We start from the raw sequence: 121,025 nt of genomic DNA on the forward strand, positions 1-121,025 counted from the left end.
TTTGCCATTTATTCATTTCATATTTACTAATTTTATTCATATTTATATTTGCTGACAAAATAGTATTTCCAGCAGCTCATTTTAAATACAGACAAGCAAGCAAGCAAACCCCACACAAATCCAGTGTAATAGCACTGCCTGGAGAAGCCACTGTTAATATATTGGTGTATATACTTCAAGGCTTTATCTATTCATATGCACATATCCATCAATGTATCTATCTATCTAGCTACATTTAAAACAAAATGGTATCATATTTATTAGTCATAATTTGATATTTTAACTTAACCACAATATTAAATATTGTACTGCCAGCCTGTACATTTTTTGCCTGCCCAGCCTCCCACTGAAGGAAATAATGCCCAGCTCATAGTTCTCTATGCTTAATTATCTGTATCTCCTGATCATAGTTGATTGAAGTAAAGGATCAGCATCTAATCTAAGGGCAGCCTGCCTGTGGGTGGTCAGAGATTTACCCACAGGGTGGAAAGCTGAGCTGGGTCAATCATATGCCACTCTATGGGTTATGGAGTTAGGCAATTGAGATGATCCTCAATGGAGCTGATGATGTAAGGATACCATGACCTTCAGTCAAAGCCATGACAAGGCAAGCAGAAACAAGAGTTGTGAGGGAACAGAAAAAATTAAATGGAGGAAGCTGGTTAGCAAAGAGTGGAGAGTAGAGCCATCCTGTGGAAAAGCAGAGATGCCCAGAGGAATGAAACCATGCCTTCAAGCTTTCATTAGTCCTGTTTTTTTTGTTTAGTGTAGTTTTGTTTTTGGTGCAGTTCCAGTCCATATAGGTCTTTATAAGAAAGGCCTCCCTTCCAGCCTTTTTTCCTCTAGAAGTAAAACTGTGCATGTCTGTTTCCTGTAGCCAGTCAAGCCTGACCAGACCACAGATCATCACTGTACGTGGCTATATGGCATTCTATTGTGTATAGCTGCCATCACTGATTTAAACACCTACTGATGGACATTTGAGTAATTTCCAAGGAGCATCTTCGTGGATAATTTTTGCACATTTAATAAAAGCACGATATCCTTATGATACATTCCAAGAAGTGAAGTTTTTTGGTTGAAGAATAGATGCATAATGATAAACTGGTCTTTAGAAAGACTATATTAATTTATTGCCTACTAGCATTGCATAAGAGTGGTTGCTTTTTCACCCCCTTGCCAATAATATCAATTAAAAAGACAAACCAAAATGTTGCTACATATGATAGGCAAGAAGTGATATGTGGCATGTTATCTTTTCTTTTTTTCTTTTTTTTTTTTTTTTGGTGATGGGGTCTCACTCTGTCTACCTGGGCTGGAGCACAGTGGCAGGAGCACAGTGGCGGGATCACAGCTCACTGCAGCCTCAACTCCCAGGCTCAAGCGATCCTCCCACCTCAGCCTTTTGGGTAGCATGCCACCACGCCGGGCTAATTTTTTCTATTTTCTGTAGAGACGGGATTTTTCATGTTGCCCAGGCTGGTCTTGAACTCCTGGCCTCAAGCAATCCTCTCACCTCTACTTCCCAAAGTGCTGGGGGGTATAGGTGTGAGCCGTTGTGTCTGGCCAGCATGTTATTATCTTAATGTCTATTTCTCTGAATCTTGAGTTTATTGACTAGGAATTGGGCTTTGTCATTAGACAGGCCTGGGTTTGAGTTCCAGCTCTGCCTCTTGCTGTGTGGCTTCAGGTAAGTAACCCAGTTCTCCATTTTCCCAAGTGTAAAATGGACATAATGGGATTATTACAAGGATCAGCTGAGAAAATAAATATGCAACACTTAGTATAGTAAGGTATCAGTGCAGTTGGTAACTGTCTTAACATCTCTGTGGCTTTCACCTCAGACAAACTTTGTAATTAAGTAAAGGAAGCCTTTATAGAATAAACAATTGGATTAATATGTTGGAGTTAAGAAGAAATATTTCGGCTGGGCATGGTGGCTCACGCCTATAACCCCAGCACATTGGGAGGCCAAGGTGGGCAGATCACTTGAGGTCAAGAGTTCGAGACCAGCCTGGCCAACATGGCAAAACCTCACCTCCAGTAAAAATACAAAAATCAGCCGGGTGTGGTCGTGTGTGTCTGTAAGCCCAACTACTCAGGAGGCTGAGGCAGGATAATCACTTGAACTTGGGAGGCTGAGGTTGCAGTGAGCCGAAATCACGCCACTGCACTCCAGCCTGGGTGACAGAGTGAAACTCTGTCTCAAAAAAATAAAAAAGAAGAAGAAGAAGAAATATTTCACATTTTATGTATTCGCAATATTTAAGAAAATTTGGCCGACTTGAATGATAGCTTTTTTGTAAATCATTTTAAATGTGTAATTGAGTTAGTTTTAGACTTAGGTTTTTGAGTTGAAAGCTTACTAAGTTTACACATGGAATCAGGCCATCTAAGAGAATGTTAGCTTTGTTATGCTTGTATGTTTATTTATAGGAATTACTAAGTTTTGAAAAAGTTTTAAACAATTGAATGAATTAAAAAGAAAATCTAGGCCGGGCACAGTGGTTCACGCCTGTAATCCAAGCACTTTGGGAGGTAGAGGTGGGTGGATCACCTGAGGTCAGGAGTTCAAGACCAGCCTGGGCAACATGGTGAAATCCCGTCTCTACTAAAAATACAAAAATTAGCTGGGCGCAGTGGTGCGTGCCTGTAATCCCAGCTACTCAGGAGGCTGAGGCAGGAGAATCGCTTGAGCCCATGAGGCAGAGGTTGCAATGAGCCAAGATTGTGCCATTACGCTCCAGCCTGTGCGACAGAGTGAGACTCCGTCTCAAAAAAAAAAAAAAAAAAAGTTTTGAAAAAGTTTTATACGATTGAATGAACTAAAAAGAAAATCTAGGCCGGGTGCGGTGGCTCATGCCTGTAATCTTAGCACTTTGGGAAGCTGAGGCCAGTGGATCACAAGGTCAGGAGTTTGAGACCAGCCTGGCCAACATAATGAAACCCCATCTCTAATAAAAAAAATATATATATATATATAAATTAGCCAGGTGTGGTGGCGGGTGCCTGTAATTCCAGCCACTTGGGAGGCTGAGGCAGAAGAATCCCTTGAACCCGGGAGGCGGAGGTTGCAGTGAGCCGAGATTGCACCATTGCACTCCAGCCTGGGTGACAAGAGTGAAACTCCACCTCAAAAGAAAAAAAAAAAGAAAATGTAATAGAAAATCTAATATAGACAATATAATAGGCACAATTTATTCTTTATTATTCTTTTTTATTTTTATTTATTTATTTTTTTGAGATGGAGTCTCGCTCTATTGCCTAGGCTGGAGTGCAGCGGCGTGATCTTGGCTCACTGCAAGCTCCGCCTCCAGGGTTCAGGCCGTTCTCCTGCCTCAGCCTCCCGAGTAGCTGGACTACAGGTGCCCGCCACCATGCCCGGCTAATTTTTTTTTTTGTATTTTTAATAGAGATGGGGTTTCACCGTGTTAGCCTGGATGGTTTCAATATCCTGACCTCGTGATTCGCCCACCTCGGCCTCCGAAAGTGCTAGGATTACAGGCGTGAGCCACCGTGCCCGGCAATTATTATTATTATTATTTTTTAAAAGACAGTCTCGCTCCATCAACCAGGCTGGATTGCAGGAGCACAATCTCGGCTCACTGCAACCTCTGCCTCCTGGATTCAAGTGATTCTCCTGCCTTAGCCTCCCGAGTAGCTGGGACTACAGGCGTGTGTCACCATACTAAGCTAATTTTTTTGTATTTTAGTAGAGACGGGGGTTTCACCATGTTGGCCAGGCTGCTCTCGAACTCCTGACCTAAGGTGATCCACCCGCCTTGACCTCCCAAAGTGCTCGGATTACAGGTGTGAGCCACTGTGCCTGCCCTAGTAGGCATAATTTTAAATATTTGAAGATGTTGAATTAACCGAGTGAGACTTAAAAAAAAAATTTCAGGAAATTTCAGAATGCTCTATGTCCTCGTTGCCATTGCGGCTGCCTTTCTCAAGAATGCCTGGCCTAAGGAGCGGGTGCTGGTCCTGTTCCTCACCATCGGGGGCCTAGCTATAAATCTGACCCCAGTGTGCCCCTATACCATGTACTCCACCAGGATCAACCAGGCCACGCCCCACAACAACCCAGTGACCCTCCGAGATGATGGGAACATGCTGGACATGCCCAGCCACCCCCAAGGCCCAAGCATGGAGTGGCTGAAGAAACTGCAAGCACTTCCATTGACATGGAGAAGACCATGTCCCCTGTGGCCCCCAATAAAAATGTGACCCCCCGCCTCCCAAATAAATAAAACATTCGGTTTCTGAAAGGTGTTTGGTAAAATGTGCTAGACTTATAAATAGAATAATACAATTTGTAAAGTGAACTTAAAAGCTTAAGAATGAAATAACTTTTTACTTTGTAGGCTTAATAAATGAAACCCTTGCCCATTTTCCTACAGGGGTGTTTTGTTCTTACAGGTTTTCAAGTATCTTTAATAGTTTGAAGGAAGAGTGAATACATTGAAAATAGCTGGAGCAAAACATCTGGAGTCAGGCTATGATTTGGCATGCTAAATCATGCTGAACTTGGCCCATTATCTTGAAGGGAGTAATAGAAAAAAAAATTTAAAAAGAGAAACACAATTGCATTTGCACTTTAGAGAGAACACCCTGATAACTGTGAGGATCTAGTTGGCAGAAGGGAGACTACAGCGTAATCACAACAGGGATGGAGACAAAAGTAGACATCTCAGAAATAAACACAGATTGGATGTAGGGCGTGAGGCAAGGAGCCTGGGGTATTCCCACTGGGAATTGAGTACTTCTGTGAATAGAGAATATAGCAGGAGCAGGGTCAGTATTTGACACGTGGGATTTGAAGTGTCTGCCCTATACACAGGTGAAAGTGTTCATTAGCTGAAAATACTGAGGGACTTCCAGACTATCTGGTCTGGTGATACATATCGAGGGGTCCTCAGCAGTTACAGGCGAGTGTAGAAAAGATTACTGAGTAGGCAAAGAATAAACGGAAGAGGGCCGGGCGCGGTGGCTCACACCTGTAATCTCAGCACTTTGGGAGGCAGAAGCGGGTGGATTACCTGAGGTCAGGAGTTCGAGACCAGCCTGATCAACATGGTGAAACCCTGTCTCTACTAAAAATACAAAAAAAGTAGTTGGGCGTGGTGGCGGGCACCTGTAATCCCAGCTACTTGGGAGGCTGAGGCGGGAGAGTCGCTTGAACCCGGGAGGAGGAGGTTGCAGTGAGCCGAGATCGCGCCACTGCACTCCAGCCTGAACGACTGAGCAAAACTCCGTCTCAAAAAAAAAAAAAAAAAAGGCCGGGCGCGGTGGCTCACGCCTGTAATCCCAGCACTTTGGGAGGCCGAGGCGGGCGGATCACGAGGTCAGGAGATCGAGACCATCCTGGCTAACACGGTGAAACCCCGTCTCTACTAAAAATACAAAAACTTAGCCGGGCGCGGTGGCGGGTGCCTGTAGACCCAGCTACTCGGGAGGCTGAGGCAGGAGAATGGCGCGAACCCGGGAGGCGGAGCTTGCAGTGAGCCGGGATCGCGCCACTGCTCTCCAGCCTGGGCGACAGAGCGAGACTCCATCTCAAAAAAAAAAGAAAATAAAAAAAAAGAAAGAAAAGAAAAAAAAGAAAGAAAGAAAATAAAAAAAAGAAAGAAAGAAAAGAAAAAAGAATAAACAGAAGAGGGCTGCGGACAGAATACCGTTGAATACCAATATCTGAAGGGCAAGCCACAAGGTGCAGGGGGCAGAGGCATCCCTGATACGGGAAAAGAGTTATTTTAAAAAGAACTTGCAAAGAACAATGTCAAGGGATCTAAAGGTAGGGAGTTTGGACAGAGGTCGGCTTTAGCATCCGTATCTCAAATACCTGGGTACCTGGGTAATCTGGTGACTGCTGCCGAATCTAAGAGGACTGAGGCCAGGTTGCCAAACTGCGGAGAGTGGAGTTGGAGGGCTTTCATGGCAGTTTGGGGCCTGCTTGTGTCCAACAAGACACCCTGGGTCACCTCAAAGGGTGCCTTCTCCAAATATTGGTGCAGAGGTTAGCTGGGCCTGCAAGAGAAGGGAGATGACCCACTATTTTGATTTCAGGCAGCAGACACCGGCAGCCTTTCGGTTAGAGTTGCGGATAGGGCAGTGGCCCTGGGGGCGGGGCTATAAACCTGGGCGGGCATTCCCGGCAGGGCAAGCTCAGCGTGAGCCCGATTGGAGGATGGGCCCTACCTTCTTCCTTCCGCCTACGGAGACCATAGCGGGATGCAGGGCGGGGCCGGGCTGAGGGGGCGGAGTTAGAGGCGGGGCATGGTGACTCTGGCCCCGCCTCTTTCCGGCCGCTCAGGGCGGTGTCGCTGGGGCGGTGCCGCTGGGGCGGGGCCTGCGGGGTGGGGCTGACGGCATGGGCGGGGCCTCGGGGACCCCGGCAAGCCCGCGCACTTGGCAGGAGCTGTAGCTACCGCAGTCCGCGCCTCCGAGGTTTCACGGCTTCCTCAGCAGAGACTCGGGCTCGGCCGCCATGTCCGCCGCAGACGAGGTTGACGGGCTGGGCGTGGCCCGGCCGCACTATGGCTGTGAGTGCGGGGCTCCGCGGCGCGGGGGCTTCGGGCTGGGCTAATTGCAGACGAGGCGCGATTTTCCTGGGGGCTCGGCCGGGCGGGTGGGGCAGGCCGGCTGCCGGCAGCTCGGACCCGGAAGAGCCGTCCCGGTGGGGCAGCGGGCAGCGGGCGGGGAGGCCCCTGGTTCGCGCCCCCTCGGGGTCCGAGGCGGCGGAGAGGACCCCCGAGGCCTCCCGCCTTAGCTGGGGCCGCGGTAGGGGGAGCCCCACCCAGCGCCTCTCGCCGCCCAGGCTCGGCCGAGATTGGGGAAGACGGCCTAGAGTGAGGTGGCAGGATGACCGCGCAGGGCGTGTCCCGGGGACTGGGGTCTGGGTACGCGGGCTCTGCCCGTTTCGTGGAAAGGCGCTGCCCTAGTGTTGCCTGCGGGGTAGACCCCAAGGGATAGACCAGGGTCCAGACCTGTCCGGTCCCAGGCTAGCTAAGAGGTGCCGTCCTGGGCAAGTCACTTCAGTTTTCTCGGGCTTAGTTCCCTCCTCAAGATTTCAAAAGTAAAATAGTAAAAAAAAAAAAAAAAAAAAAGAAGCAGAAAATCCTCTGACTTCCTCATTTTCTGTTGTCGGCCCTGGACGTCATTGAACTGCAGGCAGGATTGGCTAAAGGAGGACCCTTTGGGATTTTGAGGTTTTCGGTTTTATTTTATATTCTGGGAATAATGTTCTTTTTTAAAGGATCAACATTTCACGCATCAACAGTTATACGTGAGGTATTGTGCCACGTTTGTGAAATTAAAGATGAGTAAGATCAGGCCCTGCCTCCAAAGAGCGTTTTAATCAGAGAGTCAGACAGGTGTGCAAGCTAATGATTATAAGGTGCAATAATGATAAAAGATGCTGAACTTACTAGCCATACAGAGTAATGTAGGTAAGGAGAAGGGGCCTGGGGAAGACAGTATGAGCACGGGAGGTGACTTTTTTTTTTTTTTTTTTTTTTTTTTGGAGACAGGGTCTTGCGCTGGTCGCCCAGCCTGGAGTTCAGTGGTGCAATCTCAGCTCACTGCAAACTCCACCTCCCAGGTTCAAGCGATTCTCCTGCAGTCTCCCGAGTACAGGCGTCGGCCACCACACTGACTAATTTTTGTATTTTTAGTAGAGACAGGGTTTCACTGTGTTGGTCAGGCTGGTCTCAAACTCCTGATCTCAAATGATCCCCACGCCTCGACCTCCCAAAGTGTGAGCCACTGCACCTGGCCTGAAGGTGACATTTTGAACAGAGCCTTGAAGAATGCTGTGTAGAAAGTTTGACAGGTGGCCAGGCATAGTGGCTCCTGCGTGTAATCCCAGCACTCTGGGAGTCCGAGGTGAGAGGATCGTTTGAGGCCTTGAGTTTGAGACCAGCCTGGGCAGCACAGTGAGACTCCATCTCTTAAAAAAAAAAAAAAAATTAGCCAGGCGTGGTGGCCCATGCCTGTGGTCCCAGCTGCTCGGGGCTGAGGTAGGAGGATCATTTGAGCCCAGAAAGTCGAGGTTGCAATAAGCCATGATTGTGCCACTGCACTCCAGCCGGAGTGACAGAACAAGACCCTGTCTCAAAAAAAAAAAAAAAAAAGTTTGATAGGGCATGTGGAACAAGAGACAGGACCTGAGGGAAGAGCATAAACAAAGGTATTGAAAGTAGAGGGATACTGTGTTGGAAACTGAGTGATGTGGACTGCACAGTGGTGGGAGGAAGGGAAGAGGAGAGTTTCCAAAAATAGTTGGGACCAGACTGGGAAAGGCCTTGAATGCCTTCCCAAGGAGTTAGGAATTTATTCCATACCTGGTGCCCATGAAGGAAGCAGATTGCTTCAAAGTTAAGCTCAGGCTTTGGAGACAGATTCTCCAGGTTTGGATTCAGGCCCTGTCACTTATTTGCCATGGGGCTGAGTTCACCCAGCCTCAATTTCTTCATCTGTAAAATAGGAGTGATAATCACAGGATTGTTGTGGGGTTTCAATGAGAGAATGCGTGTAAAATGCTTCGTACAATTACTGCCACTTATTTCTCAATAACTGCTGGCTTTGGTCATTAATAAAAGAGGGAAACAACATTATCAGATCTGTATTTAGAAGGAGTTCTGGCAGATAGGGACAGATTTGGGCCAAAATCTCAAGACAGTATTTTTCAAGATTACACTGAAACTTAGTACATATTTATATTATCATACATTTTTAAAAAGGTCAAGATGATTATAGTTGAAACCACATAGTTCTTTTTTTAAGAAAGTCATTGTAGTACACCTGGCTGGCTACACACTCATTAGTTACCCTGACTTTCTAGGTGAGTGGCAGGAAATTGATTCTGTGGCAATCTTTTATCACTCAGGAAAGCTACAGATCCTGGTGTTTACATTCTTTCTTTTATGTTTTAGCTGTCCTGGATAATGAAAGACTTACAGCAGAGGAGATGGATGAAAGGAGACGTCAGAACGTGGCTTATGAGTACCTTTGTCATTTGGAAGAAGCGAAGAGGTAAAGATTGGCTAGCTGGAGAGAAGATTAAGAGAAGGGAACTGATAATAGTGTGAATACAAATAAAGATTTCTTTGAGGCTGAGCACAGCGGTCCATGCCTGTAATCCCAACACGTTGGGAGGCCGAGGTAGGGGGGAATCACTTGAACCCAGCTGTTTGAGACCAGATTGGGCAACATAGTGACACCCCATCTCTACAAAAAACTTTTAAAAATTAGCCAGGTGTGGTGGTGCATGCCAGTAGTCCTAGCTACTCGGGAGCCTGAGGAGGGAGGATCACTTGAGTCTGGGAGGTCGAGGCAGCAGCGAGCCGTGTTCTCACCACTGTGCTCTAGCCTGGGTGACAAAACTCCTGTTTTTGGTGGGGGGGAAAAAAAAGAAAAGGTTTATTTGAGTATGTTATAGATGTAACTGGGAAGCTGGTGGTTGAGGGAATAAGTATAGGTAGGGTATTTATTTATGGCAATAAGTAGCCTTGATGAGAGTTTATCATGAATCACTGTGATGGGCATTTAAGTGTACTGAACGGTTTTCCAGGTTTCTGTTGTTCAGTTTTATGCTTATTGTGCATGTTTTGGGCGTTACCAACTATGGGGTGGAAATAGCATTTTTTAGGGTTTGAAGTTATTGGCTTTAATGTTTCACTTATTCTTCATGAATTTTGATTTATATATAAATTGAGTCTCCTCCTCCTCTGACCTGCGGAGTGGCTGCTTGGTTTGGGAGGCTTAGAAGCATGGTGCTGTTGGTGTAGGTCCATCTGTTTGGCAATATTCAGAGTCAGCATCCTCTGCATTCTTTGTGAAGTGGATGTAAAGCTGCTCTTTTCCTTTTTCAGATGCCCCACAACCTTGTGGTCTTAATTTTAGAGTGTCATTTTGTTATCAGCGATTCATTTCTTTTGTTCCGGTGCTTGTGTTCTTTTGCAGAGTCCCAGGGTAGATGTAATTATAGATCATGTATTCTATAAGTGCGCTTTGGTGGAAAAGTCAAGTGAGGGATAATGAAATATTTGTAATTAACATTTAATAAAAAGGGTGTTTGAAGTGGTGCTAATAAACAAGTGTGTGTGTATGTGTGTATTTTAATTCTGAAAATCTTAAAATGCTACAAGAAAGTCCAGAGAACAGTACAACAAACATCATTGTATTCCAGAACTAACAAATGTTAACATTTGAGATATTTCCCTTTCCTCTAAAAACAAAACAAAACAAAACCAACATCGCTACATTAAAAGTCTTTTTTGTGCCCCTCTGGTCCCATTCTTCCTTCTCCTGGGGCAAACACTAACCTGTATTTTGCATGCCCTCTTGTGTCTAGGCTTCTTTTCTGAGCTTAAAACTTCCAGGAAACTGGAGCTTGGGTTTCAGTGATGACTTAAGTGAGGAGGATAACACTTGTCTTTCTAAATAATAGAAGATGACATAGCAAGGCATGCTATATCACTAGAAAAGGGGGCATTTTCTCATATGAAGTTTATAAGAAAACAAAAACTGTAAGATCTCTGCCATTTAAATTGTGGATTTCAAGGTTTGGAAGGTCAAAGAATTTGGAAGCTGCAGCTGTTCTGAGAGACCATCTTGTGCTCTGTGGAGCTTTGGTGATTCCACTGAGGTGACCTGGGGGTGAGAGGGAAGAGCCTCAACACACCTTCCTTCCCCCATCCAAAGTAGCTCTGCTTTTGTTTTACTGTTGAATTTCTTGAATAAAATTCACTTTTTACAGAGGGTGTTTTGGCTAACACCTCCCCTCCCCCAAACACTACCACTAACTAGTTCAACTGCTAATCTAGTTCAACCATCTCATTTAATGAAGAAACTGAAGCCTGAGTTTTTTGGTCTACTTGTAGTTTTCTTGATTGAAGAATAGTTTCTATCTTTTTTTTTTTTTGTACAGTCTCGCTCTGTTGCCCAGGCTGGAGGGCAGTGGCACAATCTTGGCTCATTGCAACCTCCACCTCCCGGGTTCAAGCGATTCTCCTGCCTCAGCCTCCTGAGTAGCTGGAATTACAGGCATCCGCCACTACGCCTGGCTAATTTTTGTATCTTTAGTAGAGACTGGGTTTCACCATAATGGCCAGGCTGGTCTCAAACTCCTGACCTCAGTTGATCCGCCCGCCTCAGCCTCCCAAAGTGCTGGAATTACAAACGTGAGCCGCTGCGCCTGGCCTCATCATTTTTTTAACTATGGTTGTTAACCAGGTGTGTGCATTAGAATCACCTGGGGAACTTAAAAAAAAAAAAAATACAGCTATCTGGGCCCTACCATAGAGATTGTGGTTCAGTAGGTCTGGGTGGGAGATCCAGACACATATAGTAGTCCCTTGGTATCTGTGGGGGTTTGGTTCCAGGACACCTGCAGATATCAGAATCCACAGTTGCTCAACTTCCTTATATAGAATGGCATAGTATTTGCATATAACCTTAGCACATTGCATAATATATACTTGAAAACATCTCTAGATTACTTATCATACCTCTAGATTACTTATCATTACCTGATCCAATGTAAATGCTACATAAATAGTTGTTACACTGTATTGTTTTATTTATATCTTTCTTTATTTTTTTTCTGACTATTTTTGATCCATAGTTTGTTGAATCCATGGATGCAGAACCCATGGATAAGGAGGGCCGACTGTATTTTAAATGTCTCTAGTGATTCCAATGGTCCTTCCTTGCCCCCCACTCCTCCTCCTGTTGAGAAACAAGATTTAAAACTCTGCCTTATGCTGGGATATCATGACCTCAGTAAAATGTTACACTTCATCCTATTTCTTCATCAGGTTCTGCATTAGCAAGGCATTTTATTTTCAGCTACTCTAGAGCGTCTTGTTTTCTGTCAGATGTTTTTTTCCAGTATAGGAAAGTAGCCCATTTCCTTTAAAGACCACCCAGCGGGCATGATCCCCTGAGGTGTTTTTCAGTTGAGTGCTTTTGCATACTTAAGGAGTAACTGACCTGGCCCGGTGGCTCACGCCTGTAATCCCGGCACTTTGGAAAGCTGAGGCGGGCGGATCACCTGGAGGTCGGGAGTTCGAGACCAGCCTGACCAACATGGAGAAACCCCCGTCTCTACTAAAAATACAAAATTAGTCAGGCGTGGTGGCGGGTGCCTGTAATCCCAGCTACTCGGGAGGCTGAGGCAGGAGAATTGCTTGAACCCGGGAGGCAGAGGTTGCGGTAAGCTGAGACAGTGCCATTGCACTCCAGCCTGGGCATCAAGAGTGAAACTCTGTCTCAAAAAAAAAAAAAAAAAAAAAAGGCAGTGGAGACATTTGTGATGATCTTCAGGTTTTTTTTTTTTTAAGGGAGGGCATAATAGTGGCATATTACCCTAGCACACCCTGCCCATTGGCCTGGCATCATGGAAAGGTGCCTGGTCTATTTTATGGAGGCAATCATAAAACTGGGTGTGGTGATTTTTGTTGTTGTTTAAGGCTTTGATTTTAAAAAATCAAGGTTGGAAGCACCTATTAGATTGTAAACTAGAGAGGACAAAGGAAAGAAGCCTGGGAATGTTATGGTGAGAAAAGAGGACTAGAATCCCTGTCAGCCACCTATGTGGCTGCTGCCACCCCTAAAAAGTGTTGTGAGTGCACCAAGGACAAATGGCATGCTCTTCATTATTAGTGAGCTATTAACCTCTTCCAGTTCTTTCTCCTACCTTGGTGAACCGGGCTGTATCTTGTGTGTTCCTAGGGCCCCTCTTTCCCCTCTAGCGCTAGGCCCAGTTTGCCTTTTTGGTTTGGTTCCATCCTGTTTCCTCCATAACCTCCACCCCTCCCAAGTTGGAGGACCCTCAATATCTGGGATTTACAGTAACTCTAAGGCCAGGAATAAAGATCATAGAGATTGGAGGGAGAAAAGGTTCCCCTCTTCAGCTCTATTTATAATACCTCTACTCCTCCTACTAAAAGCTCCACCTTTTAGTACAGTGGCCCCATTGTGTATCCTAGGGCACTCCATTTTGTCCTCTGCCTGTAACAGAGCTCTTTCTTGGGAAAAGAGAGGCGTGTGTAGAGAGTGAATATGACTGTGTAGAGGCAGTGAGTATAAGTAAGAGAGTATAAGTGTAGAGAGACGAGAGTTTTCTGTGGCTGTGGGTTTGTGTTTCCCTGAAAGGTTAAGTGGGAAAATTTAGGGGTGATTCCTATAAATGAGCACTGGGAGTGGTTGAGAAATAGAAAATGTAGAGATTTCTGCTTTTATTAATTGTTTGGAGAGCAGCTTCAATATTGAAATTAAGCCGCTGTTCTAATGAGATATCACCTAACGATTCAAGGCTTTTTGCTAAGGGCTGCACAATAGATCAAGGATACATCTTAAATTATTATTTATGCTTAAATTGAAGCTTATTTTTATCCTTTTGCCTGTTCTTATTGAGTTTTACATTTGTTTAGGCTAAGGAGCAGTTTTTTTTTTTTTGTTTTTGAAACGGAGTCTCGCTCTGTCGCCCGGGCCAGAGTGCAATGGCACTCTCTCGGCTCACTGCAAGCTCCGCCTCCCAGGTTAACCCCATTCTCCTGGCTCAGCCTCCCGAGTAGCTGGGACTACAGGCGCTCACCACCACGCCTGGCTAATTTTTTGTATTTTTAGTAGAGACGGGGTTTCACCGTGTTAGCCAGGATAGTCTCGATCTCCTGACCTCGTCGTGATCCGCCCGCCTTGGCGTCCCAAAGTGCTGGGATTACAGGCGTGAGCCACCGCGCCCGGCCGGCTAAAGAGCAGTATAGGAGCAGTGAATACCATTTCACTCAGTTGAAGGAGGTAACATTTAAATATGTGAGGTATGTTCAGTGCTTAGGTCTTGGACAGGAGGAAGTAACAGATCAGAATAAGGTTCAGGTGAAAAGAATCAAGAAGAGAACGTGTCAGGCAGGACAGAACAGGGAATTCTGCAAGTGAGAAGAAAGTACGATTAGTACTGGAAATGGAAGAAAATTCAGCTAGGTTAAAGGTCACAGGAAGAAAGTTAATTCCAGCGTTCTCTGAGTTTCAGACAATTCCTGGTGTGCGCTTTCAAGTCTGTCATGGGCCACCTTTCTGCTGCTGAGTGCCCGTACCCTAGCTCAAGGAATAGGGCATACCCCTCTTGTAGAAGGGAAAGTAGGAACGCTGGCTGATTGGAGACTGTCAGCAACTCCACGGTGATAAGTCGAGCTTAGCACTAAGTAGAAGTATGTCACTTTCTGTAATTTAGAGGAATTGAAAAGGTATCTTGGAAAGAAATTAGTTCTTGGGAACAAAGTCTTTTTTGTGCATATGTCTTTACTGTTGGCACAGAGCATTTTCTGGGATGAGCTCTTCAGATCTCCTCTCCCTGTAAGTGATATCAGAATTCCATGAACGTTGGGATATGTCCAGGCTGGCACCCTGTGATCATGAAAATAGAAGTTAAGACATTTAAGAAGCAAGAAAACAAAATGGGTAGGTGAGGTGACTAGGAAGACTATCATGCCCAGCACTTCTAGAATTCTCAAAATGAGGAGCATCACTTAAATGTTGAGGGGGATCATTTTTAGGACGGTGACCCAAGCTCTCTTTGTACAGATGAGAAGTCTAGTTATCTCATGAGACCCAGTGTGACTAAGGGACCATAGCATGTAGCTGCATAATGGCACGGTGGCACTAGGAGCTGATCCATTCATTTATTTATAATTACCAAGGGGAAGTATGGGGTGAGATTTATTCTTAACTCTTAAAATGGTGACATAGACTATTTTAAGAATAAACCTCCATTCTTTTTTCGGATATTAATTTAGTGCAACGGCCTTGGACAGGCTCCACCGTAAGAAGTGGGTTGCATTTAAAAGTGTATTTATTAAAAGTGGTTGAAGCTGAGTGCTTTTCTGTATTGTAACACTGTTGCAAATGGGGAGTATTCATTCCTAATGTGGCTGCCGAAAGCTTTTTACCCTACCATGTAGCTGAAAATTTAGCAAAAAAAAAAAATTTTTTTTTTTTGGAGACGGAGTCTCGCTCTGTTGCCCAGGCTGGAGTGCAGTGGTGCGATCTGGGCTCACCGCAACCTCTGCCTCCCGGGTTCAAGCGATTCTCCTTCCTCAACCTCCCGAGTAGCTGGATTACAGGTGCCCACTGCCATGCCTGGCTAATTTTTGTGTTTTTAGTAGAGATGGGGTTTGACCATGTTGGCCAGGCTGGTCTCCAGCTCCTGACCTCAAGTGATCCACCCGCCTTGGCCCCCCCAAAGTGCTGGGATTATAGGCGTGAGCCACTGCACCCAGCCTTGCAAAATTTAAAATTAAGAAATGTAAAGAGTTGAACTAGTTAGTACCCATTATTATTACTAAGAAAAGTCATGTGGCTCTATATTCTCATAGTACGAATAATTAAGTAAAATAGAAATTCAAAAGTATGAATAAAATTTCTTTGAAAATCTTGAATGTTGAGATATCTTGCCGCAGTGAAAAGAATCAGACTTTCTGTTTTGGCAGGTGTGAGTTCTGATTCTGGTTTTGCAAGTTGCTTAACGTCAGGGAGTGAGCCCAAATTTGTCCTTTGCAGAATGGGAACGCTATGCATCTTACAGAGCTGCTGTGATGGTTAATTGCTTGGCACAGTGAAATACAGTAGGCACTCAACAAACTTTTTTTTTTTTTTTGAGACGGAGTCTTGCTCTGTCGCCCAGGCTGGAGTGCAGTGGTACAATCTCAGCTCACTGCAACCTCTGCCTCCCAGGTTCTCACCATTCTCCTGCCTCAGCCTCCCTTGTAGCTGGGACTACAGGCGCCTGCCACCACAACTGGCTAATTTTTTACATTTTTGGTAGAGACGGAGTTTCACTGTGTTAGCCAGGATGGTCTCGATCTCCTGACCTCGTGATCCACCTGCCTCGGCCTCCCAAAGTGCTGGGATTACAGGCGTGAGCCACCACGCCCGGCCTGAACTCAATAAACTTTTATCCAAGCACCTGGATAAAGGATATCCTGAATTTTTTCTTTTCTTTTCTTTTCTTTTTTTTTTTTTTTGAGATGGAGTCTCACTCTTGTTGCCCAGGCTGGAGTGCAATGGCACTATCTTGGCTCACTGTAACCTCCGCCTTCTGGGTTCAAGCGATTCTCCTGCCTCAGCCTCCCAAGTAGCTGGGATTATAGGTGCCTACCACCATACCCAGCTAATTTTTGTATTTTTTAGTGGAGACAGGGGTTTCACCATGTTGGCCAGGCTGGTCTCGAACTCCTGACCTCAGGTGATCCACCCGCCTTGGCCTCCTAAAGTGCTGGGATTACAGACATGAGCCACTGTGCCCGGCCTCCTGAATTTTCACATTAAATGTGCAAAAGGAAAAGCAGATTTAATGTGAAGATGACAGGAATTTTCTGGGCACTTTCAAGGTCCTAAGGTTGGTAGCCCTAGTTTTTTCACTTCAGACCTTAGCTTTTGTCTGAAAGAAAACACCAGAAACAGAAGATACTTCTAGGGAGTGGAATGGGGGTAGAGGGTGTGAGATTTCCTTTTTACTTAATACTGTACTATATATTTAAAATGCTTTTTACAGTGATAATTTTATAATAAAGGAAAAGAAGGGATTAAGTAAAAGGAAAAACTGTGTATATAATTTTTAGATATAATCACAAATTCAGATTTTTAAGTTACTACACAGATGTTCCTCGATTTAGGAGGGGGTTATATCCCAATATTGTAAGTCAAAATGCATTTAATACACCTAACCTACTGAATATCATAGCCCAGTCCACCTTAATTGTGCTGAGAATACTGATGTTAGCTTACAGTTGGACAAAATTATCTAGCACAAAGCCTATATTACAATAAAGTATTAAGTATCTTGGCTGGGCGCAGTGGCTCACACCTGTAATCTCAGCACTTTGGGAGGCCAAGGCAGGTGGATCACTTGATGCCAGGAGTTCGAGACTAGCCTGGCCAACATGGTGAAACCTCATCTGTACTAAAAATACAAAAAACATTAGTTGGGTATGGTGGCATGTGCTTGTAATCCCAGCTACTCTGGAAGCTGAGGCAGAAGAATCACTGGAACTGGGAGGTGGAGGTTGCAGTGAGCCGAGATCACGCCACTGTACTGCAGCCTGGGTGATAGAACCAGACATTGTCTCAAAAAAAAAAAGGTGAATATAGGAAATTTTCCTTGAAAAAACAAAGATACTCCTACCTCAGCTTCTCAAGTACCTGGGACTATAGGCCCACTTCACCTCACCTAACTAATTAAAAAAATTTTTTTTTTTTTGTAGAGATGGGGTTTCTCTATGTTGCCAGGCTGGTCTTCATCTCCTGGGGCTCAGGCTATCCTTCGCTAAAGTGCTGGGATACAGGCGTGAGCAGCCACACCTGGCCTGTATTGTCTTAATTTACTGTTTTCAGTGGCCATCTAATGTTCATAATTTATTTAGGTTTATTCCTGTTTAAAGTTCTATTGCTTTGATTGCTGGAGAGTTTAAACATTTTCTTACATATTTGTTTGTCAGTATTATTTTCTTATGCAAATTTTCTGTTTTCGTTATGTGCCTGGCTTCTAGGGTCATGATGTTAACTTTTGTGAGCTCTTTTATAACATGGACTTGACTTTCTCTCGTATTTGCTACAAACATTTTCCCTTGATGTTTCATTGTATTTGTTTTCTTCATTGTAGTTTTAAATTTTATTGAGTTTAAATGTCAGTCTTTCGATTTGTAATTTCTTCTATCAACTCGAAGTCTAGATAGTTTAATTTCTCTAAAACCTTGCCAAAATTTTCAGTTTAATAATCGGTTGGCTTACTTTTTATATATTTGTAGAGATGGGGTCTTGTAATGTTGATTGTAAGGGGAACTTATCCCGAACTTCTGGCCTTAGGTGATCCTCCTGCCTCAGCCTCCCAAAGTGATGGAATTACAGGCCTCTAATATCCTTTAAAAACCAGCTGTTTATTACCTATTAGCAATTCATGTCTGTTTTGTCAAATATTATGTATATATATATTTCTAGTTCTGGACTTTTAAATTATGGTGAACCATATTTCATTTTTTTGAGAAAAATATATATGACTTTGTTATACTTCTTATCATTGAGAAACATCTGAAGCTAGCTTAATTTTAACTCTATGACAAGTAACTTGATTTTTTTTTCCTTTTTTCGTGACTTGAAATTTGTAGAATTGTTGTTCCTTGAGGTATAAACATTTCCCCAGTTAACATGTTAGGGTTGCTATTGGCTTAGCAATTTTGCCTGCAATGTGGAGACTCTTCTTGGTTTATAATGTCTCTTGTTTGTTTATTTTAGCTTTAGGAAATTGTCCATTATGCCTGTAGTGATTAGTTAGATCTGTGTAGTCTATTTTATGACTCTTCTTCATTTTGTTTACGTTAAATAAGCGTTCTAGGTATGTGTCTCACATACATCTTTTGTTGCACTGACTTGATTTTCTACAGTCTTGATATTTTTTCCTTGGTTCTGTTAATGGTAGTTGCTTTGTCCTATTGTAGTTTATATTTTTAATTAATTCCTTTTCCGTCTCCATTCTTGTTAATAGCTTAAATGATCTCTTTTTAGTTCATGAAGAAGAGTGTGGCACAAAAAGATCCTTTCAAGGTGAAAAAAAGGAGCAGGTGGCCAAGAGAGTTGGGTTACATAGTTTACCACTTCCCCTTATAATCCGTAGGTGTTGAAATAGATGTGGCCATGAAAAACCAGTGTTAATCGGGCAGCTGAGTGTATGGATTGTCCACCAGTCAAGGTTGGGGAAAAAATCTGGCTGGGCTAAGTGTGGCCCGTTAGTTTGACCTCATTTGGCATGTATTTCTTCTGGTCTTACAGGTCAGAGCAACTGTTTTTATATATTTTAATGTCCCTAATGACAAAATAGTAAAAATACATTTGAGGACCCAAGTTGGCGTGTTCTAGGAATTTCATTTTCCGGCTTAGTGTGGTGACCTGCCTCTGATTGCTGTACAATTCCTTCTGCTTCACAGTGTCACATCTGGGGATACCAGTTGGTAGTGGAACCTGTTTTGGACATTTTTAAGCCTTGTGGTATCTGATGGACTCTTGGTTGTTTCTAGCTGGTGCTAAATAAACCCCTTGACAAGAAGTATTTGTGTAAGAAAGCGCTGGTAGGCAAAGTGAGAACATCCGGAAGTGATTCATATTACTGTGGTTGTTTGCTTAATTCAGGACTTGGTTGCCTAGAGACCATATCTTTGAGCTAGCCGAGTGAAGTGCCAGTGGAACCTGGAGGGCCTGTGGCCTACCGGATCAAATCAGGGCTCTGCTCCTTCGTTTTTCTCCTGAAGTCTCCTAGCAATCTGATTGATCTCTGTGGTTTGACAGTGCGTGAATTAAAAAAATCTTAAACATATTAATGTTTAAGAAAGATCTGGTTAATGGTTTATTTTGAAGAGTAAGAGTTTACTTGCTTAAGTTTGAATGTTGGGTTAAAATTTTTTAAAAAAATAGTTGTATGTTGGGAAGAATTAGTTATTTCAATAAGGCATTTTATTCTAGAAACCTCAGTACTTTAAGGCAGCTAAAGGAAAGCCAAAATAATCCCCCAAAACAAAAAACCAAAAACCTGCAATTTGCAAGGCAGTCATAATCTAAAATATTTTCTGTCTGTCCCAAAGTCAGTGTATTCCCCTTGCCTCTCCCCCTCTTCCTCATTGTCGTGATTAGTACCGTTTATTGCATACTTTCTACATGCAAGGCACTGTGCTAAGCACTTTATATGCTTTATCTAATTAGCTATTCTTGAAGCCCTGTGAGGTGCTTATTATCTACATTTAACAGATAAGAAAGCAAAGCTCAGAGAGGTTAACTCATTCATCTAATAAGTGGTTGATCCAGATTTCAGGTTTGGCAAGAACTCTGAAGTCCTTTCTCTTAACTGCCATGTTAGCCTGCTGCTGCTATACTTCTGGTTCTAAAAATAATGACAACAGTAGTAACTACTGTTAATTAAGCAGAATGATGATGAAATTTACATATTACATTATTGTGAGATAGGCATTATTTTTCTTTTAAAGAGGGAAAAAAATAGAGTTGATAACACTTCTCCCAAGGTCATATATTGGAATTCAAGCCCAGGTTTGTGACACCAAAGCTGGTGCTCTTAACTTCTGCAGACGCTGAAGTGGCAACATTTAAGTCTAACCTCTTTAACTGGTGCCCAGAGACATTAAGTAACTTGTGTAGTTTTCAAGTCAGTGAGGGAACTCCATCAATTTCCTGCCACTTATTTTGGAATCTCTTCCACCTGCCACCTGAGGGAAAGTCTCCAGTTGTCTTATGTATTTTTGTGTCTAACTAGCTTGTTGGACCCTTCCTAATTGCTTCCCTTCTTCATAACCTGGTATCTGCTTTGAATTCAGCTTAGAAAGATGTTCCTTCCTACCACTTTCTTGTTTGTTAAAGAGTTACCTCATACAGACAGGAGTGGCAAATTGGATTGGAAATTGCCTTGGATCATTTGGCAAGAACTGTATTTTTGGGGTTGTGGGAGGAGGAGAGGCCTGTCTAAAAGCTCTATTTCTTCTTTACTCAGAATACCTTCCTGTTGACTCATTGGAAATCATAACAAAAAGCAGAAGGAACATTGGAGAGGCAGCTGCCAGCCCAGGGCTTGGCTTCTGTTGGGGCAGCTGTTTGGGGATTTAGACACACTGGGCTCTAAGAACTGTGAGGTTTCTGCAGCAGAAGGAAATAGTATTACTCTGATAGGTATTTATTCATAAGGTTAAAAAGTGTCAGACTATTGCTTGGGATTATTGATGAGCAACATAAGAAACTAAAAATATGTTCTCGAATACAATTAACTGGTGATCCTAAAAACAGAATGAATTGAGGAATACAAGAGGGAATGGGGCAAAATTAGAAAAGGAAAAGTTGAAAAGAAGAGAAAAAAAAACTTACAATCATTAAAAATAGGAAAAAGATAACATTTAAATAGAAAAAGTCTCACAGATATGCATGCAGTAGGCATTAATCAGCAGGTCATTTTACTGTAAGTAACATACATCTCAGATGACCTTTAAAACAGCTAAAAGTAAACAAAATTTGTCTTTTATTTAAATGACTATTATAACAAAATGTTTTTTGGGGCTGGGCCCTGTGATTCACACCAGTAATCCCAACACTTACGGAGGCTGAGGAGGGAGGATAGCATCAGGCCAGGAGTTCATGACCAGCCTGGGCAACATATTAAGACCCTGTCTCTACAAAATGTAAGGAATAAAAAAAAGCCAAACGTGGTGGCACACACCTGTAGTTCCAGCTACTCGGGAGGCTGAGGTGGGAGGATCACTTGAGTCCAAGAGTTCGAGGCTGCAGTGAGCTACGATCACACTGCTGCACAAAAATGTGTTTCTTCCCTGAAGACATGCTATGTCATTAGTTTGGGCAATACCTTTTCATAATTGATAGTTTAAAAAGGTAGTGTTTGACAATGGCTTGACTTTTGGGGTTTTCCTTAAAAATTTGAGAATCCCCATAGAAATGTTTTTTAGATAGATTTGGTCTTAATTTAAAATTTTTAAATTTAAAACATTTTTTTCTTAGAAATAGGTAATATACAGACATGATACATAATTCAGAGACTATGCAAGTATATAACACTGAAAAAAAGTCTATATCCTTAGTCTTCTTTCTCTAGCTATTCAGTTGTTTTCCCCATATGGAACTGCTATCATGATTGTGTCTCTTTCCAGAGATATTCTGTGCATGTAAATACAAATCACTTTGATTTGTTTAGAAGTGGTAGCACACTATACATTTTGCTTTGCATCTTTTTGTTGTTGTTTTTTGAGATGGAGTCTTGCTCTGTTGCCCAGGCTGGAGTGCAGTGGTGTGATCTCGGCTCATTACAACCTCCACCTCCAGGGTTTAAGCGATTGTCCCGCCTCAGCCTCCCAAGTAGATGGGACTAGAGGCATCCGCCATCAGGCCTGGCTAATTTTTGTATTTTTAGTAGAGACAGGGTTTCACCATGTTGGCCAGGCTGGTCTTGAGCTCCTGACCTCAGGTTATCTGCCCGCCTTGGCCTCCCTAAGTGTTGGGCTTACAGGCATGAGCCACCGTTTTGCTTTGCATCTTAAAATTCATTCCATATGAGTGAATGTGGAATGAAGTGCCTCTTTCTTTCCTTCACAGTTTTAGTTTTCGGTTTTGGAGTTAACCTGTCAACGGACATTTTCTCCTCAGCTTTTGCTGTTATAAAAAGTGTTGTGGTTAGTCACTTTGTAGGTATGCCATTGTGCATGTATGAGTATTCTTGCACGATAAATTTCTAAAAGTGTAATTTCTGGGTCAAAGGGAATATGGATATTTAGTTCTCAAAAATATTGCCAATTTGCTCTCCTAAGAGGTTGTACCAGTTTGCACATCTGCCTGTCAATAATGTACATATAAGAAGGCTGTTTCCGCTTTAATTTTACCAACCCAGAGTATTACAGATTTTTTACATTTGCCAGTTTCATAGGTGAAAATGGTATTTCATTGTAGCTATTTTGGATTATCTAATTATGAGTGAAGATGAGCATCTTTACATGTGTTTAAAAGCCATTTGTATGTTCTTTTCTGTGAACTGTTTCGATAGAATCCTTTGCTCATTTTTCTATTGGATTATTCATCTTTTTCTTATTCATTGGTAAGAGCTCTTTATATGTTAGTAAGAGCTCTTTATATATTGAGGAAATTGGCTCGTTGTACACCGTGGGTGTTACAAATATTCATTCCACTTTGTCCTTTAATTTTTTTTTTTTGAGAAAGTCTCATTCTGTTGCCCAGCCTGGCGTGCAGTGGCCCGATCTCGGCCAGGTTCAAGCGATTCTTGTGCCTCATCCTCCCGAGGAACTGGGATTACAGGCGTGTATCACCACACTCGGCTAATTTTTGTATTTTTTAGTAGAGACAGGGTTTTGCCATGTTGGCCAGGCTGGTCTTGAACTCCTGATCTCGGGTGATCCACCTGCCTCGACCTCCCAAAGTGCTGGGATTACAGGCAAGAGCCACCTCACCTGGCCATTGTCCTTTAAATTTTGACTTTGTATTTCAAATAAAGTTTTAAAACATATTTGAACTTACTAATATTTTACTTTTAGCTTTTGAATTTTTTGCATGATTTTTAAAGAGTCTTATCTATACTGAGATTATATAAAAACGTTCTCCCATGTTTTCCTCTAGTATGTTTAGGATGTAAAGTGTTTTAATATTTAACTCTTTGATCCATTTGGAATTTATTTTGGTGTGAGGAGTAAGATAGAGATCCTGCTTTTTTGACTTTTGAATCGTATTTTACATTTCGAATCTTAGCAGTGTCTTAGGAAATGTGCTCTGGAGGGTGTCTTGTGCTCTAGTTTATGAACTGATATCTTAATTTTTTTCAGAACAAGGTAGCTTCAACTGTTGAGCTTTTTGAAACATATGGCTTAACTATCCTTTTAGGGAATTTGGTTAGGATTTTCCAGAGTGCTTTCAAGCAAGTTATATTGTAATGCTAAACAGATTAATAGCATGTAGTAAAGTTGGCATTGAGAAAACAGGTTTTGGATTAACAGCTTTGACATAAAGACTGTGAAGAGATGACTAGACTTGCCAAACTAACATAATTTATTCTTTGTGTAAAGGAGAGTGCAAATTTGGAGTTTGAAAAACTGTGTGGCTGACTTTCTAGATCAGTATTTTTTGAGGTATATTGTGCTGTGACATTAAATAAAGGGTTTAGTGGTGAAATAAGTTTCAGAAATACAGAGTTAAACCAAGCCAAATATTATTCAAGTGGCAAATTATTTGGAATCTTTATCATAGACTTGTAAATTCTGAGTCTCCAAGGCAAAGGATAGTGTATGCAATATTCCTCAAACCTACTTTATCAATAGTGTTCCAGGTTTTTTTTTTTTTTTTTTTTTTTTTGGTTTGCGAGCACTTTTTTTTCTATCAGAATTACGGATTTGAGGGACTATTTTTTCTTTCTTTTACTTTATTTTTTATTTTTGGACTCTAAGACTTTCTTCAGAGACTATTTCAAATAAGAATTTGGGAGATGTTCATGGTCACTTCTCAGCTATTTTGTGTTTTATGATAGTTAGTTTACATTCTCCGTTGAGTTATCCTGTTCTTGGCTTATAGAGCTTAAATTAAAGCCATAATTGTACTAATTGGTAGGTATAATTGCTCAGTGATCTTTAAGGCATTGCGAAGGACGGGAGTGTGGTTTTTAAAAATGAGGGGTGCAAATGTACTAATTATTAAAAAGGAAAAGATAAATATGACAAATTCTGGTCTAGTAAACTAGTTTCTGGCAAAACATTGGACCAGAAAAATTCCAGAGCACATTGTCAGACGGATAACTTATGAACACTTAGCGAGAAAAGTGATGCTTGGGAGCCAACATGGGCTCCCTAAAAAAAGCCCTGTCACATTAACATCATTTCCTTTTGGACAGGGTCACCAGATTGGTGAATCAGAGAAAAACACACGCCTGGCAATTTTTTGTATTTTTAGTAGAGACGGGGTTTCACCGTGTTAGCCAGGATAGTCTTGATCTCCTGACCTGGTGATCCACCCGCCTCGGCCTCCCAAAGTGCTGGGATTACAGGCGTGAGCCACCGTGCCCGGCCGGGGTTTGTTTTTGGTTGGTGAAAGTGTTCTGGAATTAGATAGTGATGACGGTTGTACAACATTGTGAATGTTCTAAAAGCAACTGAATTGTATATTTTAAATGAGTTTACGTTACGAATCATATCTCAGCAAAAAGAGCTGCAGATTTTTAGTTCAGAGAAGAGAAAGCACTTTTAGGGCATGTTATTTGTAAACATTTTTATTGGGACTTACTAGGGCGTCAGTGATGTGTCAGTGAAGTTAGGATTTTACTTGTTTCTGGAGAGATAGTTAATATATTGTAAGACACATTTTGCTTTCAATATACTGTGAATCTAATAATGAAATTCAATAGTAATAAGTGTGATGTCCTACATTGGAGTTCAAAAAGTGTATAGGTTAAGGGAGAGAAGTAGCGTTAGTGGGAATAACGTTAGTGGGAAATGAAAACAAAATGAAAGAAACCTGAGAAGTTCATTAACTCATTAGTAGATATATGGTATATGCAGCCAAGGAAAAGATGGTTCCACTGTCCTCTGGACTAATCAGAGGCTTCCTGAAATTGGTGTTTAGTTCTGGAGGCCATACTTTAAGATGGATCTCGTAGTCTAGAGCAAGGATGTTAGATTTGTGGTAGGTTATTTTACACCCACAGCAAGCACTGCTGATAGATCAGAATCCTTTTCAACATAGAAGCTGAGGAACCACTCCCAATCAGTGGGTGTTGGTCATCCATTAGTTGAGACTTAGTTGTTGCTCCGGGATGAGAGCGTGTTCGATGAGCATGACCAGGATGATAAAGGGTCTACCAATTATGATCTATGAAGAATAATTGAGAATACTGAGGCTATATAAAATGGAAACAAGATTTAGAAGAAATATAAAATCAGAATCTCAGAAGCTCAACCTTTCATCTAGTTTAGGAATTCAGTCAACTGTTATATTAACATTTTACCTACTTTACTAAAAAATTCCTGAGAGATGAGAGGGGAGTTCATTTTGTCAGATGTGGTGCCAGGGGAACAGAACTAGACAATGGAAATCTGCTTAATAGGAGGATAGTTTCTTATATAACAATAAGAAATTTCCAAACGGTGTCTGAGCTGCTTTGGGAAAACCCATGTTGCAGATTTTCAGGTTTAAACTGTGTAACAGTTTAATGGAAGATTGTTATGTTTTAACCTAAGTATTTTCTCGTTATTTAAAAACAATTTTTATTTTATTTCCTGTGTTATTAAAAACTATTTTTATTTTGAATGACTTGATACTATTCCATTGCTCATTTTTTCTAACATGGCTAAGAAGTCGGGAAAATTCCTCCAATAAAATAATTACTTTAAAGCAAGTAAAACACGTTTTTAGCTCCTCCATTGTTCTGGACACTCTGGGAGAACTGAAGAAGATGCGAAAGTATAAAACAGTCCTGCCCTTAGGAGGTTACGGATTAATTGAAGACAGGGCATAAACATTTGAAAAGTTACCCAACATCAGAGAATGAGAGGTCTCAGTGTCACAAGGCAATATGTAATTGCTGAGGAAATGATGCAAATAGTTAATGTGTGAGAGTTTAGACAGGGAAAGATAATTTTATGGCTGGGTTTTGCAGGATAAGCTGACATTGTATGGTCAGGCGTTTCCCTTTCAAGGGAAAGCATAACACTATGTATACTTGTCTTGTTCTCTGTGCTCCTTAAGAGTTGAAGCTCTTTCCACTTCCTGGTACCCAATGGCACCTCTCACCACAGTGCTTTTTGCAAAGTAGGTGCTTGGGGATATTGTTAAGTTGAATGAGTACAGAGTTGTGTGGGATGTGGGGGTTGTGGTAGGAAAAAGAATTTCAGTGTTATGGTGATAAGAGCTTGGGGTAATTTTCTGTTTTGGTTTTTGTTTTTCTTTTATTATTTGGTTATAATTGAGACCAGGAGTAATACGGTCCCTAAGCAAGAGAGAAAGAGCAGTGTGTGTCTTTCAGTAGAGTCTTTCTAATTTATTCAAAGATAAACTAGAAAAGGATTCTACCCTTATGTACATAAATAACTATTAGGCGATAAAGAGATATAAAGTGCCATAAGAAAGTTTAGAGGAAGTTTGGAACGAGAAGAGATTATTTCTGATGGTAGGTCATGAAAAGGTTCGTGGAGAAGAGGTGACTTTTGAAGGTAACATTTGAATTGGCAGGGATGGGTGGGGCTGATCACCTAAAAGTTATACTAAACCTTTTATTCTTTGTGGGCATCCCTGTCTCTACCTTCCTGCATCATGGCTTGATGACATCTATTTTCTCTCAAAACTTCTTCACATTTTGGCCCTAACAAATTTACCCCATCTCATTTAACATGCTGTCTCTTAAAAAATTAATTAATTAATTTTTAGAGAAAGGGTCTTGCTCTCTTGCCTAGGTTGGAGTGCAGGGGTGCAATCATAGCTCATGGCAGCCGGGAACTCTTGGGCTCCAGCCATCCCCAGACCTCAGCCTTGTGAGTAGCTGGGACTGCAGATGCATGCCACCATGCTGGCTTAACATGCCATCTTGACCTCTTTCCCTGTAGCAGTGGGAAAAACGTATTTTTCTCCTAACACTTAACCTTCTATCTGTGATCTAGATCCTATCCCTTCTTGTCTTCTAGGGTTTTTATTCCAATATTATTTTCCCAACTATAACTTGCACTTTTTTTCCTGCTGCTTCTTTCTCTTTAGCACATGAACATCCTCACCCATTCAAGATACACTTCCTTACTCCTAGATACCCTGATTGTTGTCCCCTCTTTGTTCTTTCAAGGAAAATTTCCTATATTCACTTTTTTTTTTTTTTTTAGGTAAGGTCTGGCTGTATCACTCAGGCTGGAGTGCAGTGGCACGATCTTGGTTCATTGCAACCTCCACCTCCCGGGTTCAAGCGATTCTCCTGCCTCAGCCTCCTGAGTAGCTGAGATTATGGGTGCCCGCCACAACAGCCAGCTAATTTTTGTATTTTTAGTAGAGATGGGGTCTTACCATGTTGGCCAGGCTGGTCTCGAACTCCTGACCTCAAATGATCCACCCGCCTTGGCCTCCCAAAGTGCTGGGATTACAGACGTGAGCCACTGCGCCAGGCCTTAATTTTTACATTTTTTTTGTAGAAACTGGTTTCACTGGGTTGCCCAGCCTGGCCTCGAACTCACGAACTCAAGTGTTCTACTCACCTTGGCTTCCCAAAATGCTGGGATTGCAAGTGTGAGCCACTGTGCCCTGCCCCTATATTCACTTCCTTATCTTAACTCATTTGGATGTAATTCCTGTGCCTTCCTTTTCCCCATTGAAATTTCTCTTGCTCAGTCCCACCAACAGTGTAAAAGTGTTCCTATTTCTCCACATCCTCTCCAGCACCTGTTGTTTCCTGACTTTTTAATCATCGACATTCTAACTGGTGTGAGATGGCATCTCATTGTGGTTTTGATTTGCATTTCTCTGAGGACCAGTGATGATGAGCATTTTTTCATGTGTCTGTTGGCTGCATAAATGTCTTCTTTTGAGAAGTGTCTGTTCATATCCTTCGCCCACTTTTTGATAGGGTTGTTTGTTTTTTTCTTGTAAATTTGTTTGAGTTCTTTGTAGGTTCTGGGTATTAGCCCTTTGTCAGATGAGCAGATTGCAAAAATTTTCTCCCATTCTGTAGGTTGCCTGTTCACTGTGATGGTAGTTTCTTTTGCTGTGCAGAAGCTCTAGTTTAATTAGATCCCATTTCTCAATGTTGGCATTTGTTGCCATTGCTTTTGGTGTTTTAGACATGAAGTCCTTGCCCATGCCTATGTCCTGAATGGTATTTCCTAGTTCAACCATTGTGGAAGACAGTGTGGCAATTCCTCAAGGATCTAGAACTAGAAATACCATTTGACCCAGCCATCCCATTACTGGGTATGTACCCAAAGGATTATAAATCATGCTGCTATAAAGAACACATGCGCACGTATGTTTACTGCGGCACTATTCATGATAGCAAACACTTGGAACCAACCCAAATGTCCATCAATGATAGACTGGATTAAGAAAATGTGGCACATATACACCATGGAATACTATGAAGCCATAAAAAAGGATGAGTTCATGTCCTTTGTAGGGACATGGATGAAGCTGGAAACTATCATTCTCAGCAAACTATCACAAGGACAGAAAACCAAACACCACATGTTCTCACTCATAGGTGGGAATTGAACAATGAAAACACATGGACACAGGGTGGGGAACATCACACACCGGGGCCTGTTGTGGGGTAGGGGGAAGGGGGGGGACAGCATTAGGAGATATACCTAATGCTAAATGATGAGTTAATGGGTGCAGCACACCAACATGGCACGTGTATACATATGTAACAAACCTGCATGTTGTGCACATGTACCCTAGAACTTAAAGTATAATAAAAAAAAAAAAAAGAAAAACATTCCCAAGATCCCCTCAAAAAAAAAAAAAAAAGAAAAAGAAAAAGAAATTTCTCTTGCTCATATCACCAATGGCCTAATTGCTATGTCCCATGGAAATTTTTCTAGTACTTAATCTCTGCAGCATATGTCACTCTTTCCTGTTCACTTCATGGAGTTTTCTTCCTTTTAATTGGGTATCTTTTTTATGCTTTTTGAATTTCGAACTGTGTATTGAAGTATTGACCTGTGTAAAAAATATATTGCCTATCTAAGAAAATCAGTTAGCATTCCTCTGGGAAACTCACTTGGCCATCCATCCTTACCCCAGGTCTAAGTTAGATGTTCCTCTCTCATGTACCTTTATTATAACTTTTCTCTTTCCTAATGCACTGTTAGCCTTAGAAGGCAAGTACTACATTCTTTCTTTCTTTCTTTTCTTTTCTTTTCTTTTTTTTTGGATACAGGGTCTCACTCTGTTACCCAGGCTGGAATGCAGTGGTGTGATCTGGGCTCACTGCAGCCATAACACCCCCAGGCTCAGATGATCCTCCTTGTCTCAGCCTCCCAAAGTGCTGGGATTATAGGCGTGAGCCACCTCACCTGGCAGTACTGTGTTCTTAATGTATATCATAGTTAACCCCCACTCCCTTATTTTCTTACTAAATAATAGGTGTGAAAATTAAATTTTTGACACATATGGCTCTAGCAGAGGATTGCTTTTACAGAGAAATAGGTACCTGTCTTCTACTTTGTAGAGGACTCTTACCTGTTTTTTTCTTCTCAAGAGCTGCTCACAGGTTAGTAATGATAAGGCTGTAGCTTCTGAGACTTAGCTATCATCTAGATTTAACTCAGCTTTGGAATTTTATTTCATTTCATTTAAGATTAAAAGGTCTTTCATGCTCCGTGATAAGTGGTAAACTAGGGATGGATGGATAGATAGACAGCTGACCATGGTAATGTTTCACCAGACTCTGGATCTGAAGACTTGATCAAGGAGTAAGTAATCTATTAGCCGAGACTTAAACAAACAAAAAACTTTATTGGAGTTTAATACACATCCCACAAAATCCACCTGTTTTTTTAATGTACAATTCAATAATATTTAGTAAATTTGCTGAGTTGTGCAACCCATCGCTATGATCTAGTTTCTGTTTCTCCAATAAGACCAGGGACTCTATTGAAATAAAACAATTAGACATGTAATTTTGACAAGTAGACTTGACCTATTCTATCTGATTATGCTAAGAATGAAGTGATTTGCTCAGGGGTCTGTATTAGATATAAATACACACAGAAGTTAAATATATAACTTGAAGCAAAAACATTTCCATGTTTTTCACTTATTCCTGTAGCTTTTCAGATTGGCCTAATTTATACTCAAGTTTCCTTTAAAACAGATACTATCAAGATTTCTCATTTTGCTTGTATGGTTTGAAAAACAAGCCTTTTTTGTTCCTTGGCTGGATTACTGCAATACTTTCTTTAGTGTCTCCTCACTTCTCTCTAGCCCTTTCTCCTACAACTGCTCAGAATGGTCTTTTGAATTAAATCTTATTCTTTAATTCCTGTGTAAATCCTTCCAAGGGTCTGCACATTCTCTGCCCTTGGCCTGACGTATTCTCCCTTATCAACACATACCACAAGTCTTTCAAGACCTATAAAATCAGTACCATTTTCTCTGGGAAGTCATCCTGATTCCCCTCTTTCTGCGTATGGTGAAGAATGCTTTATGAAATACTCTGCATTCCTTTCTCTCAAGACTTAGATTTACCATTACCACATGGAAATTTCTAGGCTGTTTCCAATGCCTAGGTGGTGCTCAGAAGTGTTAGTGGTTTAGTATAATCCTAATTGTGGAGAAAGACAGCCAAATTTGGGAGGTTTTTAGCATAGAGTAACCCTGGCATTTGGGGATGTTTGCTGTGCAAGATGGGTGTGGTACCAGAGGAGCTGTTCCTGGAGGAACTGAATCTCAATGGCTTGAAGTGGTCAGTTCCGGCATTGGTATGTTCCCCTTCTGTATTGCACAGAGCTGGGAAACCACTGAAGTCATGTGCTCTGCAGAACTTGTTCAACTGGTTTCCTCTCCACAGACCCCTAATTCAGATTTCCACCCTTATTCTTTTCTGCATATGCTGTTAGTCTGGGCTTGTTTTAAGGTTTACCACAGTAGAGTTCTCAGTATAGTTATTTATTTGTCTTGCTGAGTGTAGAGTGGGTAGGGCCAAGTATTTACTCCCTTTGAAAAGTGTTATCAGTAAGACAAGATAGACAGGTATTATGTAAATCATGGAGTGTCAGACTCCATTAGAGGTTTATTTCTGTGGATCTAACCATTTCACCCCCACACTCATGTGTACATACACATATACATAGCTATCATTATTTAGAGCCTACTACTAGTTGCTGGGTGAGGTGTCAGAGCCCCGGCATTGGAAAGTAGTCAACTCACAGGTTGGTAGGAAGAATTTACTGACAGCAGTATAGGTTTGAAAAAGGAAAGTTTTATTAGAAAGAAGGAACTCTGCAGAAGAATGCCTCAGCAAGAGAGAACTGAGCTCGTGGTGGATTTTTCCTTAGGGTATTTATGGAACTTAAAGCAGGAGCTTAAGGGTAGTTTGGACCATATTAGCCAATAGGTCATGATAAATGATTACATTTTTAGACGTAATGTCAGCAAGGGTTGCACAGTGAGTTTTGGCATGGCATTCCAGAGATGTATAGAAAGTCTAGTTGCTTACAAATTTTAGGTTGAAAAGAGAGCTGGAACCAGGTGCCGATTTTAGATAATAGGGAAGTTAATTACTTCTAAATTCCTCAGATAAGAAGTTTTGCCTCTGAATGGTCTCCTTAGTGGACTCCAGGTGATCACTAGTATTTGGTATATATCATCTCATTTAATCCTTACAACAACCTTATGAAGTTTGGTGTGTTGCTAATCCTGCTTTATATATGGGAAATGGAAGCTCAGAGAAGTTAGCGGGATAACATGTCATTCTTGGTTTTTCTTATGTCCTTCCCTCTTACCTCAGGGAAGAAGTGGGGTATATTCCTTTCTGTAGCTGGCTGCCGCCTCTGCTCTTCAGAACCTTGCTTTCTTTTGTTCTTATTCCTGTATCTTTAGCCCCTCCTTCACGTGTTCTTTTCTTGCAGACTATAAAAATATGCTTTTTCCACAATCATTTAAAAAAAATAAAAAGACACTTTCCCAGGACATGTCACCATCTCAGACTAACTCCTTCTCCATTCCCCCTAGTTTTTCCTCTTCCTTTCTTATACTTCTAGAAAAAGAAGTTGGCTGGGTGCAGTGACTCATGCCTGTAATCCCAGTACTTTGGGAGGTGGAGAAGGGGGCGGGGAGGGAGTTGGGGGTTGGAAGTCAAGAATCTCTTGAGTTCAGGAGTTCCATACCAGCCTGGACAACATAGTGAAACCTTGTCTCCGTTATAAAAAAAGTAATAATAATAATAAAATAAAAATTAGAAAAAGAAGCCTACATTTGCTACCTCTCCTTCCTACTTTTAGTTACTTTTCTAGTTATTTTAAATGGACTCCTGTGTCACCACTCCACTGAGACTCCCCTTACAGGAGCCAAAGATGACCTTCTTGCTTGTGTGCCACATCCTTTTCTCTTCACCACCCGCCTCTCTGCAGCATTGAAAGCTGGTGACCTCTACCAGTTTGCTGATTTTTTCCTTCCTTGATTGCCGTTGTGTGATTCTCTCCTGGTTCTTAACTTGATCACAGACGCTATCTTTGTCTCTTTCACCTCTTAAGTGTTGGTGTTCTCTGAGGCACAGTGCTTCAGCTTTTACATTTTTCTCCACAGCCTCTTTCTCTGTGGGCTTATCTACTCTTGTGGTGTCATTTTCCAGATTTAGGTCTTCAGCAACAGGTCTCCCTCCTGAGACCTGTGTTTCCAACTGCCTACAAGATGCCACTGTCTGGATGTCCCGTTGACATTTCAAGCTGAACATGTTTCAACCATGAATTGCTCATCCTCTCCGGCTTTTGTGGGTGTCCCCAGTCTTGTTTAATGGCATCATCTTTTATGTAGTCATCCATGCCGCAAGTCACCAAATCATCTTTTAAAAAATAAGAAAAAAACCTCTTTTTTCCTTTTATAGAAGTGTTTGTAAGTTTGCTGTAGATGGTGTGTGGTGCCAGATTTTCTCCTAGAATTGTGTGTCAGAATGTGGGGCTTCCCGACACACTGGACAACAATGTTATTTTTAAAAATCTTTGCTAGTCTGATAGCTGAAGATGGTGATATTGTTACTTTACTTTGCATTTCTTTGGTTAGTAGTAAGATTGGGAAATTTTCTTATAAATTACTGGCTATATGTATATTTTATGAATTTTTAAATTTGTGTTTCTAGCATATTTTTCTAGGGAAATGTTTGCCATTTTATTTCAAGTGTTTAAAATGTATATACATATAAAGATTATGGAATATTGTTAGCTCTTTGTTATATGTTGTGATTTTTTTCCTCCAGTAGCCTTTCCTGTTAAAGTTTTATTTAGTTTTTAAAAAATGGCCTTACAGAAGTTTAAATACTAGCCAATTTATCTTTTCCTTTCTGATTTCTGCTTCTGTAGTAGTGTTTGTAAACTTCTTTCTCATTTTAAGAGTATATAACTATTTTTTCTTTTTTAAAAAATTCTCTGATCCATTTGGTGTTTAATGTTAGTTGTGAACCGTGAGGTCTGTAGCTAACTGCTTCCCCACCCTCCATGCCCCCCGCCTTTTCAGTCATCTGTGAGATTTCACATCTTTCCCACTGCCGTTCTAATCCCTGTCCCTCATCTAACAGATTGTCAAATGGGGTCAATTCTACCTTTGTAATTGTTAATCATTCTGTTTCCACCATTGTCCCAGTTAAAGACTGTATTACCACTCACCTGGATTACTGAAATGTTTGCCTAATATTTCTCCCTTGAATCTGTCGTCCATGCTGCTGTCCAAGTTCTCCTTCTAAGTCTACTTGAAAACCTCCCATGGCTCCCATTCCTATAGGTTAGATTACTAATCCAGATACTTTTACACCTACTTCTCTACCACAGTGACTTACCATTCCTTGAATGTGCCATTTGTTTTCAGCCTTTTTTTTGTCCTTTGTGTTATGCTGTTCCTTTTTTTTTTTTTAATTTTTTTATTTATTATACTTTAAGTTCCAGGGTACATGTGCACAACGTGCAGGTTTGTTACATAATGTATACATGTGCCATGTTGATGTGCTGCACCCATTAACTCGTCATTTACATTAGGTATGTCTCCTAATGCTATCCCTCCCGCCTCCCCCTACCCCACAACAGGCCCCAGTGTGTGATGTTCCCCTTCCTGTGTCCAAGTGTTTTCATTGTTCAGTTCCCACCTATGAGTGAGAACATGTGGTGTTTGGTTTTTTGTCCCTGCGATATGTTGCTGAGAATGATGGTTTCCAGCTTCATCCATGTCCCTACAAAGGACATGAACTCATCCTTTTTTATGGCTTCATAGTATTCCATGGTGTATATGTGCCACATTTTCTTAATCCATTCTATCATTGATGGACATTGGGGTTGGTTCCAAGTCTTTGCTATTGTGAATAGTGCCGCAGTAAACATACGTGCGCATGTGTCTTTATAGCAGCATGATTTATAATCCTTTGGGTACATACCCAGTAATGGGATGGCTGGGTCAAATGGTATTTCTAGTTCTAGATCCTTGAGGAACTGCCACACTGTCTTCCCCAATGGTTGAAGCAGTTTACAGTCCCACGAACAGTGTAAAAGTGTTCCTATTTCTCCACATCCTCTCCAGCACCTGTTGTTTCCTGACTTTTTTTTTTTTTTTTTGAGACGGAGTCTTGCTCTGTCGCCCAGGCTGGAGTGCAGTGGCACAATCTTGGCTCACTGCAGGCTTCACCTCCCGTGTTCATGCCATTCTCCTGCCTCAGCCTCCCGAGTAGCTGGGATTACAGGTGCCTGCCACCACGCCCAGCTAATTTTTTGTATTTTTAGTAGAGATGGAGTTTCTCCGTGTTAGCCAGGATGGTCTCGATCTCCTGACCTCATGATTCACCTGCCTTGGCCTCCCAAAGTGCTGGGATTACAGACGTGAGCCACCGTGCCCAGCCTGTTTCCTAACTTTTTAATGATCACTATTCTAACTGGTGTGAGATGGTATCTCATTGTGGTTTTGATTTGCATTTCTCTGATGGCTAGTGATGACCATTTTTTCATGTGTCTGTTGGCTGCATAAATGTCTTCTTTTGCAAAGTGTCTGTTCACATCCTTCCCCTACTTTGTGATGGGGTTGTTTGTTTCTTTTAAATTTGTTTGAGTTCTTTGTAGATTCTGGATATTAGCCCTTTGTCAGATAAGTATATTGCAAAAATTTTCTCCCATTCTGTAGGTTGCCTGTTCACTCTGATGGTAGTTTCTTTTGCTGTGCAGAAGCTCTTTCGTTTAATTAGATCCCATTTGTCAATTTTGGCTTTTGTTGCCATTGCTTTTGGTGTTTTAGACATGAAGTCCTTGCCCATGTCTGTGTCCTGAATGGTATTGCCTAGGTTTTCTTCTAGGGTTTTTATGGTTTTAGGTCTAACATATAAGTCTTTAATCCATCTTGAATTAATTTTTGTATAAGGTGTAAGGAAGGTATCCAGTTTCAGCTTTCTACATATGGCTAGCCAGTTTTCCCAGCACCATTTATTAAATAGGGAATCCTTTCCCCATTTCTTGTTTTTGTCAGGTTTGTCAAAGATCAGATGGTTGCGGATATGTGGTATTATTTCTGAGGGCTCTGTTCTGTTCCATTGGTCTATATCTCTGTTTTGGTACCAGTACCATACCATGCTGTTTTGGTTACTGTAGCCTTGTAGTATAGTTTGAAGTCAGGTAGCATGATGCTTCCAGCTTTGTTCTTTTGGCTTAGGATTGTCTTGGCAATGCGGGCTCTTTTTGGGTTCCATATGAACTTTAAAGTAGTTTTTTCCAATTCGGTGAAGAAAGTCATTGGTAGCTTGATGGGGATGGCATTAAATCTATAAATTACCTTGCTCAGTATGGCCATTTTCACGATATTGATTCTTCCTATACATGAGCATGGAATGTTCTTCCATTTGTTTGTATCCTCTTTTATTTCATTGAGCAGTGGTTTGTAGTTCTCCTTGAAGAGGTCCTTCACATCCCTTGTAAGTTGGATTCCTAAGTATTTTTATGCTGTTCCTTTATGTTACATGTCCCTTTTCCCATTTTTCACTATTGTAAATAGAATTTATTTGAGCAAAGCCTAGTTCAAATATCATCTCCTATTGTAGCTAGCTGTTTAAGCATAACTGTTACCAGAGAGTAATTCCCTTGAAGGTGGTGACTGGTATTCAGCACAATGTTATACCACTGATAAGTGTTCCACAGAGTAGTCAGTTCAAAATGTTTCCTGAATGAATACGTGGGTGTCAGAATAGACACCTTTTTTTTTTTTTTTTTTGAGGAATTGACTTTAAATACTTAGAAAAAAACTTTAAAAAGTAGAATAAATATGAAAGGGTGTAAGAATTACTATGTAGGCTGAGCAGAGTGGCTCAAGCCTATAATCCTTGCACTTTGGGAGGCTGAGGTGGAAGGATCCCTTGAGCCCAGGAGTTGGAGACCAGCCTGAGTAACATAGGGAGTTGCTGTCTCTACAAATAATTTTAAAAATTAGCCTCATGTGGTGGTACACACCTGTGGTCCCAGCTACTCAGGAGGCTGAGGTGGGAGCATCACTGATCCCAGGAGGTTGAGGCCACAGTGAGCTGTGATTGGGCCACTGAACTCCAGACTGGGTGGCAAAGCGAGACGCTGTCTCAAAAAAAAAATAAAAAGACTGTAATTAAAGATAGCCTTTTGTATAAGCATTCATTTTTGTACTAATTGTATCAGCTTCACCAATGTGTAATACTAGGCCTCTCCCTTAGTGCTTGATAGAAGTAAGGGTTGTTAATGAGGTTATATATTGTGGTGTGGGATACTTCAGGAAGCCCAATTTCAGAACTTGAGCATTTGTAAGGGAATGTTCAGTAGGTGGTAACTGTTGTTATTGTTGAAGGAGGAAGTATCCTGTAGCAATTAAGAGTATCAACTTCATGCTGGTTCGTGGCTCACGCCTGTAATCCCAGCACTTTGGGAGGGTAAGGCAGGTGGATGGCTTGAGCCCAGGAGTTTGGACCACCCTGGGTAACATGGTGAAACCCTTTCTCTACAAAAAAAAGGCAAAAATTAGCCGGGTGTTATGGCACATGCTTGTGACCCAGCTTCTTGAGAGGCTAGGTAGGTAGATCCAGAGGATCGCTTGAACCCTGGAAGTCAAGGCTGCAGTGAGCCATGATCACACCACTACATAGACTCTGTCTCAAAAAAGAAAAAAAAAAAAAGCCAGAGTATGGGCTTCAGAATCACACCAACTTGGGTTCAAGTGAGAGCTTACTTGCCAGATAATCTTGGAATATACTTTTTGGAACCCACAGTTTATCTGTAAAATAATTACAATAATACTTCAGAGGTTGTTGCAAAGATTGAGATAATAATGCATGTAAAGTATTTGGCTTCATGTCTGCCACATGGTGTGAAGATTATTTTTTAAGTGTCATTTATATTGAAAATGAGTCATTTTATGTTACATCTTTCCTGTTTAGTACTTGTGTTTCAGATCTGACATCACCTTTTTAAAAATTTTGCATTTGAGTGAGATTTGCTAAAGCAGTTCTGGGGTTAAACTTGAAGAGAAAAATATTGAATATTTATATTTAATATCCCATGTGAGAGGAGAGATTAAGAACCCTGTTGTCTGCTCGTTACATCTCTTGTGAAAAACATAAAAAATATAAGAATTTTGTTGCTGAACTCTACTTGTGGTTTTGGTCGAGTCTATCATGAAGGTATGTTGTGGAGATTAGTGCAAATAATGATTTAAATATGGAATTATAAAGTTTAGCAGCTCTTTATTCGGGGAAAAACGAGTCTCTGTTGATTGAAAAAGCATAATAAAATAATTTATTCTGAGGCTTTGTGGTTATGCAGTGTCAGAATGAAAAAGATGATACTCCTGTTCCATTTCAGGCTGGTCAGACCATACCTGGAACACAGTGTTCAGTTGGAGAATGTTCAGAGATGAGCAAAAGACGTGAGGGGGCAGAGATGATGTCTAACACTGCTAATATAATACCTGGTAACGTTTTGAGTACTTACTCTGTGCCAGGCACTGTTTTTAGTATTTTATATGTACTATCATCTCTTTAATCCTCATAAACATTCTGTGGGTAGGTGCTATTATTATTCTGTTTTTATGACTAATGCTTGAAGGAGCTGGAATCATTTTACTTATGGAATTGTCAGCATGTGACTCATCATGAGGGGATAGGAGGAAAGGCACAAATATTTTTTTCAATACCCAGCCAAGGACTGTGCTAGCTCTATTTCACTTGCAATCTTATTTAATCCTCAATGACAAACCTTGGAAGATACTGTTAGCCTTTTTTAACAAATGAAAGAACTGGTTAAGTGGCTTGCTGTCTTTCTCGGTTAGTGCCAGAGACAGGACACAGAACCAGATCTTTCCAAGTCCATGGCCAGTGCTACTCACATTATGCTTTTATTTTTACGTTCTCTTGCTCCAGGAGGCAGCTTAGGGTGCCAGTAGAGAATTGATGCCGGCTTAACAAAAACTTTCTGACTACTGGAGTCCAGAAATGAACTAGGTTACCTTGAATGTTTGATTCTGTGTCAGTATTCAGGGTCAGCCTGCTTCCTGATTTGGCTGAGATGTTTTGGGAACATCAAACTGGGGTTGGAGTAGAACATGTGAGGGGAGTGGAGGAATTGAGATGGGCTGAAAGATCTTTAATGGGCCTTCCATCCTTGAGATTCTGTGATTATTGCTAGGACAGGGTTAAATATGAGAATTGGTAAAAAGTTGTGTTGGCCAGTGATTTTTCTTTTGTGCATAGATTGATTGATTTTGAGACAAGAGTTTCACTGTCGCCCAGGCTGGGAATGCAGTGGTATGATCACTGCTCACTGCGTCCTCAAACTCACAGACTCAGGCAACCCTCCCACCTCAGCCATAGTTTTATTTTTAAATGTCTTTATAGGCCGGGCACAGTGGCTCACGCCTATAATCCCAGCGCTTTGGGAGGCCAAGATGGGCGGATCACTTGAGGTCAGGAGTTCAAGGCCAGCCTGGCCAACATGGTGAAACCCCGTCTCTACTAAGATGTACAAAAACTAGCCGGGCGTGCTGATCCCAGCTACCCAGAGGAGACAGGAGAATTGCTTGAACCCGGAAGCCAGAGGTTGCAGTGAGCTGAGATCATGCCATTGCACTCTAGCCTGGGCGACAAAGCGAGACTCCATCTCAAAGAAAAATTTTTTTTAATAAAGTCTTCATAAAGCTAAATTTATAAAAAAGCTAGAGGCCGGGCGTGGTGGCTCATGCCTGTAATCCCAGCACTTTGGGAGGCCGAGGCTGGTGGATCACCTGAGGTCAGGAGTTCAGGACCAACCTGGCCAACATGGTGAAACCCCGTCTCTACTAAAAATATAAAAATTAGCCGGTTGTGGTGGCACAAGCCTGTAATCCCAGCCACTTGGGAGGCTGAGGCAGGAGAATTGCTTGAACTTGGGAGACGGAGGTTGCAGTGAGCTGAAATCATGCCACTGCACTTCAGCCTGGGCAACAGAGCGAGACTCCGTTTCAAAAAAAAAAAAAAGCTAGAGATATGGTTTAGCAGCTCTATATTTGGGGAAAAAAGGAGTCTCTGTTGATTGAAAAAGTGTAATAAAATAATTTAAGCTGAGGCTTTGTGGTTATGGAGTGTCATAATGAAGAAGGTGATAGTCCTGTTCCATTTCAGGCTGGTCAGACCATACTTGGAACACAGTATTCAGTAGGAGAATGAATTCAGCCAGGTTTGTTTGTTTGTCTTTTAAGAGAGAGACTTGCTCTGCTGTTGCCCAGGCTGGAGTGCAGTGATGCAATCTCAGCTCATGCCTCAGTTTTCCAAGTAGTGGCTGGGATTACAGGCATACTCCACCACACTTGGCTAATTTTTGTATTTTTTGTAGAGACGGGGTCTCACCCTGTTGGCCAGATTTTTCTCCAATTCCTGACCTCAAGTGATCCACCCGCGTTGGCCTCCCAAAGTGCTGGGATTACAGGCGTGAACCACTGCACCCTGCCAAACTTAACCAGTTCTAAATATTTAAGTTTTATAAGAAAAGTTTTGTGTCTAAGTTGGGAATCACTGGTGGATTTAGTTAAGCTAAAATACCTTTAATTATTAAATAGTAGGCAGAATGTGGAGAGATACCAGCCTTTTTCCTTCTTGGTATTTCTGCGATTTTTCCCTTTTTAGACAGCCTGTGGAGCTCAACCCCTTTTGGCTTTTCAGGTGATATAGTGAGAGCAAGAGTGATACTGTGAGGAGGACTCTAAACCTAGGAATCAGTCTTGTTATTCCATCTTTGCCACTAGCTATTGGATGACCTTGGATCAGCCTCATTCTTATTTGTAAATGGGGGGAAGTGCAAATAGATTATTAGCCTCTGAGCAGGCTTGTGGCCAGTTAGATTCTTTTTCAATGTTTATATTTTTAATTTTGGAGTTGTACTTCTAAGGACCTTTCCTGAGGAATTAATTCTAAATAAAGAAGAACACTGTGCACAAAGATATTCCTTGCACTATTATTTAATCGTTGAAAACATTTAGAAATGACATAAATGTCTAAGATAGGTGACTTATTAAGGACTTGGTTAAATTTTTATGTAAACTTAAAGTCTTCAGAAACTATATAATAACATGGAAAATATAAACATTTCAGAAATGTTTAATAATTGTCTCATTCATATATATATATATATATATATATATAAAATTTTTGAGACAGAGTTTTGCTCTGTTGCCCAGGTTGGAGTATGGTGGCACGATCATAACTCACTGCAGCCTTGACCTCCTGGGCTCGAACGGTCCTCCTGCTGCAGCCTCTCAAGTAGCTAGGACTACAGGCACGTGCCACCACGCCTGGCTAATTTTTAAATTTTTTGTAGAGACAGGGTCTGGCTGTGTTGCCAGGCTGGTCCTGAACTCTTGGGCTCAAGCAATCCTCCTGCCTTGGCCTCCCAAAGTGCTGGGATTACAGGCGTGAGCTACTGTGCCTGGCCATTTTTAGATATATATTATATTAAAAACAAACAAAGGGATTTTCCCTAGAAGTGCATTTGCTTCCTGGCTCTCATGTTTTCTGATTCTGTGATTTAGTAGAAGAAGGGGAAATCTCATGTGAGCTGTAGAGAAAGACTGAAAGAAGAGTTTGTTGTGTCATCTTGGAATTCGATTAGAATCCAAACTTCTGCTAACATTAAAAATGTTAACGTGGCACTTTACTTTTCAAAGCAGTTTGGTCCTGATTTGTTCATTTGTGACAGGGTTTCACTTTGTCACCCCAGTTAGAGTGCAGTGCCACCATCTCAACTCACTGCAGCTTCTACCTCCCAGGTTAAAGTGATCCTCCTGTCTTAGCCTCCCAAGTATCTGAGACTATAGGTGCACACCACCACACTGGCAAATTTTTGTATTTTTAGTAGAGATGGGGTTTCGCCATGTTGTCCAGCCTGGTCTGGAACTCCTGACCTCAAGTGTTCGGCCTGCCTTGGCCTCCCGAAGTGCTGGGATTACAGGTGTGAGCCACTGCATCCTACCTAGTCCTGATTTATTTTATAAACAAACCAGGTGATAGTCCATTGTGAAATAGCTCAGATTGGTGGGCAAGCCACGTATGTGGTGAGGTGACTTGGAAGGCAGCTTCAGATTTGAGCAGTTGTTTAGAAACAATGTATTTTGCCTCCCTGTTTATTCTAGCTCATTCTTTCTATTTAATAACTTTCACCAAATCACAGTTGGCCTTTCTTCTCTGACCTGACACCTGTGTTATACGAAGAGCATTCTACCCAGCTATAGGAAACATCTAAGTCAGGACTGTTTTATAGCAGTTGGACTAGGGAAAGGAAATATAAAGAATGCTGGGAGATGTTACCATGGGCTCTCCTTTTATTTTTGTCTAGAAATCTCAGAAAAGAGGAAAACCTAAATACCTCTGGTAACTGGCTCTGATTCAAGGCAAAAGTATCTACTGTGCTCTTTATCCATAGTTTTTCCCTGTGTGTTTACTTCATTTTAAAAAGAAAAATAAGTAACTTTTTTTTTTTTGGTACTGTTACGTGCTTGAGGGCCATTTTTGGCTTAGGCTGAGGTTGTTAGGTTTTCACTGTTAATGAGAACCCGAGTTAGATTGTCCCCTGAGAGCTGGAGTTGCCAGTAGTTGTTTGCCAGAATGATTTTATCAGCATCCTTTTTAGCAGTAAAAAGATGAGATGTGTCCTTGAACTACACTATTTTCCGTACCGACAACTGCCATTCTTTTCCACATTGCCCTTTGCATCTTCAGGCTCAATAGAGGTATAGTTTAGATTTTTGTAGCCATTTCAAATTGGTATCTCATTTATTATGACAACTCTTCTGGAAAACTCATTTGTTTCATTTTTCCCCTTTCTGACAATTTAAGTTCTACTATTTGAAAGAAAGAAAAGACAGCAGAGAAGCTTATCATCGAGTATAGGAAACAACCAGAAAATTATCTGGCCCATTCATATACCCATCAGGCTTCATGTGTTAGAGAGTACGCTGGCTAATTTAAAGGCAGAGTAGATTTAAAAGCAAGACTGAGCTGGGAACAGTGGCTTACGCCTGTAATCCCAGCACTTTGGAAGGCCGAGGTGGGTGGATCACCTGAGGTCAGGAGTTCAAGACCAGCCTGACCAATATGGTGAAACCCCATCTCTACTAAAAATACCAAAAAATTAGCCGGGTGTGGTGGCACAGGCCTGTAATCCCAGCAACTCGGGAGGCTGAGGCAGGAGAATTGCTTGAACCCGGGAGGCAGAGGTTGTAGTGAGCTGAGATTGTACCATTGCACTCCAGCCTGGGCAACAGAGTGAGACTCCAACTTAAAAAAAAAAAAAATTGAGTGAAATAATTTTAAATTAGGAGTTTTAAATCTAGGGTTCCTAGAGTCAATGAAGTCTCTGAAATTACATGTAAAATTTAAGTATATGTATATTTTTCTAGGGGAAGGTTCTATAGCTTTCCTTCGATATTCACAGGATTCTGTGGCTCAGTGGTTGAAAACTGTTGCCATGGTCCGGGTCCAGTGGCTCACACCTGTAATCCCAGCACTTTGGGAGGCTGAGGTGGGTGGATCACTTGAGGTCAGGAGTTTGAGACCAGCCTGGTCAATATGATGAAACCCCGTCTCTACTAAAAATAAAAAATTAGCTGGGCATGGTGGTGCATGCCTGGAGTCCCAGCTACTCAGGAAGCTGAGGCAGAATTGCTTGAACCCGGGAGGCGGAGGTTGCAGTGAGCTGAGATCATGCCACTGCACTCCAGCCTGGGCAATAGAGTGAGACTTTGTCTCAAAAGAAAAAAGAAGAAAAGGAAAAGAAAACCATTGCCATAAATGATCTTTAGTTACCTATGTTTCCGTTGGTAGAAAATACATGTAACTAAACTTTCCTTTGTTTTGTCTTAGGCTTTCTTGAAATTTACTAAGAGATATTTGAAGGGGAAAATACAGTTTTCTTTTTTTCTTTGTTTTATTCTTTTTCTTTTTGGAACATAGTTTTCTTTTCCTATCCTTTTTACAACCTCCTCCCTGCCTCCAAAAATCTGAGAATTCATTATTTACTGCTTCCATAGGAGTTTCTTTTAATATTTTAGCTGAAATAATTGAGTCTGTTTTGATAACCCCCAAGCAACCTTAAAACTTGGACCTAGAAATTCACTGTGGATTCTGAGTTCTGAAACTGGAAGAGAATGTCAGCAACAAATTAAAGCTTCTGAACAGTTGAAACGGTGGCTTCAGTTACAAATGGCTTTTCTTAGGATTTGTTAAAGAGCAACTTAAGGACTGAGGGAAAGGGTCTGAGGTTCTGGGAGCAGTCAGGATCTGGGGAGCCAGCTGGCTGTGTTGCTGCAGCAGAGGAAAGTGGGGTGGAGAAGAAAGTGGCATTCATGCTCAGGAATTTTCCTAAGTTCCCCGCCTCTGAGATCTGACTGGGCCAGGCAGGGTAAGGATGTGTGTGGAACCAATTGTAAAAGAGTGCTATTATGTTCAGTTTAAGCTTCTCCAGGGAGAATGGAAATTAAGCTTAAAATCTCTAAGGAAAAGTTCTGACCTTCCCTTTCTTTTTTTTGGATCCTCTCTCCTTTTGTGCAGGTGGATGGAAGCATGCCTAGGGGAAGATCTGCCTCCTACCACAGAACTGGAGGAGGGGCTTAGGAATGGGGTCTACCTTGCCAAACTGGGGAACTTCTTCTCTCCCAAAGTAGTGTCCCTGAAAAAAATCTATGATCGAGAACAGACCAGATACAAGGTGAGTCCTTCCTTGCTTTGTGCTTAGATTTCTGTCAACTTGAGAAAGTTAGCATGTTTTATTTTGTGTAAGAGTTATTGAGAAGTATGTGTAAGGTGTGTTTGTTGCAACAAATTATAGCCTTTAAAATGCCTGGCAGGATGGAGAAATTTGTGCAAAGGCAATATGTACTAGGCAAATATTATTACATCTCTTTTAGAATTTATCTGGAAAGCCCGCCTCCCCCCTACCCTGTCCCCCCACAAAAAAATATGTACTAGGAAAAGAACTTTAGCTGTCTTTGTTTCTGGTAGAATTCTTATGATGTTATATATCTAGAAATTTTCCTAGTTGTAGATGAATTTTTTAATTCTTTAGAAGGTAGAAGAAATAACTAGGGGAATTACTACTTTAAATCTAGTTTTGGGGCCGGGCACGGTGGCTCACGCCGGTAATCCCAGCACTTTGGGAGGCTGAGGTGGGCGGATCACAAGGTCAGGAGTTCGAGACCAGCCTGACCAACATGGTGAAACCCCGTCTCTACCAAAAATACAAAAATTAGCCGGGCGTGGTGGTGCATGCCTGTAATCCCAGCTACTCAGGAGGCTGAGGCAGGAGAATCGCTTGAACCCGGGAGGCGGAGGTTGCAGTGAGCCAAGATCATGCCACTGCCCTCCAGCCCTGGGTTTCAGAGTGAGACTCCATCAAAAAAAAAAAAAAAAAAAAAAAAAGAAAACCTAATTTTAGGCTGGGCACACTGATTCTCACCTGTAATCCCAGTACTTGGAAGGCCAAGGTGGTAGGATCACTTAAGACCAGGAGTTTGAGAGTAGCCTGGGCAATATAATGAGACCCTGTCTTACAAAAAAAAAAATTAGCCAGACATGGTCACACATGCTGTAGTCCTGGCTACTTGGGAGACTGAGGCAAGAGGATTGCTTGAGCCTAGGAGGTTGAAGCTGTAGGGAGTTAATATTGCGCCACTGCACTCCCACCTGTCTCTTAAAAAAAGAAATGAATTTTAAGCACTGAGATTTGTTGGCAAATTGAATGCAAAAGTAACTTCATGAAGAAACATCACCGTGCGTTGCTGGAGTTCAAGGTACAATGGGAAAGTGATTCAGTTTCAGAAAATTGAGATAAGTGAGAGGGTTTGATTCCTGTGTCTCAAGGTGCTGTAAAGAAGAAGACTGACTGCTTAATTAAGTTGGAATGTTGGGCCAGGCCCAGTAGTTCATGCCTGTAATCCCAGCACTTTGGGAGTTTGAGGCGGGCGGATCACTTGAGGTCAGGAGTTCAAGACAAACCCGGCCAACTTAGTGAAACCCCATCTCTACTAAAAATATAAAAATTAGCCAGGCTTGGTGGCGCACACCTGTAATCCCAGCCACTCAGGAGGCTGAGGCAGGAGAATCACTTGAACCCAGGAGGCGGGGGTTACAGTGAGCTGAGATAGCACCACTGCACTCCAGCCTGGGCAACAGAGCAAGACTCTGTCTCCCCCCAAAAAAATGGGGATGTTGACAAGGACCAAATTTTCTTGTCTACAGAGGTTACCTGTGAACCCTTATTTGAAAAATGATGACTATGAAAGATAGTGGAGAATTGCATTACCAAGACCAAATGTAAGGGTGGTCAGCTCTAATAACTGGGCCCAAACTCAGAATGAGTAAGGCTACAATGTCAAAGAGATTTTTTATGTTTTATGTTTAAATTCAAGGGAAAACAAGGAATGGTATAGGTACTCAGCCAAAATTAACATCATAAACAGAAACTTTCCTTAATCAAAAAGACTTATATGTTCAGTGGGTTTTTTCGTTGTTGGTTGGTTGGTTGGTTTTTGTTTTGAGACAGGGTCTTGCTGTGTCACCCAGGCTAGAGTGCAGTAATGCCATCATGGCTCACTGCAGCCCTGACCTCCCTAGGCTCAAGCAATCCTCCCACCTCAGCCTCCCTAGTATTGGGACTATGAGAGCATGCTACTACACCAGGCTAATTTAAACAAATTTTAGTGTAGAGATGGGGGTCTCACTATGTTGCCCAGGTTGGTCTCCAACTCCTGGGCTTAAGTTATCCTCCCACCTTGGCCTCTCAAAGTGCCAGGATTACAGGCATGAGCCACTGTGCCCAGCCCTTTGCTCAGTTTTGAATACACAGTTATTCTGAAGACAACTCTGGAGCTATTCTGTAGGCAGAATGGGAAGATAGCGTAAAAGGAGAGTGGAGACTTTGCAGATAGTGTAAAAGGAGAGCGGAGACTCTGCAGCAACAATAAAAAAAAAATGGCTGGGTGCAGTGGCTCATGCCTATAATCCCAGCACTTTGGGAGGCTGAGGTGGGAGCCCTCACTTGAGTCTAGGAGTTTGAGATCAGCCTGGGCAACAAGGTGAAACCTCCGCTCTACAAAAAATAGAAAAACAATTAGATGGGCATGGTGACATGCACTCGTAGTCCCAGCTACTCAGGAGGCAAAGGTGAGAATATCGCTTGAGCCCAGGAGGTGAGGCTGCAGTGAGCCGATTGTGCCAGTGAGCCGATTGTGCCAGTGAGCCGATTGTGCCAGTGCACTGCAGCCTGGACAACAAAGTGGAGCCCTGTTTCAAAAAAAAGCAGACATTGAAGTTTAGAGGGGATATCTATATATATAGAATGAAAGCCCTGATTGATTTTTTTTAAGACAGAGTCTCGTTCTGTCGCCTAGGCTGGAGTGCAGTGGTGCCGTCTTGGCTCTCACTGCAACCTCTGCCTCCCAGGTTCAACAATTCTCCTGCCTCAGCCTCCCGAGTAGCTGGGATTACAGGTGCGCACCACCACACCCGGCTAATTTTTGTATTTTTAGTAGAGATGGGGTTTCACCATGTTGGCCAGGCTGATCTCAAACTCCTGACCTCAGGTGATCTGTCCACCTCAGCCTCCCAATGTGCTGGAATTACAGGAATGAGCCACCGTCCCAGCGTGGTATTTTTATACAGCATTTTGTGAACATCTTCTGTGTATTCAGACACCATACTAATTTGTTTATGTGCATTATCTCACTTAGTTTTTATACATACAAAGCAGCTGTTCTAGATGGTAAAACTCTGTCCCTAAAGGATGAAGTGGCTTGTCCAGTGTCACCAGTAGATTACGAAGCCAGTAATTGAATCCAAGATAATTTAACTCCAAAGACCACATGTTCTGTTGAGCACACTATACACAAGAAGGCTCTCCAGGTAGTTCCTAAGTGAGAGGAGCTGAGATGTGGATTTGGCTTTTTGGTATTGGAATGTGAGCATAATGACATCAAAATTAAGGAAAATTTGTCAAATCTCTTGAGGAAACTTTTGCGAAGAGAGTTTTTATTTAATATTTGCTTCAATACAGCCAATGATACCTAATTTTCTTTTTTTTTTCTAGGCGACTGGCCTCCACTTTAGACACACTGATAATGTGATTCAGTGGTTGAATGCCATGGATGAGATTGGATTGCCTAAGGTAACTTACCTGAGATAATAGTTTAGGCTCTGTTCCAGCTGTTGTGGCATAACCCCCAAACAACCTGTTCTCATTCTACCTGTGAAATTATTCTCAGAATCTTTGGTGTTTTTTTAAATACTAAAAGATGTCTTTCTTTTTGACTTAGGAAATAGTTTTGTTCTTTTTCTTTTATAATCCTCATACCTGTTTCATCTTACCCTAGAGAAATTCCCTGTGATGATATCTACTTTTACTACATCAAATTGTAGACTTACATTTTACTATTTTTCCTTAGATAGAATTCACATGCTGTGAGATTCACCATTTTAAAGAATACCAAATCAGTGGTTTTTATTTATTCACAAAGTTGTTAACATTAAAATTTGACCTTTGGAAATATAAGGAAATATTTTAGAAATCTGTAGGAAGTATGAAGGGTCATTTTTTATTTTAAATTGTAGAGGTGGTAGAATGACGTTTACTTCCTGGATCTGTTTTTGGTCATGGCTGCAGTTTTGATTGGAGTGTACATCTTCTGGGTGTTCTGCTCAGGAGTTTATTTAGTGTTGCTTTCAGTGAAATTGCCATCCCAGTCCTGTCTGAATCTATAACTTCCACACTGTATGGTCACTCTTAGAGACATGAATGGATTGATTGATTTCGTTCTTTCTTTTGTTCTCGTTTTTTTCTGTTTATATCCTTTGACGTAAGAATTCTGCTTCTGGGAAGTTATCCCAAATAAATAATCAGAAAGCACCAAAAAAATGTATACAGAAGGATTTTTTAGCATTGATTATGATAGAAAAAATTGATAGCAAAGTACATGTTTCTTTACAAGGGGTATTAATTGTGTTACAGCCAAATACTAGTGCCATTTAAAAGGATATCAACCCAAATAAAGGGCCTTTGATGTATTAAGTGGGGGAAAACGGTTGAAGGTTATAGGAGTTTGTGTTCTAGCTAAGATCAGATCACTATTTTTGTGTGAAAATAAAGTGAGTGTTCTTGGGAAAAATTTGTAAGGAGATAAAATGGTTTTCATTTCTGTGTGATGGGATTAAGGGTGGTTTTTATTTTCCTTATACTTTCCTGTAGAGTTCAAATTTTTGTAACCAAAGGAAAATTTATTTTAAAAAAGTGAGGTGTAAGGTATCAGAAGGTGGCTAAAACCATTTTATATTTTGTATTTTGTTCAATATATAAATATTGTATACATTTTATATTTTGTATTTTGTGCAATATATAAATATTGTTTACAAATATGTATATTGTATAAATAAATATTTGACTTATACAATATATTACAATATAGAATATATTGTAATAATATAATTTTACAATATTATATAATATACAATATATAATTACATATTGTAATATATAATCATATACACAATATATTATATATACACAATATATTACATATGTAATTATATATTACGTATATAGTATATTGATATGTATACAATATACAACAGATATGCATTGTTGCATACATACCTGTGGAATTGTGTTAAATCAGAACCGAGTCTTTGCAGAAGACTAGCTTTTCTCCTCTTTTTTTCAGAGAAAGTTCTGAAGTTCTCTTCCTTGCCACTGGTATGTTTGAGAATTAGGCCCCACAATTGTTAGGAAATGCAGTACGTCAAGTTCTTATAGCTACCTGGCCTGTCTGTGCACCTGTAACTTCCTTTCCCTGTTTTTTAATATAGTATAAAATACTGTGCTATATAGTGTAAAATATTACACTGTGCACCTGTAACTTCCTGTTTCTGTTTTTTATATAGTATATTGCCAATGGGCAATGACAATAACCTCATTTGAATGATACTAAGAGCTTTGTTAATATTTGCAATTGCTAGTAGTGTTGTTACTACGAGATGCTTTTTTAATGATGTAATTTTATTACCTTTTTTGGTTTACTAACAGTAGTATATTGTCCTGGGCTACAATTGCAACAAACACAGAATGTATTAAAGGCTTTCAGGAACAACTTGATAATCATGGCTGTAAGCCTTGAATTATCCACCCTACATTTAGGCCCAGAAGACTTCTGAGTAATAAGAACTAATGATAACCTAAAAATGTATTGTTGTCCTTAATGTAATGTATAATACGTAATTGACAATACATATATGGTGTTTATTGGGATGTCTTTTCTAATCTCTTTATATGGTACATGCTGGCCTATTATAGAAAATTCATGCAGTCATTTTTTGGTTCTTATCCTTTTTGACTCTTTATTATAATTGGTACTGTTGGCTGCCTTTTCCCTGAGATATTTCTTAGTTTGATTTTTAAAATTGTTTTTAATCTGCTCAACTAGTCCTGTTTTCTTTAATTATTCTACCTTCCGTGTCCTAGTGATGGACATACTTTAAGATGCAATCCTTGTTAGATACATTTTCCCATTTTCATGGTTTCATTTATTCTCAAGACTTGCTGACATAAGATAAACACAGTATCTTCAGTTGGCTGCTGGAGATTTCTCCTTGGATAACTTTCTGTCATCTAGAATTTTTCATATCTAAAACTAAATCTACCTTTTCCCCAACTGAACTTCCCTTCCTCTATAATAAATGGTACCATGTCATCATTTTCCCAGTCATCCAGTCTCAAAACCTTGGAGATACCTTGAACTTCTAAATCTGGTCATTCCCTAAGCCTTCTCCATTTATTTGAAATATCTCTTTTATCCATCTACTGTTACAACAGCCTCCCAGCATACCTCCCCAGCTCCCATCTCCCATTATTCAACATATGCTGTGTCCTGTCTCCAGTCAGATCTCCCCAGGGCTCTATTTTTATCCTTAGCTCCAAAGCTAGGCTACTTCTTTATGTCCTGCTTATCAAGTTCAGACTTGTCTGACTTTCAAGTTGCTTATAATAATCTGATTTTATCCTACCTATCCAACCTTATTTTTCTGTTATTTTCTAGAACGTATTCTGTAGATTTTAAAAAACAATAGGGTATATTGCCTTACTGTCTCACAAACACATCATGATTATTTTTGCTTTATTTATTCTGGCTATTTCTCTTATTTGGAAGGCCTTTTGCTCTCTATCATGATTCACTCATTTCTTTAGTTTATGTTTCACAGTCTCAATATAGGCCTTTATTGCTTATCCAAATTCTTCTCACCTCATTATTCAGTCTTTTGCTTCTCCAAACCACTGTCACCCCTTATTTCCCTAAATTACAGATTGAATTGTATGGTGCCACATGACTGTGAGAATAGGTCTTGAAGTTCAAGGCTATTCCCAGTCTAAATCTACTCTGTTCCTATCCTACCTCATTCACTAACTCATCGAATGTAGAGCTTCCATGACCCTGGCTCTGGGCTTGATATCAAAGATATGACAGTTAATAAATAACAGATCTAGCCCTGCCTTCGTGTGGCTTATAGTCTGTTGGAGTAGCCAAACAGATAAACACAAATGATCGGTTTTGGTAAGTGCTACCATGGAAAAGTACTTGTCTTCCAAATTCCCTCATACATGCTCTATTCTAGCTACTTCATCTGTGTAGCTTCCCATTTCTCCTAAGCATTAAACACATTTTAATATTTTATAGTTTTTTCAATGTCTAAATGTAGCAGGTTGCACAAACTAAAGCACTTAGTAAATGTTTATTGTTGAGTTGTTTCTCCATCTAGGCATGGTAGATAGTAACTAGGAGCATTGTAGTTCTGAAAGCCTCATACTCAGATCAGTCCAGTGATTTAAACTGGACTAGAACTTGGTCTTCATATGCCTGTGTCTGGGTCTGAAATAAGTAAATCACCTTCTCACACCTAATGAAATTCAGTGGGTTGACCAAATAGAGATTTTCCAAGTAGTACTTTTTATTCTGTATTATAGCATTTTATTCCTTGCAATTCTTATGATGAAATGTCTGTTCACCCTAATGAAGTTATTTGCTGAATGCCACCGATGTTTTCTAACTGTCCATAGTTTGATTTGTATTATTGATGATTGGTGAATGTCAGATGAACACAGTGAGTGGATATCTTACTCTGTTTCTTTTATTTCTCCCTAGATTTTTTACCCAGAAACTACAGATATCTATGATCGAAAGAACATGCCAAGATGTATCTACTGTATCCATGCACTCAGGTAATCAAATTTTCTTGGCAAAATAAGGAAATTATGAATAACATCTGAATTTAGTGTGTAGTTTTTTATCCTTGAGGTAAGAATGAAAAAGTTTTTTCATTAGTTTCAAAAGTTCCAATAGGATAAAATACTGTTATCTGAACAAAATGGTGAGAAACAGCTGTGTTTTTCTAGGGAGTTTGGAGAAGGGATTTATTTATTTAATAGCAGGTAATTTTCTTCTAAAAACATGGTATCTTTCATAATTGATCTAGTATTTCTGTGAACTGTGCATTCACTTGGGGTGCAGTCTCTTGTTTAGTTATCTAGGTCCTTGCCATTGTTAAGCCATTTGTTCATTCATTCAATAATTTTTATAAGCCAGATGCGGTGGCTTACGCCTGTAATCCCAGCACTTTGGGAGGCCAAGGCAGGTGGATCACCTGAGGTCAGGAGTTCAAGACCAGCCTGGCCAACATAGTGAAACCCCGTCTCTACTAAAAATACAAAAAATTAGCTGGGCATGGTGGCGGGTGCCTGTAATCCCAGCTACTCGGGAGGCTGAGGCAGGAGAATTGCTTGAACCTGGAAGGCAGAGGTTGCAGTGAGCCAAGATTGCACCATTGCACTCCAACCTGGGCAACAAGAACGAAACTCCATCTCAAAAAAAAAAAAATAAAAAAAAAAAAAATAATAATAATAATAATAATTTTTGTACCAACACAAACATGATAGTAAGAAATGATACAAAATATATTTTTTTCCCATAATGTCATGGTAAATTTGGAATGTGACTTAATTTTCAGGTCCCCAGAACACTAAATTAAATAGGAAGGAAAAGATCCAAGTCTGGAAGGATGGTGGGATGGCATATTAGTAGATGCTTATACAGGTTGAATATCCCTTATCTGAAATGCTTGGGACCAGAAGTGTTTTGGATTTTGAAGTATTTGCATTATACTTACCAGCTGAGCATGCCAAATCTGAAATGCAGAATGCTCCAATTATAGCATTGAGGGTCATGTTGGTGCTTAAAAATTTTTAGATTTTGGAGCATTTTGGATTTTGGATTTTCAGATTTGGTATACTCAACCTGTGGTACAGTAGTGTAATATTTTAGCAGATTTACTTGATGGCCACAGGACTAAGGAAGAAGATGGCAGAGCAAGTGGGACATGAGTGAGATATTTGCTTGGGCTGCACTTCTTATATGGCATCCTCTATGTGTGCTTGCTAAGTGTTAATTACATTGGAGTAGGTATATAATACTGATCTATAAGAAGACTATTGTCTCCAGTTTCTTGAGCAAACATGTACTAGATCTGTGGTATCATTGGAATCAGTGTGAAACATATGAAAGAATGAATATAGCTGAGAACTTGTGGATCTCGTGTTGAGAATATAGCAATTTCAAATATGTGTCTGAGGCTGGGTAGGTACAGTGGCTCACACCTGTAATCTCAGTGCTTTGGGAGACCAAGGCGGGAGGATTGCTTGAAGCCAGGAGTTAGAGACCATCCTGGGCAATGTAGCGAGACCCCATTTCTACAAGAAATAAAAAATTAGCTGGGCATGGTGGCATACACCTGTAGTCCTAGCTACTCTGGAGGCTGAGGTGGGAGGATCACTTAAGCCGAGGAGTTTGAGACTGCAGGGAGCTATGATTGTGCTACTGCACTTCAGCCTGGATGACAGAGCGAGACTCTGTCTCTATAAAACAAAACAAAACATTACCAAATATGTGTGTCTGAGTTCAGATCAGATTAATTCTGAGTATTTTGTTTGGCTTAGTGTTGCATGAGATTTGTCCATGTTGATAATCTTGTGAAGGCCTTACCGGCAATGGATATCTGAACGTGGAAGCAGAATTCCTCTCTGCTAGTTGTGTAGCCACTACTCTGCAGTGTAACCTGGGTTCCAGGCCCTCAAATTCTCTGTAGTAGAGCCTAAAGAATTAACTATGCCTTCCTAGTGGTAGAGTCAGAATGAGAAAGAGAGGAAGTCTGCTATTGTTTTCCATTTCTCTTGAATATGTAGTCTGTGCTTAGAAAGTATGTATAGAGCAGTGTGTTTTGTGATTTATGGTTTCTTTTTTATGGTGTTTTTCCTGAAGGGTGGATTGGCAACATTTGATAATATGTAGGAAGTATTTATAATTGCTGAAAGTGCCTTTTACCACAAAACACAGCCATGTTCAAAGCAGATTCCTCACCTTGCTGTATTGGATAAGGCTCCATCTCCCTTTGGATCAACAGTGACAGAAAAGTACTACCTCTCTGTCTCCTCCCTGCTTGCCTTTTTTTTTTTTTTCCCTCCAGAGTCTTGATTGACATTATTCCAGAGATAGTCACTGTACTTTAATCATACTAAATTACTTTTGTAGATAACATTCCACTCTCAGATAAGACCCCAGTTTTCCATTCTCAAAATACTTGTATACTTTCTTCCTGTTTCCCGTTTTGTTATTCTAATAACTGATTTTGGGGTTAAACAGGTCCATAATCTCTTACCCTAAATTAAAACCCTAAACTATCTGAAAATTGATTTTAAGTTTGGTGTAAGCTCATTTGTCTCCTTAGTATGATTATGTTTGTGTGTTTCTCTGCAGAAAGTAATGGATTGGATTGAGGATGCTGCCCCAGGGCTTGCTGGGGATACTTTATGATACCATATACACTGTAAATAGAAATACACTTTCTAATATCTGAGAAATTCAACATTCAGACATATCTGGCTCCAAGAATTTGGATAAGGGACTGTGGACCTGTAGTAGATTCTGTTTCCTAATCACCTGCTGTGTTTCAGGGTCTTTATTAATAATCTTTGAGATTGGCATAGTGACTTCTAGGTTACTCACCATTCACAGAAAAGATAATTAGAATCCAGATAGGTTAACATAGCTTCCTTCTGCCCATTGCTACAAAGTACAGCTTAAGTAGGAAATAAGAAAAATAAATCTAAGTGCAGTTACAGGCTGACGCATTATAGTGCCTAACAGTATAGTTGTAGAAGTAGGCATGGGAGAGCAGGAGCAAAGATTGGAAAGTGCTGTTCACCATTAGGGTTTATAAGTTTCAGTGTGAAGCTAAGTACTTTTGATTGTGGGTAAGAGGACTTAACTGGCCGTTTTGAATCCTTTCATAGCTCCAGTGTCTCCATAAAATACTCGTAATAATTAAAGAGAGTTAAAAGAAAGATGGTGCCCATGTCTACTTTTTATATCAGCCAGTGATACGGTTGTAGCACCTTTAATTTACCATTGAAAGACATTAAAAGCTAAGTCAGTGTTCCTGGTACTGTGAAAGCAACTGTATTAGTCCGTTCTTGTACTGCTGTAAAGAAATACCTGAGACTGGGTAATTCATAAAGAAAAGAGGTTTAATTGGCTTAAGGTTCCACAGCCTGTACAAGAAGCATGGCTGGGGAGACCTCAGGAAACTTACAATCGTGGTAGAAGACAAAGAGGAAGCAGTCACGTCTCACATGGCAGGAACAAGAGGAAGAGAGAGGTGGGGAGGTGCTTACATACTTTTAAAAAACCAAATCTAGCAATAACTCACTCACTGTTAGGAGAACAGCACCAAGGGGGAAACCTGCCGCCATTGATCCAATCACCTCTCACCAGGCCCCCACCTGGGGATTACAATTTGACATGAGATTTGGACAGGGACACAGACCCAAACCACATCAGCAACATTCTTGAACTTTCTTAAAATTTCTTGTTCGCTATTTCCAAGTAGGAATAAATGAGAAAGAAATTCTTGGAGAAAAATATTCTCTTAATTAAGAATGCAGATGTGATGTATTAGTGAGAAAAATATATAAAATATATATAAAAATGTATAAAAATATATAGAAAGTTATTAGTTATTTTGCTTTGGAATTTCTTTTTTAAAGAGGCAGGGTCTTACTCTTTTGCCTAGGCTGGAACGCAGAGGTGTGATCTTGACTCATTGTAACAACCTCCCAGGCACAAGCTATCCTCCTGCCTTAGCCTCCCAAATGGCTAGGACTACAGGCATGCACCACCATACCTGGCTAATTAACAAATTTTTTTTGTAGAGACAAGTCTTGCTATGTTGCTCAAGCTGTTTTGAATTCCTGACCTCAAGCTATCCTCCTGCCTCTCCTTCTCAAAGTACTGGAATTACAGATGTGAGCCACTACACCCAGTCTGGAGAACTTTTTGAATACATTTAAAATCTTCTGAGACAGGCGCTTTATATATCCATCTTGAGTCTTTTACCTGAAAGAAAAGCATTTAATCATATACACATGACTTATACTTGCACTTCTCTGAGAAAATGATTAGCTTCTGTGGATGTATAAATTCTAGTGTGTTTTGAGAATACTTGATTTGTTTTTTTGTTTTTCTATTATACATTTGGGTTTATTATATACAATTTAAATTTTGATCAGTTCTGTGATTGCAGTGTACATGATGCGTGTTTGTATTTAGATGATATTGAGGTTTATAGATTATTTACAAAAACTGTATACCACTTTAAGTTTCTATGATTTATTTCTTATATATTTATTATTTCCCTGCTTACTTTAAACTGTCAATATCTTGCTTTTGTCAGTATCTGTAAAGTACCCTTCTGATCTCTTCTAATTTATTGATTCTGATCAGTTAGGGCTTTAGAATCCACTTAATATAACACAAGCTTATGGACATTAATTTATCCGTCCATCCATCTGTCAAATATTGATTAATGTTTATTAATATATGCTAGGCTCTGGGTAGACATTAGTGAATGAGCCCTGTGTTGTCCCTGCTTTCATGAAGCTTAGAGTCTAGTTGATTTTTTTTAAGTTTAAAAAGTAAAAATAATTTTCACCAACCTGATAATTAAAAAGTAAAAATATATGAAATATTCTTTATCTAAAACTGTTAAATTACCTGGATTAAACTTTTCCATCAGTAATATGAATTCAGTTTAAGTAAGATTTGCCATCTGAATCATTTTTATGAAGCTTTTCTAAAATGTCTTGTTATTTAAAACTTATTGATTACAGGAAGGCAAACAAATGAAGAGACACTTCACATTATATTAACATTAATGTTAACATCTTTTTTTTTTTTTGAGACGGAGTCTCGCACTGTTGCCCAGGCTGGAGTACAGTGGTGTGATCTCGGCTCACTGCAGCCTTTGCCTCCCAGGTTCAAGCAATTCTCGTGCCTCAGCCTCCTGAATAGCTGGGATTACAGGCACATGCCACCACACCTGGTTAATTTTTGTATTTTTAGTAGAGACAGGGTTTTGTCATGTTGGCCAGGCTGGTCTCGAGCTCCTGATGTCAGGTGATCCGCCCACCTCAGCCTCCCAAAGTGCTGGGATTACAGGCATGAGCCACTGTGCCTGGCCATTAACATCTAATTATGCATTGAGTTTGTTCCAGAACCGGGACTTGAATTTGTGCCTACTGATTTCTCCCAGTCCAGTGCTCTTTGCATTGTGTTATGTGACTTTTTAGGACAATGTTGTCATGTAAACTAAAAAAAAAACTCTGAGGTAAATAGCGTATTGTAACTACAAAGGAGACTGTCGTAGGTACTGGGAGTCTCAGTGTTCAGAATGCTTCTATTTTATTCTTCATGCTGATTTTCCCCTTTTAAGGGTGGCAGCTAGGCACAGCTTGGAGGCCTAACCTTTTGCATATTGTATCTTCTAGTTTGTACCTGTTCAAGCTAGGCCTGGCCCCTCAGATTCAAGACCTATATGGAAAGGTTGACTTCACAGGTAAGGAGTTAGCTACTTGGCAGGAAATGCTTGAATTATGTGGAAATAGCCTGGAGAGCCAGCAGTACCAATTTTGAAGACCTAGGGCTTTAAAAATACTCTGGCAGTGGAGGTGAAAAATATATGAATAACTTGCTTCTCTAATGTGGGGTAAAGAACACTAAACTTGAAATTTCAAGCTCTGTTCTCTCACTTATAATGTGAACATGATTAGTGAGTCTCAGTTTTCTTATATGTAAATTGGGGATAACATTAACATATATAAAACATAATAAGGTTAACACATAACATTAAATGTTCGGGTATGTTGAAAAAAGCTTTATAGCTATCTTTCCCTTTCCATTCCAGCAAGCATCTGTTGTGGGCAAAGCAAGAGGGAGAGTGGGGAGTGAGATGACACAAAGATGCCAATTTAGTAATTTTAAAATTTAAACTTATTTGGGTGGGTGTTTCTATGTGTATTTGCTATAGCCAGATGCTTGAAGAGATGAGGGGTTGGGGAGAAAAAGGGCAGTGGTAATACTGTTTAAGGGTAAGATAGATTCAAGTCTTTCAAAGTGGTGATTATTTTGTAGGCTTGAAAGTTTAAAAATTGGTAAGAAAGTTTTTGTCCATGATATTTTTTCCTTCCAGGGAAGTTATTCACCAGACCTGGGGAAAGGACCAGACCTTACATGTTTTCTTTATCATTTGGCTTTCTGCCTTAGAAATGAAATTGTTGAATAGCAGCTAATGATTGTAAAGACTGAGATAACTGACTTAGTTTGTGATTCACTTATTGTTGAGCTCACATTAAAGCTGTTCCATTTATAAGTTCATTGTAGGAAATGCCATAAGTAGCAATTTTGAAAAACTATTTCCTGTAGGACCTTCTCACTTTATAGTTATTTTTGATGCCCATGATAATAATAATGTTTGACTGCATTTTATATACTAGTTACAGTGTTAAGTGCTTTCCATACATTGTATCTTTATATCCTTATAAAACCCTAAAAGGTAAATGCCATTTTATCCCATTGCATAGTTGAGGAATATGTTTCCTTCTCTTGGTTATGGAAGGGTGCTTAGCTTGATTGACTGATTATTAATTCCCTCCTGTAGAAGAAGAAATCAACAACATGAAGACTGAGTTGGAGAAGTACGGCATCCAGATGCCTGCCTTTAGCAAGATTGGGGGCATCTTGGCTAATGAACTGTCAGTGGATGAAGCCGCATGTAAGAAGAGAGAAATTTTGTGGGTTCAACTGGGATCGTTGCCACTATTTCCAATAATTAATTCTATAGTGATGATCTAGGACATTATGAATCTTGCCAGCAAGTTTAAGTCCACAGATGTAGTTGTAAACACATAGTCTTCCATGCTGTTATTATTTGGAAATACATGATTAATTCTGATTAAAGTGAAAGCATTTAGAAAGGAAGTCCTGGCTGGGCGTGGTGGCTCACGCCTGTAATCCCAGCACTTTGGGAGGCCAAGGCGGGTGGATCACCTGAGGTCAGGAGTTCAAGACCAGCCTGGCCATGGTGAAACCCCGTCTCTACTAAAAATACAAAAATTTAGCCGGGCATGGTGGTGTGCGCCTGTAATCCCAGCTACTCGGGAGGCTGAGGCAGGAGAATCACTTGAACCCAAGAGGCAGAGGTTGCAGTGAGCCGAGATCACGCCATTGCACTCCAGACTGGGCAACGAGTGAAACTCTGTCTCAAAAAAAAAAAAAAAGAAAAAAAAGGAAAGGAAGTCCTGCATTTCCGTGGCTCATTGAGTTTCTTATTGTTTTATGGTGTTTACTTGGTAATTAAGGCAGATATCTCCAGAGCAAGTGTTCCTTGCAAGGCTCTCTTACGAGTGTTTCTCTGTGAGATTCCAAATTTACCATCCCAAACATGGATCACAGATGGAGCTGTGGCTTTGCATACTGTAAGGAAGAGGCTAGGCTCATAGCCTGGCCCAGGGAGCCAGTCTTCGAACCCCAGTTGTTATCTCTCTGTGAAAAGGAGCCTCTGTCTCTAATGGGGGGTGCAATGTTGCTTTCTGTTGTGATATACATCCTGTAATCTATATAATCTCAGTGTTTTTGTTGGTTTTTTTTTTGTTTTTTTTTTTTAGTACATGCTGCTGTTATTGCTATTAATGAAGCTATTGACCGTAGAATTCCAGCCGACACATTTGCAGCTTTGAAAAATCCCAATGCCATGCTTGTAAATCTTGAAGAGCCCTTGGCATCCACTTACCAGGATATACTTTACCAGGCTAAGCAGGACAAAATGACAAATGCTAAAAACAGGGTAAAAATGCAACATCTATTCTTTCTAATTAATTTATATTATTCCATCATTTGATATGGCTCCAGTTTAAACATCAATTTTATTGAGATGCAGTTTACATACAACAAAATTCACCGAATTTTAAATGTACAGTTTGAGTTTTGAAAAATATATGTGATCATTTAACCATCACCCCCAAAAAGTTCCTTAGTGCACTTTTGCAGTCAGTTTCCACCTTACCCACACCCCTGAGCCCAGGCAACTACCAGTCTATTTTCTATTGCTGCCATTGACCTTTTTAAGAATTTTATACAAATGGAATGATGCAGTATCTAATCTTTTGGTGTGGGGCTCCATTTTGACCTCTGCTTCTTGAATTTTATATAAATAAAATTCTAGAGCATAGCCATTAAAATTAATAGTGCCCTTTGGAAAGATTATCTCTAAATATTAACATAGTCTTTCCTCTTTCCCAGATTCTCTGGGGTAAAATGTTTGTGTACAATTGTTATGGGTATGTGGAAGTTAGTTAAATGATTCTGACTTGAAAAAACTGAATCTGAGAATCTCATTTCCTGAGGTCAGGAGTTTGAGACCAGCCTGGCCAACATGGCGAAATCCCATCTATACTAAAAGTCAAAAATTAGCCCAGCGTTGTGTTGGGCTCCTGTAGTCCCAGGTACTTGGGAGGCTGAGGCAGGAGAATCTATTGAACCTGGGAGGTGGAGGCTGCAGTGAGCCAAGATTGCACCAGCCAGGAGACAGAGCGAGATTCTGTCTCGGGGGAGGGGGGAACTTCACACAAATTTATCCACCCCTTGTTAAAATTAGTGGTTGATGACAAAACGAAGACAATCCTGCTCTCAGAACATTCTTTGTATCTCTTATCATAGAGCAGGGATTTCAGTTTCCCAGTTAGGTGCCAAACTGGCCTGCAGGCAAGTAGCTGCTGCCCTGCCCCTGCCTATGTCACCAGTGAGACTCCAAGATTGTGGATCTGTATGTGCCCATTCTGCTCAGATCTGAGGCAAAGATGTGCTGCCTCTAATCCCAGCACTTTGGGAGGCCAAGGCGGGCAGATCACTTGAGGTTAGGAGTTCGAGACCAGCCTGGCCAATATGGTGAAACCCCATCTCTACTAAAAATACCAAAAAAATTAACTGGGCATGATGGTGCACGCCTGTAGTCCCAGCTACTCTGGAGGCTGAAGCAAGAGAATCACGTGAACCCAGGAGGCAGAGTTTGTAATGAGCCAAGATGGTGCCATTGCACTGCAGCCTGGGTGACAGAGCGAGACTCTGTCTCAAAAAAAAGACAGAATCTCGCTCAGTCGCCCAGGCTGGAGTGCAGTGGCACGGTCATAACTCACTGCAGCCTTGAACTTCTGGGGAAAGCAATCTTACTGTCACAGCCTCCTGAGTAGCTGGGACTACAGGCATGTGCCACCACATTGGGCTAATAAAAAAAAATTTTTTGTAGAGATGGGGTCTCGCTATGTTGCCCAGGCTGATCTCAAACTCTTGGCTTCAAGCCATCTTCCCACCTTGGCCTTCCAAAGCACTGGGATTACAGGCATGAGTTACTGTGCCTGCTTTGTTCTTTATAAAGGGTCTTAAGCTACACCCATATTCTTGGTAGTGTTATGGTGCAGGAGGAGCACACGTGTATTTATGTGGTCTTCTTAGACACCCTAAGCTAACTTAATTACGCTTTTTACTCATCCTCAGACAGAAAACTCAGAGAGAGAAAGAGATGTTTATGAGGAGCTGCTCACGCAAGCTGAAATTCAAGGCAATATAAACAAAGTCAATAGTAAGTATGTTCCTGAATCAGGCACTTAAAGGAATATTATAATATAATGTGAATGTTGATCTATTCTGGGACTTACAACATAGTTTGATTTACTTACTTTAGACATTCGTGGATTTGTTTAGCAATAATTGCTTATTAACAATCCTTTGTGTTTCTGTGCCTCCGTTTTAATTATTTATCTTCAGTCAGCCGCTTGTTCCTACACTGACAGTAGCATCATAGTAGTCTTTTTGGCTACAGTTTCCCTCTTTCACCCTATTACATGCTTTTAAATATTATTTTCCTGGCCAGGCACAGTGGCTGATTAATCCCAGCACTTACATATCTGTAATCCCAGGACTTTGGGAGGCTAAGGTGGGTGGATCACCTGAGGTCAGAAGTTCGAGACCAGCCTAGCCAATATGGTAAAACCCCATGTCTACTAAAAATACAAAAATTAGCTGGGCATGGTGGCGTGCTCTTGTAGTCCCAGCTACTTGGGAGGCTGAGGCAGGAGAATCGCTTGAACCTGGGAGGCATAGGTTGCAGTGAGCTGAGATGGTGCCACTGTACTCCAGACTGGGCAATAGTGAGACTCTGTCTCAAAAAAAAAAATTATTATTTTTTTTAAAGTAACATTATATTTTTGTTTTTCCTTTAAAGAATAATGCAAGCTGTCTAGAAATAAAAAATAAACCACAAAAATTAGACTCCTTCACTTAGAAATAATCATCACTTAGGAATAATCATTACTGGCATTTTTTTGTATGTCCTTCAAAACTGTGTGTGTGTGTGTGTGTGTATTTTTTTTTCTTTAAGAGACAGAGTTACACTTTGTTGTTTAGGCTGCAGTTGCGATTATGGTTTACTGCAGCCTCAAACTCTTGGGCTCAAACCATCCTTCTGTTTCAAATTCTCTAGTAGCTAGGACTACAGTCATGCGCTGCCACACCCAGCTGATTTTTAAAATTTTTTTTGAAGAGACAGGATCTTGCTCTGTTGCCCAGGTTGGTGTCAAACTCCTGATCTCAAGTGATCCTGCCACCTTGGCCTCCCAAATTGCTGGAATTACAGGCGTGAGCCACCTTGCCCAGCCTCCAAAACATATTTAAACAAAAACGAGATTATACTTTTAATATTGACTTTTATATATGTGTTACTTTTGGGAAATTAATTTATTGAAATTATCATTTTGTCACTACTCTGCTAAAGAACTCACTATGACTACTTCATACTTGCCAGACAAAATGCAGATCCCTAGCCTAGTGCAGTTCTTTATGCAATATTTCATGCATGCAGCTCTTTGTAGAGGCTCATTTGCCTAATTACCTCCCATACTCATTCTGTACATTTTATGACTTAAAAGGAATCTGGGCCAGGCAATTCCAGCATTTTGGAAGGCCAAGGCAGGTGGATTGCCTGAGCTTAGGAGTTTGAGACCAGCCTGGGCAATGTGGCAAAACCCTGTCCCTACAAAAAATACAAAAACTAGCTGGACGTGGTGACATGCGCCTGTAGTCCCAGCTACTTGGGGGCTGAAGCAGGAGGATTGCTTGAGCCCAGGAGGTTGAGGCTACAGTGAGCTGTGTTCGCACCACTGCACTGTAGCCTGGGCAACAGAGTGAGACCCTGCCTCAAAAAATTAATTACTTTTTTTTTTTTTAAAAAGAATCTGGCTCTGAAGTGGTACTGACCTGGTATTTGATCTCTTGTTCCTCTGTTAAAAGCTGTGTAACATTGGGCACCTGCAGTAGAGTTGTTAGACATATAATATGAGATAGTGTATGTAAATTGCCTGCTATTTAGTAAGTACTCAATGAACATTAGTATTATCGCTTTGTCATGTAATCTCCCTACTGTAATGCCTTCATGCCTCATCTCTTCCTAATCCAAATTGTACCCTTCATTCAAGATCCAGTTCAATTTTCACTTCAGTGCCTATCACAGTTCAATATGGTTGACTTTCAAATCTCCTGTGTCATACACAGGCTCATCCCTATAAATTTGCACTTAATTATATATTGTCTTATATTGCTTGATCTTTATTTCTGACATCTTTGTAAACTCCTTAAAGTAGAGATTATATATTCTGCTTCTTTTGAAGTCCTCCTAATTCCTAGCATAGGTTTAGACTCACCAAAAAAACTAAAAGGTTTGATTTCAACCAACTAGGTCAGGCTTAATCTTGTTTTGCTCAAGATACTCATAACAGTAATAATAGTAATTGTTCTCATTGTTCATTTGGAGGGCCAAATTTCTCATTTGAACTAATACTAATAACTAGAGAGGATTTAGAAGATTTTTACCAATTCTATAGGATTGGAGTTTTAAATCCTGACCAGCATTCTTGTTTTTTTGGGTTTTTTTTTGGAGACAGAGCCCAGGCTGGAGTGCGGTGGCATGATCTCGGCTCACTGCAACCTCCGCCTCCTGGGTTCAAGAGATTTCTTCTGCCTCAGCCTCCTGAGTGGATGACCAGCATTCTTTGTATTCTGCTACCTTCTGGTTCATTTAGGATAATGACCTTCCTAGCAGAATAATCCATTCAAGTGTGGATGGTATCTTGTGCTGAATCTGTATTAATCCTTAAGTCAGCAAATACAAACTGGAGTGTCCTTATGGTTGGTTCTCTGTGAGAAGAAAGTCCAGGATGTTTCCTGTTGCATAGAGTACATAAAATATTTTTTGTTTTACTAAGGGATTTTTCTCTACCTTACTGTTTGGTATTTTATAACCTTTATAGTTTTACCTTGCTAATTATATAAGAATCAGTTGTGAGCACATGTAAGGAAATAATAATATGTTCTTAAAATGTCCTATTCATATTATTATTATGTAGTCAGAGGAGCAAAATAATAAAAATTCCCTCAAATACCTTTCAGTATAGTGGGGAAGATAGACCTACAAATGAGTACTTTTAGGGCAGCTTGATTAGAGCAAGATGCCAAGAGCGCATGTGGTGCAGTCATAGAATAAAGAAGGGAATGATGACTTCTGCTTAGAAGTTTGAGCAGGTTTTCAGTGTACATGGATCTTCACAGGGATCCTTAGGATAGATAAGAGGGTGAGGATAAGGCAGAATTCCCTATAAAAGGACAGTCTTTTCCTAATTGTAGAGAAAGTCTTGAGGCAAAGGAAAGTTAGATGCCAGGAGGATATAGGGACTTCGGGTTCCAGGAATTAATGTAATTATAGGTAAGATTCTTTGCCTAGAGCATTCGAAACAGCAATGAGGCCATTGATGCTGCCCCAGGAGAAAGCTGCAGGCCAAGCAGTTAAAAATTAGAAAAAGTTTTTATTTTATTTTTTGTTAAGTAGACTAAGGAAAATTAGAGTTATATAACTAAAGTTCAGTGAGAGAAAGTATTTGAGTAATGTTCCACACTTTATTATGTTTGCAATATAAATGTTTATAGATATTCATTTAATATTTACATATTTAAGTAGTATGTGTACACTTCTAGAAAAAGCAAAATTTACTAGATGCTTTTGTAGATAGATAATCTAAGATTCTATGCTATATACCTAGAGAAAGTCTAGTTTGTTATCTACATTGATTTTTTTTTCTGTCCCTAGCTACTATGAAAGCTCCTTGAGGACAGGATATTTGTTTTTTTCACTATTATATTTGCAGCATATAGCAGATCCTCAGTAAATATCATTGAAGGAATGGATGATTAGTTGGCTAACAGCCACATAGACCTGCAGACATGACTTGAGAAGCCACCACCTTGGTATGGTGCTCGGTTGAACGGCAGGTATGAATATTAGGAAGAAATAAACAGTATCTTAGGAGCCTACAGTGAGACCTCACATCCATACCAATGTTTTAACCTTTTCTTCCGCCCTTTTTTTTAGTAGTTCTAGTCTCCTCATTGCCCCTACTTCCCATTTTCTAGTTTTTGAGACTTTATTTTCCCTTGGGCTGTTTTGATTTTCTTTATAACAGCTTATTAATTTTATTTTGTTTTTTACTCATGAAAACATTTGCAATTGATAAGTACTATTATGCCCCAGATATTTTTATTTTTGGTATTTTATTGATTTCTTTTTGCTACTTTGATAAAATCAGATGTTTATCTGTGAGTGGTGGTAGGGACAGGCATTTTCTCTTCAAAAAATAAGGAAACGGAAAGTAAAAAAAGTAATTATGATTCCTTAGTGGCTATCATTTCTGAAATCAGAAATTATCTTATTCTGTCTTTCAGGCTAAGAATACCTTTTTGGTTTGTTTTTTTTTAATAATATATAAAGTGCTTTTATGTGTATGATTTTATTTAATCTTAAAAATATTCCTATGATGGAAGGTATCTTCATTATCATTTTCAGATGAAGGAACATCTGGGTTTTCATTGTCATGTATTGTATTATAGAGCTTGTGTGACCTCAGGTTCTATAATTAGAAGAGAGAATGTGGAAAGGGGAAGATGACCCCTTTCACTCTGCACAGGTTGGACCACCGTTGATAGCTGGGCACTGACTGTTGTGGGTGGAGTGTGTTCAGGAAGTATCAGGGTAATGAGAGGATTCAAAATGATGCTATGTAAGACATGGTTGAAGGAAATAAGGCTGCTAGTAAGGCATTTGCTGTCATAGGGAGGGGCAGTGGAATGTATTCAGTGTGAACTTTAGGGTTGGAGCTTTAAAAATATTTTTGAAACAAAATTGTCCAAAGATGTAGTAAATGGCCATGGGAGATACTTTCTCCTGTTTGGTAGTCTGTAAGTATAATCTGGACAACTACTTGGCATTTTAAGGGAATTTAAGCGTCATGTTGGTCTGGATTGGTGGCTCCGTATTGGTGCTGAGCTGTCTACATTTGGAAGTTTTTAAGTAGGCTGGGAGTGTGGCCCAGGAATCTGTATGAAATCTGATGAATAGCTTGTTGGGAACCCCTGGACTTGATGACTCTAAGGTTCTTTTCCAATCCCAAGATCTTATGCTTCTGAGAATCACAGAGTAAAGGCTCTCTGAGTTATATTTCCTTATCTGGAACTGAGATTGGTTTTGGGGAAGGAAAACTATTCTAGGCTCTTCTGTTAACATAGTCCTTTCACAAGCTTTTGCCTTTTTTCCTCAGCATTTTCTGCATTAGCAAATATCGACCTGGCTTTAGAACAAGGAGATGCACTAGCCTTGTTCAGGGCTCTACAGTCACCAGCCCTGGGGCTTCGAGGACTGCAGCAACAGAGTAGCGACTGGTACTTGAAGCAGCTCCTGAGTGATAAACAGCAGAAGAGACAGGTAAACATAGAGTTTGTATATATCCATTTGAATCCCATGCTGTCATTAAAGATATATATGCTGCCTTTGTTTTTCCCCCAATACAACTTTTTCCTCTGCATATAAATTAGTTTAAAAAAAATCCTCAGGTAAAATACACATTGTCTTCAGCTCACTTTTGCTTTTAGAGCTATGAATCCTCTTTTAAAATAAACAGACAGTTACCCACCCATCCCCAGTCTAATCACTCCTTCACTTCAGCTGTCTCTCTCTCCAACTAAAAGACATTGGGGAAAACCTGAATATTTTTGCATTCTTACGTCAGGAATTTGCACTTAAAAAAAAAACCGCACCTTATTAGTTTGCTCTGGCCAACACTGGAAAAGTACTTACTGTGCAGTCAGGGTAGATTGTGTGGGATTGTATTTCGTGGGGTTTTTTTTTTTAGAACAAACATGACGGGCTTTCTTTTTTGTCTAAATAAGGGCAAGTATACGTTTTACAAATATCCAGTGTACGTTGGTCAAAGTAAGTAGCATTAATGTGCTTAAGATTCTACAAACACTTTTTCCTTAGAACTTTTTGAGGCTTTTCATGTAATATGTTTAAGAATGTACTGGTATCTGTAAAGTCACTCTACCCCAGCTTTGGCAAAGGCATTTGGCTCTAGCTGGGGCTGCCACCTTGGCTGCGTGTAGCCTGAGCTGTCACTTATGACTATGGCTCTCTGTCCGTAGTGACTGCTTTTGAGAGATGAGAACCTTAAGGCCTGGAGTCATAGGAATGAGTAATCTTTACATAATTTTCTTTGCTTTGCTCAGAGTGGTCAGACTGACCCCCTGCAGAAGGAGGAGCTGCAGTCTGGAGTGGATGCTGCAAACAGTGCTGCCCAGCAATATCAGAGAAGTAAGAGTCCATTGAAATTGTATGGGAGGAAAGTTGTGGCTTTGTGTTATTGAAGGGTCTGAGGTTAGCTTCTGTCACCGTCATCCCCCACTCTGAGCCTACTAGCCATAACCAACTGCCAGGTACTTTTGGTGGCAGGAGGGTTCCTCCAGTTTTTTGTTGTGGTGGTTTTAATTGCTGTGTAATAGTTGTACATATTTTGAGGGTACATGTGTTTTGTTTTTTAAACCAACCAAGAAGCACTGACACCAACCAAGAAGCACTGACGTATGATATTTTGATACATGCATACAATGTGTTATGATCAAATCAGGGTAATTGGAATATTTGTCACCTAACACATTTATCTTTTGTTGATGTTGGGAACATTCCAGTTCTTCTGTTTTGAACTATACATTATTGTTAACTATCATCATCCTATTGTGCTATCTAACACTAGACCTATTCCTTGTATCTAATGGTAATTTTGTACCCATTAGCCAACCTCTCTACCTCCTCCTCCCCACTACGCTTCCCAGCTTCTGGGAACCACCAGTCAACTCTATCTCTGTGAGATCCACTTTTTTAGCTCCCATATATGAGTGAGATCAGGAGGTATTTGCCTTTCTGTGTCTGGCTTATTTCACTTAACATAATGACCTTCAGTTTTTATGGCTGAATAATACTCCATTATGTGTATACACTACTTTTTTTTTTTTTTTTTTTACCATTTATTCATTGATGGACGCTTAGGTTGATTTCATATCTTGGCTATTATGAATACAGCTGCAATAAACATGGGAGTGCTGATTTCCTTTCTTTTGGCCATATACCTAGCAATGGGATTGCTGAATCGTGTGTAGTTTTATTTTAATTTTTTGAGGACTCTCCATCCTGTTTTCTGTAGCGGCTATAGTAATTTACATTCCCATCAACAGTGTATGAGCCCTTTCTCTGCAGCCTTCCCAGCATTTGTTATTTTTTGTCTTTGATAAAAGCCATTTTAATTGGGGTGAGAAAGTATCTCATTGTGGTTTTGATGTGTATTTCCCTGATGATTAATGATGTTGAGCATTTTTTCATATACCTGTTGGCCATTTGTGTGTCTTCTTTTGATAAAAATCTATTCAGCTTATTTGCCCATGTAAAAATCGGATTATTTGTGGGTTTTGTTTTTTTTTTTTTGGCTGTTGTTTGAATTTCTTATATATTCTGGTTATTGTTCTCTTCTCAGATGGATCGTTTGCAAATATTTTCTCCCGTTCTATATGTTGTCTCTTCACTTTGTTGTTGGTTTCCTTTGCTGTGCAGAAGCTTTTTAGCTTGACATAGTCCCATTTGTCTATTTTTGCTTTCGTTGCTTATGCTTTTAAGGTCTTAGCTAAATGGCTTTGCTCAGACCAGTGTCCTGAAGCATTTCCCCAATGTTTTCTTCCAGTCGCTTCATAGTTTCAGGTCTTAGATTTAAGTCTTTAATCTATTTTGATTTATTTTTGTATATTATGAGAGATAGGGATCTAGCTTTATTCTTCTGCATATGGTTATCCAGTTTTCTCAACACCATTTATTGAAGGGACTGTCTGTCTCAGCCCATTTTATGTGGCTATAAAGGAATACTTGAAGCGGGGTAATTTATTAGCTCACAGCTCTGCAGGCTGTGCAAGAAGCAAGGCACCAGCATCTGCTCGGCTTCTGGTGAGGGCTTTTGTCTTGCATCAAAATATGAAGGAGAAGATCAAAGGGCAAGTGGGCTCATGTGAAGAGAGACCGATCCCCGGGGTAGTGAGTAGGGGTCCTGGCTTTATAACAACCCATTCTAATGAGAACTAATCCATTCTCCCCAAGAACCAATCCAATCTTGCAAGAGCTCACTACCATGAGAATGGCACAAAGCCATTGATGAGACATTTGCTCCTATGACCCACACAGCTCGTACTAGGCCCTGCCTCCCAACACCACCACACTGGGGATCAAGTTTCTTCTTTTTTTTTTTTTTCATACCCTCAGGGTGATGTCAGGTATCAAATTTCAATGTGAGATTTGGTAGGGACAAATAAACCAATCCAAACCATAGCACTGTCTTTTCCCTGATGTGTGTTCTTGGTGCCTTTGTCAAAAAATGTTCTCCTCATGGCTGTAAATGTGTGGCTTTGTTTCTGAGTTCTCTATGGTGTTCTGTTGGTCTGTGTGCCCTTTTTTTTTTTTTTTTGAGACGGAGTCTCACTCTGTTGCCAGGCTGGAGTGCAGTGGCACAATTTCAGCTCACTGCAACCTCTGACTCCCTGGTTCAAGCGATTCTCCTCTCTCAGCCTCCCGAGGAGCTGGGATTACAGGCACGTGCCACCACACCTAGCTAATTTTTGTATTTTTAGTAGAGACGGGGTTTCACCGTGTTGACCAGGATGGTCTCGATCTCCTGACCTCGTGATCCACCTGCCTTGGCCTCCCAAAGTGCTGGGATTACAAGCGTGAGCCACCGTGCCTGGCCAAGTTACTCCAGTTTTAAAGGTAGAACTGGAGTTAATATAGCCTCACTTTGGCTCGCACACACTTCATGATTTGTTAGGGAAATATCTGGAGGAGGTGAGACTTAAAGGATTGCTAAGATTTGGATGGTGAAAGAGGTGAGAAAAGAACGTTCCTAGTGCAGAACAATGAGGGAAAAAGGAGGTGGGAGCCGAAGTACAGGTAGTGAAAGATGTCTTTGAGGAATGGTGGTTAGAATACAAATTTTGTAAATGTTTTGGGCTAAGTTGTGTAAGATCAAGGGGTGGAAAGATTGTAGAAAGCTTTGAATGGTAGCTTAAGAAGCCAGGCAGTAGGAGAAGGAAGAGGTGGTTTAGGTGGGAAGTAGTGGTAGCATATAGGATGAATTGAACGGGAAGAAAATAGGGATGAGGAGAACAGTTAGGAGGCTGCTTTTTGAAGAAAACATCTTTATTGAGACATGGTTCACATACCGTACAGTTCACCCTTGTTCATACAAAGGAGGCTGCTTTTTTAAAGACGAAAGTTCACTTCAAACTTCATGGCTGATAGCCACAGAATGTGATTTTTTTCCCGTGAAGATTGGCACCTTCTTCCCCTGAGGGCTCTCTAAGCCCACTGCATTTCTGACTCCTGTTTTTTACACAGGATTGGCAGCAGTAGCACTGATTAATGCTGCAATCCAGAAGGGTGTTGCTGAGAAGACTGTTTTGGAACTGATGAATCCCGAAGCCCAGCTGCCCCAGGTGTATCCATTTGCCGCCGATCTCTATCAGAAGGAGCTGGCTACCCTGCAGCGACAAAGTCCTGAAGTGAGTTCACTAAACCTGTCCTGTTTGTGAGCAAAGTTGGGTGGACGTGAGTGTAATACCCACTTCTTCCTGTGGTTAGGTAGAACTTTTTTGCATAAACTTGGTTTTCTTACGGTTTTATTAAACTTATTACTCCCTGGGTCTTGGAGAATGTCTTTCCTCACTGTTGTCCCTTCTGTCCCTTTCTGTACAGCATAATCTCACCCACCCAGAGCTCTCTGTCGCAGTGGAGATGTTGTCATCGGTGGCCCTGATCAACAGGGCATTGGAATCAGGAGATGTGAATACAGTGTGGAAGCAGTTGAGCAGTTCAGTTACTGGTCTTACCAATATTGAGGAAGAAAACTGTCAGAGGTGGGTGTCCAGAGTGAAGCGAATAAATCCATTACATAGCTGTTAACCCTGTCTTTTGTATGTCAGTGCTCCGATTTTCTTTGCAGGCATTATTACTTTATCATGGTCATACTTTTGTTTGGTTCTACTTTGATTCATTTAATTCTTTGTTATGCTGAAAAATATGACATTCCGTTCCTAAATATATAAGTAGGCTTATTGAAATATGTTACATAGTCAAAATAACACTATCTCTGACAAAGTTAAATAATACTTTTTAAATATCATCTAACCCTAGCTAGTTCATTTTCATTCTTCTTCAGTTGTTCCCAAACTGTCCTTTATAGCTGTTTTGTTGAAAACAAGATCTAGCCTAGGAACATGTATTATATCTGTCTGTTGTGTCCCTTGAGTATCTTTTAATCTAGAATTGTCCCTTTCTTCATGAGACTGACTTGTTAAAGGGATGGGACCAATTGCCTATTTTATGGATACTTCCAATTGCTTTCTCATATTTGCCTTATTCCTGTAAATTGGAAATTAAATCTCTAGGCTTGTCACGATTCAGTTCAACATTTTTGATGATGTGTATTTCATATTGCCTCGTGTCAATAGGCATATAAAACCCACTTTTCCCACCATCCCACCATTAGAGATACTAAGATTGATATCTGGATTAGGGAGACCACTTATACTTCCATTGTGTATTTACGTTTTTCCCTCATCACTAGAACATCATCTCTTTTGCACCGTCAAAATATCTAGTTTTCCATTAAGCATTCACCTGATATTTTTAACCCAATTGATAATCTTTCCTAAATCAGTACCTTCAGTAAAAGTTGCTGAATGATGATTTGTTGCTCTGTCATTCCTCCTGCATTTATTAGCTCATGTGTAGCCTTTTTTTCTTGTCTATGGAGGAATTGCTTGAACTGCTGCCTTTAATTCTAGAGTTAGTCTTAACATGGAATTTAGAATATGTAACAGGATATTGAGAATAAGTGATTTCTGTTGCATTTTTGCACTTTGTTTAAAGTAACTATGCAGTTCCAAAACTGGCCTTGAGAATATATCAAATGGTTGTGATACCCTAGCAATCTTTGTTCCTTGAATATTTAAACATGCTGTGCTTAATGCTCTTTTTACTTGGGGGTCTGGGGCAGGTATCTCGATGAGTTGATGAAACTGAAGGCTCAGGCACATGCAGAGAATAATGAATTCATTACATGGAATGATATCCAAGCTTGCGTGGACCATGTGAACCTGGTGGTGCAAGAGGAACATGAGAGTGAGTTATCTTCCTGTCCTCCCCAAATAATGTCACCATTAATGATGATGTGATTCCATGAAGTGGTTCAAAATACTACTCCTAGAAGGATTTTCGGGTGAGAGATTGAAAATATCTATATAACACAAAAAGCTAAAGTTGGATGTTGTTTTGAGAACACCAGGCAATTGCTATAATTAGGTATATGTCCAATAAGAACTAAATTTTGGAGGAGGTGAATTGAACATGATCTGTTATTTTTAAATGCTGTTATAACAAGTAGTCCTGACACTACATGGAATTAGGTCAAATTGCACAGGTTGTAGGCATGGTCCTCCACAAGACTCCTCTCACTTCAGACATAAGCTGAAAGCTGCAGGGTTCCCAGGCCACTGTACTTCTGAACAACTGGCTGCAAATTTGGAGGATCCTTCTACCCGCTCAGGTTTAATAATTTGCTAGAATGACTCACAGAACTCAAGAAAATGCTAGACTTACGATTAAAACTTTATTACAAAATATGTAAATCAGGATCAGCTGAAAGAAGAGAATCATCAGGCAATATCTGTGAGAGTCCCCAATATGAAGTTTCTGTGTTCTCAGGATGTGTCACTCTCCTGGCACATTGATGTGTATCACCAACCAGGGAAACTCACCTGAGTTTTGGGTGTCCAGAGTTTTTATTTGGGTTCATTACATATGCGTGATTGATAGTATTGGCTTTGCGATTAAACTCAATTTTCATTTGGCCTCTGCTCCCTGGAGAATGGGAGGCCAGGCTGGTATCACATGACTCTAAACCTCAGTGGTTGATCTTTCCAGCATGGCCAGCCTCCATCCTTAAACTCTCAAGAGGCCAACCAGGAGTCATTGGTTGGCGTAAATTCAGGTGTGGGCGGAGAGGCCCACCGTGAATCACAGAAACATACCTATCACTCAGGATATCCCAAGGGTTTTAGACGCTCCCCAAGAGACAAAGACCAGCCAGACTTTTTATTATACAGCAGAGTCCTTACAAAAGCAGTACAGCTGCCTAAGATACCTGGGGAGTGAACGTTTCTAATTTTAATTTGTATTTCCTGGGAGAAATATTCAACTGACTTAGTGGGAAGAGCCTTGCTTCGCATTAGGGAGCCCTGTGCTTGGATCTTTCTTCTGCCATTTGTTTGCTGTGTAATCTTGGAGAAGAGATTGCTAAGCCTTGTTATTTCTTCTATAAAAGTGTTGAATTAGATGACTTTTTAAGAACCCTTGAACCTTTTTAAGACTCTTCGTGAATCCTTTGTGACTCAAGAATGTTTTTGATTACACATTCCAGTGTACCTGAAAGCTATACAGTAAGGCCGATTTCATAAAAATCCTCATCGCTTTTAAGTTAGAGCAATTAAAAATGAAACAAAAGGACTTGAGCTTTCAATAGGAATATGAGTACAAGCGAGTTTAGTTGAAATAAATACTAATTAAAAAATTAAAACAGTGCTGCTTAACGGATGGTAAGTTGCAGTTTGAATCATGATTACTCTTAGGTGGATTTATGATTAGTTAGCATGTTCCATGATTGATTTGTTTATATACTTCCTTAATTAGAAAAAAAAACCTTCTGTCTCTTTATATTTAGGGATTTTAGCCATTGGTTTAATTAATGAAGCCCTGGATGAAGGTGATGCCCAAAAGACTCTGCAGGCCCTACAGATTCCTGCAGCTAAACTTGAGGGAGTCCTTGCAGAAGTGGCCCAGCATTACCAAGACACGCTGATTAGAGCGAAGAGAGAGAAAGCCCAGGTGAGTGGCATCGGAATTGTTCTTTATGTTCAGAGCACCTCAGCCCTCCTAGAACAAAGATAGAGGTAGGAATATCTTCCTTGATTCATTCAGCGAATGCCTTCTGGGCACCCTTAGATTCAAAGCACTGGAGGGACACAAAAATGTGAGAGACATAGGCTCCACCTTCTAGGAGCTCATGCTGTTTTACACATTTGGGTTTTTGTTCTTTTGTTTGTTGTTGACAGTCTTTTGTGTCTTTCAGTAAATTCTTTACTGAAATATAAGATCCAGGGCTGGGCGCGGTGGCTCACGCCTTGTAATCCCACAGCACTTTGAGAGGCCAAGGCAGGCAGATCACTTGAGGCCAGGAGTTCAAGACCAGCCTGGCCAACATGGTGAAACCTCATCTCTACTAAAAAAAAAAAAAAAAAATACAAAAATTAGCTGGGCGTGGTGGTGCATTCCTGTAATCCCAGCTACTTGATAGGCTGAGGCACAGGAATTACTTGAGCCTGAGAGGTGGAGGTTGCAGTGAGCCGAGATTGCGCCACTGCACTCCAGTCTGGGGGACAGAGTGAGACTCCGTCTCAAAAAAAAAAACATATATATATATATGTGTGTGTGTGTATATATATATATACGTATATGTGTGTGTGTGTGTATATATATACGTATATATATGTGTGTGTATATATATGTGTATATATATATACGTATATATACATATATATGATCCAGAAAAAAATATATATATATATGATCCAGAAAAATGAACAAGGTAGATGGGTATGCAATTGCATAAATTTTCAAAAGGAGGCACACCTGTGTATTTGGCAGTGAGATTGTAGAACCCATTACCAGCACCACAGAGACCTTCCTCGTATCCCCTTCCACCCTTAGCCACCCTCCATTTGGTGGTAAGGACTATTCTGATTTCTATTAATAACACCACAGTTCATTTCCGTCCACTTTTGAGCTATATTTAAGTGGGATCATACCTTATGTGCTCTTTTGTATCTGGCTTCTGTTCCCCTAAATAATGTTAATGATATGCATCCATGTGGTTGCATGGAGCCATCCTTTGCTCATTCTCGTTGTGTAGTATTTCATTGTGTGGTTATGTATTATTGGTGAAGTTTTTTGTTGTTTTGTTTGTTTTTTCAGACTGTTGTAAATAGGGCTTCTTTGTTTTTTTTTTGAGACGGAGTCTTGCTCTGTCACCCAGGCTAGAGTGCAATGACACAATCTCAGCTCACTGCAACTTCTGCCTCCCAGGTTCAAGCAATTCTCCTGCCTCTGCCTCCCCAGTACCTAGGATTACAGGCGAGAGCCACCATGCCCGGCTAAAATTTTTTTTTTTTTTTTGTATTTTTTGTAGAGATGGGGTTTCACAATGTTGGCCAGTTTGGTCTTGAACTCCTGACCTCAAGTGATCTGCCTGCCTCAGTCTCCCCAAGTGTTGGGAATTACAGGCATGAGCCACCGCCCATGGCCTGTAAATAGTGCTTCTATGAATTTTTAATTTTGGTTAAAAACATATATGTGCATTTCTGTTAGGTATACATTTTGGAGAGGAGTTATGGCCATAGGGAACACATATATGAAGCTTTAATAGATAATGTCATGAAGGTTTTTTGTGACAACTTAATTGAAACGTAATTCACGTATCATATAATTCAGCGTCAGTGGACTTTAGTACGTTGATAGAATTGTGCAGTCATCACCACAGTCAATTTTTGAACATTTCATCACCCCAAGAGAAACTCAGTACCCATTAGTAGTCACTCATTTTCCCTTAATCTCCCCCAGCCCTGGGCAACCATTAGACTGCTGGTTTGTCTATGGGTTTGTCTATTCTGAACATTTCATATAAATGGAGTTATGCAATGTATGGTCGTTTGTGACTGGCTTCTTTTAGCTTAGTTTATCCAAGCTGTAGCAGCAGCACTTCATTTCTTTTTGTTGCTGAATAATATTCCATTGTATGACTGTACCACATTTTATTTATTTATTTATGAGTTGATGACACATGGATTATTTCCACTTTACCACATTTTATTTATCCATTCATGAGTTGATGACATATGAATTATTTGCACTTTATTCGTGATTTGATAGACACTTAGCATGAGTGACAGCTATATAAGTTGTATCTTCAATCTACTTCCCTTTTTAGATATGGAAGCCGACCTAGCTTATTCTCCGAAAACCCACTCCTCTGACAGTCAGATATAAGGCTCCCTTTGGACTTTCTTAGCAGCAAAAACAAACATTACTACCGCTAGCATACATAGAATCATTGCAGCCTGACACATTAGAGATTCTGAATCAGTAGAATTAGACTTTAAGCTTAGGAATCTGTATTTTAAAAATGACTTTTTCATTGTTCTGATGACCAGCCAAGTTTGGGAAACACTAATCCAATAAAATGAATCAAAGACAGAGACTTCCATTTCTAGCTTCCCTAGAGCCAACTGCTTCTTATCCGAGTAAGTAAAATCAGTTGATCTCAATTTCCTGGCTATGAAATAGCAGTTGTGATTCAACCCTCTCCACAGCATCAAGTGACATTCTGCATAATTATGTCTCTTAAATGAAACCTGGTAGTATCTATCAGATACTACATTTACATGATTAGGACATGGTAATGTCAACTACTGCCATGGCAATGTAATCAAAGGAGATCAGTCAACATCATATTACCAACGTATAAAATTACCCACTCCTCTACCCTTCACCAAAACTTACAGAGCCCACACGAGTGTCAGTGTGCAAAAAGCTCCAATACACTAAAGCCTTGGTCTGTTTTTATACGTCTGGCTACTCAGAATTAAAAATTTCTTTTAGCCCTTCCGCTTGCTGCCTCACTTCAAGAGTCTTCTGAAGGCTATGGTTCTATCCAGTTGTTGTTACTTAGTAAGCACTGAAAAGGAGATCAATCACAATTAGAAAACAGATGTTATTAATTATGCTTTAATCAACAATTATTTGAAGGCCTACTACATACAAGGCAACTTCCTAGACAGCAACAGCATAAAAAGAGGCATAAACCTTGTCAATTTCCTCAGCAAACTAGGTAGCAGGTAAGACAAACATTTTAAAAGATGAGTTTATGTTACAATTACTTTAACAACTTTATCTTCATAGTAGCATTATTCCTGATAGCCACAGTGGAAAAAAAACAGTATGTCTATCAAGTCAGGAATAGATAAAGTGTAAATAATTCAAAAGGCTGTGTGTGCGTTTTGTTTGGGTCATCGGAGTTAAACTTTTTGAGGATATGACTATAGATTTGAAGCATTTCCTTTGCTGTGGAATAACTTTTCAGACTTCATCAAAGGCGGAGGAAGTCGGGGGAGTTAAAGGAAAAATTGCTTAACATTGCCAGGCCCAGCTGGGTGAACTACACATTGGGTGGAATTGTTTTTTGTTTGTTTTTGGTTTGAGTTTTTTTGTTTTGTTTTGTTTTGTTTTTTGTTTTTGGCATCACCTGAGCATCTAAGTCTCCATCAGCCATTTGGGAGTGTTTTTAAAAATATTTATCACTGAGTTACAAATTTAGCGAGCAAAAGATCTTAATTTAAATTTGGTCTGTAGTTTTATTTTCTTCTGATATCTTTGTGTTTGGTTTTGGTATCACAGTAATACTGGCCTCATGACTTGAAGTGTTCCTTTTATATTTTCAAAGAGTTTGTAAAGGATTAGCTAGTTCTTTAAACATTTGGTACAAGTCACCAGTGAGGCCACATGGTCCGGAGTTTTTTGTGTGGGGGATATTTTTTGTTTTGTTTTGTTTTGAGCTGCAGTACTGTGTAGGAAAGGGGTCCCGGACGATCCAGACCCCAAGAGATGGTTCTTGGATCTCACACAAGAAAGAATTCAGGGAGAGTCCGTAGAGTGAAGTGGAAGCAAGTTTATTAAGAAAGTAAAGGAATAAAAGAATGGCTTCTCCATAGACAGAGCAGCCCTGAGGGCCGCTGGTTGCCCATTTTATATTTCTTGACGATATGCTAAACAAGAGCTTTATCAGATCTTTTCTGAGCATGTGCACAGCCCACACATGCACTGTGGCCTCCTAGATCCCATCCAGGAATATGTCAGGTTGTCAGAGCTCTCCATGAACATCTCATTCTCCAGCTCTTCCTTATAAGGTTTTTAGTTAGTCTCTTGTTTGCCTAAACTGTTATCCTTAATGTTTTTGACAATTGCTTTTGGAGAAAAGGCTGTTTGCACTGGATGAGCTTTTGGTCAGGTCAAATAAAGACAGCCTTGCAAGTGTGACCTCTGAACAGGTCAGCTAATGACAGTTCTTTGGGAATGGGGCTTTGAAGGGATGGTAGGAGGGGCAGATTGGAATAGGGGAGTTTAAAGCACCACAGAACTCACTGTTCTTACTGAGTTTCAGCTGTTTTTCTTGAATGCGCTCTCCAATTTCTGCAAGCCTTTGGTTAATTTCTACCGTATTGAAAAAACTGGCCGGGTGCAGTGGCTCATGCTTGTAATCCCCGCACGTTGGGATGCCGAGGCGGGTGGATAGTTTGAGCCCAGGAATTTGAGACCAGGCTGGGCAAGATGGTAAAACCCCGTCTTTACAAAAAATAAATATATTAGCTGGACATGATGGTGTGTACCTGTGGTCCCAGGCACTTGGGATGTTGAGATGGAAGGATCACTTGGGCCTAGAGGGCTGAGGTTGCGGTGAGCCAAGATTGCACCACTGCACTCCAGCCTGAGTGACAAAGCAAGACCCTGTCTTTTAAAAAAAAAAAAAAGGGCTGGGCGCAGTGCCTCATTCCTGTAATCCCAGCACTTTGGAAGTCCCAGGTGGGCAGATCACCTGTGGTCAGGAGTTCGAGACCAGCCTGGCCAACATGGTAAAACCCCATCTCTACTAAAAATACAAAAAATTAGCCAGGCGTGGTGGCAGGCATCTGTAATCGCAGCTACCCGGGAGGCTGAGGCAGGAGAATCACTTGAACCCAGGAGGTGGAGGTTGCAATGAGCGCCACTGCATTCCAGCTTGGGTGACAAGAGTGAAACTCCGTCTCAAAAAAAGAAAAGCTGATGCTGGTGATTGTTTGCCAGTGTACCAATGTTTTTTGTTTGTTTGTTTTTCATGGTGGAGAGGATTTTCAGAGGTCTTTACCATTTTCACTAATGTCACGTCTCTCTTCATTAAATTTAGTGTTTGTGGGACTCTTGATAAAAGTGGATTACTAGTCATAAGTAGTACAGTCTGAATGCAAGGCATGGATATCAGGGCTCCTTAGGAACTCATTTTATAATTAAGAATATGAACGACTTAGGCCGTATGTGGTGGCTTATGCCTATAATCCCGGCACTTTGGGAGGTCAAGGCAGGCGGATCACTTGAGGTCAGGAGTTTGAGACCAGCCTGGCTGACATGGCGAAACTCCATCTCTACTAAAAATACAGGTGTGGTGTACACCCCTGTAGTCCCAGCTACTCAGGAGGCTGAGGCAGGAGGATTGCTTGAACCCGGGAGTAGGAGGTTGCAGTAAGCTGAGATCATACCACTGCACTCCAGCCTGGGTGACAGCGAGGCTGCATCTCAAAAAGGAAGAAAGAATAAGAATGACTTAAATCGGCTGGGTGCGGTGGCTTACACCTGTAATCTTTGTACTTTGGGAGGCCGAGGCAGGTGGATCACGAGGTCAGGAGATCAAGACCATCTTGGCTAACACAGTGAAACCCCATCTCTACTAAAAATACAAAAAAAAAAAAAAAAAAAAGAAAAAAAAATTAGCCCTGCATGGTGGTAGGCGCCTGCGCCTTTAGTCCCAGCTACTCGGGAGGCTGAGGCAGGAGAATGGCATGAACCCAGGAGGTGGAGCTTGCAGTGAGCCAAGATCGGGCCACTGCACTCCAGCCTGGGTGACAGAGCGAGACTCTGTCTCAAAAAAAAAAGAATGACTTAAATCTCTCTCTGACCTCCATGTGTGTATATGCACTTATGCACACATGCTTATATACATGTAGCTAGTAATCAGCTGGTTCACACCAGCACAGCTGTACCAGTTGTTAGGACATTGAAATTCTTTTATTTTGTTTGGTACCTTGTTACTGTCCCAACCCTCCCATATCTGTGCCATCACTCCCCAACTCTAATTGAAATCCCACTATATGGCAACTAAACCAGCAGTGACCATAAGGACTCTGCTCCATCCTGATTGATCAGTGCTTATGTTGTGTAGTTGATAAACGTGTTGTACAGATTTGTGTATGTGTGTTTATGTGTGTATGTGGTATATATGTGGTTATATATTTATATATGTAATATTGGGTCTATCATCACACATGCAAACCAAGCCACATAGTAAGTAAAGTCTTTTTAAAAAGTTTTGAGTGATGAGAAGTGCCCTTTAGAGGGGTGTGTGAGTGTGTGCTTTCCATATATACATGTACATAACATAGTCATTCCTTTACCTCTTCCCCCTTTTCCTGTGTTTGTGGCTTCTTCACCTCTTCTACCTCCAATCATTGCCCACTCTTTTTTTAAATTCTGACTTCTGGTCCCTATCTCTTTACCTCTTCTGAAATGCAATCAGTGTGTTTCTAAGTGTCAGAGTTGTTAGGGAGCTGTACTTGAATATATCTTAGATAGCATTTTTACAGCAAATCTATTTCTCTCCATAATATCTAGCCTGGGTCTTAACACTCTGCTCAGTGATTTGAGTTAATCTTAGGTGATCTCTTTAAAACAAATTTTACCAGAAGGATTTGGGTTTTGTCATTTTATTCAGTCTAATTGGAGCAGAAAGAACCTGTTCTTTCTTCTTACACTGGGATGAGGTAGTGTATGCTGTCTCTCTTTCCTTCTTCATTCTGGTGAGGGGCTTTTCTGTATTAATGTTTCCCTGAAACACCTGAGACACCCATCCATTCACTTTTTCTTGCCTTTCATACTATTGATCTATTGCTTATTTCTTAAGGAGTATGTATGAAAGGTTTTACTTTAATCTGCTTGGGGCAGGGAAGAAAGAATTCTGAATGCTTAGAAAGGTTCTGCCTTTCTCAGTGCAAGGGAGGTTGTGCTAAGTCTCACATCTTTGCTTACAGCAGATTCTGCTCAGATATCTGTTGTATGATTATCCCAGAAGTGAACCAAAAATGGCTTGATTCTGTGGAAATGCTTCTGTTTTTATGATAAAAGGATTTTTATGCTGCTTCTCTTGGAGACTAGACCATCAGCCCTCTCGCTTATGACTTCACAATTTAAGTTGTCACAAGCCTGCAGCTGACTCATTGTATTGTCTCACATTGGAACTATTGTCTAGTATTTCCAGTAGTTATTCTTAGGACTCTAGGGGATTGTGTGTGGTCATTTTCTATTTTCAGTAATAGAAAGCGACTAGTGGTAGGAAGGTACTAGGTTCTGCAGCTTTTAAGTAATTTATTTGTTCTTGCATTCTATTTATCTGTTTATTCTTTCCCTTTCCCAAGACTGTGAGCTTCTTAAAATTGGGACAGTGCCTCTTAGAATTGTAAGGCCAGCACCTACCATAATTAGGTTAAATTATCTTTCTAAAAGACTGCATTTAAGAGAAATCACTGCTTTCAATTTCAGATGCTTTCCTTTGGCCTTATCCTGTCACCTGCACTCTTTATAAATTGCAGGGATTGTGGCTGCTTCACTATATGGAGTGAAATGTTGTGTCTTTCTCTAATAAAACAGGAGGAAAGCCAAGCCTTCCCTAAGGTTTTGTGACTTCAACTGTTGGGCAGTGAAACGTTTCACTTTGCCTCAAAGCTCAGACCCTGCCTCATTTGGGCACATAGTTATGGTGATTTACTAAGTTCTTTATTCTGCCTCATTCATGCCTTGGCAAATTATATTCACATCAAGCAATCTAAATGAATTTTTGAGCTGCTATTTATACCAACTGCTGTTAGCTCAAGCCTCAGGAGTATGTTAATTTTGTTGGGTCTGCCTAGATCACCACAAACATGACTCTCACAACCTGGCCACTTTAAAACCTGAAGTGCCTTGTCTTTTCTAGAGAAGAGTGCCCCAGTAATCTGCTGAATTGATGCTTTCTGTAAAGACCTTACAGGCATCTTAACAAAGAACCCCCACTCTTTTGAGATCATTGAAACCTACAAAACCTCAGTATGACCATGGAAATCTAACGGGGTATCAGCAGTGGTTTCTGATTCTGACTCTCACACTGAGAGTAGGTAGAAGTAGAATCCTATTGTGCTAACTCTCAGTAACAGTAGTGACTACCTGGGGCTAATCCATAAGCTACTTCCCCAAATTGGAATATGGCAGCCACATTCTTGAAAATTGGAAGATACGGCCAGGCGCAGTGGCTCACGCCTGTAATCCCAGCACTATGGGAGGCCGAGACGTGCAGATCACAAGGTCAGGAGATTGAGAACATCTTGGCTAACATGGTGAAACCCCGTCTCTACTAAAAAAATACAAAAAATTAGCTGGGCGTGGTGGCGGGTGCACGTAGTCCCAGCTACTCGGGAGGCCGAGGCAGGAGAATGGCGTGAACCTGGAAGGCAGAGCTTGCAGTGAGCCGAGGTCACACCACTGCACTCCAGTCTGAGTGACAGAGCGAGACTCTGTCTCAAAAAAAAAAAAAAAAAATTGGAAGATACTAGAGGAAGGTATTTCTACTAATCTAATTCTGTTTAAAATGCCGTTCAGAGCAAATGGTCACCAACAAGCGCCTTTAAAAAAGAAACTTGTCTTAACGAATTTAGGAAGAGGAAAGTAAGTCACCTCCACTACATCATACATCATCTCTATCTACAATAGTCAACTCAGACTATGCTGTGAGGCTTTTGTTAGCTGTACTAAGGAAAGTAATCACAACATTCATTATATTTCTGTGTGAAAATTTGCTTTTAAGTTCCCAGCAACTGATTTAACATTCAAGTTTTAGGATATCAGCTGGTGAGAAATGTAGATTGCCTGTAGTGACTTCTGGCTTTAAATGTGATAAGTCAAGTCAAAGATTCTGGTTAAAGTAAGACTTGACAGTCTTAAAAACATTAGTAGTCATAGAGAACGTTAACTTCCTCTGAACATTGTTGGCAAAGGAGGCTTTCAAATAAGTACTGCATATTCATATATATACCCTGGCCCTTGTCACCCTGTTAAAGTCTCTGGACCCCTTCCCAGTCTGTCTGGGCCTCTTGCCCCTTCTAGCTGTTCACAACTTCCTGAACCACTTAAATTCATCTTTATATAATCTTCACCTACATGTGAGCCATTTCCTTTATCTTATGACCTTTACCAGTTTGTTTGTTTTTGGAGACCGGTCTATACTCCTGGCTGGAGTGCAGTGGTAAGAACACGGCTCACTGCAGCCTAACCTCCTGGGCTCAAGCAATCCTGCCTCAGCCTCCCTAGTAGCTGGGACTATAGGCGTGCACCACCATGCCTGGCCAAGTTATTTTTGTTTGTTTGTTTGTTTTTAGAGAGACGGGGTCTCACTATGTTGCCCAGGCTGGTCTCGAGCTCCTGGGCTCAAGCATTCCTTCTGCCTCAGCCCCCCCAAAGTGTTGGATTACAGGTGTGAGTCACTGCACCCAACTTTTTACCAGTTTTTTGATGCCTACTTCTTCCATTTGACTAACCCACGTGTCTCATATTTTTTAAGCCTGTTCTTCCATATTTAATTGAGTCTAGGAAGCCCCCTTCTTCACATGTATGTTACATGTACCCCGATTTCATGACTTTAATATTTTGCTTTTAATGATATGTAGGAAATCCAGGATGAGTCAGCTGTGTTATGGTTGGATGAAATTCAAGGTGGAATCTGGCAGTCCAACAAAGACACCCAAGAAGCACAGAAGTGTATGTATCACCTGTTTTATTTCTGTTTTGGTGGAGGCTGGGGATGACAAGGTGCTCCATACAGCTTGACCAAGATAGGTATGGGGGAACAATTTGCCAGTAGATATAGTTAGGTGAAGCAGTATGTGAATTTAGACACTCTCTAAACTATTCTGGTAACAATTCTTTCCCGAAATAGTTGCCTTAGGAATCTTTGCCATTAATGAGGCAGTAGAAAGTGGTGATGTTGGCAAAACACTGAGTGCCCTTCGTTCCCCTGATGTTGGCTTATATGGAGTCATCCCTGAATGTGGTGAAACTTACCAGAGTGACCTTGCTGAAGCCAAGAAGAAAAAACTGGCAGTAGGTGAGTTCTGGGATAATACATATGTGCCCTGAAGCTAACCCTTGAGTATATGAGGGGACAGATGTAGAGGAAAGGGATAAGCTATAGGGAAAGACCTTTTGGCATAGATGTACAGTACTTAGGCTCATTTTAAAGGAGATAAAATCCCTATTTTTGAAAATATCCATCCCCCCCCCCCCCCTTTGTGGACAGCTGTGTTAATAAGGCCAATTTTCTGAGAATGTGGGAAAGATTAAAATATTTAACTGTTTATCTTTCACAGAGTAGCAGTAGCTCTTATTAAGCCTATAGGCAATTAAAAGTAGTTTGTCTGTAAAAAGAGGGAAAGAAATAAGATTTCTTACCCCATTTTATGGACTTTTAAAAATTAAAAAACTGGGCCGGGTGCGGTGGCGCACGCCTGTAATCACAGCACTTTGGGAGGCTGAGGCAGGCAGATCGCCTGAGGTCAGGAGTTCAAGACTAGCCTGGCCAACATGGTAAAACCCTGTCTCTACTAAAAATACAAAAATTAGCTGAGCGTGGTGGCGTGTGCCTGTAGTCCCAGCTACCCGGGAGGCTGAGGCCGGAGAATCGCCTGAACCCGGGAGGCAGAGGCTGCCGTGAGCCAAGATCATGCCACTGCACTCCAGCCTGGGCAACAGAGCAAGACTCTGTCTGAAAATAATAATAATAATAATAAATTGAAAAACTGGAGAGGCTGAATGGTTGCACATTTTTTAAGACAGGCCTTAAACTTTGGCTTTGGAGTGAACAAAGTTAATCATGGTTAATTCCATAATTGGACTTCATAGGTATTTTCTTCTTATAGACATAAATGAGCTAAATTAGTCATTACAAAGTCATAATTTAATGGGAGCTTAGCATGCCCCTTTACTCTCACAGATCCAAGGAGCAGCTTTTGGAGTGGTCTTCATTTAGACTGTGAGACTAACTGTAATAATCCTGCAGTTCTGGATGTACAGCTGGGGAGTGTGGCTCTGGATGTCTTCTATCTTTCCTTTATTTTCTGCCAGGAGATAATAACAGCAAGTGGGTGAAGCACTGGGTAAAAGGTGGATATTATTATTACCACAATCTGGAGACCCAGGAAGGAGGATGGGATGAACCCCCAAATTTTGTGCAAAATTCTATGCAGCTTTCTCGGGAGGAGATCCAGGTAGGTCACCTTTCTTCACATAAGAAGAAGCTGAGAGAAAGTGTTTTCAAGCTATAATATTAATTAAGAGGAACAAGGCATGTGGTCAGAAGCCCTAGACTAAAATTGAGGTTATGTAATGAGCTGTTTTGCGGTAATTTTTTTGTAGTAGTTGGGGGAGTGACTGAGGCCTGAATTTGTAAAACATCTGAATTATAGAATTAAGTGATATAAACCATATGCTAAGAAAAGTTAGATGATCTATAAAAGAAAAATGAAAAGTTGCTGACTCCATTAAATGCAACTATTTTAATCTCTCCCAGTTTATATTTTCAGTCTCTCTTCTAACTGTTCCACAAATTATATTAGCTACAACCTGCACTTTCAAATAAAGTTAGCATTTTCGTAGAGCTTTTAAAGTACTTTTTCATCTTCTGTGTCTTTATGTCTTTGCTTATGCTGTTCCATTCAACAGTTTTTGTTTGTTTGTTTTTTGTTTTTTTTTGAAACAGAGTCTCACTGTGTCACCTAGGCTGGAGTACAGTGGTGCAGTCTCGGCTCACTGCAACCTCCACCTCCCTGGGTTCAAGCGATTCTTCTGCCTCAGTCTCCCGAATACCTGGGATTACAGGCATGCACCACACCTGGCTAATTTTGTAATTTTAGTAGAGACGAGGTTTTGCCCTGTTGGCCAGGCTGGTCTTGAACTCCTGGCCTCAAGTGGTCCACCCGCCTCAGCCTCCCAAAGTACTGGGATTACAGGCGTGAGCCAGCACACCGAGCCCATTCAACAGTTATTTGTTGAATACCTCAAATGTAGCAGGTACTCTTCTAAGGAATGGGGATATAGTCATGAACCAAACAAAGTCTCTGCTGTCATGAGATGTCTCTCCCCTGTCGTCTATATCTGTCAAAATTCTATCCTTCCCTTTGTACTGATTGTTGGTATCATAAAAGAAAAAAATTCAGGCTGGGCATGGTGGCTTACACCTGTAATCCCAGCACTTTGAGAGGCCAAGGCAAAAAGACTGCTTGAGCCCAGGAGTTCAAGACAAGCCTGGGCAACATGGTGAAACCTCATCTCTGCAAAAAATACAAAAATTAGCTGGGCATAGCAGTGTGTGTCTGTGATTCCAGCTACTTGGGAGGATGAGGCGAAAGGATCACTTGAGCCCGGGAGGTCAAGGCTGTAACGAGCCATGATCACAGCAGTGCACTCCAGCCTGGGCAACAGAGCAAGACCCTGTCTCAAAAAAAGGAATATTTAATTTAAAAATTCAGTCCTCCAAGCACACCCATCTCAAGTCACCTCCTCTATGAATCTTTTTAAAATTTCCTTTCCTTACCCCCTTCATCTTCCTTTGAAGCTCCCAAAGAACTTGGTATTCATTCAGAATTTAATGTACTTGGATTCGAATTTTAGTGACATTTGTGCTTGTCTATGCCCCCTAGTAGTTTTTAAGGTGAGCTGCTAAGTTTGCAGTAATTTCTCGAAGGGGAAGTTACATTGTCATTGATGGACTATTGAGGACTTTTAAGTTTTAACTTGGTGCTGCACTCATGTTACTTAAACCAGAGTTGTTTAATGAATGTTAAAGGGGAGGAATATATGCTCAGTAAGCTCCTGTAGGTCATTAGACATATTACTAATAGACATTCAGGATTCCTAGAGAAAAACGACAGTAGAAGATTTTCAAAAGGTCATTTACTTCCCTTTGGCAATATTTCCCAAATCCTGTGTGGAACAAGTCAAAAATATACCTGTGGAAAAAGTGAAATAGTCCCTTTATTTAGGAGTTAACATCAGATGGGTGATTTCTACCTTGTGGTTAAAGTTCTCTTTATATGGGGGGTTACAGTCTCTTACCCTTCCAGTGTTTCATCTTCGTTGCTAATGATTTCACAGGTGATGAAATTTAAATTCATTGAACTCTGTTCTGGGCATTGAGAAGATAGAAATATGTATCAGAGAGTCTCTACCTTCCATTGTTTCACAGTGTTGTGAAAACAGCAGACACAAAACTGAGTACTGTAATGTAAGGCAGAGAGAAGTGGTGCTCTAATCACAGCACAATAAGGGAAGTCTTAAGGGAATTTTTCATTTTGTCGTGGAGTAACATAGCATAGATAATATTTTAGCAGCCGAGGAAAAAAAGAAAAGGCTGTTCTAGACAGAAAGGGAAAGTTAAGGATGAGCTTGCTGAAATTATAAAAAGGAAGTAGGAGAGAAAATAGAAAAGGAAAAAGCACAGAGTACTGAAAGGACATGGACCACTGAAGGAGAGACGAATGGTGTATTACCTGGCACGTGGTAGGAGTGGCAGGACAAAAGGCCCAGGTTGAAGCTTGAGGGCCTAATGTGCTGTGCTAAGGAATTCAGGGTACAACTTCTAGCAGAGTGATTTTTAGCTCTTGTTAGTTCAGGGACACCTTTGAGAATCTTATTAACCTCCACAGAAACACTCATGTTTGAATAGTGTTTTGCATATATGGACCTAAGAATTTAAACAGGGAAGGGATGCTACCTCATTTTCAGCATGTGACCTGACCTCTTACCTCCCCTGCCAACAATAGTGGCGATCACATATAGATCCTCCCACTCTACTCACCGCTCTGTACTTTGAACTTACTTGGATTTTCACTGATTCCTTCTTCATTTTCTCTCTGGAGGAAACAGCTATCCTTTCCAAAGCTCATTATTGATCTTACTGCTTGATTTCATCCTCTCCCAGTTCCTTGCAGACCTTGTACTTTTTGTGCTTTTCCTCCAGTGCTTGTCAGGATTTAATGTCTGTCTGAATCACCTGGGATCTTGTTAAAATGAAGGCTCTGATTCTAGTGCGAGGTCTGAGAAAAATCTACGTTTCTGACAAGCTTTCAGGTGATGTTGATGCTGCTGGCCCAAGGACTGTATTTTAAGTAGCAGCCTACATACTTAAGCATCTTTATTTCCCACATCTTTGAAAAAATAATAATACAAAATTTTTTTAAAGCCCATGGAATTTCCCTGATCTGGCCTCACCTACATTCATACTCTTGCTAAGGGCCTTGTAAGTTAGTCTACTCGTCACTAATTCACTCTCTGTTACCATCCACTTCTTGGCTCACAGCAGTGTGGTTTCCTGTCCAGCTTTTAATTAGTAAAATTCTTATCTTAGAATTCATCAATAACCTTTTAATTGCCAAATTCAATTCTGAGCACTCATCATATCTGACTTGTCAAAAGTCTCTTCCTCAAACCCTCAATTCCTTTGGCTTCTCACATACAACTCTCTTCTAATTTTCCTACTTGTGAATGTTCCTTCTTAATCTCTCTTGCTACCTTCCTTTCTCGACCTCTGCTTGAATTATACGAAGAGTCCATTGGCCGCCTTCTCCTACACATTCTTCCTGAGTGATCTCTTTCAAGCCTGTGGCTCCAGCCCTTACCCTTGTGCTTGTGACTCCTAAATCTGTACCTCCAGGCGTTAGCCCTTTTCCCCACCAGCAGGTTTTTGCCCTTCCTTTTGCAGTCCAGAAGTCCAGCAGACACCTCAAACACAGTTTAACAGGAAAAAACCAGAGGCTGCAATAGCATATAAGGTTGTATTTTTATCTCACATGAAATGATTCTGCAGTTCAGCAGTCCAGGGAAAATGTGGCTTCATGGTATCATCTGTCCCAGGATCCTTCATCTTTGTGCTCTGTCATTCTTAGCATGTGGCTTCCATTCTCAAGGTCACCTTGTCACCTATAATGACAGTTTGGAGCTTTGACCATCAAGTTAGCAGTCCAAGCAGGAAGTAGGAAGAAGGGGAAGGAGAGCACAAAAGGTGTACTGTCAGCTGTCTGTTTCTCTCAAGGAGCTTTCTCAAAGGTCTTGCCATACTACTACTGCTCACAGTGCATGACCTCGCTCTACCTCACGAAGTCTTTTTTTTTTTTTTTGAGGCGGAGTTTTGCTCTTGTTGCCCAGGCTGGAATGCAAATGCGCGATCTTGGCTCACCACAACTTCCGCCTCCCAGGTTCAAGCGATTCTCCTGCCTCAGCCTCCCCAGTAGCTGGGATTACAGGCATGTGCCACCACGCCTGGCTAATTTTTGTATTTTTAGTAGAGATGGGGTTTCTCCATGTTGGTCAGGCTGGTCTCGAACTCCTGACCTCAGGTGATCCACCCACCTCAGCCTCCCAAAGTGCTGGGATTACAGGCGTGAGCCACCACGCCTGGCCACTCGTGGAGTCTTTTAAGTGCATATAGTGTTGCCCAGAAAAAAAAAAAAAAAATTGAGGCTCTGGTACCAAGGAGAAAGGAGAAGGTAGATGTTGGATAAGTAACTAGATGTTCCTAACCATTCTTACTGCTGCTGCCCTTGTTCAAGCCCAGGCCATCTGTCACTTGGATCACAATAGCAGCATTGTAATTCACCCACTTGGTTGAAGTCTCTTCTCACTCTAATCTGTCAGCTGCTTTCCTAACAGTATTGTTTTTCTAAAAATAATCTCCACCCTGGGCAATATAATGAGGACTCATCTCTACAAAAAATATTTTTTAAAAAATTAAAATTAGCCAGGTGTGGTGGTACACTTGTAGCCCCAGCTACTCAGGAGGTGAGGTGGGAGGATTGCTTGAGCCCAGGAGTTTGAGGCTGCAGCGAGCTGAGATTGTACCACTGCACTCCAGCCTGGATGACAGAACGAAACCTTGTCTCTAAAATAAATAATAAACATCTGATTGTTTTATTCCTTTGCTTGACAAAGTTTCCTGGCTCTCCAGTATCTTTAGTAACAGTCCAAACCCTCTAGGCTACTTTTCAAGACCATTTGCAATCTGCCTGGAGAAGCAATTTTCAGTCCTCACCTCTGGTCTCTCCCCCCTGAGATGTCCTGCATTGTAACATTCTAGGTGTCCCTCGGTACGTGGCACACAGCCCTGTTGGGTACCTGTCACTCTGTTCTTGTCTGCAGTGACCCCAGATCAGCCAGCACAGTGCCCAGCCTAGTCAGTGTTGGATAGGTAGATAAGTGAGATGGCATATGAAGTAAAAGAAGATCAAGTTTTTGTTTATGAAATGTTTTCTAGGTGGGAGGACGTGTGTGAGAACAACCTAGTCCTAAAAAACAGACCTGAGGGCTTTATTCCTGTTGTGTAGCTAATGATCTAGTATAGACTTAGGAAGCAGGAGGTGTTAGCTTGTGTGCTGTGGATGATACTTCGTGAAAACCTGCATCTGTTCTTGCCTGTGAATGTCTTTGAATGTGACCACTGCTTTTTCAGAGTTCTATCTCTGGGGTGACTGCTGCATATAACCGAGAACAGCTGTGGCTGGCCAATGAAGGCCTGATCACCAGGCTGCAGGCTCGCTGCCGTGGATACTTAGTTCGACAGGAATTCCGATCCAGGATGAATTTCCTGAAGAAACAAATCCCTGCCATCACCTGCATTCAGGTATTTCAGAACCTATCACACAGACAGCAAGCGGGCATCTAGAGCAGGGGTAATAAACGGTCAGCTGTCACCATTGACTGTCTGAGTGTGTTTTTTGAGTGCTGGACTCTTAGTCTTCTCTTTCCTTTGACAGGTACCTCCTCTTTACTACCATATAACTAGTGTGCCTACAGGTGTTTAATGCTGGCACAGTGGCAGTTCTTGGGTACCTCTTCCTCTCTTCTTCTAAGACTGTACCTTTCTGTAAGATTTGAACCTTGAGGGAAACAACTGTGGTTTGGCTTCAATGATAAGGTAGCACAATGTCCTGGAAAGAATTCTGAGTTAGGAATGATGGCTGCACTGCTGCCAGACAGTGGTGAATCTCCAAGTCTGTGTCCCCATCTGTAAAAGGGGAATGCCCCATTGTATCTTATCTTCCTCACCTGATTTGTTGTAAGAAGCCAGTAAATGAATCTGTATGGCTGCACTGTAAAAGGTGTGCAGGGCTGTGCTGACGTTGGGGAAGTAGAATGTAGCCATCGTGTTCTTCCAGTGGAGGGATGGCCCGTGCCCTTGTTCCCCTGTCACTGCTGGAAGTGGTCCTTCCTAAAACTTCATCATGAAATTGCACTTGGATCATGTATCAAGATGAAAGTTTTTTTTTAACTTCCATTGATGCTTGGGAAGTAATATGTCTTCTGTAACATTTGATTGTTTCAGTCGCAGTGGAGAGGATACAAGCAGAAGAAGGCATATCAAGATCGGTTAGCTTACCTGCGCTCCCACAAAGATGAAGTTGTAAAGGTATGGTAGCCTGAGCAGGGTTTCTCCATGAGGGGCACAGGTATAACAAGTGTTGAGATGAAGGACTCTTCTAATTTCCAGGATCCCTTTTCCACAGATTCAGTCCCTGGCAAGGATGCACCAAGCTCGAAAGCGCTATCGAGATCGCCTGCAGTACTTCCGGGACCATGTAAGCACCCTTGGATCATACAGGCCATTAGGAGCAATTTTGCCATATTTTTGGTAGACAGATGAACAGAGAAATTTCTTCTTCTTTTTTGTTCGTTAGATAAATGACATTATCAAAATCCAGGCTTTTATTCGGGCAAACAAAGCTCGGGATGACTACAAGACTCTCAGTGAGTAACTGGCTCCGCGTGAAGAGTTGAGGCAGTGGCTGGGAGCCACCAAGTTCAGGGTGTTCTCCACAGACCTCTTTTGTTATCCTGAAGGCAAGGCTTGGGGGAGAGGGTGTGACCTGTGACATAAGCCCCTTTGCTAACATGTGGCTAGGTGTCTTGTTGGCTTGTTGCATTAACCTTTATCATAACATAGCAATAGCCTGACACAGAAGACTGCACCTGATAGTTGTCTTAGCACATCTCAAAATTAAATGTGTATGAATAGACTAGTTTTTCAAGATAATGCTATTTCCTGAGACGTAGTACTTTTTCTGCTAACTCCATTCTTTGATGCGTACTTTCTGTCAGTCAATGCTGAGGATCCTCCTATGGTTGTGGTCCGAAAATTTGTCCACCTGCTGGACCAAAGTGACCAGGATTTTCAGGAGGAGCTTGACCTTATGAAGATGCGGGAAGAGGTTATCACCCTCATTCGTTCTAACCAGCAGCTGGAGAATGACCTCAATCTCATGGATATCAAAATTGGACTGCTAGTGAAAAATAAGATTACGTTGCAGGTATGGCCCAGTGCCAGCGGGGGCCTTGGAACGGTTCGTCCTGCTTTGTAACCCCGGCATTCCCCTTTCTGACTGGTGGGGAGGGTGGAGGCTGACTTTCTTCTCAGCTACTGCCATAAGAGCTTTTTTTTTTTCTTTTGACTGAGTCTCACTCTGTTGCCCAGGTTGTAGTGCGATGTGATCTCAGCTCACTGCAACCTCTGCCTCCCAGGTTCAAGCAATTCTCCCTCAGCCTCCTAAGTATCTGGGATTACAGGCACGTGACACTATACCTGGCTAATGTTTTTTGGTTTTTGGCTTTTTTTTTTTTTTTTTTTTTTTTTGCTGACGGAGTTTCCGTCTTGTTGCTCAGGCTGGAGTGCAGTGGCGTGATCTCGGCTCACTGCAACCTCTGCCTCGCAGGTTCAGCGATTCTCCTGCCTCAGCCTCCCAAGTAGCTGGGATTACAGGCGCATGCCACTACACCCTGGTAATTTTTGTATTTTTACTGGAGATGGCATTTCGCCATGTTGGCCAGGCTGGTCTTGAAGTCCTGACCTCGGGTGATCCACCCACCTCAGCCTCCCAAAGTGCTGGGATTACAGGCGTGAGCCACGACACCCGGCTTTTTTGCATTTTTAGTAGAGATGGGGGTTTCACCATGTTGGCCAGGCTGGTCTGGAACTCCTGGCCTCAAGTGATTGATCCACTCACCTTGGCTTCCCAAAGTGCTGGGATTACAAACATGAGCCGCTGTGCCCGGCCATCATAAGCTTTTAAAAAAGTTATGTAAGACAGGTCAGGCATGATGGCTCACACCTATAATCCCAGCACTTTGGGAGGCCGAGAAGGGTGGATCACTTGAAGCCAGGAGTTTGAGACCAGCCAGGCCAACATGGTGAAACCCTGTCTCTACTAAAAATTAAAAAAAAATAGCTGGACACGGTAGTACATGCCTGTAATTTCAGCTACTCAGGAGGCTGAGGTGGAAGAATCGCTTGAACCTGGGAGGCAGAGGTTGCAGTGAGCCAAGATTGCACGACTGCACTCCGGACTGGGTGACAGAGTGAATGAAACTCTACCTCCAAAAAAAAAAAAAAAAAAAATTATTTAAGACATAAAACAACTTAATTGACAAAATTTTGATAGAGAAAAGAAGATAAATGTCTTCCCCTAATTTCACCTACCCCAGTCATTTTGTATCTTACATTCTTACTTCATATTAAAGGATAAGACTCTTTCCCTATGATAAGTAGTCATAATTTTTTTTATTTTATTTTTTGAAACAGAGTTTCCCTCTGTACCCCAGGCTGGAGTGCAGTGGCATGATCACGACTCACTGCAACCTCGACCTCCTAGGCTCAAGTGATTCTCCCACTTCAGCCTCTCAAGTAGCTAGGACAACAGGTGCATGCCACCACGTCTGGCAAATTATATTTTTATAAGAGATAGGGTATCTTTGTATTGCCCAGGCTGGTCTCAAACTCCTGGGCTCAGGTGATCCTCCTGCCTCAGCCTCCCAAAGTGCTGGGATTACAGGTGTGAGCCACTGCACCCAGCCATAAATATTATTTTTAACAGTAGCATAATAGATTTTTAGAAGATATACTATGATTTACCTCTTTTTCCCCTAGTATTTGACATTTAGGTTGTTTTCCAAGCGTTTATTATAAATAATATTGCAATTAATGTTTCAATATATATGTAGCTTTTATTGTATTTAAGACTTATTTTTATAATAGACTGCTAGAAGTTGGTTTCCCAATTCAGTGGACATTCTTATGGCTCAGATTCTTTGTTGGAACATAGGAATGGATTTGACTGGTGTACTGAAAACAGGATAAAGTGTAGTGGTTTTTAAATATTCAGTGGGAATCTGCCAGTGCAGTAGACCTTCATGTGAGTTTGCACGTGCTACAAAACCTTTCCTCAATGCCCAGAGGTTCATCTTTGAAAGCTTTCTGATCTATTGGTTTTTGTTTATAGGATGTGGTTTCCCACAGTAAAAAACTTACCAAAAAAAATAAGGAACAGTTGTCTGATATGATGATGATAAATAAACAGAAGGGAGGTCTCAAGGCTTTGAGCAAGGAGAAGAGAGAGAAGTTGGAAGCTTACCAGCACCTGTTTTATTTATTGCAAGTAAGTGGCTCCTGGAATCAGTGTTATAAAAATTTAGTGAATTTATTTTTCCACAAGAAAGCCTTACCATCGATCTCTCTGGAAGTATTTTTGACTTCCACTGAGGGGTGAGTGACGGGCACTGTAACATGTTAATTTATTAATCTTTTTTCTCATATGTATTGTAGTCCTTCAATTTTAAATAATTGAATATATCTTGCCAGCCTTTATATTACCTACAAATGACTTATCCCTTGGTTTTATTTCAGACCAATCCCACCTATCTGGCCAAGCTAATTTTTCAGATGCCCCAGAACAAGTCCACCAAGTTCATGGACTCTGTAATCTTCACACTCTACAACTACGCGTCCAACCAGCGAGAGGAGTACCTGCTCCTGCGGCTCTTTAAGACAGCACTCCAAGAGGAAATCAAGTATGAACAGATTTCCTCAGGGCACAGGCCCCTTCCCACTATCAGAGGGGCTCCCAGTTTGAGATTCATGACTTCCTGATCTTTTCTTGATCTCAATTAATTTATGAAAAATACTTACTCTAAAGAAGCATCTAATTTTTAAATAACTGATCTAAAATCTTGCTGCTTCTAGGGAAGGGATAAATTAACTTTAGGAACGTTCTGTATTAAGGTATAATTTCAAAAAGTAATCTGAACAGAAAGATTTCACATTTTTATCTAGTAGCGGACCCAATCATGACCACGATTGAGCGTGCAGCTGCAGGAACGTTCTGTGAGTGCCGGGGAATGTTTCGAGAGAAACTGTTTCAGGGAGATAGGATCTTCAAGCAGGAAGGGTTTTCAGTTGATGGGTTTTGTGACAAGTTTAAATTTTTATCTGATGTTTTATAGGTCGAAGGTAGATCAGATTCAAGAGATTGTGACAGGAAATCCTACGGTTATTAAAATGGTTGTAAGTTTCAACCGTGGTGCCCGTGGCCAGAATGCCCTGAGACAGATCTTGGCCCCAGTCGTGAAGGAAATTATGGATGACAAATCTCTCAACATCAAAACTGACCCTGTGGATATTTACAAATCTTGGGTTAATCAGATGGAGTCTCAGACAGGAGAGGCAAGGTATGTTAACCATAATAACACTTTTCTTTCATGTTGTTATAGTCTTTCCCTCTTTTTTCCCCTCTCTTTATTTATAAACTAATATTAGTTCAAATAGTTTTTCTTTTCTTTTCTTTTCTTTTCTTTTTTTTTTAGACAGAATTTCACTCTTGTCGTCCAGGCTGGAGTACAGTGGCGTAATCTCAGCTCACTGCAGCCTCCACCTCCCAGGTCTAAGCGATTCTCATGCCCCAGCCTCCCGAGTAGCTGGGATTACAGTTGCACGCTACCACACCTGTCTGATTTTTGTATTTTTAGTAAGACAGGGTTTCACCACGTTGGCCAGACTGGTCTCGAACTCCTGACCTCAGGCAATCCATCTGCCTCGGCCTCCCAAAGTGCTGTGATTACAGCTGTGAGCCACCACACCCAGCCTCAAATAGTTTTTCTTTAGAAAACTGTGCTTTCTAAGTTGTTGACCTAGTAATAAATTCACTTATTTAGCAAATATTTATTGAGTATTAACTATGTGTCAGGCATTGTGTTAGAGATGTGTACAGTAATGCAATAATGAGTGAAACAGACATGCTTCCTGCTCTCTCTTCATAGTTCATTGGGTGGAAGAGACACCAACCAGGTACATAAAAATAAAAGCATAATTAAACATTGAAGAAAGTTTTATGAAGTTTTATGTACGGTTCTTTAATGGAGACTTTATAAGAGGGAGCTAACATAAGGTGGTTAGGGAAAGCCTATCCCGGAAGATAAAATTTCGTTTAGCTGAGGCCCTAAAGCTGAGATGAACCCAGCCTTACTAAGAGCTAGGTGCAGAGTGTTTATGTCTGAACACTCTAAGCTGGAGGGTGTAGGCCTTAAATGGACCCTGGCATAACTAGGGATACAGTTGAATGAGAAGGTTCATATAGATTGGGTGAGATCACTGTGTTTCATTAAAGGAAAAAGAAAATGGTGTGGAGTGAGCTTCCCTGAAATATCGTGAGTTGGGCTAATTAAATTAACATATTACAGGAGATAGCTGAGCCAGGGCCATAGCGTAACCACCAACATTCATTTATCTAAAGCAAAAGTGTGCCAATCAAATATTGGTAATGCTGGGAAAAGGGAGTTCAGAATGCCAAAACGTTTCTGGTTTTATTTGTCTTGGGTGAGGACCCAGAGGGGTGGGAGATGGAGGTGTGAGCAGCATGGTCTGTTGTGGTTTTTTCTTGTTGTGGAGTAGAGTTAGATCATGCATGAAGCTCTCTGGGCATAGGTGGAGTAGCAGCTCTCCACACCATTGCTATTCAAAGTGTGGTTTGCACACCAGTAATGGAAAATCATCTGTGCACACTGTTATAGTTCAACTGATACTTTTTTTTCATGGCAAGATTTTCTTAATGAAGGAAGCAATGTATTGATTTACATTCTGACTCATTGTCTTTATCTTGTCTTTGATCAGTTTGTAGACTGGCACTGGTCCACACTTCTTCATCATTCTACTTTCCATGTACCCGGATGCCAGGCAAACAGGGAGTTTTATGCTGGGTGGAGAACAGAACATTCTGCTGACTCCTTGAAAGGGCTTATCTCACCAGGCATGGTAGCTCATGCCTGTAATCCCAGCTCTTTGGGAGGCTGAGGTGGGAGGATTGCTTGAGCTCAGGAGTTTGAGACCAGCCTGGGCAACATAGGGATACCTTGTCCCTACTTAAAAAAAAAAAAAAAAAAAATTAGCTGGGTGTGGTTGTGCGCACCTGTAGTTCCAGCTATTCCAGAGGCTGAGGCAGGAGGATCGGTTGAACATGGGAGGTTGAGGCTGCATTGTGCCTTGATGGCGCCACTGCACTCCATCCTGGTTGACAAAAAAAGAAAGAAAGGGCGTTTCCTTATTAGGAATCATTTGGCATCTGATTGGTTCTCAGTACCATGTAGGTCTGTTATCAGGACTCAGATCATTGCAAAAGTCTTTTTTAGTTTTTTTGCCTGCATACCTGAGGCCCACATCCAGGAATGTGGTCAGCCAAGCGCAATACTTGTCTGGGAAGTTTTGCCTGCAACCCAGGGCATTCCTTGCCGATAGCCCCATGTATACTGGCTCCGGGCTTCTCAGTTATTTCCTCTGATGGTCCATGAGTCAGTCGTTTTTAGATCCAAAGCCCGCTGGACATTTCAGGATTGGTTTTCTTGTGGGTACCTATAAGAAACTGGTGTCTTATTTTGCCTTTCATAAAATGGAAATTGAGCCAGGCATGGTGGCATGCACCAGTAGTCCCAGTTGCTCAGGAGGCCAAGACAGGAAGATTGCTTGAGCCCAGGAGTTTGAGCACTGCCTGAGCAACGTAGATCCCATATCTTAAAAAAAAAAAAAAAAGGAAATTGATTTGAACTCTTTTTAAGTTACCAGTGACTGTGAGGTATGATGGTGTGGTGGGGATCTGTCCTGCAGGTAAGCATCACAGGTCCCTTAGCTTTCTTCTTTTACTTCAGCCACCATACACGTAGCAAACTGGAATCTTGTCACCTCTTGGGAATGTTCTTTCCTAAAATCTCAAAGTTAATGTTCTGTTCTATTACCAATGTTTTTTAGCATATTGATTCCCTTGCTGGTTACTACTTTTAAAACTCATATAAATAATAAAACATAGAATATTCTTTATTGTTAAGTTCCATGTATTTATTTATTTCTCATAGAAAGTTTCTGTTGATTTTTGCAGAATTTTTGTGTTCATAGTCTACCAGTTTTAATTTAGCCATGCTATGACAAATGAAGAGGGGTATCCCTATCTACTTGTATTTTTCTTTTTGTTGTTGTGGTTGAGACAGAGTCTCGTTCTGTTGCTCAGGCTGGAGTGCAATGGTGTAATCTCAGCTCACTGCAACCTCTGCCTCCCTGGTTCAAGTGATTCTGCTGCCTCAGCCTCCCGAATAGCTGGGATTACAGGCATGCGCCACAACGCCTGGCTAATTTTTATATTTATAGTAAAGATGGGGTTTCTCCGTGTTGGCCAGGCTGGTCTCAAACTCCTGACCTCAGGTGATCCACCCGCCTTGGCCTCCCAAAGTGCTAGGATGACAGGCGTGAGCCACCACACCCGGCCTCTACTTGTATTTTCTAAGGCTGCCATAACAAATCACCTCAAATCGGGTGGCTTAAAACAACCGAAAGTCATTGTCTCACAATTGTGGAGGCCAGAAATTTGAAACCATTATCATGAAGTCGAGGTGCTGGAAGAGCCACGCTCCCTGCAGAGGCTCTAGTGGAAACTCTGTTTCTTGATTCTTAGAGCTTGTGGTGACTGTTGACATCCCTCAGCTTGTGGCTGTGTGGTTCCAGCCTCTGCCTTTGTGGTCACATTGCCTTCTCTTCCCCTTCTGTGTGTACCAAAGCTCTCTCTGCCTCTTTTTTTTTTTTTTTTTTTTTTTTTTTTAAGACAAGGTCTTGCTCAAGCAGTCCTCCCACCTCAGCCTTCCTAGTAGCTGGGAATGCTAGCATGTGCTGCTGTGCCTGGCATAGCACTCCTATCTTTGAAGACCTCCTTCTGGTTTCTAACAAAGTCCAGATTTGTCAGTATCATATACGGGGTCTGTCATGGCCTGCTCCCTGTCTGCTTTTCCACTGTCATTTCTGCTGTCTCCCCTTCCTTCCTAGAAGACTCTTCCTCTCCTGTTTTCCTGAGTTCAAGCATCTCTTCCTTTTGGAAGCTTTCCTTGCTTTTTCCATTCTGAGTTGAAGCCCTTTCCCTATGGTCCTGTAGCACTTTTGGTGAACCGATTTACAGCACAATAGGTTTATACTCATCCGTTTGTGTGTCGCTCCCACCAGACTGTAAAAGACTGAAGAGAAGGTGTCATGTCTTGTATAACTTTTATTCCCAAGTGCCTGTTATTGTGCCTGGCACACAATTCAGGCACCTGATTCACAGTTAAAAACCTGAGTTCAGATTCTAGACTTATCACTTACCAGCCCTGTGAGGATGAGCTTAAGCTATCTAATATTTCTGGGTCTTATAGTTTATGAAAGATAAGACACTTGCTTCAGGCTGTTCCTGGCTGTTAGTCTAACATAGTTGGGTATAATTTGTCTTCCCAGCAAACTGCCCTATGATGTGACCCCTGAGCAGGCGCTAGCTCATGAAGAAGTGAAGACACGGCTAGACAGCTCCATCAGGAACATGCGGGCTGTGACAGACAAGTTTCTCTCAGCCATTGTCAGCTCTGTGGACAAAATCCCGTGAGTGCCATCAGTTGTCATGACCCCCAGTAGAACCCAGCACTAAGTGCCTTTCTGCTCCTTGGCCCTTCTCACTAAGTTTTGTCCATCCTGCAGTTATGGGATGCGCTTCATTGCCAAAGTGCTGAAGGACTCGTTGCATGAGAAGTTCCCTGATGCTGGTGAGGATGAGCTGCTGAAGGTAAGAATCTCATAGCTGGCAGACTCCTGCCCTTTGAGGACAAAGCAATAAAACCAGGGCTGACCATAGATCATTACTAACTGCCTAAGTGTAGGTTCTGGCAGTAGCTTACCATTGATTGTGAGCTTTTGAAAGCAATTGTAATTGGTAAATGGTACCTGTCTTAGGATGAAACACTTCCTATAGTTTGGCACACAAACATCAAACAAGTAGAAAGATGGATTTTTCCTGTTTTCAGATGAGTTTCTTTGAGTCCTATCTTTTCGCTGTAGTATTGTTCCCTCTGCTGGTGACCTGGCGAATAGTAGCAGGCACAATTGTTTCTGCTAAGGCTGTTGCTGATAACTCTTTCTTACTCAGCTGTGCTCTTCTCTTTCCTTTTTTTTTTTAATCTGAATGCTTTTTTCTTCTCTCTCCTAGTTCTGTGCTTTCCTACAGTGAGGCCTCGATTCTAGACTTTCTGTTCAGGTGAATTAATTTTATTTCTTCTGAATGAAACTCTAGGGGAAATGCTGTGACTGTCCCTGAATTCTTCTGTGGAAGAGATGTGTGTTAAGTGAATTTAATTTCAGAGGCATGAACTTGGCCTTTGAAGTCTGCAGCATGAGAATGTTGGGAGGTGGGGTTACTCTATGCTGATTGGGTCATGTTAAGGAATTTAGCTGTGTTTGTTAGCTTTTTATAAGGAAAGCCCATCTACATGGAAGTACAAAGTGCATGTGGGTGACAGCAGCCTTATTTGCTACCATGATATGTGAACAAAAGATGCCCTGAAATACTTAATAACAGACTTTAAGTGTGTCATTTTTATCTTCTGAATCTGCTCTTTCATTAACTACTGGCAGTAGTTTTCAGTTCTGTTCTCATTGTTTTCCTGTATTGAACAAAGGGATATTTCATTTAGTTCCAGGCCATGAGAGAGAGTGTGTATATGTGCATGCATGCATGTGTATATGTATTTTTTATTTATTTTTTCCTCATAGGACTGCATTTTCTGCTTTTCTTTGCTAGCAAAGTCATTTATGGCTTGCTTGGTGGTATGTCTTTTAATACCCATCTTTCTGTTTCGTCTGTTCCAGATTATTGGTAACTTGCTTTATTATCGATACATGAATCCAGCCATTGTTGCTCCTGATGCCTTTGACATCATTGATCTGTCAGCAGGAGGCCAGCTTACCACAGACCAACGCCGAAATCTAGGCTCCATTGCAAAAATGCTTCAGCATGCTGCTTCCAATAAGATGTTTCTGGGAGATAATGCCCACTTAAGCATCATTAATGAATATCTTTCCCAGTCCTACCAGAAATTCAGGTAAGGGGAAAGGCACAAGTGCTTAAGAGAGTCTGTGGATGTATTTTTATTGTTGAGGGGAAAAATAAGATTAAAAACCACCTCTCACTTTCCCCGGACTGCCATATTGTAGAAGACATGTTCGATGTTCCCGGGACTCAGAAGATGATCCATTTACTTTGAAGAGAATTTTCATATGAAAAAATAGATAGTAGTTAACACTTATGAAATAGATAGTAGTTAACATAAAAATAATGATGATTATGCATTTAGTACATGTCACCTTGTAATCAGAGAAGAATTGGAGAATGCTTTTAATTTTTGTAAATTAACATCTAGTTTTGAATTCAGTGCTTCAGAGCACTGTCTTAGAGATAGAATTGGTTCTCCTAATGGTGTCTGGAAACTTTTAAATCATGGTGCAATGGTTCTTATGGGTAAAACTAAAACTACAAACTAGGTGGAGAAAGAAGTTATTTGAACCACTATCCCAAGGTTGTCAAGCACAGCAAACACACAACACTTTCTCTTGAAGTAATTGTTGACTGGCTTCTGTTCGCACTCATTGTGTGAGAGGTTTGTGAAATGTCCTCTTGCCAACTTCATGTGTATGTCCCTTTTTGGGGGGCTGCCTCCTGTGCTTATTTCAGACGGTTTTTCCAAACTGCTTGTGATGTCCCAGAGCTTCAGGATAAATTTAATGTGGATGAGTACTCTGATTTAGTAACCCTCACCAAACCAGTAATCTACATTTCCATTGGTGAAATCATCAACACCCACACTGTAAGTATTTTTCTTTAATTACTTAATTTCATTGTCCTTAATTATTATCCCTGGCTGCTGCTTATCATCTCTGGTAGCCAGGTGTCTAACCTTCCTGTGATCTAACTGACAATGCATCTCCTTGATGTCTCTTTTTTTGCTTGTTACTCTTTTTTGTTTATTTATTTATTTTTTGAGACAGAGTCTCACTGTGTCGCCCAGGCTGGAGTGCAGTGGCGCGATCTCGGCTCACTGCAAGCTCCACCTCCTGGGTTCACACCAGTCTCCTGCCTCAGCCTCCCGAGTAGCTGGGACTACAGGCACCCGCCACCGTGCCTGGCTAAGTTTTCTGAATTTTTAGTAGAGACGGGGTTTCACTGTGTTAGCCAGGATGGTGTCGATATCCTGACCTCATGATCTGCCCACCTCGGCCCCCCAAAGTGCTGGGATTACAGGCGTGAGCCACCACGCCTGGCCTTTTGCTTGTTATTCTTAACAGTATCTACTGCTAAGTTTCTAAAAGGTCTTCCCAGGCCACCTGCATCAGAATCCTATGGGCTGATAGTTAAAAATGAAGTTTCCTGGACACCACCCCAGGCCTACTGAATCAAAATCCCACTAAATTTATCTATTGCCTTAATAAAATAGTGCTTTTACTCTTCTTTCTTTTTACCCTAGCCCTCTGCGTTATTTTTCTAACATGATCTAGAATACTAGCTTTCTCTGTGTAGCCTTGGAGTGGATTTTTCCCTTGGAAGCTGGAGCTCCATGTTTCTTCAGATTTTTCAAATCATTTTTTCCCCTCTGGGGACATGGACATGTAAAACAGGAACAAGGACATATGTAAAAATGTAAATGAAATTTCAGGTTACTGTCATTTCTGAGGGCATCACTGGGGATAATGGCACCTTGAAGACTTTGTTGAGTGCCCCTACAATAATTATAACATTGATTTGGTATACTTTTCTCTGAATTAAATCATGTCATACACTGGAAACATTAAGTAAAAGTCTGCACGTGACTTATTTGAACTGGCAGTAGGGTACATTGATGACTTTGGGTATTGAACTTTGAGTTTCGATGTTTTGTGGGTTTTTTGTGTTTGTTTGTTTTGTTTTATTTTTTTGAGATGGAGTCTTGCTCTGTCACTCAGGCTGGAGTGCAATGGCGCAATCTTGGCTCACTGCAACCTCCGCCTGCTGGGTTCAAGCAATTCTTCTGTATCAGCCTCCCTAGTAGCTGGGATTACAGGCACGCACCACCACGCCCAGCTAATTTTTGTATTTTTAGTAGAGACAGGGTTTCATCATGTTGTCCAGGCTGGTCTTGAACTCCTAACCTCAGGTGATCCACCCGCCTTGGCTTCCCAAAATGCTAGAATTACAGACGTGAGCCACTGCACCCAGCCAGTGTTCTTTCTCACACAGGGCACATTTGAATCCTTTATGGCCATGAGGTTAAGAGAATACCAGTATTTCCTCTTCTTATATCATAACATAAGTCATTCAGCAGAGCCTGGTGTGGTGCCTTATATATCATATTGTTTATTTGGGTTAGTTTGCTGAGGATTTGCTTGTTGTTTCTTTGAATATAGGAACTTTGTTGGAACCTCTTTGTGCAGATCATTGTTAGGCATTCTAGGGAGGGACGGGCTGAAGAGTTGAATGTATAAATGGAGTTGATCATTGGTGTTTGCAGCTCCTGTTGGATCACCAGGATGCCATTGCTCCGGAGCACAATGATCCAATCCATGAGCTGCTGGACGACCTCGGCGAGGTGCCCACCATCGAGTCCCTGATAGGTAGAGTTCTAACTTTTGCCTGGAAGATCAAAAGGGAATGTGACAGAAAAGTGTTGTAATTGTTACCTCCTCTGTTTTTTGCACTATACCAAACTCTGGATATACATTGAGAAATAAAATAGATGTGATCCTGATAGTTTCATAAGAGAGAAAACAACAACAACAACAACAACAACAAAAGCCCAGATGTGATCAATATCTATAAGGAACTGGAGTCAGAGGAAAAGATCATTTTAAACGCAGATACATACTGCCAGCTTGTATTTTTTTAAAAAAGTTGCAGGTACATAAATTAAAAGTCCTCTAAAGGAAAGAATTTTTTTGTTTGTTTGTTATGAGACAGGGTCTCCCTCTGTTGCCCAGGCTGAAGTACAGTGGTGCAGTCATAGCTCACTGCAGCCTCAAATTCCTAGGCTCAAGTGATCCTCCTGAGTTGTTTTTTTTTTTTTTAATAGAGATGGGGTCTCACTATGTTGCCCAGGCTGGTCTCGAACTCCTGGCCTCAAGCCATCCTCCTCCTTTAGCCTTCCAAAGTGCTGGGATTGCAGGCCTAAGCCACTGCACCCAGCCAGAAAGAATGTTTTCAGAGAGAATTGTGATATTGTAGTGTTGAAATGATTTCTCAAACATTTATGGAGTTATTATGGATCCCTTGCCTTTATCATTTGGCATAACATTTTATTTCTCAGTAAAAGTTGTTCTCGTCACACTGTATGTGTTAGGTGATTCAAGTATTATCTTAGACTTGCATCATCTTATATTTGTATTATTTCCCCCCAATATCTCCTCTCTTTATTATGCTGACTCTTTCCACCCTCCCAAAACTTCAGGGGAAAGCTCTGGCAATTTAAATGACCCAAATAAGGAGGCACTGGCTAAGACAGAAGTGTCTCTCACCCTGACCAACAAGTTCGACGTGCCTGGAGATGAGAATGCAGAAATGGATGCTCGAACCATCTTACTGAAGTGAGTATCAAAAGAAGGAGAATGAAATGAATGTAATCTAAAGGTTTCTTGGCCTTTGGAGAGGAACCTGCTGGGTCCTACCTGAAATGACCATGCTGACCTCTCATACTTGTCATAATCCCAGTCACCAATCACCTCGCATATTGTACTTGGTACAGGACTTATCTGCCTTATTTTGCTAATATGCTACAGTGAAATGTAAATCTTGGAAATCCTAACCCTCGTACCTACTTATGGAATGGCTGGGTAAATAAGCCTTGTGCCTTGAGTGCTGTGTACTGGCAGCTGCCGCTTGGGACTTCTGTGAGGTACTGTTTGTGCTGCTGCTGCTGCTGCTTCAGTCCACTTGAGAGGAACTAGAACACTGGTAATATTTAAATGCTTCCCCCATCTCGTTTCAGTACAAAACGTTTAATTGTGGATGTCATCCGGTTCCAGCCAGGAGAGACCTTGACTGAAATCCTAGAAACACCAGCCACCAGTGAACAGGTAAAATTTAGGGTCTAACATACTCCTTTGTTTGGTAGATAAGCTCTCCCGATAGGCACATGTCAGAGAAAGGAGGGGAGACACAAATAACAGTTGGTAACCTAGGGGTGAGCATGAATGTAACTGGGGGACAGTGGTAGTTATGGCTCATCTGAGAAAGTTTTTGCTTCCTGAGTCCAGGAGGTGATGTCCTTTGGACAGGAAGCTCACTGGCACTTGCATGCAGAATCAGTGTGTCCATCCCGTATATCCATCCCTTGGTATCCACAGGGGATTCTTTCCAGCACCCATTCTCCCCACCCCCAGCCAATACCAAAATCCATAGATGTTCAAGTCCCTTATATAAAATGGTGTAGTATTTGGCCGGGCATGGTGGCTCACGCCTGTAATCCCAGCACTTTGGGAGGCTGAGGCGGGTAGATCACGAGGTCAGGAGATCGAGACCATCCTGGCTAACACGTGAAACCCTGTCTCTACTAAAAATACAAAAAATTAGCCAGGCTAGGTGGTGGATGCCTGTAGTCCCAGCTACTCGGGAGGCTGAGGCAGGAGAATGGCATGTACCCGGGAGGCGGAGCTTGCAGTGAGCCAAGATCGCACCACTGCACTCCAGCCTGGGCGACAGAGCGAGACTCCATCTCAAAAAATAATAATAAATAAATAAATAAATAAAATGTTGTAGTATTTGCATATACTTACATTCTCCCATATACTTTAAATCATCTCTAGACTGCTTATAATACCTACTACAATATAAATGCTATGTAAATAGTTGTTACTGTATTTTTAAAATTTGTATTATTTTGTATTGTTGTATTTTTTTTTTTTCAAGTAGTTTCAGGGTTGGTTGAAACCATGAATGTGTAGGGTTCACTGCAATTTATTGAATATTATATATTTTGAATTCTGTTACATGCCTTGGTAGATAGAAGAAAAGTACAGAATGTGGCTCCTAAACTCAGTGAACTCATGGTCTTGTTGGGGAAATGTGACATATATACCTGAAACAGTGATGAACTGTTTCAAAATTAACTATGTTACTGACTGAAAAATAAGAGAAGTTTCAGGAAAGAGGCCAGTGAAGCAGTGCATTAGGAAGCTTCCTAAAAGAAGTGGAACCGGAGCCAGATGTATAAAGGTGGAAAGGATTTGGGTGTGCATGTAAGACAAGAGAGGGCAATCGAGGCAGGAGAGTGATGTGAACAAAGGTACAAAGGAGGGAAGAGCATGATGCGACTAGACTACATGTCTAGAATGGAGCTGTGGGTGGAGGTGAGTAGTGAGAAATAAAACATGAGACCAAATTATTTAGAACTCACAAACTAGATGGGAATTTGTCACTGCAGAGATAAGGAATAAAGAGCCTCTGTAAGGTTGAAGACCATTTAATAAAAGTTAATTAATTCAGCAGTGCTATTAGAGCAGATGTAGTTGAGTCATATAGGTGTGTGATAAGGTCCAGTGGGGTGGGCAGATGGTTGGGTCCTGGCATTTTGTAGGATTGGATGAGTCATGTCGTATCTAAGACCCTTGTTTCTTTCTTTTTTTTTTTTTTTTGTAATTTGAGACAGAGTCTCACTCTCACTCAGGCTGGACTGCAGTGGCGTGATCTTGGCTCACTGCAACCTCCGCCTCCTGGGTTCAAGCGATTCTCCTGCCTCAGCCTCCCGAGTAGCTGGACTACAGGTGTGAACCACCACACCTGGCTAATTTTTGTATTTTTAGTAGAGACAGGGTTTCACGATGTTGGCCAGGCTGGTCTCAAACTCTTGACCTCAAATGACCCACCCACTGTGGCCTCTCAAAGTGCTGGGATTGCAGTGAGCCACTGCGCCCGGCCATAGACCTCTGTTCTCATTTGTCAAGTAAGGAAAGTAGGTCAAGTCATTCATTTTCAAATTTTAAACATGGTAATCTGTTTCATTAAATGACAACTTAGCTAAAAGCCCAGTATATAGAGCAGGTACTCTGCTACTCTGGAGCTACTCTGATAGCCAGCAATAGGGCATCTGAAATCCAGCCCTATAGGACTCTGTGATGCCTCTGGCAAACTCTTGAGGCTGCACAGAGAACTATTTGGAAACCATTGTTTTCAATGAAGTCTCAGCTGTCAGTTGCTATGACTGATTACTGATTAGATATGTGTGAAAGGCAAGTAAGGACATGTAAACCAATACTTGAAACATGTTGAACCTAGAAAGAAATTTGAAATAAGGAAGGAGGAGCCAGTCTTTATTGAGAACCTAGTATGTGTTTGGTGCTCTCACCTCTGTTCTTCAATTTAATCCTTACAATATTCCCATGAGTCGAGTTTTTTCATCCTTATTTTGTAGATGAGGAAACCAAGACCCTTACAGGTTAACTGGCTAAGATCATCAGCTTGCAGTGACAGAACCGGAGGTGGATCCAGTTCTGTCTGCCTCCAAAGCTTATGCTGTTTACATTATGTGATGCAGAGTAGTCTTGACATTAGAAAAAAGGGGACTATTGGGAAAGGGAATTGCTCCAGTTAGGAGGAATTACAAGTTTGAACTATGAGCCATCCCGAATGTAAACATCCCAGTACAAACAGCTCAAATATGGCACCAGAGCCATGGTCACAAAGATTTAGGATCTGTCAACACAGAGGCAGTCAATGAAGTATTGAGAGTAAACAGAGAGAAATGGTCACAAATCACATGGAAGTACCAAACCATGCATAGAGCAAGAAGACAGTGCAGAGAAGATGAGCAAGGTGACAGAAAAGGCTTTGGATTTTGGACAGGGGAATGGTAATTGGTGATAAGAGCAGTAAAGAAGAAAGTGCTGAAAGAACGAAACAGTGAGTGTAGATCATATGTTGGACAGGGACAGACAATGGACGGTGACTATGAAGGATGGCAGTATCAAGGGAAGGTGTTTCCCTGTTAGATTGTGGTGTCTGCAGCATGTTTGAAAGCAGAGGCAAGGCTCGAGCATGATTCCACCTTGTGACAAAGTGACACAAAGAATTAGCAAGGATTTACTAAGCACTGGTCTTGTTGTATTAGTATAGTTACAACATTTATACAGCTATGTTTTTAATAAAATTAAATGGCTTCCATGTCTCAAAATGTGGTAGAGAAAAATGACTTTGTAGCCAGTAGAGTCCAGTCTTGGTGATTGTACCTGGAGTCCAGGAAAGAAGCCGTAAGCACCTAAGCAGTTGTGTGATTTGTTTGGTTGTTTGTTTTTTGTTTTTTTGAGACGGAGTCTCGCTCTGTCGCCCAGACTGGAGTGCAGTGGCGCGATCTTGGCTCACTGCAAGCTCCACCTCCTGGGTTCACGCCATTCTCCTGCCTCAGCCTCCTGAGTAGCTGGGACTACAGGCACTAGTCCCATGCTCGGCTAATTTTGTTTTTGTACTTTTAGTAGAGACGGTTTCACCGTGTTAGTCAGGATGGTCTTGAACTCCTGACCTCATGATCCGCCTACCTTGGTCTCCCAAAGTGCTGGGATTACAGGCATGAGCCACCGCGCCTAGCCCAGTTGTGTGATTTTGTAGATATCATCTCTTCTACGTGGAAAGAGATGTGCCTCTGCTTCATGCAATTTTTCATCTATCATTTGGCAGCGGGCAGAATTTGTTTCCTTCTGTTTCGAGGTTGGAGTTTAAGAACTGTATAAGTTCAGATGCAAATGTGCTATATAAATTCAAGTTTAGGATTAGTGTGGTAAACTTGCTAAGAACTTCTTTTTCCCATCTGTAGGAAGCAGAACATCAGAGAGCCATGCAGAGACGTGCTATCCGTGATGCCAAAACACCTGACAAGATGAAAAAGTCAAAATCTGTAAAGGAAGACAGCAACCTCACTCTTCAAGAGAAGAAAGAGAAGATCCAGACAGGTTTAAAGAAGCTAACAGAGCTTGGAACCGTGGACCCAAAGAACAAATACCAGGAACTGATCAACGACATTGCCAGGGTACTGCATTCGGGGGACAGAGGGGACCCGGCCTTGTTCAAAGCTGAGAGGCTCGAGAGACAGTAGCTGTTCACATAACAGCATAGCTTCAGTTCATGGGCAAATTAGTGCCCTCCTCTCTGAGAAACCATATCTGACTCTCCAGCATGAGGGCCTTGCCCGACCTGAGGCGGCTTATTCCATGGCCTAAATTACTAGGGAGATGACCTTAACTGGAGCCTCCTATGACCTTAAAGAATTTGTCTTCGGCCTTAAAGAATTCTTCCAGATCTTTTTCATGATTACTGTGAAATATAAATTCACATCAAGCTGATTAAATCGTTGATTTGTATGAATCATCTCAAGCGAGGGGCTTTGGTGAGGACTAAGAGTTTAGGTGTTCTGTGCTGTTGCACTAAGATAATATTATGCACACCTGAGAACTGGTAGTTGATGTATTATAGTTCTCTTTTTCTCCCTTTCCCAATAAAATATTTAAGAGGTCCAAACCAGCTTTGCAAGTAAATTCTAAAAATGTGTAAGTCTAAATGTAACACATTTCCCTGCTAGAAGATACAAATGGGGGAAGAAAATTTGAGATCTGAATTTCTCTGTTAATTTGTGAAAACAAATTACTGCCTGTTGAATGTATGGTTAGGTCAGGCACAGTGGCTCACATCTGGAATCTCAGCACTTTCTGAGACCAAGGCAGGAGGATCGCTTGAGACCCCATCTCTACAAAAAAAAGTTTTTTAATTAGCCAGATATCGTGGCATGTGCCTGTAAGTCCCGGCTACTCTGGAGGCTGAGGTGGGAGGATCATTTTAGCCTGGGAGGCTGAGGCTACAAGAAGCCGTCAACCACTGCACACTCCAGCCTGGGCAACAGAGTGTCTAAAAAAAAAAAAAAAGCAAAAAAAAAAAGGTAGGTAGTCATATTTAAGGCAGAGTTAAGCATTGCTGGGTTCTAGTGTGAAATGATAATGATACCTGTCGTTATTTTTCTAACTTTAATAATTATGTCTCAGGATATTCGGAATCAGCGGAGGTACCGACAGAGGAGAAAGGCCGAACTAGTGAAACTGCAACAGACATACGCTGCTCTGAACTCTAAGGCCACCTTTTATGGGGAACAGGTGGATTACTATAAAAGCTATATCAAAACCTGCTTGGATAACTTAGCCAGCAAGGGCAAGTGAGTATTTTTTCTTTTTAAAGAATCAATGTCAGAATTAGAGTGAGGAAAAAGCAGAGGCAACTGAAATGAGACTGGAAATTTTTACTTAAAATACACTGGATCTATTTATTGCATTAGTCTTTTATTTTACCTCTAATCATTTGTGTAATTGCCTAATTCCATTTGTAAGTGTATGATGTAAATAGTGGGTGGGGGATTTCATGGATGCTTATCGCTAAGTATTCCTTTTGCAAAATATCTTCGTGGGGCCTGTCAAGGTGGCTCACACCTATAATCCCAGCACTTTGGGAGGCCGAGGCGGGCATGTCACTTGAGGTCAGGAGTTCAAGACCAGCCTGGTCAACATGGTGATACCCCATCTCTACTAAAAATATACAAATTAGCTGGGCATGGTGGCACGCACCTATAGTCCCAGCTACTTGGGAGGCTGAGGCAGGAGAATTACCTGAACCTGGGAGATGGAGGTTGCAGTGAGCCACGATTGCATCACTACACTCCAGCCTGGGCGACAGAGCAAGACTCTGGGGAAAAAAAAAAAAAATCTTCTTGGCCTTAGAAATTAAAATCATGAAAGGAGATCATCTACTGGTCCCAGAATCACTTAAGGAATATTATGCAAATTTGGATCCCCTTGCTCCTCTCTATACTTCCTGGGGACAAGATCACAGACTCTGATTTTTTTTCCTGGGTGCTGAGGAAAGTCTGATCCAGCCTTCTTGGCACTGGCCACAAACTATCAGCATGCCCATGTTACAGGGAGGGAACTGAAAACCCAGAGAGGTGGGTGATAAGAGCAGGTTTTACTTGCAGGGTAATTTATTATTTATTCCTAACTTTTTATTTTAAGAGTTTTCAAATCTCAGATCGAATGAATAGAACAATAAGCACCCATGTGCCCTTCACCTAGATTCACCCATTTTTAATATTTTGCCATATCTGCTTCCCATTTCCCTGGCTCGTGCATGTCCTCTGTTTCTCTCTTTCCATGGAAGACTCTCTGGGGTCAGGCAGGGCTGATGGAAGGAATGAAAAACAGGCCCACCTAACCCTGCTTGCAGATCTGACTCCTGTGAGCTTTTGACGTGTTTTCATTGTTCTTTGTGCACTTCCTGACTTTCTGACACAAGATGTTTCATGTTCAACCTGTAGTTTCCCCTCCCCAGGGCCAGAACGAACTGTTTCTCCAAGCATCCCTGGTTTCTTTGAATGAAGAATGGTATTTAGAAACCAAGATCTAGAACTAGGTGTGTTCACTGCCAGATTTGTCATGGCCTCCAGGCCTTCTAAGCAGACAGACCTAGATTCTCTTTTTTTTTTTAATGCTGCATATTATTCCATTATACAGATAGATATAACAGTTGACTTCAGCAGTTCTCCATTGATGGACATTTAAGTTGTTTCCAGTTGTTTGTTATTATTTTTTAAATTCTGCAGCAAATAACCTCTTGTACACATGTCATTTTGCAAATGTGGGCATATTTCTGAAGTTAGCACTTCTTGCCTTGATTATCCTAATAGCCTCCTAACCTGTTTCTTTTTCCTTATTCTCATTCATCTGTAATTGCTGTGCTGGCTTAAACGCTTTTAAAAAGTATTTATTTGATGACATTTTTATTTTTTCCTTACACAGCTGAGGGGCGTAGAGTAACTCCTTCACTCCTGGGATTCAGGACCATTCCCTCAGGCTGGCATACGAAGCTCTCGTAGTTACTTGTTAGGTACTTAAGTTCCCAGAAGGACATGGGAGGATTAAGACACTGTTAAATTCATGGGAGTGTTCTCAAATATAATTTAAACTAAAAATGGAAGCAATTTAGTAATATTTCCCCTGTTTTGCAGAGATATTGCTTAGGCTAATTCTAACATTTGTTTGCCATTTTAGAGTTGGTATGTTACTTATGCTTATGTCTGGAAGTTTGGTTTCTGACATGTTTCCTTCAGTTACCAATGATGAAGATTCAGAGTAGATGGTTACTTATAGAAAGTGACATGATGTGATTTTTACAGAGTCTCCAAAAAGCCTAGGGAAATGAAAGGAAAGAAAAGCAAAAAGATTTCTCTGAAATATACAGCAGCAAGACTACATGAAAAAGGAGTTCTTCTGGAAATTGAGGACCTGCAAGTGAATCAGTGAGTCTTTGCTTTTTGTTTTATAAGTTGATTTTTATTTCTACATTTATCACATCTTTGCCTTTTTGTCTTCATTTCTCTTTTCTGGATGGTTACTTTTAGTATTTTTTGTGTATTTATATATTTTTATGTGTAGAATTAGGCCTCATACTCAGAGTTAATTTGTCATTAAAGAGTTTTTCTTTTCCTTGTTTGTAGAACATTTGTCTCAGGTCATGTTCACTTCTTTGGGTCTGATCTTAATTTTTCCTCATTAAAGCAGGAAGCCATTCCTTGGATTTCTTCTGTTTCTGAACCAAGAATAAATTAAGAGTAACAATAAGAGGAGTTTGCTTTATTCCACTTATAGCTAGGAACCAGGCACTTATCTTCATTTGCTTTTCTGGGAAGTATCAGCTTGCTTTGCACGTGGTTCATGGACCTGACACGTCATCCTCCCACAGGTCCTGGGCCCAGCGTCATTAGCAGGCATTTATTGAGCATCTGCTCAGTCAGCCCTGTGAGTTCAGGCTACTGATCTTTCTCTTCTTTTGTCTGTTTGGGGGGGAAAAAAAGACAACTTTTAAAAAAAGAACCTTTTACATTTTTCTAATTCTAAAATAATATGTATTCGTTATTAAACTTTGAAAATACAGCAAAGCATAAAAAAGAAAACACCTGTAATTCCACAAGCCAGAGATAACCACTGAAATCGTTTTAATGTATTTTTTTCTATTCACATAAAGATTATACACGACTCACCCACTTATGTATTTAACTACTTTATATATAAATAAATATATATATATATATTTTTCTTCTTCTTCTTTTTCTTCTTTTTTTTTTTTTTTTCACGGAGTCTCTCTGTCACCCAAGCTGGAGTACAGTGGCGCGATCTCAGCTCACTGCAGCCTTGGCCTCCCAGGTTCAAGCAGTTCTCCCACCTCAGCCTCCCGATTAGGTGGGACTACAGGCATGCACCACCACACCCAGCTAAGTTTTTGTATTTTTAGTAGAGATGGGGTTTCACCATGTTGGCCAGGCTAATCTCAAACTCCTGACCTTATGTGATTCACCCACCTCAGCCTCCTTTGGGATTACAGGCCTTTATTATTATTTTATTATTTTTTATTTCCACTACTGTTCAAGTGCCTACCTCTATTTGCCTTTCTGTCTTCTTTTTAATTTGCTCCTATGGGCTTAGAAACTAAATAGCCAACTAAATCTGGTAAAATTATTTATCACTTAAGATAAATATGTTGAAGGAATAACCCGTGAGGCGTTCCAGTTGAATAAGATGCACGTGTGTTTCAGTGCATGGGTTTTTGTGACTTCTTTAACTCTCAGTGACCTTTTTGCATCTTTCATGGTTCTCACCCCTGTTCGTAATAGGTAAGGCAGCTCCATAGTTGAGTTCTGGAAATCTGGGGTGCTATACTTTGATCATCCAGAGAATAGCATAATCCCCCCTTTTTTTTTTTTTTTTTTTTTGAGACGGAGTCTCACCCTGTCACCAGGCTGGACTGCAGTGGCACTATCTCAGCTCACTACAACCTCTGCCTCCCGGGTTCAATCAATTCTCCTGCCTCAGCCTGCCGAGTATCTGGGACTGCAGGTGCATGCCACTATGCCCAGCTAATGTTTGTATTTTTAGTAGAGATGGGGTTTCACCATGTTGGCCAGGATGGCCTTGATCTGACCTCGTGATCCGCCCGCCTCGGTCTCCCAAAGTGCTGGGATTACAGATGTGAGCCACTGTGCCCGGCTGCATAATACCTTTTCCTTTTGGCCCCCCAAAATTTCCTGGCACGTAACATGTTGTGAATGAGTGATAACTTAAATACATTTAATAATAACAATTTATCTTTGGTAATACTGAGTGTGCTTATATACACAGCACCTACTCTTTCTAGAAAACCTCCTCCCTTGGTGCTTTTTATACGGACCCCCTTTTGTTTATTTACTTCTCCCAGTCCTCAAACATGCATGTATTCAAACACGCACACCCTCTCCTTCCCCAGTTTCCTCCGTTTTCTCCTTTTATCATTAGGTTTCCTTTTTGGCCATGTGGAAGTGAAGAGAATTCTATGATGTCATCCCTTCACACGCCACTTGTGGCACTCCTCGGTGGTTCCTCTTTGATAGGATGCAAGTGCTGCAGGCAGAGAGAGGTTGCCATTCCTCTCTCCAAGTCCCAGAGCAGATGGTACTTGGGCGTGGCAATCTGTGCTGCTTCAGCTGCAGAAGTACTTTTGACCTGTATTTTCTGCAGCCCTTTTCACCCTTGAAGACTTGGTTCATCTCCTTTCCCCATTTCACAGAATATTTTTATATGAGAACATGAAAACCACACCCTTACGATGTTATCTTTCAACAGGTTTAAAAATGTTATCTTTGAAATCAGTCCAACAGAAGAAGTTGGAGACTTCGAAGTGAAAGCCAAATTCATGGGAGTTCAAATGGAGACTTTTATGTTACATTATCAGGTGGGTATGCACCAGCAGGAACCAAAAACTTTTTGGATGAGATTCTTGTCCAAGTAGGAGAAATAGATAAAGAGGAGACTCATTTGAGGAAAGCTGTCTACATTCAGCAGTGATCTAGGCTCCACTCTGGGGGGAAAGAAGCTGAGGGTTTCAGCATGTCTGGTTTGGTGTGTGCGCTTTGGAGAGCTTTTGCAGATGTCAATCTTCAGAAAACATTTAGCTGAAGCTTCCACTTAGTGCTGCCACTAAATCGAGCTGACACCTTGGACTTGAACAAAATGCAGAAGTACACATGCTGACACTGCCGAATTCTAAGCCCACTCAGTAGCTTGAAATCTTTTTTCTCATTTTGATTTGATATAGGTACTTAAAAGTTAGATGCACTCTGACAAGGTGTGTGTAAAGTTTATGTTTGTAAACTGAATTCTGTCTTAAATCCAAAAAGAACTCGGGAGTAATTCATTTTTGTAGCATAAAGATCCCTAAGTTTTATTTTGAAATATCTGATTTTTACACGTTAAAAAATAACAGGGCATCGAGAGGATTCCTAGGTGACATCCAGACTCCTTTAGCTTTGTGTGTGTGGCACCGGCTAGTCTGCTCCTCTTTCCTTTCTTGCACTGCTTCACACAGCCATGCCCTGCCAGCCCGGGCGGGTGCCTTCCTGTGAATGTACATTTGGGCTTCTGCTCATGCTGCCCTCCCTCCCATCCCCTGCCTCCCAACCCCGCCCCTTTTGTTCATCCATGGAGTACTTCCCTGGGTGTGCCTCCCCCAGCCAAGCCATAATAGGTGGTTTCCCCTTCGCTTCTGTAGCCCTTGCAGACATCCTCTGTTTACAGTAGGTGTTGACTTACTTCCCCTCTCCCCGCTAAAGCCATAAACTCCTTAAGGACAGGTAGCATTTCTTAGTCATCTTCGTTCCCTTCTCAATGACCAGTAGACCATTAAAACATGTTAGCTAAACAAATGTGAAATGATTTCGTGATGCACACAGCTAACTAAAGTACTTCCACCAAAAAAAAAGAAAAGGAACCTCTTATTCCCTCAGTTTCACCAAATTATTATTTTTTTAATTTAAAATTATTTTTTATTTACGTGGAGTTATCAGAACATATTTTTATTTTTAAATTTTTTAACTAAATCATGTTAGGCCAACCAGTCTGCCTGTGGTAATTTATTAATTTATGTACAAATTCATTAAATGTGGGGTGACTGCCAGGTGTGGGGTATTCTGTTAGGCACAGGTCCCAGCAGCCCTCATGGAGCTGCTAGGATTTTTCCAACAGATAATTGAACTTGTGGGGTCCTTTCTTTTTTTGGAGGGGGGGGCAGAGTCTCGCCCTGTCTCCCAGACTGGAGTGTAGTGGCGTGATCTCCACTCACTGCAGCCTCCACCTCGTGGGTTCAAGTGATTCTCCTGCCTCAGCCTCCTGAGTGGCTGGGATTACAGGCGCACACCATCACGCCCGGCTAATTTTTTTTTTTTTTTTTTTTTTTGAGACAGTTTCGCTCTTATTGCCCAAGCTGCAGTGCAATGGCACAATCTCGGCTCACTGCAACCTCCGCCTCCCGGGTTCAAGTGATTCTCCTGCCTCAGCCTCCTGAGTAGCTGAGAATATAGGCGTGCACCACCACACCCAACGCCCAGCTAATTTTTGTATTTTTAGTAGAAACAGGGTTTCACCATGTTGGCCAGGCTGGTCTCTAACTCCCGACTTCGTGATCCGCCTGCCTCGGCCTCCCAAAGTGCTGGGATGACAGGCGTGAGCCACCACACCCGGCCTTGTGGGGTCCTTTCAAGCCTTTTGACCCTTGCTTTCTCATCACCACTCTTCTAAAGTTCAGAAGTGAGACCACTCAGATTTCTTAAACTTGTTCAGGACAGTGGTGAAAGTAGCAGGAAAAGCAGGAGCATTGCAGTCAGATCTGGATTTACCGCCTCCATCTCTGTCCTGTTGTGCAAGTCATTTAACATCTCTGAGTCTCAGTAGCTCATCTTTAAAGTTAGAATAATCGCACCTCATAAAAATTTTTGTCAGGACTTTAAAAGATACTATGTAACGTGCTTACACAATGCCAAGCACATGGCAGACACCTAATAAAACATCAAGTTCTCTCTTTTCCCCTTGCCTTCGGGATAGAAAGTGTTCTCATGTGGAATAGAAATTAAGAATCTAGCAGATAGTATTGAGGTGACATTACTAGCCTTATCTCATTTCCCCGTGCTTAGTATATTTCATCATAGGTTTAAATGCTTCACCTTTTCCAGATTTATTAAAACTAGTGACCCATAACATGGATGAAATGGGAAAATGTCATTGTGACTTCTGAAATAAAAAGCTTAGATGTGTGTGGCAATTGAACATGTTTCTTTTTCTTTCCATGTATGATGAATTTTGATATGAACAACATGACTTCCTAACTCCAAATCAACCAGAAGCCTCCCTTGGCCAATGTGCCCTATTGCTCCAGCTCTCAGGCTGGTTGTGCAGTGGGTAGTTGCCTAGCGAGGAACTTTTCTTTCGCCCCGGTTCACACCTGGCACACAAGGCAGGCCTCAGTCCATCTGGATCCCTCCCTACATTGTGTCCTTTTTCCTTGTTCCACAGACTTGATTAACTGTCAAAATGTTTTGTTTTGTTTTGTTTTGTTAATAGGACCTGCTGCAGCTACAGTATGAAGGAGTTGCAGTCATGAAATTATTTGATAGAGCTAAAGTAAATGTCAACCTCCTGATCTTCCTTCTCAACAAAAAGTTCTACGGGAAGTAATTGATCGTTTGCTGCCAGCCCAGAAGGATGAAGGAAAGAAGCACCTCACAGCTCCTTTCTAGGTCCTTCTTTACTCATTGGAAGCAAAGACCTAGCCAACAACAGCGCCTCAATCTGATACACTCCCGATGCCACATTTTTAACTCCTCTCGCTCTGATGGGACATTTGTTACCCTTTTTTCATAGTGAAATTGTGTTTCAGGCTTAGTCTGACCTTTCTGGTTTCTTCATTTTCTTCCATTACTTAGGAAAGAGTGGAAATTCCACTAAAATTTCTCTGTGTTGTTACAGTCTTAGAGGTTGCATTACTATATTGTAAGCTTTGGTGTTTGTTTAATTAGCAATAGGGATGGTAGGATTCAAATGTGTGTCATTTAGAAGTGGAAGCTATTAGCACCAATGACATAAATACATACAAGACACACAACTAAAATGTCATATTATTAACAGTTATTAGGTTGTCATTTAAAAATAAAGTTCCTTTATATTTCTGTCCCATCAGGAAAACTGAAGGATATGGGGAATCATTGGTTATCTTCCATTGTGTTTTTCTTTATGGACAGGAGCTAATGGAAGTGACAGTCATGTTCAAAGGAAGCATTTCTAGAAAAAAGGAGATAATGTTTTTAAATTTCATTATCAAACTTGGGCAATTCTGTTTGTGTAACTTCCCGACTAGTGGATGGGAGAGTCCCATTGCTAAAATTCAGCTACTCAGATAAATTCAGAATGGGTCAAGACACCTGCCTGTTTGTGTTGGTGCACAGAGATTGACTTGATTCAGAGAGACAATTCACTCCATCCCTATGGCAGAGGAATGGGTTAGCCCTAATGTAGAATGTCATTGTTTTTAAAACTGTTTTATATCTTAAGAGTGCCTTATTAAAGTATAGATGTATGTCTTAAAATGTGGGTGATAGGAATTTTAAAGATTTATATAATGCATCAAAAGCCTTAGAATAAGAAAAGGTTTTTTTAAATTGGTTTATCTGTATATCTGAACTCTTGAAACTTATAGCTAAAACACTAGGATTTATCTGCAGTGTTGCAGGGAGATAATTCTGCCTTAAATTGTCTAAAACAAAAACAAAACCAGCCAACCTATGTTACACGTGAGATTAAAACCAATTTTTTTCCCATTTTTTCTCCTTTTTTCTCTTGCTGCCCACATTGTGCCTTTATTTTATGAGCCCCAGTTTTCTGGGCTTAGTTTAAAAAAAAAATCAAGTCTAAACATTGCATTTAAGAAGCTTTTGTTCTTGGATAAAAAGTCATACACTTTTTAAAAAAAAAAAAAAAAACTTTTTTCCAGGAAAATATATTGAAATCATGCTGCTGAGCCTCTATTTTCTTTCTTTGATGTTTTGATTCAGTATTCTTTTATCATAAATTTTTAGCATTTAAAAATTCACTGATGTACATTAAGCCAATAAACTGCTTTAATGAATAACAAACTATGTAGTGTGTCCCTATTATAAATGCATTGGAGAAGTATTTTTATGAGACTCTTTACTCAGGTGCATGGTTACAGCCCACAGGGAGGCATGGAGTGCCATGGAAGGATTCGCCACTACCCAGACCTTGTTTTTTGTTGTATTTTGGAAGACAGGTTTTTTAAATAAACATTTTCCTCAGATTAAAAGATGATGCTATTACAACTAGCATTGCCTCAAAAACTGGGACCAACCAAAGTGTGTCAACCCTGCTTCCTTAAAAGAGGCTATGAATCCCAAAGGCCACATCCAAGACAGGCAATAATGAGCAGAGTTTACAGCTCCTTTAATAAAATGTGTCAGTAATTTTAAGGTTTATAGTTCCCTCAACACAACTGCTAATGCAGAATAGTGTAAAATGCACTTCAAGAATGTTGATGATGATGATATAGAATTGTGGCTTTAGTAGCATAGAGGATGCCCCAACAAACTCATGGCGTTGAAACTACACAGTTCTCATTACTGTTATTTATTAGCTGTAGCATTCTCTGTCTCCTCTCTCTCCTCCTTTGACCTTCTCCTCGACCAGCCATCATGACATTTACCATGAATTTACTTCCTCCCAAGAGTTTGGACTGCCCATCAGATTGTTGCTGCACACAGTTGCCTTTGTATCTCTGTATGAAATAAAAGGTCATTTGTTCATGTTTGTGTTTTTCTCAGTTTCATTGTTAACAGTTCCTGCTAAACACCTTGACTAGAGTGAGATGTAACAGTTAAAATCACAACAGCAGACAACCCCTTCCTTTTAAAGGAGAAAACGTAAGTCCACCATCAGATCACTGAATGTCTCAAAGTGACTTTTAATGTGTGAATGTGTGACTTTAGCCTTTTTAATGAATATGCTTAAGTTATCTTCACCATAAAAAGAAGGGTGTTGCAGGAAGCAAACACTATATGTCACTTAATTCTGATTGACGAACGGTGGAAAGTTTAAAATTGCAACAGCATTTAACCTTTTTTGACCAGCACACTGTTGTTGAGCACATAGACTGTGCCCCTTAGGGGGTTCCTATGTTACATGCAAGTCACCAGAAAAGACTAGGGGATGTTGAGTGTGGAAAAAGTAAATCACAGCAGTAAAAAAAGAAGAAAAGGGGCCGGTGTAGTGGCTCACACCTGTAATCCCAACACTTTAGGAGGCCGAGGCGGGCTGGATCACCTGAGATCAGGA

General features: G+C 41.0%; 1 protein-coding gene across 1 annotated transcript; it reads left to right on the forward strand.

Annotated features, from left to right (window-relative positions):
- The first annotated feature begins 6,281 nt into the window (after positions 1-6,281).
- On the forward strand, positions 6,282-120,496 carry IQGAP1 (IQ motif containing GTPase activating protein 1). Its single transcript, XM_019010770.4, has 38 exons — positions 6,282-6,542; positions 8,934-9,033; positions 44,297-44,453; positions 47,829-47,906; positions 51,928-52,004; positions 57,660-57,727; positions 58,829-58,942; positions 59,835-60,013; positions 61,720-61,804; positions 66,864-67,027; positions 67,828-67,912; positions 71,027-71,190; positions 71,384-71,544; positions 72,687-72,811; positions 74,409-74,572; positions 84,298-84,388; positions 84,567-84,734; positions 85,751-85,893; positions 91,128-91,298; positions 92,001-92,084; positions 92,182-92,253; positions 92,353-92,422; positions 92,774-92,982; positions 94,948-95,103; positions 95,352-95,515; positions 95,948-96,172; positions 100,242-100,382; positions 100,479-100,563; positions 101,643-101,875; positions 102,505-102,637; positions 104,315-104,417; positions 105,248-105,383; positions 105,785-105,872; positions 109,601-109,813; positions 110,820-110,986; positions 112,997-113,119; positions 115,476-115,584; positions 118,245-120,496. The coding sequence occupies exons 1-38, from the start codon at positions 6,488-6,490 to the stop codon at positions 118,356-118,358; spliced, it is 4,974 nt and encodes a 1,657-aa protein (XP_018866315.2). The 5' UTR covers positions 6,282-6,487; the 3' UTR covers positions 118,359-120,496.
- Positions 120,497-121,025: the final 529 nt, after the last annotated feature.

The sequence above is a fragment of the Gorilla gorilla genome, chromosome 16 (genome assembly GCF_029281585.2).
Source record: "Gorilla gorilla gorilla isolate KB3781 chromosome 16, NHGRI_mGorGor1-v2.1_pri, whole genome shotgun sequence".
NCBI lineage: Eukaryota > Metazoa > Chordata > Mammalia > Primates > Hominidae > Gorilla > Gorilla gorilla.

Coding starts and splice junctions, on each gene's coding strand:
- IQGAP1 (XM_019010770.4), top strand. CDS start 6,488: ATGTCCGCCGCAGACGAGGTTGACGGGCTGGGCGTGGCCCGGCCGCAC. Junction 6,543..8,933: donor GGCCCGGCCGCACTATGGCT/GTGAGTGCGGGG, acceptor TTTATGTTTTAG/CTGTCCTGGATAATGAAAGA. Junction 92,983..94,947: donor AAAATAAGATTACGTTGCAG/GTATGGCCCAGT, acceptor TTTTGTTTATAG/GATGTGGTTTCCCACAGTAA.